Source organism: Aquarana catesbeiana, linkage group LG04, assembly GCF_042186555.1.
Source record: "Aquarana catesbeiana isolate 2022-GZ linkage group LG04, ASM4218655v1, whole genome shotgun sequence".
NCBI classification, from domain to species: domain Eukaryota; kingdom Metazoa; phylum Chordata; class Amphibia; order Anura; family Ranidae; genus Aquarana; species Aquarana catesbeiana.
Window position 1 is genome coordinate 241283529 of NC_133327.1, and position 141805 is coordinate 241425333.

Genomic DNA, 141805 nt, shown 5'->3' on the forward strand with positions numbered 1-141805 from the left:
AGTTCACCAAAACGCTACCAAAAAAACTGTTAGCGATCGCAGGGATCAGGCCTGACTCTGCGAACGCTGCAGTTATGCGTTTAGTGTTTTGTAAGGGACAGTGATCGATCGATACTGCACTTGGGTGGGCCGGGCCGGGCGGAGGGGCAAAACGCAGGTGCTAGCAGGTATCTGGGCTGATCCCGCTAACACTGCGTTTTTGGGAACCCTAAACTGCTGGGGACGCTAGTATAGATCTGATCGGATCAGATATTGATCCGATCAGATACTATACCACTAAGGGAGGTGTACGGTGTGTGCGTGGGTGTTAGCGCTACTGGCGCTAACCTGACGCTGCCTGGTGCTTGCTTGCCAGTTCACCAAAATGCTACCAAAAAAACTGTTAGCGATCGCAGGGATCAGGCCTGACTCTGCGAACGCTGCAGTTATGCGTTTAGTGTTTTGTAAGTGACAGTGATCGATCGATACTGCACTTGGGTGGGCTGGGCTGGGCCGGGCGGAGGGGCAAAACGCAGGTGCTAGCGGGTATCTGGGCTGATCCCGCTAACACTGCGTTTTTGGGAACCCTAAACTGCTGGGGACGCTAGTATAGATCTGATCGGATCAGATATTGATCCGTACAGATACTATACCACTAAGGGAGGCGTATGCTGCGTGCGTGGGTGTTAGCGGTACTGGCGCTAATCTGACGCTGCCTGGGGCGACGCATATCACCGCCGGGCGATCAGGGGGCTAAACCTTTATTCGGTAATAAACGGCGGGTGCCCTGACACTATAAAAAATAAACGAACTAACCAGCGTCAACCGTAACGTTTATACGGTGATCAGTGGTGAAAGGGTTAACTAGGGGGCAATCAAGGGGTTAAAACATTTATTAGATAGTATATGGGGGTCCCTGACGCTATAAAACGCTGACGGCGAACCTAAATATTTACGTCCCTAACTAGCGTCACCAGTGACACTAATACAGCGATCAGAAAAATGATCGCTTAGCAACACTGGTGACAGGGGGTGATCAAGGGGTTAAAACTTTATTAGGGGGGGTTAGGGGGGTACCCTAGACCTAAAGGGGGGTAATACTAACTGTCCCAACACTGTAACTGTCACAAACTGACACCATGCAGTAATCAGAAAAAAAAAAAAAAAAAAAAAAAAAAACCTGCTGGTGTCAGTTTGTGACAGGGGGGGGTGATTGGGGGGGGATCGGGGGGCGATCGGGGGGGGGGGATCGGGGTGTTTTGTATGCCTGGCATGTTCTACTGTGTGTGTAGTGTGTTGTGCACTTACATTGATGTCTTCTCCCCTCGGCGCTGGAACGGAATACCGAGCTGAGGGGAGATGACATCATTTCCTTTGCTGCTGTTTAGCATACAGCAGCAAAGGAATGTTCCCATTGGCCGGCGGCGATCGCGAGGGGGGGGCCACGAACGGATGGCCTCCCCCTCATCTCGGATCGTCGGGGAACAGAACGGGACCGCCTCGGGCGGCGGGGGGGGGTCCAATCGGACCCCCCACCCGCGGAAGGCAAATCACGTACATGTACGTGATTTTGCCTGCCCGTGCCGCTTTGCCGACGTAAATCGGCGTTAGGCGGTCCTTAAGTGGTTAAACCTTTAGTTTTCTTTTAAGCGTGCCATTCTGATACCGTTTGTCCGCCATTACATCACTGTCTAATGCAGACAGGTTTTCTCAACGGCAGTAAACCAGGCACTACGTAACTGAAAATAACCAATCAGCAAACCTCAACATAAGAGTTTAAGGAATTTTAAGGAAAAAAACTTATATTTAAATGCTCATCAATGCAGCCTTGCACAGCGTCCATCTGCATGCTTGTCCAGTGTCATTTGCAGCCTTGTTCAGTGACATTGCAGCCTTATCAGTATCATTTGCAGCCTTGTCAGTGTCATTTGCAGCCTTGTCAGTGTCATTTGCAGCCTTGTCAGTGTCATTTGCAGCCTTGTCAGTGTCATTTGCAGCCTCATCAGTGTCCATCTGCAGCCTTATCAGTGTCCATCTGCAGCCTTGTCCGTGTCATTTGCAGCCTTGCCCAGGCTGCAGTTAAACTGCAGTGACATGTCAGTGTCACTGCAGTTTAAATATGGCGCCGCCAAGATACACAGAGATGGTCCTGTGTATTTCGGCTCCTGTCGGCTTTTCTCGGTTCCTCTCACAGTCCCGCCCTATGATGGACATAACACAGGTCCAATGGTGGGACTGGGCGTGACTGTGAGCGGAGCTGTGCGCCGCCGCCGGAGCTAGCCGAGTGTACTCGGCTATCTCCGCTCACAGTCACGCCCAGTCCCTGTGTTATGTCCATCATAGGGCGGGACTAGGCGTGACTGTGAGCGGAACTAGCCGAGTATAGCCGAAGTACACTCGGCTGGGGCCCGCGGGGCCCCCTTTTGGGCGGGGTCCATGGGCTTGAGCCCACTCAAGCCCTATGATAAGTAACAGCCCTGCCTGTACACCTTCCTCTCTTGTACATCTCCCTCTCCTGTACACCTTCCTCTGCTGTACACCTCCCTCTCCTGCACTACCTTACACCTTCCTCTGCTGTACACCTCCCTCTCCTGTACTACTGTACACCTTCCTCTGCTGTACAACTCCCTCTCCTGTACTACTGTACACCTTCCTCTGTTGTACACCTCCCTCTCCTGTACACCTTCCTCTGCTGTACACCTCCCCATAGCTTCCCATAGGCCCCAGGAAGACGTAAGGTATTACGAAACATGTAGGGCAGTGCTATGCGCTGAAGCCACCACGCCACATGTGACCCTAGTACAGGGGTGTTTGCATTTTGAGCCTTTTTTTCATTTTTTATCTTGTAGTATTGCGGTTTTCACCGCTTGTTTCCTTTTAACATGTAATAAAGGCTTCTTTTTATAAGTGTTATTTCACGATCGGAGTCCTTTTTCTTATATCCTTTGTACACTTTTGGCTTCGGGTCGGAGTGTATTCCCCCAGATTGGTGTGCCTGTTGGTCTGTTCCTGCTATACCCTGCTGAGTTGCTCCCGTGCCCTCTCGGAGGATCCCGGAGGTATCAGATACTTACCAGTCCCCGCAGAGGGCTTAATCTGCCTGCGTTTATGACCTTGCTCTAGATGGGGTCCATCTGTTCCGGTAAGGGTTCCCACTTATAGAGTGGGTTCTTCTCTTCAGATCGGGATCCTTTACTTTTCCCCCCTCTCCTCCCCTGTTGGTGAAGGTGGATAACCCTTGGAACTTTGTATCTCAACGGATTTTTCCTTTTTATTCATTTTATCATCTCAATGGACTTTTTTTCATTTATTTTTCATTCATTTTTCTGATTTGATTTTTTTATATATTCATTAACTTTGTTTCCTATCATTATTAGGTTTTATATGTATACATGTATTTTGTGTTTATGAATTTTTGAATGTTCACTGTTTATTTATTTATTTGCACCATATGTCACTTGATTTGTGATCTCTTCATATTTAGCGTAACTTATATTTTTATTATTTTCCCCATAGCTCCTAACTGTCCCTGATTTCGAGGGACTGTCCCTGATTTGAAGCAATGTCCCTCTGTCCCTCTTACCCCCTCATTTTGGTTTGATCTATATGGTTGTATATAATGTGCACTTTTTATCTTTCAAAAAGTGTTTCCCAGTGCTAAACCTTTCATCCAAATTCTAAATTGCTGCATTTGTAAATTTTAAAAGCCAATATAAAGGAATAGTAGTGATAAAAAAAGCACTTGTGGGTTTAATTAACCTTTTTTTTTGTTAATTCTCCTTTAAGCGGGTGTGACAGGGGGCGTGTCCTATGCCTACATACGTTTTATAGTAGGTGTCTCTCATTCCCATCTCAAAATGTTGGTAGGTATGCCTCCCTCTCCTGTACTGCTATACACCTTCCTCTACTGTACTGCTGTACACCTTCCTCTGCTGTACACCTCCCTCTCCTTTACACCTCCCTCTGCTGTACACCTTCCTCTGTTGTACACATTCCTCTGTACACCTTCCTCTGCTGTACACCTCCCTCTCCTATACACCTTCCTCTGTTGTACACATTCCTCTGCTGTACACCTCCCTCTCCTGTACACCTTCCTCTGCTGTACACCTTCCTCTGCTGTACACCTCCCTCTCCTGTATACCTCCCTCTGCTGTACACCTTCCTCTGCTGTACACCTCCCTCTCCTGTACTGCTGTACACCTCCCTCTCCTGTACACCTTCCTCTGCTGTACGCCTTCCTCTCCTGTACTACTGTACACCTTCCTCTGCTGTACACCTCCCTCTCCAGTACTACTGTACAACTCCCTCTCCTGTACACCTCCTTCTCCTGTACTGCTGTACACCTTCCTCTCCTGTACTACTGTATACCTTCCTCTCCTGTACACCTCCCTCTCATGTACTGCTGTACACCTCCCTCTCCTGTACACCTTCCTCTGCTGTACGCCTTCCTCTCCTGTACTACTGTACACCTTCCTCTGCTGTACACCTCCCTCTCCTGTACTACTGTACACCTCCCTCTCCTGTACTGCTGTACACCTCCCTCTCCTGTACTACTGTACACATTCCTCTGCTGTACACCTCCCTCTCCTTTATACCTCCCTCTACTGTACACCTTCCTCTGCTGTACACCTCCCTCTCCTGTACTGCTGTACACCTTCCTCTGCTGTACTCCTCCCTCTCCTGTACACCTCCCTCTCCTGTACACCTTCCTCTCCTGTACTACTGTACACCTTCCTCTGCTGTACACCTTCCTCTGCTGTACACCTCCCTCTCCTGTATACCTCCCTCTGCTGTACACCTTCCTCTGCTGTACACCTCCCTCTCCTGTACTGCTGTACACCTCCCTCTCCTGTACACCTTCCTCTGCTGTACGCCTTCCTCTCCTGTACTACTGTACACCTTCCTCTGCTGTACACCTCCCTCTCCAGTACTACTGTACAACTCCCTCTCCTGTACACCTCCTTCTCCTGTACTGCTGTACACCTTCCTCTCCTGTACTACTGTATACCTTCCTCTCCTGTACACCTCCCTCTCATGTACTGCTGTACACCTCCCTCTCCTGTACACCTTCCTCTGCTGTACGCCTTCCTCTCCTGTACTACTGTACACCTTCCTCTGCTGTACACCTCCCTCTCCTGTACTACTGTACACCTCCCTCTCCTGTACTGCTGTACACCTCCCTCTCCTGTACTACTGTACACATTCCTCTGCTGTACACCTCCCTCTCCTTTATACCTCCCTCTACTGTACACCTTCCTCTGCTGTACACCTCCCTCTCCTGTACTGCTGTACACCTTCCTCTGCTGTACTCCTCCCTCTCCTGTACACCTCCCTCTCCTGTACACCTTCCTCTCCTGTACTACTGTACACCTTCCTCTGCTGTACACCTTCCTCTCCTGTACTACTGTACACCTTCCTCTGCTGTACACCTTCCTCTCCTGTACTACTGTACAAATCCCTCTCCTGTACACATCCTTCTCCTGTACTGCTGTACACCTCCCTCTCCTGTACACCTTCCTCTGCTGTACGTCTTCCTCTTCTGTACTACTGTACACCTTCCTCTGCTGTACAACTCCCTCTCCTGTACACCTCCTTCTCCTGTACTACTGTATACCTTCCTCTCCTGTACACCTCCCTCTCATGTACTGCTGTACACCTCCCTCTCCTGTACTACTGTACACCTCCCTCTCCTGTACTGCTGTACACCTCCCTCTCCTGTACTACTGTACACCTTCCTCTGCTGTACAACTTCCTCTGCTGTACGCCTTCCTCTGCTGTACTACTGTACACCTTCCTCTGCTGTACACCTCCCTCTGCTGTACACCTTTCTCTCCTGTACTGCTGTACACCTTTCTCTCCTGTACTACTGTACACCTTCCTCTCCTGTACACCTCCCTCTCATGTACTGCTGTACACCAAACTCTCCTGTACTACTGTACACCTCCCTCTCCTGTACTAATGCACACCTCCCTCTCCTGTACTGCTGTACACCTCCCTCTCCTGTACACCTTCCTCTCCTGTACACCTCCCTCTCCTGTAGTACTGTATACCTTCCTCTCCTGTACACCTCCCTCTCCTGTACTGCTGTACACCTCCCTTTCCTGTACTACTGTACACCTTCCTCTGCTGTACACCTCCCTCTCCTGTACTGCTGTACACCTCCCTCTCCTGTACTACTGTACGCCTTCCTCTGCTGTACACCTTCCTCTGCTGTACTACTGTACACCTCCCTCTGCTGTGCACCTTCCTCTCCTGTACTACTGTACACCTCCCTCTCCTGTACACCTTTCTCTCCTGTACTACTGTACACCTTCCTCTCCTGTACACCTCCCTCTCATGTACTGCTGTACACCTCCCTCTCCTGTACTACTGTACACCTCCCTCTCCTGTATTGCTGTACACATCCCTCTCCTGTACACCTTCCTCTCCTGTACACCTCCCTCTCCTGTAGTACTGTACACCTTCCTCTCCTGTACACCTCCCTCTCCTGTACTGCTGTACACCTCCCTTTCCTGTACTACTGTACACCTTCCTCTGCTTTACACCTCCCTCTCCTGTACTGATGTACACCTCCCTCTCCTGTACTGCTGTACACCTTCCCCACCTGTACTGATAGTGCTTACTGGGATTTGGTTGGCAGCTTTGTACAATGAACATTAGAAGTTGTAGAATGTCAGCTACAGCCTGCCTGGAGGACTTTTAACATCATTCAGCTCTTTCCTTCCCAGCCTTGCTATCCCTAGCATACCCCTTGCATTCATTGGATTGCAGTTTTTTAAAGCCCAGCTATAGGCACTAAAAAAATAAAAAATAAAAAAGGGATTAAAGTAGAACTATAGCATAGCCCCCAACTGTCCCTGATTTGGAACAAAGGCCCTCTTTCCCCCTCATTTGGACTGATCTATATAATTGTATATAGCATGCATTATTTGTCTTTAAAAAAATGCTTCCCAGTGCTAAACTTTTCATTCAGTTTCTAAATTGCAGAGATTTCCCTTCACTTCCTGCCAAAACAGGAAGTGAGAGGAAATTCCTGCAAATTAAAGTGGATATAAACCCTCACATATACCCAGTGAAGTGAACAGCCTCAGATGATACACAGGGATGAAACAAATCTCCCTACATAAGTTTTACATGTATATCTGCTGTCTTTAGCTTTATATACTGTTTAGACCCCTTTCACAGGGGGGCAGTTTTCAGGCGCTTTATCGCTTGAAATAGCCTCTAAAAAGCGCCTGAAAACTTGCGCTTGTGGGACGTTAGGAAAAGTCCTGCAAACAGCATCTGAGGAGCAGCTTGGGAGCGCAGTATTTAGCGTCCCCCAAATGCCCCTGCCCATTGCACTGAATGGGCAGCGCTTTGAAAGTGCTGCAAAACTGGACTTTTTACCATTTTCTTTTTGGTAAAAAGTGCCCTGCTAGCGGCCAAGAAGCACAGCTAAAACTGCACTAAAACGTTGCAAAAACGAGTGGCGCTTCAGCGCTAATGGCACACTGCAGTGTGAAAGGAGTCTTAGAAAGTTCAAATCTTGTTAGGAAATTTTCTCTTCCTGGTTAGCACTGCATTGAAACCTGGGCATACAGCCAAGACAGCCGACTGGAGGAAAGGCACACACCCCCTCTCCTCATAGGTAGTAACTTTCAGAGCTGATCGTTGAATAATTCAGCAAGCTGCTAATCTATTTATAGCATCCTTCCCAACATAAAACTCAGGCTGCTTTTATCATATGTGAGGGAGAACTTGTCAGAAGTTATCAGGCTGATAACAGAAGAACTGAGCAGGAGACAGCTATAAGACATAGTGCTTTGAAGAGAGATGACAAAACACTGGAGATCTATGTGCCCAGCTCAAATTTCATGAATCGGGTTTACATCCACATTAACCCTTTCACTGCCAGGTCCGTACGTCTTACAGACCTACAGAAGTGCCTGCAGGTGGCCAAGTCCGGCTCCCTCCACTGCCATTCCCGCCGGCAATTGCAGAGATAAACTTTTTTGCCCTAAACTATGTCCCCCCTGCTGGCACCCCCTTCAGTGCCCCCCTCGCTCACTGATCCCTGACGGTACCTCCATGCAGCCCTGTAAGCGGCATTCCCCACAGCTGCTGCCAGGGGGATTGATGAGTTCAGTGTCAGGATGGAGAGCAGGGGGGGTTAGTAAACTTGCGTTTACTATCCCCCCCCCCATACCAGCCCCCTACCTTTCCAAGGTGAACATAGTGAGCGTTCAGTACCTATTGCAAATATGTTCAACTGTCACTGTGCCACTGTGTTTACTATGTCAGGGACTGAGGGACTGAACTCTTCAGTCCCTTTCTCTGTCTAAAAAAAGAGACATTAGACCCCTGATGTCTCTCCAAAGACCCACCCCCTCCCTATTAAAAAAAAAAAAAAAAAAAAGTGTAAAAAAAATAAATAAAAAAATGTGGAAAAAAAAAAGTAAAAATAAAAATCATAGCAAGGCCCCTTTCACACAGGCACCTCCATGGGACAAAATCCACTTGTTCAGCGGGGGATCAGTGGTCTGCTAATCCCCCCGCATATGACAGCTCTGTCGCCGCTCCGCTGTGCAGAGTAGAGACATACACAGTCCCACTCTCCTCTATGAGGAGATCGGGTGATAACGGACCGCCTGTCTATTTTTATTCGATCATATCCGATCTGTCAGACAGATGGAAAATAGGACCTCCATTTTTGAAGGCAGGATCAGATAGCGGCCGATGTCAACGGACTTGTCACCGCTGACATTCGCCGCTCCATAGGGGAGACTGGAGTGTCCGAACCGGTCCGCCTGAAAAACTGACAGGTGGACCTGATCGGACAGCCTGTGTGAAAGGGCCCTAAGGGTAAATTTAGACATGCGTCAAAATCGCCCTTGCCTCTAAATCCCAAGGCTACCCTCCAGAAGCTACTGACAGGCGGTGAGGGAGCGATGCGATGCCTCCTCACCACCTGTTTTAATCCCATGTTTGCCAACAGATGTGCCGCAACTGCATGCTACCCCCCCTCCCCCCAACAAAGCCTAAGGCCTTGTTCATGCAGGGCATACCACTATAGGGCCGTGTTTAGCTGTAGAGGGATGCACAGGTGTTCCGTGCATCCCCATGCAAGCAGTCCCATTGATGTCAATTGGGACACAGCAGCTGCATGGAAATGCACAGATGTTTCGTGCAGGCAGTCCCATTCATGTCAATTGGGATGCAGCAGCTGCAAGGACACAGCCACTGCTCCCAACTTGACATCTGTGTGGGTGCATGTCCCTGAACTCACCCTGTCTGCATTTGGGTCCATGCACCTACACCCACATGGATGTCAGATCTGTCCTTGCAGCTGTTGTGTCCCATTTGACATGAATAGGACTGCCTGCACAGGGATGCACAGTATAGTAGTTATTTGATACACATTTGGAAAAAAATTGTGTGGCCTAAAAATCATTAGTACCTTCTTTTTATTCTACTGGTTGTGTGCTTTCAGAAAATATATGCTTTGGTGGGTCTTTCACAAATTCTGAATGCTGTAAAGGAAACATTAAAACCTTCAGATTTTTAGAAAAATTTGGATATTAAAATTTTTGCGTACGTTTGATTTTAACCATTTTGCAAAAAGGCGCAGTGTAAAAATTACAAATATTTGTAATTTATTAACTCCATACAGGTTAAGCTTTTTATTCCAGAGGTCATATGCTTTCAGAAAATATATGGTTTGGGGGGTCCTTTTCAAACTCTGAAAGCTGTAAGTAAAAAATGAAAACCTCCAGATTTTTAGAGAAATTTTTGGGTACGTTCGATTTTCACCATTTTGCAATTTGAAATTTACAAATATTTGTTATTAACTCAACACAGGATAAGCTTTTATATTTAGCAGGAATTTTGTAAAATTGTGTGTTTTTAACTGCTAATAATGGTTTTAGTGTATTTTTAGCAACAATATTGTTTTGATAAACATTTGCGCAAATCCTGCGGGGCCTAAAAAAATAGGAGCACCTTCTTTTTATTCTAGAGGTCATATGCTTTCAGAAAATATATGGTTTTGGGGGATATTTACGTTTTTGCATACGTTCGATTTTCACCATTTTGCAAAAAGGCTCAATGTAAAAATTAAAATTTTTGTGTTATTTATTAACTCCATACAGGTTAACCACTTGCCGCCCGCCATATAGCAAAATGACGGCGGCAAAGTGGTTTCAATATCCTGACCAGACGTCATATGACGTGATCAGTATATTGAGCTGACACACCACAATTCCTGCGATCTAGGTAAAGAGTCTCTGACGGAGACTCATTACCACGTGATCAGCCGTGTCCAATCACAGCTAATCACGATGTAAATAGGAAGATCTGGTAATCGGCTTTTCCTCACTCGCGTCTGACAGACGCGAGTAGAGGAGAGCCGATCGGCTGCTCTCCTGACAGGGGAAGTCTGTGCTGATTGTTTATCAGCACAACCCCCCCTCGGATCCCACCCAGGACCACCAGGGAAGCCGCCCAGGACCACCAGAATGGCCACCGCACTGGACCACCAGGTATGCCCCCTAGACCCCCAGGGAAATACCAATCTGTGCCCAGGCAGCTGCCAATCTGTGCCCAGGCAGCTGCCAATCTGTGCCCAGGCAGCTGCCAATCTGTGCCCACTCCAATGCCTACCACTGTCAGTACCACCAGGCATGCCTATCAGTGCCGCGTATCAGTGCCGCCTATCAGTGCCCAGCAGTGCTGCCTATCAGTGCCCAGCAGTGCTGCCTATCAGTGCCACCCTATCAGTGCTGCCTATCAGTGCCCATCAGTACCACCCATGAGTGCCCATCAGTGCCGCCTATCAATGCCCATCAGTGCTGCATATCAGTGCCACCCATCAGTGCCGCCTACCAGTGCCCATCGTCAGTGCCCGCTCATTGGTGCCACCTCATCGCTGACGCCGTATCAGTGCCCATCAGTGAAAGAGAAAACGTACTTATTTACAATTTTTTTTTAACAGAAACAAAAGCAAAATGTTTATTTTTTTCTAAATTTTCGGTCTTTTTTTTATTTGTTTAGCAAAATAAAAACCGCAGAGGTGATCAAATACCACCAAAAGAAAGCTCTATTTGTGGGAACAAAATGATAAAAATTTTGTTTAGGTACAGTGTAGCACGACCACGTAATTGTCATTCAAACTGCGACAGCGCCGAAAGCTGAAAATTGGTCTGGGCAGGAAGGTATAAGTGCCCTGTATTGAAGTGGTTAAGCTTTTATATATACTAAGGATTTAGCAGGAATGTTGTCAAATTAGCTGTGTTTTTATCTGCTAATAATGGTTTTAGTGTATTTTTTGCAAATATATTGTTTTGATAAACATTTGCGCAAATACTGCAGGGTCTAAAAAATCAGTAGCACCTTCTTTTTATTCTAGAGATCATATGCTTTCAAAAAATATTTGGTTTTGGGGGTCTTTTACAAATTAAAGCTATAAGGGAACAATGAAAACCTTCAGATTTTTAGAGAAATTTGGATATTTACACTTGTGCGTCTGTTCAATTTTCACCATTTTGCAAAAAGGCGCAATTTAGAAGTTACAAATATTTGTTATTTATTAACTCAATACAGGTTAAGCTTTTATATTAAGTAGGCATTTTGTAAAATTTGCAGTGTTTTTAACCACTTCAGCCCCGGAAGGATTTACCCCCTTCCTGACCAAAGCACTTTTTACAATTTGGCACTGCGTCGCTTTAACTGCTAATTGCACGGTCATGCAATGCTGTACCCAAACGAAATTTGCGTCCTTTTCTTCCCACAAATAGAGCTTTCTTTTGATGGTATTTGATCACCTCTGCCGTTTTTATTTTTTGCGCTATACACGGAAAAAGACCGAAAATTTTGAAAACAAAATGATATTTTCTACTTTTTGTTCTAAAAAAAAATCCAATAAACTCAATTTTAGTCATACATTTAGGCCAAAATGTATTCGGCCACATGTCTTTGGTAAAAAAAATGTCAATAAGTGTATATTTATTGGTTTGCGCAAAAGTTATAGCGCCTACAAACTAGGGTACATTTTCTGGAATTTACACAGCCTTTAATTTATGACTGCCTATGTTGTTTCTTGAGGTGCTAAAATGGCAGGGCAGTACAAAACCCCCACAAATGACCCCATTTTGGAAAGTAGACACCCCAAGGAAATTGCTGAGAGGCATGTGAGCTCATTGAATATTCATTTTTTTTTGTCCCAAGTGATTGAATAATGACAAAAAAAAAAAAAAATTACAAAAAGTTGTCACTAAATGATATATTGCTCACACAGGCCATGGGCATATGTGGAATTGCACCCCAAAATACATTTAGCTGCTTCTCCTGAGTATGGGGATACCACATGTGTGGGACTTTTTGGGAGCCTAGCCGCGTACGGGGCCCCGAAAACCAATCACTGCCTTCAGGATTTCTAAGGGCGTACATTTTTGATTTTACTCCTCACTACCTATCACAGTTTTGAAGGCCATAAAATGCCCAGATGGCATAAACCCCCCCCTCCCCCCAAATGACCCCATTTTGGAAAGTAGACACCCCAAGCTATTTGCTTTGAGGCATGTTGAGTCCATGGAATATTTTATATTTTGACACAAGTTGCGGGAAAGTGACCAATTTTTTTTTTTTTTGCACAAAGTTGTCACTAAATGATATATTGCTCACACAGGCCATGGGCATATGTGGAATTGCACCCCAAAATACATTTAGCTACTTCTCCTGAGTACGGGGATACCACATGTGTGGGACTTTTTGGGAGCCTAGCCGCGTACGGGGCCCCGAAAACCAAGCACCGCCTTCAGGATTTCTAAGGGTGTAAATTTTTGATTTCACTCTTCACTGCCTATCACAGTTTCGGAGGCCATGGAATGCCCAGGTGGCACAACCCCCCCCCAAATGACCCCATTTTGGAAAGTAGACACCCCAAGCTATTTGCTGAGAGGCATGGTGAGTATTTTGCAGCTTTCATTTGTTTTTGAAAATAAAGAAAGACGAGAAAAAAACATTTTTTTTTTCAAAACTTTGTGACAAAAAGTGAGGTCTGCAAAATACTCACTATACCTCTCAGCAAATAACTTGGTGTCTACTTTCCAAAATGGGGTCATTTGGGGGGTTTTTTTGCCACCTGGGCATTCCATGGCCTCCGAAACTGTGATAGGCAGTGAAGAGTGAAATCAAAAATTCACGCCCTTAGAAAGCCTGAAGGCGGTGCTTGGTTTTCGGGGTCCCGTACGCGGCTAGGCTCCCAAAAAGTCTCACACATGTGGTATCCCCGTACTCAGGAGAAGCAACAGAATGTATTTTGGGGTGTAATTTCACATATTCCCATGGCATGTTTGAGCAATATATCATTTAGTGACAACTTTGCACAAAAAAAAATAAAAAAAATAAAAAATTGTCTCTTTCCCACAACTTGTGTCACAATATAAAATATTCCATGGACTCGACATGCCTCTCAGCAAATAGCTTGGGGTGTCTACTTTCCAAAATGGGGTCATTTGGGGGGGTTTTGAACTGTCCTGGCATTTTATGCACAACATTTAGAAGCTTATGTCACACATCACCCACTCTTCTAACCACTTGAAGACAAAGCCCTTTCTGACACTTTTTGATTACATAAAAAAATATTTTTTTTTTGCAAGAAAATTACTTTGAACCCCCACACACTATATATTTTTTTTAAAGCAAATGCCCTACTGATTAAAATGGTGGGTGTTTCATTTTTTTTTTTCACACAGTATTTGCGCAGCGATTTTTCAAACGCATTTTTTGGGGAAAAAACACACTTTTTTAAATTTTAATGCACTAAAACACACTATATTGCCCAAATGTTTGATGAAATAAAAAAGATGATCTTAGGCCGAGTACATGGATACCAAACATGACATGCTTTAAAATTGCGCACAAACGTGCAGTGGCGACAAACTAAATACATTTTTAAAAGCCTTTACAGGTTACCACTTTAGATTTACAGAGGAGGTCTACTGCTAAAATTACTGCCCTCGATCTGACGTTCACGGTGATACCTCACATGCATGGTGCAATTGCTGTTTACATTTGACGCCAGACCGACGCTTGCGTTCGCCTTAGCGCGAGAGCAGGGGGGACAGGGGTGCTTTTTTTTTTTTTTTCTTTATTATTATTATTTTTTTTTATCTTATTTTTAAACTATTCCTTTCATTTTTTTTTTTTAAATCATTTTTATTGTTATCTCAGGGAATGTAAATATCCCCTATCATAGCAATAGGTAGTGACAGGTACTCTTTTTTGAAAAAATTGGGGTCTATTAGACCCTAGATTTCTCCTCTGCCCTCAAAGCATCTGACCACACCAAGATCGGTGTGATAAAATGCTTTCCCAATTTCCCAATGGCGCTGTTTACATCCGGCGAAATCTAAGTCATAAAATGCTCGTAGCTTCCGGTTTCTTAGGCCATAGAGATGTTTGGAGCCACTCTGGTCTCTGATCAGCTCTATGGTCAGCTGGCTGAATCACCGGCTGCATTTTCAGGTTCCCTGTTGAGACAGGAGAGCCAGAGAAAAACACGGAAGACGTTGGGGGGGGGGGGGGTGTATTCCCTCCCACTGCTTGTAAAAGCAGTCTAGAGGCTAATTAGCCGCTAGGATTGCTTTTACATGAAAGCCGACCGCTGGCTGAAAAGAATGATACCAAGATGATACCTAAACCTGCAGGCATCATTCTGGTATAACCACTCAAAGTCGTGAATGGCGTACCTGAAGACAAAAAAATGGTTAACAATAAAGCACAGTAAACGGTAAAGTATAAAAAATTGCATACCTGAAAAGCAAGAGAGAGAATAGAGAGAGAACAATAAAACGACAACTATTTTTTTTTATTTTATATTTTTGTATGTGTTTTTTTTTTTTTTACACTTTTTTTTGTAACTGTAACTTTTATAACTGTAACCGGTTCCAGGTTTGGGTCTCTCAAAATGCGATGGCATCTTGGGAGACCCTGTGAAAGTGTGCCTAGTCTGTGCAATGCTGTACCCTACGCTAATACTCAACTAGTGTATGGTAGCGTTCAAAACATTCACCAATGCAAAGACCAGCATTGTCAGGACAGGAGGGACAATAATAGCGGGTGTCACGCCTATATCCGCGCTTGCTGCAGACACGACATCTTTTTTGGGGGGGTTCGCTGGGTAGGGGTACTCGGGAGGACATAAAGAAAATGCCTCTCATGCAGCTGACTGCATTTGGTTGGGGATGTGAATGGGGGAAGTAAGGGCGCTGCAGAAGCGGTGGGTTCCCAATTAGGATTGGCGAATGCAGCAGGAAGGGCATTATGGGCACGACGGGCCTGTGTTTGTCTTTTTGGTGACAGCGGGACACTACTTGTGCTTGCCACCTCACCAGCTTGAACTGCACTTATGGGACTCGCCACGTCACCAAGTGTTACTGCAGTGCTGGTTTGACTACGACCGGGGTGTACTAGGCCGCTGGTGCTTGCCAGTTCACCAAAACGCTACAAAAAAAACTGTTAGCGATCGCAGGGATCAGGCCTGACTCTGCGAACGCTGCAGTTATGCGTTTAGTGTTTTGTAAGTGACAGTGATCGATCGATACTGCACTTGGGTGGGCTGGGCTGGGCTGGGCGGAGGGGCAAAACGCAGGTGCTAGCAGGTATCTGGGCTGATCCCGCTAACACTGCCTTTGTGGGAACCCTAAACTGCTGGGGACGCTAGTATAGATCTGATCGGATCAGATATTGATCCGTTCAGATACTATACCACTAAGGGAGGTGTATGCTGCGTGCGTGGGTGTTAGCGGTACTGGCGCTAACCTGACGCTGCCTGGGGCTGGTGCTTGCCAGTTCACCAAAACGCTACCAAAAAAACTGTTAGCGATCGCAGGGATCAGGCCTGACTCTGCGAATGCTGCAGTTATGCGTTAAGTGTTTTGTAAGTGACAGTGATCGATCGATACTGCACTTGGGTGGGCTGGGCCGGGCGGAGGGGCAAAACGCAGGTGCTAGCAGGTATCTGGGCTGATCCCGCTAACACTGCGTGTTTGGGAACCCTAAACTGCTGGGGACGCCAGTGTAGATCTGATCGGATCAGATATTGATCCGTTCAGATACTATACCACTAAGGGAGGTGTACGGTGCGTGCGTGGGTGTTAGCGGTACTGGCGCTAACCTGACGCTGCCTGGGGCTGGTGCTTGCCAGTTCACCAAAACGCTACCAAGAAAACTGTTAGCGATCGCAGGGATCAGGCCTGACTCTGTGAACGCTGCAGTTATGCGTTTAGTGTTTTGTAAGTGACAGTGATCGATCGATACTGCACTTGGGCTGGGCCGGGCGGAGGGGAAAAACGCAGGTGCTAGCAGGTATCTGGGCTGATCCCGCTAACACTGCGTTTTTGGGAACCCTAAACTGCTGGGGATGCTAGTATAGATCTGATCGGATCAGATATTGATCCGTACAGATACTATACCACTAAGGGAGGCGTATGCTGCGTGCGTGGGTGTTAGCGGTACTGGCGCTAATCTGACGCTGCCTGGGGCGACGCATATCACCGCCGGGCGATCAGGGGGCTAAACCTTTATTCGGTAATAAACGGCGGGTGCCCTGACACTATAAAAAATAAACGAACTAACCAGCGTCACCCGTAACGGTTATACGATGATCAGTGGTGAAAGGGTTAACTAGGGGGCAATCAAGGGGTTAAAACATTTATTAGATAGTATATGGGGGTCCCTGTCGCTATAAAACGCTGACGGCGAACCTCAATATTTACCTCCCTAACTAGCGTCACCAGCGACACTAATACAGCGATCAGAAAAATGATCGCTTAGCGACTCTGGTGACAGGGGGTGATCAAGGGGTTAAAACTTTATTAGGGGGGGTTAGGGGGGTACCCTAGACCTACAGGGGGCTAACACTCACTGCCCTACCACTTCTAACTGTCACAAACTGACACCAATCAGTAATCAGAAAAAAAAAAAAAATACTGCTTGGTGTCAGTTTGTGACGGGGGGGGGGGTGATTGGGGGGGGGATCGGAGGGCGATGGGGGGGGGGGGTCGGGGGTGTTTTATGTGCCTGGCATGTTCTACTGTGTGTGTGTTTTGTGCACTTACATGTCTTCTCTCCTCGGCGCTGGAACGGAAACTGCCGAGCCGAGGAGAGATGACATCACATCCTCTGCCTGTGTGTACTACACACAGGCAGGGGAGGATTCCGATTGGCTGGGAGCGATCGCCAGGGGGGGGCCATGATCGGATGGTCTCCCCCTCGCCTCTCAACGCTCCCAGTCAAATGCCGACCGCCGCTGGCACCGGGGGGGGGTCCGATAGAACCCCCCGCCCACGGGAAGCAGATCACGTATGGGTACGTGATTCTGCCTGCCCGTGCCATTCTGCTGCAGTATATCTGCGTTAGGCGGTCGGCAAGTGGTTAACTGCGAATAATGATTTTAGTGGATTTTAAGCAAAAATATTGTTTTCATAAACATTTGCACAAATATCGTGGGACCTTAAAAAATCAGTAGCACCTTCTTTTTATTCTACTGGTCATGTGGTTTTTCAGAAAATATATGGTTTGGGGGGTCTTTTACAAACTCCGAAAGCTATAAGACCCCTTTCACACTGGAGGTGTTTTTCAGGCGTTACAAATAGCACCTGAAAAATGCCTCCCCTGCAGTCCCAGTGTGAGAGCCTGAGTGCTTTCAACTGGGGCGCTGCGCTGGCAGTCCTGCAAGCAGCATCTTTGGGGTGGTGGAAAAGCGGTGTATACAACGCTCCTCCACCGCCTTTGCCCATTGAAATGAATGGGCACCGCTGCCAAAGCGATTCGGCATCGGCGCTACACAGGTGCGTTTAATCCTTTTTTTGGGGGGTTAAAAGTGCCCCACTATTGGCCGAATAGCACCGCAAAAACTACGGTAAAGCGTTGCTTAAACTAGCGCCGCTTTACCGTTAACGCTGCCCACGGCTCAGTGTGAAAGGGGTCTAAGTGAAAAATAAAAAAGCAAAGGAAAAATTGTCTGGCCACCTGAGTGTAAAAATGGAGCACAGGGCCTGGCAGCAAAAGGGTTAAAGGAATTCCTTGGGGACACCCAGTGCACCAGAACTTGTGTTCCCATTGGAAGATTTCCCCTCTATTACTTTTCCAAAGACAACACAAAATTTGGCATTTTTTTCTTTTACTTTCAATGATAATGGTAAACAGGACAAATAGAGAGAATTAATTTCCTTAACGGGACACAGACAGCAAAAAAACTGACAGGGGTTCTAATCCCTCTCCATTCTATCCTAAACTAAAGAAAACAAAAGTTTTGCCTTTAGGGCCCTTTCACACTGGGGCGGTTTGCAGGCGCTATTGTGCTAATAATAGCTCCTGCAAACCGACCCGAAAGTGCCGCTGCTTTGTCTGCAGTGTGAAAGCCCTCGGGGTGCGCTAGCAGGACGGGAAAAAAGTCCTGCTAGCAGCATCTTCAGAGCGGTGAAGGAGCGGAGTGTATACCGCTGCTTCACCGTTCCTGCCCATTGAAATCAATGGGACAGCGCGGCTATACCGCCGGCAAAGCGCCTCTGCAGAGGTGCTTTGCGGTGGTTTTTAACCCTTTCTCGGCCGCTAGCGGGGGGTAAAGTGTACAGGAGGTGTACAGGAGAGGGAGATGTACAGGAGAGAGAGGTGTACAGGAGAGAGAGGGAGTTGTACAGCAGTACAGGAGAGGAAGGTGTACAGGAGAGGGAGATGTACAGGAAAGGGAGATATACAGGAGAGGGAGATGGAGAGGGAGATGTACAGGAGAGGGAGATGTACAGGAGAGGGAGATGTACAGGAGAGGGAGGTGTACAGGAGAGGGAGATGTACAGGAGAGGAAGGTGTACAGGAGAGGGAGATGTACAGGAGAGGAAGGTGTACAGGAGAGGGAGATGGAGATGTACAGGAGGGGGAGGTGTACAGGAGAGGAAGGTGTACAGGAGAGGGAGGTGTACAGGAGAGGAAGGTGTACAGGAGAGGGAGGTGTACAGGAGAGGGAGATGGAGATGTACAGGAGAGGGAGGTGTACAGGAGAGGGAGGTGTACAGGAGAGGGAGGTGTACAGGAGAGGGAGGTGTACAGGAGAGGGAGATGGAGATGTACAGGAGAGGGAGGTGTACAGGAGAGGGAGGTGTACAGGAGAGGGAGGTGTACAGGAGAGGGAGATGTACAGGAGAGGGAGGTGTACAGGAGAGGGAGATGTACAGGAGAGGGAGGTATACAGGAGAGGGAGGTATACAGGAGAGGGAGATGTACAGGAGAGGGAGGTGTACAGGAGAGGGAGGTGTACAGGAGAGGGAGGTGTACAGGAGAGGGAGGTGTACAGGAGAGGAAGGTGTACAGGAGAGGGAGGTGTACAGGAGAGGGAGATGTACAGGAGAAGGAGGTGTACAGGAGAGGGAGGTGTACAGGAGAGGGAGGTGTACAGGAGAGGAAGGTGTTCAGGAGAGGAAGGTGTACAGGAGAGGGAGTTGTACAGCAGTACAGGAGAGGGAGGTGTACAGGAGAGGGAGGTGTTCAGGAGAGGAAGGTGTTCAGGAGAGGAAGGTGTACAGGAGAGGAAGGTGTACAGGAGAGGGAGATGTACAGTAGTACAGGAGAGGGAGATGTACAGGAGAGGGAGGTGTACAGGAGAGGGAGATGTACAGTAGTACAGGAGAGGGAGGTGTACAGGAGAGGGAGGTGTACAGGAGAGGGAGATGTACAGTAGTACAGGAGAGGGAGGTGTACAGGAGAGGGAGGTGTACAGGAGAGGGAGATGTACAGGAGAGGGAGGTGTACAGGAGAGGGAGGTGTACAGGAGAGGAAGGTGTACAGGAGAGGGAGTTGTACAGCAGTACAGGAGAGGAAGGTGTACAGGAGAGGGAGTTGTACAGCAGTACAGGAGAGGAAGGTGTACAGGAGAGGGAGGTGTACAGGAGAGGGAGGTGTTCAGGAGAGGGAGGTGTACAGGAGAGGGAGGTGTTCAGGAGAGGGAGGTGTTCAGGAGAGGGAGGTGTACAGGAGAGGGAGGTGTACAGGAGAGGAAGGTGTACAGGAGAGGGAGATGTACAGTAGTACAGGAGAGGGAGATGTACAGGAGAGGGAGGTGTACAGGAGAGGGAGGTGTACAGGAGAGGGAGATGTACAGGAGAGGGAGATGTACAGTAGTACAGGAGAGGGAGGTGTACAGGAGAGGGAGGTGTACAGTAGTACAGGAGAGGGAGGTGTACAGGAGAGGGAGATGTACAGTAGTACAGGAGAGGGAGATGTACAGGAGAGGGAGGTGTACAGGAGAGGGAGGTGTACAGGAGAGGGAGATGTACAGGAGAGGGAGGTGTACAGGAGAGGGAGATGTACAGTAGTACAGGAGAGGGAGATGTACAGGAGAGGGAGGTGTACAGGAGAGGGAGATGTACAGTAGTACAGGAGAGGGAGGTGTACAGGAGAGGGAGATGTACAGTAGTACAGGAGAGGGAGGTGTACAGGAGAGGGAGATGTACAGGAGAGGGAGATGTACAGGAGATGAAGGTGTACAGTAGTACAGGAGAGGGAGGTGTACAGGAGATGAAGGTGTACAGTAGTACAGGAGAGGGAGGTGTACAGGAGATGGTGTACAGTAGTACAGGAGAGGGAGATGTACAGTAATACAGGAGAGGAAGGTGTACAGCAGAGGAAGGTGTACAGGAGAGGGAGTTGTACAGTAGTACAGGAGAGGAAGGTGTACAGCAGTACAGGAGAGGAAGGTGTACAGTAGTGGGAGGTGTACAGTAGTACAGGAGAGGAAGGTGTAGAGCAGAGGAAGGTGTACAGTAGTACAGGAGAGGGAGGTGTACAGCAGTACAGAGCTGGGCTTCAGCTGGTAATAAAGCAGGCAGGCATGTTTTATGCAGCGCCAGCTCCAAGCAGACTAAACGTGCTCTCCTATGTGCGATTTCTATCCACGTTTATTTTGTGATCCGTATTTACTGTACAGACGCAGCTCTATCGATATCCCAGCATGCCTCTCTATACAGCTTACAAATCTAGATCTCCTCCCTCCTCTGTCTCGCGCCTTCTGTATACTGAGTCACATGGTGTAGTGCCAGTGTCCCAGCTCCGGTCACGTGCAGCCAGTGTTGTGTGGGCCGACCCGGAAGCGATTCGTGCGGTGGTTTTGGCGCGCTGGTTGTAGGCGCGGAAGTCTGATAGAGAAGCGGAGGAGCAAGTGAGTGTTCTGCATGCCCTGAACCTTATCAGTAAGCTCTGATTATCCACCTGCTATACAAAAAGCGTTTTATACAACAGTACGGAGAGTAGACTGGCTGGGCTTTTTGCTCATATCCGCCTGTGAGGTGTAGTTGTCATTATCCTGAGTAAGTTTATTTTACTAGGGGAATTCACTAAGACTGGAGCAGCTGTAGATGGCAGCCAATCAGCTTCTGTCTTTCATTTTCAAAGCTTAAATTGGAACTAAAGTCTGCAATCCTCTCCCTCAGTGGCCTGCTGTCATCATCTAATGCCTGCTTCTAGGTGCTGGTCTGCAGCTGTCATCATTGGCAGGTGTGAGATGACATTGCTCCTGTACCCTCTGTGCATTCTAAAGAAGACTGCCAACAGCCAGGCAGGTAGTTTTAGTTTATTGCAAAAGAGACATTGAATAAACATTGACTGCAATAAACAGTCTGCCTGATCAGTTTTGTTATTGGATAACTTAGTTCTACTTAAAGTGGTTGTAAACCCATAATAACAGCCCATTATGAAATACTTAGATCGAAGCCCCCCGCAGCGGTCCCCATACACTGCTCTACCTGGCGACATCACTCCCGGAGTTATTTCCGGGTATCGCAGGCTCCAGCATTGTGATTGGCTGGAGCTACGATGACATCACTCCCGAGCGCATGCCGCCAGTAATGGTATGTCAGCTGAAGCAGTGGCACAATGCCGATGATGTTGGCACATGCTGATACAGGGGATATCTCCTAAACCGTGTAGGTTTAGGAGATATCCGGGGTAGCTACAGGTAGGCCTTATTATAGGCTTACCTGTAGTACAAAGTGGATTGTAAGAGTTTACAACCACTTTACCTCAATACCATGCCATAGCTGAAAGATGGCTACATCGCTGCTCTTGTTCTAGGAGGGCGTCTATGCACAGCCACCTGTGCACCCCCCTAGGGTGCGCAGACAGCATGCTCTGTGGGTGCTGTGTCCTTGGGACACAGCTGGTCACAAATCGAGGTAAAGGGCCAATCACAGAGGCCCTATTCCATGTGTCAGCTGTGTTCAATCACAGCTGATCACAAACTTGACGGTTATAGGCATTCCTTTCCTCACGCGCCATCACTGTTTGAGGAAAGGAGAGTCAATAACTGGCAAGGCTAACAGGGTACATTTACACTAATAATCGGGGCACTGATTATTAGTGCCGCCTATCATTGCAGCCTCATCAGTGCACTTCTATAAAGAATAAAAAATACTTATTTGCAATCTTTTATAACCGAAACTAATTAAAAATGTTCAGTCTATTTTGATTAGCACAAAACAAAAAGCCCAGCTGAGATTAAATGCCACCAAAAGAAAGCTTTATCTGTCTAAAAAAAATTCATATGGGTACAGTGTTTCATGACCGTGCAATTGTCATTCCAAATACGACAATGCTGAAAGTTGAAAATTGGCCTGGGCGGGGGGTAAAAGTGCCCAGTATTTAAGTGATTATCCACTCCTGGACCACCAAACGCCGATATACAACCTAACTTTGACGGGGGATATCGATGTTACGGCAGCAGCTAGCTGCCAAAACCCCGGTATCCTCATGTTTGGCCAGCGGTCCGGTTTCTGATAAGAGTGGTCTCTGCAGCAGATTCACCGCAAGATCACTTTTATCGGCGGTGGGAGAGGGCCCCCCCACCGCGCTCCGGTGCCCTTCGTTGGCAGCAGCGGAGGCAATCGGATCTTCACCCTGGCTGGGTGGAGATGAGTGAGGGGAAGATGGCCCCCACCTGTTTCCATAACAATGCAGGGCTAATGCGACGTCAAAACATCACTTCCGCCCACAGCTCTTAAGGGGCCATTTTTTTCTTATTTTTTTAAATGACATTTTTTTTTTTTTTTTTTTTGCTTCTAAGTGTAAATATGAGATCTGAGGTCTTTTTGACCCCAGATCTCACATTTAACCAGTTGCCGACTGCCTAACGCAGATATACTGCGACAGAATGGCACGAGCAGGCAAAATCACGTACCTGGTACGTGATCTGCCTCCCGCGGGCAGGGGGTCCGATCGGACCCCCGCCCTGGTGCCCGAGGCGGTCGGCTTGTGTCTGGGAGCGATGAGAGGTGAGGGGGAGACCATCCATTTGTGGCCCCCCCATTGCGATCGTTTCCAGGCAATCCGATTCTTCCTCTGCTTCTGTATAGTAAACAGCAGCTGAGGAAATTATGTCATCTCTCCTCGGCTCGGTATTTTCCGTTCCGGCGCCGAGGAGAGAAGACATCGATGTGCGTGCACAAATACTACACACACAGTAGAACACGCCAGGCATACATTACCCCCCCTGATTTTTTTTTTTTTTTTTTTCTGATTACTGCATTGGTGTCAGTTTGTGACAGTGTGGTAGGGCAGTTAGTATTAGCCCCCTTTAGGTCTAGGGTACCCCCCTAACCCCCCCAATAAAGTTTTGACCCCTTGATCACCCCCCATCGCCAGTGTCACTAAGCGATCATTTTTCTGATTGCTGTGTTAGTGTCACTGGTGACGCTAGTTAGGGAGGTAAATATTTAGGTTCGCCGTCAGCGTTTTATAGCGTCAGGGACCCCCGTATACTACCTAATAAATGTTTTAACCCATTGATTGCCCCCTAGTTAACCCTTTCACCAGTGATCACCGTATAACTGTTACGGGTGACGCTGGTTAGTTCGTTTATTTTTTATAGTGTCGGGGCACCCGCCATTTATTACCGAATAAAGGTTTAGCCCCCTAATCGCCCGACGATGATATAACTTAGGTTTTAGGGTCAGATAGGGTCTGCGTCGCCCCAGGCAGCGTCAGGTTAGCGCCATTCCCGCTAACACCCATGCACGCAGCATACACCTCCCTTAGTGGTATAGTATCTGAAGGGATCAATATCTGATCCGATCAGATCTATACTAGCGTCCCCAGCAGTTTAGGGTTCCCAAAAACGCAGTGTTAGCGGGATTAGCCCAGATACCTGCTAGCACCTGTGTTTTGCCCCTCCGCCCGGCCCAGCCCACCCAAGTGCAGTATCGATCAATCACTGTCACTTACAAAACACTAAACACATAACTGCAGCATTTGCAGAGTCAGGCCTGATCCGTGCGATCACTAACAGTTTTTTTGGTAGCGTTTTGGTGAACTGGTAAGCACCAGCGGCCTAGTACACCCCGGTCGTAGTCAAACCAGCACTGCAGTAACACTTGGTGACGTGGTGAGTCCCATAAGTGCAGTTCAAGCTGGTGAGGTGGCAAGCACAAGTAGTGTCCCGCTGCCACCAAGAAGAAGACAAACACAGGCCCGTCGTGCCCTTCCTGCTGCATTCGCCAATCCTAATTAGGAACCCACCACTTCTGCAGCACCCGTACTTCCCCCATTCACATCCCCAACCAAATGCAGTCGGCTGCATGAGAGGCATTTTCTTTATGTCCTCCCGAGTACCCCTACCCAACGAACCCCCCCAAAAAAGATGTCGTGTCTGCAGCAAGCGCGGATATAGGCGTGACACCCGCTATTATTGTCCCTCCTGTCCTGACAATCCTGGTCTTTGCATTGGTGAATGTTTTGAACGCTACCATTCACTAGTTGAGTATTAGCGTAGGGTACAGCATTGCACAGACTAGGACACACTTTCACAGGGTCTCCCAAGATGCCATCACATTTTGAGAGACCCGAACCTGGAACCGGTTACAGTTATAAAAGTTACAGTTACAAAAAAAAATGTAAAAAAAAAACACAAAAAAAATATAAAATAAAAAAAAATAGTTGTCGTTTTAGTGTTCTCTCTCTCTATTCTCTCTATTGTTCTGCTCTTTTTTTACTGTATTCTATTATGCAATGTTTTATTGTTGTTATGTTTTATCATGTTTGCTTTTCAGGTATGCAATTTTTTATACTTTATCGTTTACTGTGTTTTATAGTTAACCATTTTTTTGTCTTCAGGAACGCCATCTACGACTTTGAGTGGTTATACCAGAATGATGCCTGCAGGTTTAGGTATCATCTTGGTATCATTCTTTTTAGCCAGCGGTCTGCTTTCATGTAAAAGCAATCCTAGCGGCTAATTAGCCTCTAGACTGCTTTTACAAGCAGTAGGAGGGAATGCCCCCCACCGTCTTCCGTGTTTTTCCTCTGGCTCTCCTGTCCCAACAGGGAACCTGAGAATGCAGCCAGTGATTCAGCCAGCTGACCATAGAGCTGATCAGAGACCAGAGTGGCTCCAAACATCTCTATGGCCTAAGAAACCAGAAGCTACGAGCATTTCATGACTTAGATTTCGCCGGATGTAAACAGCGCCATTGGGAAAGCATTTTATCACACCAATCTTGGTGTGGTCAGATGCTTTGAGGGCAGAGGAGAGATCTAGGGTCTAATAGACCCCAATTTTTTCAAAAAAGAGTACCTGTCACTACCTATTGCTATCATAGGGGATATTTACATTCCGTGAGATAACAATAAAAATGATTAAAAAAAAAAAATGAAAGGAACAATTTAAAAACAAGATAAAAAAGCAAAAAAAAAAAAAGCAAAAAAAAAAAAAAAAAGCACCCCTGCCCCCCCCCCCCTGCTCTCGCGCTAAGGCGAATGCAAGCGTCGGTGTGGCGTCAAATGTAAACAGCAATTGCACCATGCATGTAAGGTATCACCGCGGAGGTCAGATTGAGGGCAGTCATTTTAGCAGTAGACCTCCTCTGTAAATCTAAAGTGGTAAAGGCTTTTAAAAATGTATTTAGTTTGTCGCCACTGCACGTTTGTGCGCAATTTTAAAGCATGTCATGTTTGGTATCCATGTACTCGGCCTAAGATCATCTTTTTTATTACATCAAACATTTGGGCAATATAGTGTGTTTTAGTGCATTAAAATTTAAAAAAGTGTGTTTTTTCCCCAAAAAATGCGTTTGAAAAATCGCTGCGCAAATACTGTGTGAAAAAAAAAAAAGAAACACCCACCATTTTAATCTGTAAGGCCTTTGCTTTAAAAAAATATATAATGTTTGGGGGTTCAAAGTAATTTTCTTGCAAAAAAAAAAAAGTGTCTTTTTTCCCGCAACTTGTGTCACAATATAAAATATTCCATAGACTCGACATGCCTCTCAGCAAATAGCTTGGGGTGTCTACTTTCCAAAATGGGGTCATTTGGGGGGGGGTTTGAACTGTCCTGGCATTTTATGCACAACATTTAGAAGCTTATGTCACACATCACCCACTCTTCTAACCACTTGAAGACAAAGCCCTTTCTGACACTTTTTGTTTACATGAAAATTTTTTTTTTTTTTTTTTTTTTTGCACAAAGTTGTCACTAAATGATATATTGCTCAAACATGCCATGGGCATATGTGAAATTACACCCCAAAATACATTCTGTTGCTTCTCCTGAGTACGGGGATACCACATGTGTGAGACTTTTTGGGAGCCTAGCCGTGTACGGGACCCCGAAAACCAAGCACCGCCTTCAGGCAAATAGCTTGGGGTGTCTACTTTCCAAAATGGGGTCATTTGGGGGGGTTTTGTACTGCCCTGCCATTTTAGCACCTCAAGAAATGACATAGGCAGTCATAAACTAAAAGCTGTGTAAATTCCAGAAAATGTACCCTAGTTTGTAGACGCTATAACTTTTGCGCAAACCAATAAATTTACGCTTATTGACATCTTTTTTTACCAAAGACATCTGGCTGAATACATTTTGGCCTAAATGTATGACTAAAATTGAGTTTATTGGATTTTTTTATAACAAAAAGTAGAAAATATAATTTTTTTCCCAAATTTTCTGTCTTTTTCCGTTTATAGTGCAAAAAATAAAAACCACAGAGGTGATCAAATACCATCAAAAGAAAGCCCTATTTGTGGGAAGAAAAGGACACAAATTTAGTTTGGGTACAGCATTGCATGACCGCGCAATTAGCAGTTAAAGCGACGCAGTGCCAAATTGTAAAAAGTGCTCTGGTCAGGAAGGAGGTAAATCCTTCTGGGGATGAAGTGGTTAAGAGGTCCTGTCATGCTTTTTTTCTACTACAAGGGATGTTTATATTCCTTGTAATAGGAATAAAAGTGACACCAGTTTTTTTTTTTTTTTTTTTTTTTTTTTTTTTAAATAGTGTGAAAATAAATGGTAAAATAAATAAGAAAAAAAAAATATGTTTAAACATGCCCCGTCCCACCGAGCTCACGTGCAGAAGCGAACGCATACGTAAATAGAGCCTGCATATGAAAACAGTGTTCAAACCACGCGTGAGGTATCGCTGCAATCGGTAGAGTGAGAGCAATAATTCTAGCCCTAGACCTCCTCTGTAATAAAAAACATGCAACCTGTAGAATTTTTGGAGATTTTTAAGGCTAAAAGTTTGTCGCCATTCCACGAGCGGGCACAATTTTGAAGCGTGATATGTTGGGTATTAATTTACTCGGCAAGACCGCAGTAATACAGTGTGACAAAAAGTATTGCAATGACCGCCATTTTATTCTCTAGGGTGTTTATTTTCATAATCAATTAGTTGGCCGATTATTGTTTTGATTATTCGGGGAAAAAAAACATTAAAAACCTGTAATAGGCAATTTTTTTGTTTTTAAGCCGCTACCTTATCGCAGTTCGGTGCTAACAGCTGCTTCTCTTCCCTCGAGGCAGAAAAGTGGGCGGGGCTGAGAATACCTCGCTTGCGCCAGCAAGGAGGGGAGAGGCGGGCATGCGAGACAGACGTGCCCGGTCATATGAGCGATGCTGTGAGAAAGCGGCTTGTACACAGTGGGATTGTGTAACACTCGGACAGAGGCAGGACTGACAGGCTGGGAGGAAGGTGCGTGCAGACCAACAAATCGATAATGAAAATCGTCGCCAACGATTTTCATTATTAATTTTAATAGATTTTATTGTTTAATTGTTTCAGCCCTATTAAAGTGGTACTTGCATTAAAAACCACTTAACCGCGATATAGTCGAATGACGGCTACAGTGTGGCTCGATAACTGGTAGGGCATACTATGACATCCTCCCAGAATTGCGCCCCCTGGGGCGCACACACGGGGGTAACTGCCAGGCCATACTCAGCCATCCCCATCCACGGCTCATCCATCCCCATCCATGCTCATTCATGCCACTACAATGCCTCACAAAAGTGTAATAGGTAGTCAAATTAGATTTGAAATGTATGCCCCTAGAACACCTGATATGGTGCTCCCTGCATGTTGGGCCTCTGTATGTGGCCAGGCTGTGGAAAAGTCTCCCACATGTGGTATCGCTTTACTCAGTAGGAGAATCTATTTTTGTAATTTTTGCTATGTACATGGTATGTGTTAGAAATATTGTATAAATGGACAACTTTGTGTAAAAAAAAAAATGCGTTTTCAGTTTCTTTCCACGTTTTCCAAAAACTTGTAGAAAAAAAATGACATGTTCGAAACACTCATGCCTCATAGATTATACGTTTGGGTTTTAGCTTTCCAAAATGGGGTCATTTTTGGGGTGTTTCCATTGTCCTGGTGTTCCAGGGCCTTCAAAAGTGCAAGAGGTAGTCAAGAAATCACACACACACACATTATATATCATAATTGGTAGACTTAAGCCCCATACACACTATTAGATTTTCTGCAGATTTTTGTCGTCAGATTTACCAAAACCATGTATTGCAAGGGCCTGCCTGATTGCATACAAATTGAAACTCTTAGGCCCCTTTCACACTTATACGACTTCAAAGTCGCGCGATTTTACTGCGATTTGGGAGCAGTACTACTTTGTACGACTTTGCCACAACTTTGGCATTAACAAATGAAAACATACAGTAGTTGGTATGAATCATGAGGGGGAACATCGCGCCAAATTTTAAATAAAAAACGGGCGTGGGTTCCCCCCCAGGGGCATACCATGCCCTTAGGTCTGGTATGGATCTTAAGGGGAACCCCCTACGAAAAATCATCATGGGGTCCCCCCAAAATCCATACCAGACCCTTATCCGAGCACGCAGCCCAGCCAGTCAGGAATGGGGACGAGCGAGCGCCCCCCCCCGGACCGTACCAGGCCGCATGCCCTCAACATGGGGGGTGGGTGCTTTGGGGCATGGGGGCGCTCTGCGGGCCCCCCACCCCAAAGCACCTTGTCTCCATGTTGATGAGGACAAGGGCCTCTTCCCGACAACCCTGGCCGTTGGTTGTCGGGGTCTGCGGGCGGGGGGCTTATCGGAATCCGGGAGCCCCCTTTAATAAGGGGGCCCCTAGATCCCGGCCCCCCACCCTTTGTGACTGAGTATGGGGTACATCGTACCTCTACCCATTCACCTAGGGAAAAAAGTGTAAATGAAAAAACACACTACACAGGTTTTTAAAGTAATTTATTAGACAGCTCCGAGGTCTTCTTCTGACTTTGGGGGTCTCTCTGGCGTCTCCTCCCGGTGTCCTGATCTTCTGCCGGCTCCTCCGCTATCTTCTGCAGCTCTATTGCTAGCGGTGGCCCGACCTTCTGCCTTCTTCTTTTCTTCCAATGTTGACACGACTCTTTCTCCGGCCGGAATGCTCTCTGAGCTCTCCGCAATGGACTTATATAGGCGGTGACCCCGCCCCCTTATGAGGTCACTGCTCTCTGAGCGCTCCGCAATGGACTTATATAGGCGGTGACCCCGCCCCCTTATGAGGTCACTGTCCCGGGGCATGCTGGGACTGTGCCGTCATAAGGGGGCGTGGTCACCGGGTGATGTTGACCCCGCCCCCTTATTATAGCACAGTCCCAGCATGCCCCGGGACAGTGACCTCATAAGGGGGCGGGGTCACCGCCTATATAAGTCCATTGCGGAGCGCTCAGAGAGCATTGCAGCCGGAGAGCGTCGTGTCAACATTGGAAGAAAAGAAGAAGGCAGAAGTCCGGGCCACCGCTAGCAATAGAGCTGCAGAAGATAGCGGAGGAGCCGGCAGAAGATCAGGACACCGGGAGGAGACGCCGGAGAGACCCCCGAAGTCGGAAGAAGACCCCGGAGCTGTCTAATAAATTACTTTAAAAACCTGTGTAGTGTGTTTTTTTTTTATTAACACTTTTTTCCCTAGGTGAATGGGTAGGGGTACGATGTACCCCATACTCATTCACAAAGGGTGGGGGGCCGGGATCTGGGGGCCCCCTTATTAAAGGGGGCTCCCGGATTCCGATAAGCCCCCCCCCGCCCGCAGACCCCGACAACCAACGGCCAGGGTTGTCGGGAAGAGGCCCCTGTCCTCATCAACATGGGGGCAAGGTGCTTTTGGGGTGGGGGGACCCGCAGGGTGCCCCCCATGCCCCAAAGCACCCACCCCCCATGTTGAGGACATGCGGCCTGGTACGGTCCAGGAGGGGGAGGGGGGCGCTCGCTCGTCCCCACCCCCATTCCTGACTGGCTGGGCTGCGTACTCGGATAAGGGTCTGGTATGAATTTTGGGGGGGACCCCACGCTGATTTTTTGGCGTAGGGGGTTCCCTTTTAAGATCCATACCAGACCTAAGGGCCTGGTATGCCCCTGGGGGGAACCCACGCCCGTTTTTTCATTTAAAACTTGGCGCGGAGTTCCCCCTCATGATTCATACCAGACAGTTGTCAGCACTGCCTGTCGCTCATCGCGAAAGGAAAAAATAGTTTTCCTTTCCCGATCAGCGAGCCAGGCTTGTGCTTACAAAGTCGTACTGAAATTGTGTCTATATTATTAAGGTACGATTTGCATGCTACTTGAGGGTTTAACATTGAGGTCTATGGAGTACAACTCGCATAGAAGTTGGACCAAAGTAGTGCAGGGACTACTTTCAAGTCGGCACGACTTAAAGTCGTGCCAATATGAATGGTAGTCATTGAAAATCATGGAGAATGACTTGTCATACGATTTTGCAGTACAAAATCGTGGGACAAGTCGTGTAAGTGTGAAAGGGGCTTTAAGGTTTGACCTCATATTATATGGTTTTGTTAAATCTGCCCAGTGCCCATCAGTGCCACCTCATATAACTCTCTGTGGAGAGTTAAGCCCCATACACACTATTAGATTTTATGCAGATTTTTGTCTTCAGATTTACCCAAACCATATAATATGAGGTCAAACCTTAAGAGTTTCAATTTGTATGAAATCAGGCAGGCCGTTGCACTACATGGTTTTGTAAATCTGAAGACAAAAATCTGCAGAAAATGTATGTATTTGTATGTAATTTGTGTGTGGTGCACCAAAATGGAAAATTCTGGACTGAAAACCCAGGATGCACTTAACCGAAAAGCGAAATGGACAGTTTAAAAACAAAAAACTATATATATATATATATATATATATATATATATATATATATATATATATATATATATATATATATATATATATATATATATATATTTTGACTTTTTAATAGTTTTTGAAGCACTTTTGCGTTAAAACAAAACAAAAAAACCCCATGAAAAGCTCAAGAATATTGATTTTAAAAAAATATTGATTTTAACTTAAGCCCTCATGCACACAGGCTGTTAAAAAAACGTTATGAAAACGCCGGTATCTTTGCAGTGATTTTTTTTTTACTTTTTTCAGCGTTTTTGCAATAGCGTTTTTGAGCGTTTTTCCGCGTTAGCGTTTTTGAGTGGTTTTTTTTTTTTTTCAAATTTTTTTTTTTTTTTCCAATGGATCAAAAACGCTAAAAAACGTTGGTGAATGACGTTTTTGAGCGTTTTTCAGCGTTTTTCAGCGTTAGAGCGTTTTTACAGCTGAAAAACGTCTTTCAGAACCCACTGGTCCTGGGTTTTTTTTACAGCTTAAAAACGCCTATGCCACTTGCAGCTCAAAAACGCCTAGGTGGGCATGAAGCCATAGACTAACATAGACAGACCTTTTTAAGCTGCAAAAAAAGCTCAAAAAAGCAGCTGTAAAAACGTCCGTGTGCATGAGGACTAAGTGTCAGAAAAAGATTTAGACTCACTAAGTGGTTAAACTTCCTGCATTTATATGTTGTTGAAAACTTGGCAGACTTATTTACACAGAAGTTCTTTCCCTTTGATCTAAGAAGGAAGCTTAGTTAAAATGTATCAAGTTAAAGACTTGGCAGAATGCTTGGATGCTTTCTTTTGACAGCTGAGTGAGCAGATAAAGTCTCTCCACTTGTTATATGAAAGAATCGGCAACCTCTGCAGGAGAGATCTCAGGGGAGGTGAATCGAGATCACGATTAACGATTGTGCAGCTCTAGGAGGCACTAATATGCCGCACTGATATGTGGCACTGGTGAGCACTGTTGGGTGGCACTGGGCACGAATAGGCGCTACAGATGGGCACTGATGTGTGGCACTGATGGGCATTGATCGACAGCAGTGATGGACATTGATGGGCAGCACTGATTGCCAGCACTGACTGGCATCGCTAATGGACACTGATTGGTGGCACTGATTGCTGCCACTGGTGGGCACTGTATGCTGGCATTGGTGGGCACTGTTTTGTGACACTGTATTTCTTGTAATCGGGGCACTAATGATCAGTGCCCTGATTACATCCCTAGATGTCCCCCTGTAAGGAGTGCCACTGATCGGCTCTCCTCCTCACACTCTGTCAGTGTGAGGCGTGGAGAGCCGATTACCGGCATGTGATTGGACACAGCCAATCACATGGTTAAAGAGCCGCGGATGCGGCTCTTTACAGAGATCGGGGTCGCTCCATGTCCTAGCAACACGGCGCGGCCGTTCTGGGACGCCGTCATATGATGTTATCCCAGAATTAGAGCTGCATCGCCCCGCCGTTATTTGACGGTGGGCGGGCAGCAAGCAGTTAGAGTGGATATAAACCCTCACATATACCCAGTGAAGTGAACAGCCTCGGATGATACACAGGGATGAAACAAATCTAACTACATAAGTTTTACATACATATCTACTGTCTGAAGCTTTATATACCGTTTAGAAAGTGCAGGCCCTGTTAGAGATGTTCTCTTCCTGTTCAGCACTGGGATTGGATTCTTGGCATACAGCCAAGACAGCTGATTGGAGGAAAGGCACACACCCCCACTCTAAATAGGGGAAGGAAGGAATGTGCAGAGCTCTGCTGTGAGAAGGCAAGCTGTCTGCTAATCTATTTATAGCAACCTCCCACAACACAAATTTCAGGCTGGTTTTATCTTGGTTGATGGAGAACTTGTCAGAAGTTATCATGCTGATAACAGAGCAACGAAACAACAGAAAGACACAGGACTTAGTGCTTTGGAGAGAGATAAGAAAACACTACGGATATATGTGCTTAGGTCAAATTTCATGAATCAGGTTTATATTCTCTTTAAATTCAATGTATGTCTTCACACCGGTCAATTGCGTTGTAACACACCTCCCCATTGAAACGCATTGAAAACGCGTGTTGCCTTTTTCAGTTTGTTCGGTTTTTTAGTCACATGACCTATGAAAATCACGGCACAATCCCATGTGTTTTTTTGGCCATTATTGGCACTTTTTTTTTCCTATTGGCAAAACGCAGATAACCCTGTTTTCGGCTGATATAGTGGTGCATCCCTAATCTATATGAAAACTGGCTTTTTCAAGCCTCAAGAAATCAAAACAGTACAAATATTCCCAAATGACCCTTTTTGGAAAGTAGACAGTCCAAGGTATTTAGTAAGTGGCTTCATGAGTTTTTTGTCACATTTTTTGGAAAATTACGAAATTAAATAACTTTTTTTTTCACAAAGTTGCTATTCTAACAAGTTATTTCTCACACATGGCATAGGCATATTTAGAATTACACCCCAAAACACATTCTGCTATGCCTCACAGGTATAGGGATACCACATATGAGACTTTTTCACAGCCTAGATGCATAGAAGGGCCCAACATCCAAGGTGTTCGCTTTCTAATGTTGCTGAATATTTGGTTACTTTTGATTAGTAATTATCTATCTCTATGTATTTTTCAGCTGAAAAAACATGCAGGCATTTCTAAAAGGAGGTACATCTATAAGCACCAAGCCACTCAAAGAGAAAACTTCTGCAACCAGTTCCGGAAATACCAGTGATGGGAAGAAACCTAAACCTGTCCCATGGGTGGAAAAATAGTAATGCATTTTACCTTTTATACTTCTTAAGTAAAGCATCTTGGTAGCTTATTTAAAGTTTATCTGTGGCCAGAACTTATTTTAGTTTTGGATAGAATGCAGAGGGTTAAGAACACCAACAGAAGCAAAAATGCATTTATTGCAACTTAAGTAGGGGAATACTAGAACCCCTACCAGCTTTTTATTGTTGTCTGTTCTCTGTTGCAGATTTTCCCTTCCCTCCCATTTCTGCCTGGCAAAATATCCCAAGAATAGGAAGGGAGGATAATCTTTTCAAAGTAGCCCTAAACAGTAGTAAAATGTGACAGTAGTTCTTCCCCACTATCCAAACTAAAAAATAAAATTGTCTAATATATATATTAAAGTCCAACGGATTGCTGCACTTAAAATATTAATCAATTATTCAAGAAATTACATAATCAGATGTTTGAAGATCATCAGATCAAAAGCACATCTAACATCTCAGACAAATTCTCAGTCTGTTTCTGACTTAAGAATTTTGCCCTGATAACCAGCCAAGCTTTATAACCTCTTGATTGCTAATTGAAATCCACCCACACCCTACCCCTATCAGTATATATATAAGCTTCTCTTGGGGGAAGCATTTGCAGGGGGTACACATTTGCAACTTGGCTCTTTCTCAAAGTTGCGATTTCTATAAGTGGAATGCACTTCTGACTCTGTACTTCAGCGAATGCACAAAGCGAAGGGACACAAGATTAACACTTTGAAAAACAGCAACAGACATCAGGTGAACTTGTTTACTCCTTTAGCTCTTTTTCCTTGTAACATGCATTCTCTACCACTGCTTTTGACAACTCTGTCCTCCATCCTAAAACTATCTCTCCTTCACCCCTCTCCCCCCCCCCACAGCATATATATATCACCCTCACTTCTGTCCTGTCCTTATTACTGCACCCACCAACTCCTGCTAATTCTAAATCCACACACACTAAAAATCTCCAAGACCCTGGGGCATGTCCCTTCATATAAATCCCACTCCCATATTACCTCTCTCACCCTCTTGCTTCTCCTAACCTCTGGAGATATATCCCCAAACCTTGGGCCTCCATCATTTAACTGTACCCCATGCACCCATCACCCTGCACCCTCTGGCAGCAGCCGCAATCCACACAATTTAGTTCCCATTTCTATTCTTCCCAAGACCAGACTCCCTTTCTCTTGTGCCCTTTGGAACTCCCGCTCTGTCTGCAACAAACTCACCTCTCTCCATGACCTCTTTATTGCCAACTCCTTTAACCTACTCGCCATTACCGAAACCTGGCTCCAGGAATCCGACACTGCATCTTCTGCTGCCCTATCCCATGGTGGTCTTCTCTGGACTCACTCCCCCAGATCCAGCGGACGTAAGGGAGGAGGTGTCGGAATCCTTCTAGCCCCACATAGCACCTTTCAGGTACTTCAGCCACCTCCCTCTCTGTCACTCTCCTCTTTCGAAGCACACTGCATTCGTCTTTTCACTCCAATTTCTCTAAGGATAGCTGTGATCTACAGGCCCCCTGGACCAGTTACAACCTTTCTTGAAGACTTCTCTGCCTGGCTACCCTACTTTCTTTCTTCTGAAATCCCCACAATCATTCTCGGGGACTTCAACATCCCTATTAATACTAACACTCCTTCCACTTCCAAACTTCTTAGCCTAACATCCTCATTCGACCTTAAGCAGTGGATGCATGCTCCAACTCACTCAGAAGGCAATATCCTTGACCTCGTGTTCTCTCACCTTTTGCACTCCATGCAACCTCTCTAACTATCCATTGCCTCTCTCTGATCACCACCTTTATTAGTTTCACTCTCTCCCTTTCCTTCACCTCCTCTCCCTCCAACCACCTTAAAGTTACCCGCAGAAACCTACGTCATCTCAACCCTTCTCTTCTCTACTCTATCAACAACCTCTATGACAAAATCTCACCCCTATCCTGCACCAACCTAGCCACTTCTGTGTATAACGCTTCACTTCTAGCCTCACTGAACTCACTGGCCCCCCTCACTACACACAGAATCAAGCCCAGACCCCTTTAACCTTGGCAAACAGATGATACTAGAAGTCTGAAAAAACGTAGTCGTGCTCTTGAGCGCCTGTGGCGTAAGACTAAGTTCCAGAGAGATTTCTACCAATATAAATCTGCCCTCCAAAAATACAATTCCAGCCTCCTCTCTGCCAAAACCGGACTATTTTACCACTCTCATTAGCAACTTATCATCCTGTCTCCGTCAACTCTTCTCCACCTTCAACTCTCTACTTCGTCCTCCACCCGCCAACTCACTCACTGCCCAGGAGATCGCCAGTCACTTCAAACAGAAGATTGATATTATTCGCGCGGAGATCTCTACTGTGCCGACACCCTCCACGCTTTGCACTTCATGCCCACAGGCACAATCCTTATTTCCCTTTTCAACTCCACCACTACAGACGAAGTTGCTAAGCTACTAGCTAATGTCCCCCTTACCACCTGCCCTCTGGATCCTGTTCCCTCACAAATGCTACGTTCACCCTCTGGCCCTATGCTACACTCTCTAACCCACATCTTCAATCTCTCCCTCTCTTCAGGCATCTTCCCTAACTCTCTAAAACATGCACTTGTCAGACCCATACTTAAAAAGCCCTCACTGGACCCATCCAGTCTTAACAACCTACGTCCCATCTCCTTGCTCCCCTTCTTATCCAAACTCCTCAAATGTCTGGTCTACAACAGACTGAGCGTCCACCTCGCTCATAATGGCCTTCTTGATCCCCTTCAGTCTGGACTTCGTCCTCAACACTCCACAGAAACTGCTCTACTAAAACTAACAAACGATCTACTAACGGCCAAAACCAATCGACACTATTCTGTACTCCTATTCTGGACCTCTCTGCTGCCTTTGATACGGTTGACCACCCCCTCCTCCTCAAGAAACTACACGCCTTTGGTCTCCGTGACTGTACACTTCGCTGGTTCTCTTCCTACTTATTCAACTGCACCTTTAGCGTTTCTTATAACTCTACTTCCTCCTCTCCTCTCCCTTTCTCTGTTGGGGTCCCTCAGGGTTCTGTTCTTGGACCTCTACTCTTTTCAATTTACACCGCCTCCCTGGGTCAACTGATAGCCTCCCATGGCTTCCAATACCACCTCTACGCTGACGACACCCAAATCTATTTCTCTACCCCTCAGCTCACTCCCTCTGTCTCCTCACGTATAACTAATTTACTCTCAGATATATCAGTCTGGATGTCAGACCACTTCCTCAAACTCAATCTAGCCAAAACCGAACTTATAATTTTTCCTCCCCCATATGCCTCTTCCCCTGATCTCTCTGTCAAAATCGATGGCACAACTATAAGCCCATCCCCACATGCCAAGGTTCTAGGTGTAGTCCTAGACTCTGAACTCTCCTTCAAGCAACACATCCAATCACTGTCCAAATCCTTTTGCCTCAACCCCCCGCAACATCTCTAAAATACGCCCCTTTCTAAGCAATGACACAACAAAGCTCTTAATTCACTCGCTGGTCATCTCTCGCCTTGACTACTGCAACTCCCTTCTCATTGGCTTACCTCTACACAGTCTATCACCTATTCAATCCATTATGAATGCCGCTGCCAGACTCATCCACCTTACCAATCGCTCTGTGTCTGCCACTGCTCTCTGTCAATCCCTCCACTGGCTTTCGCTCAGACAAAGAATTAAATTCAGAATTCTAACAACTTTGTACAAAGCCATCCACAATTTCGCCCCCAGCTACATCACTAGCTTAGTCTCTAAATACCAACCTACTCGCTTTCTTTGTTCCTCTCAAGACCTCCTGCTCTCTAGCTCCCTTGTCACCTCCTCCCATGCTCGCCTCCAGGCCTTTTCCAAAGCCTCTCCTATCCTATGGAATAGGGATGAGCTTCGAGTTTGAGTCGAACTTATGTTCGACTCGAACATCGGCTGTTCGTAAGTTCGCCGAACAGCGAACAATTTGGGGTGTTCGCAGCAAATTCGAATGCCGCGGAACACCCTTTAAAAGTCTATGGGGAAAATCAAAAGTGCTAATTTTAAAGGCTTATATGCAAGTTATTGTCATAAAAAGTATTTGGGGACCTGGGTCCTGCCCCAGGGGACATGGATCAATGCAAAAAAAAGTTTTAAAAACGGACGTTTTTTCAGGAGCAGTGATTTTAATAATGCTTAAAGTCAAACAATAAAAGTGTAATATCCCTTTAAATTTCGTAGCTAAGGGGGTGTCTATAGTATGCCTGTAAAGGGGCACATGTTTCCCATGTTTAGAACAGTCTGACAGCAAAATGACATTTCAAAGGAAAAAGTCATTTAAAACTATTCGCGGCTATTGCATTGCCGGTCCGACAATACACATAAAAGTTCATTGATAAAAACGGCATGGGAATTCCCCACAGGGGAACCCCGAACCAAAATTTGAAAAAAAAAAATGATGTGGGGGTCCCCCTAAATTCCATACCAGGCCCTTCATGTCTGGTATGGATTTTAAGGGGAACCCTGTGCCAAAATTTAAAAAAAAAAAAAAAGGTGTGGGGTCCCCCCAAAAATCCATACCAGACCCTTATCACATTGGGAGGGTGCATTGGGGTAGCCCCCCGAAACACCTTGTCCCCATGTTGATGAGGACAAGTGCCTCATCCCCACAACCCTGGCCAGTGAGTGTGGGGGTCTGCGGGCGGGGGGCTTATCAGAATCTGGAAGCCCCCTTTAACAAGGGGACCCCCAGATTCCCCCCCGTGTGAAATGGTAAGGGGGTACAAAAGTACCCCTACCATTTCACTAAAAATCTGTCAAAAATGTTAAAAATGACAAGAGACAGTTTTTGACTATTCCTTTATTTAAATGCTTCTTCTTTCTTCTATCTTCCTTCATCTTCTTCTTCTGGCTCTTCTGGTTCTTCCGGCTCTTCTGGTTCTTCCTCCGGTGTTCTCGTCCAGCATCTCCTCCGCGGCGTCTTCTATCTTCTTCTCCTCGGGCCGCTCCGCACCCATGGCATGAGGGGAGGCTCCCGCTCTTCTCTTCATCTCTTTTCCTGTTCGCATGTTCTGGTGCGAACCGAACAGGGGGGTGTTCAGCTCATCCCTACTATGGAATGCCCTACCCCAATCTGTCTGCTTATCTCTTACTCTATTAGCTTTCAGACGATCCCTGAAAACCCTTCAGAGAAGCCTATCCTACCCACACCTAACAACTGTATTTTCATTTTTTCCATCAGCTCATCCCCCACAGTTATTACCTTTTTGTTTCCTCTTGACCCTCCCTTCTAGATTGTAAGCTCTAACGAGCAGGGCCCTCTGATCCCTCCTGTATTGATTTGTATTGTAAGTGTACTGTCTGCCCCCATGTTGTAAAGCGCTGCGCAAACTGTTGGTGCTATATAAATCCTGTATAATAATAATATAATTCATGAGGTTTTAAACACTTTCACAACTTTAATCGGGATCCATTACTTTATTAGTCTGTCAAAATACATACATATGGATATCACCACATATTGAATCTATGTTTTAAACCAGTACAAATCTATCCAGTATACCACATTTTCTGAGAATTGATTCTCAATCACCTCCTCTTCTATTTTTATTAATAATCCCTTCCAATACCATATACTTTAGTTGGGAAATAAAATGTCTAGCTATTTCCCAACTAAAGTATATGGTATTGGAAGGGATTAATAAAAATAGGAGAGGGGGTGATCGAGAATTAATTCTCAGAAAACGTGAGGTATACTGGATAGATTTTCTCAATACCATTACCCCAAATAGAGTACATTTGTAAATTTTATCTTTTCACGTGACAACACTGAAGAAATTACACTTTGCTACAATGTAAAGTAGTGAGTGTAAAGCTTGTATAACAGTGTAATTTGCTGTCCCCTCAAAATACATTGTCTAAACTGCTGGCAACAAAAGTGAGTACACCCCTAAGTGAAAATGTCCAAATGGGGCCCAAAGTGTCAATATTTTGTGTGGCCAACATTATTTTCCAGCACTGCCTTAACCCTCTTGGGCATGGAGTTCACCAGAGCTTCACATGTTGCCACTGGATTCCCCTTCCATTCCTCCATGACGACATCACTGAGCTGGTGGATGTTAGAGACCTTGCACTCCTCCACCTTCCGTTTGAGGATGCCCCACAGATGCTCAATAGGGTTTAGGTCTGGAGGCATGCTTGGCCAGTCCATCACCTTTACCCTCAGCTTCTTTAGCAAGGCAGTGGTCATCTTGGAGGTGTGTTTGGGGTGGTTATTATGTTGGAATACTGCCCTGCGGCCCAGTCTCTGAAGGGAGGATATCATGCTCTGCTTCAGTTTGTCACAGTACATGTTGGCATTCATTCTTCCCTCAATGAACTGTAGCTTCCCAGTGCCGGCAGCACTCGTGCAGCCCCGGACCATGACACTCCCACCACCATGCTTGACTGTAGGCAAGACACACTTGTCTTTGTACTCCTCACCTGGTTTCCGCCACACACGCTTGACACCATCTGAACCAAATAAGTTTATCTTGATCTCATCAGATCACAGGACATGGTTCCAATAATCCATGTGCTTTGTCTGCTTGTCTTCAGCAAACTGTTTGCTTTCTTATGCATCACCTTTAGAAGAGGCTTCTTCCTGGGACGACAGCCATGCAGACCAATTTGATGCAGTGTGCGGCGTATGGTCTGAGCACTGATAGGCTGACCCCCCACCCCTTCAACCTCTGCAGCAATGCTGGCAGCACTCATACATCTATTTCCCAAAGACAACCTCTGGATATGACGCTGAGCACGTATTTGTATGTGTGCTTTAAAAAAATCTTTTATTTCTCTTTCATTCATTGACAGACACAGCGCTCCGTTATTCAGAACCATAGGGTTATACCGCCCCCTACAGGAGTAGGACACTAGGCAGACTTGGCCTAAAAAGACTTGGCTACGCCTATGGGCAGTCCTAGGTGGTATACACCCCCCTCTCTGCTATAGGCCTTCGGTTTTTTCTGCCTAGTCAGGAGTCGGGACCTAGTTCCCTGCTGGGATCTCTAGTCTTGGGAATTTTTTTGTTTATTTTCTTTTTTCCTGGATTTTTTTCCGGTGAGATCTACAATCAACTGCTGGGCTGGACACTAAGACCCAGTGGTCTCCCCAGTCTGGCCAGCGAGCACGTGCAGACCGCAGCTACGTGCTAGGTCGGCTGCGACATAGCCCCACTGGACGGGGGTTGGCCCTGCGAGTTAAACGTCTCACGAGGTTGTATGCGACTGGGTCTCGGCCTGAGTCGCAGCGTTCCTCATGGCTGACAGCCCCTCCACTTCGGTGGCGAAGGGATCTGTCTGGGAGCGTTACCCGCATGCTTTGCTGGATCGGTAAGTATGGGGCCCCCTCCTCTCCTTCCCTGGACATGGTGTTGGGCGTGGGTACTCCCTGGGGTGGTTAGTCCCTCCGGGGTTCTCCTCCACCCCTTCCCTACCTTCCTGGGTGAGGCCTAGGCTTCTGGCCTAGGTGCTTTTGGGACACAATGCCCCCCCCCTCCACCCTTGGGGTTGCTACTGGAGGGGTATCTCTTTGGCCCACCTGCTGCAGTGGTTGGGCCTGGGAGGCGGGTGACTGGACATCCGCGATTGGAGGACCGCAGGTTTGCAGCCTACAGACCGGGCACTGGGTGGGCGGGTGGCGGACGCTGCTGTTTTCCGTTTTTGGGTGTCCGCTCTCCGTTCAGTGGCTCGGATCGGTCTGGTCCCCCCGCTGGCCGCACACTAGCAGCAGGAGGCTGAAAATTTAGGCTGCGGCTTTTGCGGCCTGCTAGGCCTCATGGCTGCCCCCCTACCAGAGGTTCGGCACTGTGGGAGCTCTGAGGGCGATCTCGTTTTGGAGGGCCCGGCGTGGGTGCTCCTGGCCGCTCCCTGTGAGGGGCCTCAGCGGTGCCCCCTGTGGGTGGTATCGGTTGGCTCCCCTATGTGGGGCCTCAGGTGGTGGGGGTCTCAGTTGGTGGCCCCCTTCTGAGTTTTTTGTTGTGGTGCTAATGCATATAGCCTAGTAAACCCTACCTCCTCTGTCTCAAACAATCCTATATTTGGCTCTACTGCCACGGATGTGGCCCACCTTGCGGGGTTGGTGGCCACGCTCCCTGTGCTGTTGTCGCACTTATTACATCTGTGTGGGAACCTTTCAAGATGGGGGATGTAGCGGTGGCTGCGGTGGAGAACTGGTTCCCCTTTGGCACCCATAAGCCGTCTTAAGCTGCGAAAGTGTTCCCTTCTCCCTCTTATTTTGTCAAATTTATCCATGAAGACTGGGAGTGTCCAAATTGCCCTTTGTGCTTCCGAAAACGCTTGCTATGAGGTACCCATTTGAGGAGCTCCTCCTTCAGAAGTGGACTGGTCCGCCAGTAGTGGACCCCCCCCGTCTCAAGCTGCTCAAGACAACCATGATTCCAATAGAGGAATCTCTGGCTTCTAAAGATCCAGCTGATGTATCTAGAGGGGGAGCAGAATTCCCATGCCTTTGCTGCATTGGTGGACCTGTTGGTCTAGGTTCTGCAGTTAGTCTGCTATGCGTCTTGGCCGCGGTTCCCCTGGTTGCTGAGCTTTCTGTTTCCGCAGTGGTGCTTAGACATGTGTTGTGGGGGGCTACCCTGGGTGACATCATTACGTGTCTTGATTTTGTCCGGTTACAAGATGGTTTTCCAGCCTTGTTCCCCAAAACTTTTTTTTGCTTCCAATGTGCGTCTGTCGCCGGACCGTTTGCTGTTCTCCACGTGGGACTGTGCAAGCCCTGTTGCTTCAGAGTGTGATTTTCCCAGTTACCGTGTCGGGAACAGCTTCAGGGGTTTTATTCAAACCTGTTCACAGTCCAAAAGATGGAGGGCATGGTACGTCCCGTACCCCGAGGGGCAACGTAGCTCCTATACAGACTTTGACAGATTCAGTTGGCTTCTATACTATCTGAAGTCTGCTTTGGACCCTTCCATAACATTAGATTATCTGAGCCTGACCCGGGCTTCAGCTCTGGCCAGAGTGTTTCTTCCTCTGGACAAACTCCAGAAGTTGCATCCTGCGTTTTTTCATTTACTGTTGTCCGGCAGGTGGGTCTCCCTGCGGACCTGCATGTGGGTGTTTGGGTCTGATGATATCTACCTTTTTTGAGGCGATTCCATTTGCACAGTTCCATACAAGCTCCCTTCAGGGAGATCCTTGCATAATTGGACAAGTGCCCGACATCTCTCGACAATCGGATTTGGCTGGGCCAGGAAACCAAAGGTTCCCTGTCTGGTGGCTTCACTCTCTGGTTCTTCATGGGGTAAATCCTTTCTTCCCTTATATTGAACAGGGTGACCACCAATGCCAGTCTGTCCAGGTGGGGAGATGTCCTGGGACTGAGCTTTGCTCAGGGTCGTGGGACGCTGGTAAAATCTGGACTACCAAGCAATATCCTGGAACTTTGAGTGATCAGACTTTGTCTGGATCATGGACGGATCGACTTCGGGGGCTCCCGGTATGGATCCAGTCGGACAATGCAATGGCGGTGGGTTATATCAATCACCAGGGTGGGACAAATAGGGTGTTGGCAGCCCTGGCAGTTGTCAGTATCCTCCGGTGGCAGAACGTCCCGTTCCGGTCCTCGCCGACGTACACATTCCAGGAGTGGAATACTGACAGTCAGATGCCTCAGTCGGCTAGGGTTGGGCCACGGGGTGGGCCCTTCACCGGGCCTCGTTTCATCGGATATGACTCCGATGGGGCACTCCTGAGGTAGATCTGTTTTGCGTCCTGGCTCAACAGGACAGTACCAAGGTTTCTGGCAAGGTCACGGGATCCTCTGGTGGGCACCTCAATCGCTCCAGTGGCCCATAGGGCTGGTAACATTTGCTCTATGCCTTTCCTCCTCTCCAGCTTCTGCTGTGGCTTTTGCGCAGGATCACGGGTGCGGGGATTCCGGTCATTCTGTTGGCTCCGGATGGGTCCCGTCGGTCTGGGTACACCGATCGGGTGCACCTGGTCACCAACGTTCCTTGGTGACTGCCTCTCAGGGAGGATCTACTGTCCCAAGGGCCGTTCTTCTATCCTGCTTTAGAGCCGCTGGTTTTAATGGCCTGGCTGTGATGAGCCAGGTGCTGCAGTTCCAATGCTGCTGATGGCTAGGGAGTCTACCTCTAGGAGGTTCTACCTCTGGATATGGAAAGCGCATATATCCTGGTGTAAGTCACTGGACATTCATCCTCGTTCTTTCTCGGTGGCTCCTATTCCGACCTCCCTTTACAGGGGGTTGAGCAGGAATGGGCCTCCAGTACCATCAAGGGCCAGGTGTCTGCCTGGGTGGTCTTCAGCATTCCCTGGTCTCGCACTTCCTGGTGCGTACCTTTTTTATTCAAGGGGTTCGACGTCTGTTTCCAGCGGTGCGTTGTCTTCTACCACCGTAGGATCTGAACTTGGTGATTTTGGTTCTCCAGAAGCCTCTCTCTAAAAATATTCTGGAGATTCCACTGCTTACTCTGTTTTGGAAGGTGGCCTCTTGGTGACTATCACCTCTGCTCGCAGGGTGTCGGAAATGGTGGTGTTATCTTGTCATACACCTTACCCAGTGTTACACTAGGTCAATGTGGTTCCTCGCCCTTTTCCATCGCTCCTTCCTCGGATTTCCTTTTGAATAAGGACATTGTGTTGCCTTCCTTGTGTCCCTGGTCAACACATCCTAAGGAATTTGCCTTATCTGCCCTGGATCTGGTTTGGGGGATTTGGAAGTATTTTGGTAGCCACTGAGTCTTTTTGGAGGTCAGAATCGCTGTGATCACGGAGGGGCCAAGAAAGGGGCTGTCTGCTTCTTCTACAACCGTTTCTGGATGGATCAGACAGATGATGACTCTGGCCTATTCTGTCGGGGATCGGGTTTCCCCTTTCCCTGTTACGGTGCATTCTTCTCGGGCGCATAGTGCTTCTTGGGCCTTCTGTCATCCGGCGTTCATTGGGCAGGTTTGCAAGGTGGCCACTGGTCGTCTGTGTACACTTTCACAACGTTCTATGAAGTGGATGTGCTGGCATCTGTGGATGCCTCTTTTGGCCACAAGGTTTTGCAGGCTACTGTTTAAAGGGTCTATTCCCTCTTGAAGGAGTATTGTTCAGGTTGGGCTCCAGCTTGTTCTTTGTTGAGCTCCTGTTACCTGGTTGGCTCTTGTGTTAGCCTTGGGATTTTTTTGTTGTCCCACCCCTCATGTTTGGCACTGCTTTGGGAGATCCCTATGGTTCTGAATAATGGAGCGCTGTGTCTGTCAATGAACGAAAGAGAAAATGGGATTTTTTACTTACCATAAAATTTCTCTGAGTTCATTGACAGACACAGCACCCACCCATCTAGGGAGTTTTAATAGTTCTGACACTGCTTTGTTACTAAACTGAAGGCCTGTAGTAGAGAGGGGTTTTATACCACCTAGGACTGCCCATAGGCGTAGCCAAGTCCTTTTTTTTTTTTTCTGCCTAGTGTCCTACTCCTGTAGGAGGGCGGTATAACCCTATTGTTCTGAATAATGGAGCACTGTCTGTCAATGAACTCAGAGAAATGGATTTTATGGTAAGTCAACAATCCCATTATTCCAAGTGATTTGCTGTGCTGTTTCATGATAATTTTTTTATATACAGGCAGAGATGTTCTGATATTGGCTATGTTTGTCAAGTGTTGCAGTCAAAGTACTGCTAGGGGGGGGGAATTAAGTATATTCTGTTGTGATCATGGGATATATAATTACATTTATAAACACATACGTTTTTAGGACATTATACATTTATCTTAAAGTGTAAGTAAACCCCAAATCTATTTCTGTGCATGATTTGGCAACATGTGTCCCTATATACAGTTTTCGTAAGCGAATCATTTTTTCTGATTCTGTTTCAGTTTCTTACCTTAGGATCTACCCGTGACAACCATTCCTGTTGCTGGCTGGCAGTGCTACACCATTAACTCACAATTAGCAGCAGCATTGTCAGCCTGCAATGTAAGTTTCTTCATGTGGCTGTTGGACTGTTTATCGGTGTAGCACCCTCCTAGTTAGGGTATAGGTCAATGGATCTCAACCCTAGGGTTCCATGGTGATCTACACGTCACAGGCAGCTGACAGGTAGGTAGATAAAAATCCCTCTGCTGACTCATGCACAGCTACACAAGCAAGTGGTTTTGTTTGTACAGCTGTGCAGCGCAGCTCCCCACTGGCCCCTTCTCCCATCCTGTCTGTCTTGGGTGCTTGTATGTGACATTACCTAGGATAGACAGAAAGGGAGAATTGGAGGAGGTGCTGGCAGGGAACAGCGCAGCAGCAGAGGACTCATCACAGCTGCTTCCCTGCTTTGTTCTGCCAATGAAATTACCACTGCCCTGCCATTTGCCCTGATCCCATGTAAGGTGCTTTGATCCCATGTAATGTGCCCTCCTGACTCGCTGAGCTTTACCCTGCTGCCCCCGTACACTGCTTCTCTCAAGTTTGACTCAGAATTGAGCATTGGTGCAGAAAAAGCTAGCCCAAGTTTTACAATAAACAGATGCAGTTTTAATCTATTATTTAATGCTATTTCAAAAAGTTATTGTTATATCCAGGGCTCAAAATTTCAAGTTCTGAGCTACTAGCCAGGCCATAACTCTTACTCGCCACCAGTTTCCCCACCCAACCCCTAGCATGCCCCGTCCCTAATCCTGCCCCTAAAAAAGCCCTCATAAATATCTCATGAGATTACACTTAAATGTTTTATGCAGAATTAGGTTACAAAAATAAATATTAACAACTTAATCAGTGCAGCCTGACCTGTGCCCATCAATGCAGCGGTATGAATTGGACATCATATCTATGCCTCCAATTACCAATTCCAAACCATCCCCCTTTATCATGGCTAAAACAAGACCTCAAAAATCATGGTAAATATAGAAAAAATTAATTGAGAACATGTTCATAAAAATAAAACAAAAATAAATATTCGGAGAACAAAGCGATTATCAAAATGTTCACCTTGGGGTACAAGTATGCGAAATCATGCAAACACTATTATGTGTAATATTATTATTATTATACAGGATTTATATAGCGCCGACAGTTTACGCAGCGCTTTGCAACATTAGGGCAGACAGTACAAGTACAATACAATTCAATACAGGAGGAATCCGAGGGCCCTGCTCGTTAGAGCTTACAATCTAGCAGGGAGGGTCAAGTTATACAAAAGGGTAATAGCTGTGGGGGATGTGCTAATGGAGAAAATAGTGCAGTTGTTAGATTGAGGCAGGATAGGCTTCTCTGAAGAGGAAAAGTTTTCAGGGATCGCCTAAAAGTGGATAAATTTGGAGATAGTCTGACAGATTGGGGTAGGGAATTCCAGAGGATGGGCGAGGCTCGGCAGAAGTCCTGGAGCCGGATATGGGAGGAGGTCATGAGGGAGCTAGAGAGCAGGAGATCTTGGGAGGAACAGAGATGGCGATTAGGTTGGTATTTTGAGACTAGGTTAGTGATGTAGCTGGGGGCACAGTTGTGGATGGCTTTGTAATTTATTGTTAGTATTTTGAATTTAATTCGTTGGGCGAGTGGTAGCCAATGGAGGGATTGGCAGAGAGGGGTAGCAGACACTGAGCGGTTTGTAAGGTGGATGAGTCTGGCAGCCGCATTCATGATGGACTGAAGGGGGGATAGTATTTAAAGGTAAGCCAATGAGGAGTGAGTTGCAGTAGTCAAGGCGAGAGAGAACCAGGGAGTGAATCAGGAGCTTTGTGGTTTCACTGGTTAGAAAGGGACGTAGTTTAGAGATGTTGAGGCGGCAAGCTTTGGAAAGTGATTGGATGTGGGGCTGAAAGGAGAGTTCAGAATCTAGGATAACACCTAGCACCCTGACATGTGGGGACGGGTGGATGTTTTTGCCATTGCTCTTCACAGAGAAGTCAGGGGAAGAGGCACATGGGGGAGGAAATATTCTAAGCTCGGTTTTGGACAAGTTGAGTTTGAGGAAGTGGTGTGACATCCATACAGATATGTCGGTTAGTAAGTTAGTGATGCGTGAGGAGACTGATGGAGTGAGTTGAGGGGTGGAGAGATAGATTTGTGTGTCATCAGCATAGACATGATATTGAAAGCCGTGAGAGGCTATCAGCTGACCCAGGGAAGAGGTGTAGATTGAAAATAAGAGGTCCAAGAACAGAACCTTGGGGGACCCCGACAGAGAAGCGAAGAGGAGTGGAGGAAGTAGAATTGTAAATGACACTGAAGGTGCGTTGGGATAGGTAGGATGAGAGCCACTGAAGAGCAGTCACGGAGACCGAGGGAGTAAAGCTTTTTGAGGAGGAGGGGGTGGTCAACTGTGTCAAAGGCAGCTGAAAGATCCAGAAGTAGGAGTACAGAATAGTGTCCCTTGGTTTTTGCAGTTAGTAGGTCATTTGTGAGTTTTAAAAGAGCAGTTTCTGTGGAGTGTTGAGGGCGAAATCCAGATTGAAGGGGATCAAGAAGGTTGTTTTTAATGAGGTGGTCACTCAGTTGGTTGTAAACCAGGTGTTCAAGGAGTTTAGAGGAAAAGGGGAGCAAGGAGATAGGGCGTAGGGTCCAAGGACGGCTTTTTGAGTATGGGAGTGACCAGTGCATGTTTTAGAGCATCGAGGAAGATGCCAGAGGTGAGGAAGAGATTGAAGATGTGGGTTAGAGAGTAGGATGGGGTCAGAGGGTGACCGTAGCATTTGAGAGGGAATGGGGTCCAGGGGACAGGTGGTTAGGTGGGCGATAGAAAGGAGTTTAGCAACTTCGTCTGGAGTAGCAGATTTGAATAGGGGGAGTGTCAGTTGTACCTGTTGACATGGGGTCTTAGCTGGGGGAGATACCTGTAGAGTGGAGATTTCATCACGGATTGTATCAATCTTGTTTTTGAAGTGATTAGCGATTTCCTGGGCAGTGAGTAAGTCAGTGGGGGGAGGCGGTGGAAGACAAAGTAGAGAGTTGAAGGTAGAGAAGAGTTTACGGGGATTGGATGAGAAGGTGTTAATAAGAGTTGTAAAATAGGTTTGCTTGGCAGTGTGGAGGAAAGAATAGTATTTTTGGAGGGCAGATTTGTATTGGTTGAAGTCTTTGAGAGACTTAGTCTTGTGCCACAGACGCTCAAGAGCGCGACTACGTTTTTTGAGAATTTTAGTGTCATCTGTTTGCCAGGGTTGTAGGGGTCGAGGCCTGATTCTGCGTGTAGTGAGGGGAGCGAGCTTGTCCAGGGTGTAGGACAGAGATTTATTGTAGATGGACATGGCTTCTTTGGGGCAGGACAGGGGAGAGATTTTGTCATAGAGGTGGTCAGTAGCAGAATAGAGGAAAGAAGAGTTGAAGGTGCAAAAGTTTCTACGGGTGATGGTTAGGCGATTGGAGGGAAAGGTGGTGGAAGACAGGGGGAGAGAGAAACTAATAAGGTGGTGGTCGGAGAGAGGAAAAGGATTGTTTGAGAAGTTGCATGGAGTGCATAGGTAGGAGAATACAAGGTCAAGGGTGTTGCCATCAGAGTGAGTAGAAGCCTGTACCCATTGCTTCAGGTCAAATGAAGAGGTTAGACTAAGAAGTTTAGAAGTAGCGGGAGTGTTTGTATTAGCAGGGATGTTGAAATCACCGAGAAGGATTGTGGGAATATCCGAAGAGAGAAAGTAGGGTAGCCAGGCAGAAAACTCATCAAGGAAAGTCGATAGTGGTCCAGGGGGCCGGTAGATCACAGCAATTCTTAGGGAAGTAGGAGAGAATAGACGTATACAGTGGGCTTCGAATGATGAGAGTGAAAAAGAGGGAGGAGGGTGAATAACCTGGAAGGTGCTCTGGGGGGATAGGAGGAATCTTACTCCACCTCCCTTGCGTCCGTTAGGCCTGGGGGAGTGAGTCCAGTGAAGGCCACCCTGGGAGAGGGAAGCAGGAGAAGGGGTGTCATATTCGTGGAGCCAGGTTTCTGTGAGAGCAAGTAGATTAAAGGAGTTAGTGACAAAGAGGTCATGAACAGCAGTGAGTTTGTTGCAGACAGAGCAGGCGTTCCAGAGGGCGCAGGAGAGAGGGAGGCTGGTGTTGGCAAGAAGAGGAATGGAGGCTAAATTGTGTAGATTGCGACTACTGCCAGAGGGTGTAGGGTACTGGGTGTGTTGGGCACAGTTAAATAAGGGGGGCCCAGGGTTTGGGGAAATATCTCCAGCGATTAGGAGAAGCAGAAGAGTGAGGGAGGTAATATGAGAATATGATTTGTATGAGGGGACATGCTTCAGTATCCTGGGGGGTATGTTAGCAAGTGGGCTTAGGGTTAGAAAGAGGTGATGAGTGCAGTAATAGGGGGAGGGGAGAAGTGAGGGTGATATGTACAGATTGTGGGGTGGAGCAGAGGGATGTAGAAAAGAGAGTTTGAGGAGAGGTAAAGAGTGCATGTTTCAGAGAGGAAGATGACAGAATTTGGAAATGGGGTCACCTGTAGTCTTTTAATAGTTAGCTTTATTGATCCTTAGAATATGGAAGAAAAACTGGATCTATTTGTTGTAAACCAAGCTGTCAAAATAGCGATGTAACCAATATGATCCTCGAGTCCAGTTAAACACTGACAGTTGTTTAATTTGTTCCTAAATTAGAATGTGGAACAAATGTAAAATAGATCCATTTATAAACCTGCCTAGTAATTATGTAAGCATTAAAAGCACCAACAATCTAGAAGGTAACTCGTACAGTTAAAGCTGACAGTTATATACCTAGTTGCTAGGGGTAAACATGCACACAACTTGGACAAAAAATAAAAATGGAAATGCTTCCTACAGGACTTGTGAATAGACTGGAAGAACAGTTGTGACTGAGGAAAAAGAGGTCCTCATCTCCTGAGAAATGCCCATTGGATGGCTTAGTATCTCCCCCCAAATTGTCAGCAGAGAAAACATTTCTTCCTGCTGAAGGTACCACCCCTGTTGAGGACAGAATATATCTGCAGGACCTAATCAGTTGGGGATGGGTCCTCTTTCTGTAGCTGATGTGCAACATCTTGAGTAGATTGAGGAAGTTTCTCCATATCCCTTACTTGGTTCTGCCATTAATCAGACAAATGTTAGGAGCATGCTGACTTGGTTAAATTGATGATAGGCAACTCCTATCCTCATATTGATTAGTGGTTCCAAATTAATAATAACTACTGCAGTAGGGAACAGACACAAAAGATACGCTCAGCATCTTTCCAAATAACTGTTCTGCTTTATTATGACGCAATTGAAGGTTTTTATGCACATGATTACGTAGGTATCACATTAATATTACAATTGTACATTTATGGTAACAAGGGGCGTTGCATAGACAGGCTAATTCTAATCAGGACTCGAAAGAATGTAAACATTTACTGAAAACATTATTAGTGCTGTGTGCACAGTGAGGGCAGTGTGCAATACATACAAAATAGAATACAATTATATACAGAACTTACAAATTTCCATTACATGTTTACATTCTTTCGAGTGGTAGAATTCTCGCCTGCCACGCGGCAGGCCCGGGGTCTCCCCTCTTTTGATCAATATTTTGATCACTAACCATACCTGCTATCACCTTTAACCTGGAACCAGCACACGCTTAGGTGGAGGTAGTCCTGGCCAAAGAGGCAAAAAAAAACTCCATTGTGGAGAAAGTAATAGCTGAGCAACTTTTTCATTACCAAATTACTTTTCATTGTGAAAAACAAATGATTGATAAGACATATTTACAGAGTACTGGCTGTACACTCCTGTGGCCAGAATGGCCTTCTAGCTTAATTGTGAGCATGCTGACTTATCAGCATCTGTAAACACAGACCATTCTACATAAAATGGAAAATGTACAAAAGACAAAATATGACTTCAACATGGCTAAACTGCTTTTCAAATATATATATCCCTTACAATTAAAGTAATTGAATCAAATAGTACCCTAGACTGTGATCACAAGAGGGAAACAAATCAAACACAGAGATTTCTTTAATTTAGTCATTTTTGCAGTGTCTGGTGTGGATCCAGGTGACTTTTCCTTCAAGTTTTGCAAAAGCTGTACCTGAAATAGATGCTGTATTGAGTCTCCAAACATTTCCTTATATATAAATGTCTCTTAACAATCCAAAAGTCACCTGGCTTTAGTTTTAGATCCTTCCAAACTTTTAGGATCTGGAATTGGGGAGAAATGCATAAATGAGTTTGTCAAAAACCTAAAAAGATCAGCAACATTCTCTGTGAGATCCGAATGGAAGACTTCAGCTGCTGAGACAAAATATAAGCAAGTGAGTAACACACTCCCAAACAAAATCCCATAGGGAAAGAGCCCAACATCCCCCTTAGGGGCGTCATAAAATATAAGAAAATATTCAGGCAAAAGTTTTCTAGTTTCTTACTCTACTTTGGCTGCTACATTGTAGACAGTAGGGAGTGTAAAAATAAAACCTAAAAACTTCTAGTAAGGACTCTCCTATAAAAATGATTTCCTCTGTTACTCTCTGTACTTTCTGGCACTCTGTACTTACAAACTAATTTTTGATAACACTTTTTACTGTGGCCTTTGCAGTAGAATTTGCCACTGGACATCCAAAAAACATGTCCATACAGACAAAATGCATACTTGTAAGATCCTGACTTGGGCATCTGGATATATCTTTTTTGTAATCTCTGGAAGGGATGTTCAGCTTTTGGTAACACCTTTGGTAACAGGTAAAACAAGAAGTGGTATGTTATAAAAACAACTGTGGAGAACCCTGGCTCTATCCCATGCTCATTTACTAAGGCAGCCATAACTTCTTGTGACTGATGACACGGTCCATGTGTCAAGCTGGAGGGAAAAGAGTGGTTGGCAGACATAAATGATCACCTTTTTCCAAAGTCCTGTTTCATAAGAAGTTGCCCCCTGTGGACCACTTGTTCTTCTCATTCTGGGGTCCTTAAAGTTGAATTATTAATCCCAGCGATACTGGGTCAGAACTAGGGTGGAATCTGTGAGTTGGACAGACCCATCAAGTGTCCGGGGCTGTAATACAGCATGCTTAGTCACGTGGTCTGCTTCCATGTATGAAAGTTAATATGGCTACCTCAGCAAGAACCTGGAAGGCTGAAAAAAGCCAATCAAATTAACTTGGCATGCTTTATTGGTTTACCTGCCGAAGTAAAAACAAACTTCTGGCCCTTCAAATGGAATCAAAAGCTCTCGATATCTCGACTATCTATATAAATATACACTCTTTTTATAGCTCACGGGCTTTGCTAAAACATGGAGCTCTGCTTCTTGAGCTGGGGAAAAAGGATCCAATGACTTTGAATACAGAGTATCCTTCTGGGTGATAAACTGCATACTCAAATCTACAAAAAATGTAATATCTGGGTCTTCAGGGAGTGTGTCCTGCACTGGGCTCACAGCAGCTGATTCCCACATCAATTTAACACACATGTCTTCCTTTGTCTCCAGCCTCCTCCAATAGAGGCAATAAGGTGGCTGGATTCAAATGTATGCATTTTTCATTGTTAGATTTGTACATAAACAAACTCATATTTTAAACCTTTCATTAGACAACATTTAGTTAGCTGTATATTTGCTGCACAGAATGTCGGACCATTAAAAATTAAATGTTTGACCAAAACAATATCTAACTTTGTCTAATAGCACCTTTGTATAAAAGCTGCAGCTCTGATATATCAGGATGAACCCTTCATTACTGGGTTCCAGCTACATAAATATATTACAATGGCTTGTTTTCTATCATGCTGTTTGTGTAAGAACTCCAGTTTCATGTTTCAAAAGACAACTTCTTCCTGGCAATAATATAATAAATGATAACAATACCCTGCGGTCATGGAGAGATGCCTATAAATCCAAAATTATTCTTCTGCTTATACCACTGTACTTACAAGGAAAAGGGGCACATCATTTCACAATCCACACATTCTGCTTTGGATTTCAAAAATAAAAATAAATAAAACAAAAGGACCAAGAATCTGTAGCATCAAAAACTAAAAAACAGCTGGCTGCAGGTGGCATCTATCCTAACAGGGTGTGTGGACTTGATGTGATGTGTCTGTTATATTTAAATTTTTATTTATTATAACTCACATCATGGACCGCACAAGTTATCATCAAAAACCTTAAAATTTCATTTTTGTAGAAAAACTTCTTATGTATCCCATCCATCTTGGCTTTGTTAAATATTATGGCAGCTTTATTCCAAATAACAACCTCATCTTAATCTTTTTTCCTCTCAATAAGGGCTTATTGAATAAATGTAAAATTACAAAATTGTTATCTTAATCTAAACTAATCCCATTTTTACAAATTTCCCCAATAATCTGGATTTCATTTCCAACCAAAGGTTGTCTAAACCAGTTTCAATATATCTACATTATTTAAAAAATTGTTAAACTCATATTAGAAATGAATACTCATTATTACTTAATTTTACTTAATTTCCTTTTTTTTTAAATGCACTGTTTCCACTATCAAAGGATATTCAATTTGTGTAATACACGGTTAAATGTAACCTTCATTTTACCATGTCTGGAAAACAGATTCAAAATAATTGTGATCGCATTGTTTATCATTAGATTTGTTAACTAGGCACATTTTGTTATAAATGTTTTGTCTAAAAAACTGGAATTGGCATGGTGTCCTTCAAGCTTATCACTGACCTCTCATCTCAGCCATATTCTTTCATGAGAGCACAAAGGAGGGGTCACATCTGCGTACATGACATACACAAGCGATAGAACTAAAGGTCCCAGCATTCGCACACACATACACCAATATCTCTCTAAAATCGCTTACATTTTTCCCATTTGTACACAACACATGCATATCATTCTGTCACTTTCTTTTAACTCTCAATAATATTTCCCTGCCTAAATTCTGCTTTCCTTATTTTGTTCAGATATCTTTTATATCTAGCTTCTATGATCAGATGGGCAGCCAGAGTGCTCATCCCATCTTCCCTCTCTGACAACATATAAAGTATTCTGTTTTACCTCTCATTTCTCCTTTTCTGACTCTAATAGTTGTAGTGCCTGACCCCAAATTCATCCCACAACTTAACATGAAAATGTCCCTTTCTGTCTAGTGTTAATGTCACTCTTGATCCATCCTGCTCACATAGATAGCTGTTTCTCTAGCTGTTTACTCTGCACGAGTCTTAGTCCCTGTGGACCTTGGTAACCCAGTTACCCATTGTGGATCCCTGTCCACTTTAACCATTAATCTAGGGGCTCAGTATAGGCTGAACCGCACCTTCGGTTCATATATAGCGCTCCTCTTGTGCTGGGCATTTTTGAGGGTCTGTTACTCTTCATTCCCTTACTTAATTCAATGCCCATAATGACTGGCCAGTCTTCTCTCTTCTCTACGTGTGCCTATACCCTCTTACCTCTAAACTACTTTAGCAGATTTACTACATATACCTGTGAACAGCACTATTCTTCCCTTTCTTATCTATAACACTCCGATGGACAATAGACAGGGACAACATAACATATAACCACCAATCAATACAGTTCGATTAAGGGGTGTAAAATAGGTACCCTTTGTCCCGAAAATGCCTTACCGATCAAGGAAGTCTGATAAGTCAAATGTAAGCAAAAGGCTTACCTCAGCCGGCTGATTATCAGAAATTCCCGGATCATCTCAAGCTCCTCGTTTCAGATACTCAGGGTCACCTGGAATCCCCTCCTAAGGCAAAGCTCGCCATGCTGACTTGGTTAAATTGATGATAGGCAACTCCTATCCTCATATTGATTAGTGGTTCCAAATTAATAACTACTGCAGTAGGGAACAGACACAAAAGATACGCTAAGCAACTTTCCAAATAACTGTTCTGCTTTATTATGACGCAATTGAAGGTTTTTATGCACATGATTACGTAGGTATCACATTAATATTACAATTGTACGTTTATGGTAACAAGGGGCGTTACATAGACAGGCTAATTCTAATCAGGACTCGAAAGAATGTAAACATGTACTGAAAACATTATTAGTGCTGTGTGCACAGTGAGGGCAGTGTGCAATACATACAAAATAGAATACAATTTATATACAGAACTTACAAATGTCCATTACAATGGCTAAGGTCCCTGTTCCTCATTCTATGACTATGAGTGCTTTGCTGGACCAGGGTGGGTCATAAGATTTAAGGAACTGTGTTCTGTGCTTCTGGTTAGGCAGATTCTAAAGAGTTAATATGTCGGAACCCAGAGATGCCTCTTGGTGTTAATGTGGATGGGTTTCCTCATCCTCTTGTTCTAATGTCCGATGGCACCAGTCTGGGATTGCAGTATACCTTTTATTCCTGCCTACCATTATAGAAATACCTCCCATATGTTTCCCCTCTTTTTAAGTTGGCCTGACTTCAGGGTTTTGTACCCTTGAGTTCTCTACCAGTCTCGTGGGTCAGTAGCCTGGACCTTTTACATGTAGACCAGCCGATCTGCTTTCGTCCAGGATTTCCTCTAGGGATCTGTTCTCTTGGGGGGAATTTTGTGTTCTGTTAACTACATCATTTGTTGGCCTATTTCTCTTTCATCAGGTAGCTATGTTCCCACCTGCTTTAGTGTTTTTTGGCTTTATATCCTCTTGCTGGTTCAGGCTTCATTTTCGGTCGGGTGGAGTCATTCTTCTTGGCAGTAATCTGTTCTGTTTTGGTCTTGAGCTTAATAATCTGTGGACTTCCTTTGGTCATTAGCCGTTCTTCCTCTATCTTGCAGGGGTATTTTTATCTGGTTCAGATTCAGCCATTGGTCCTTTATTTAGTTCCTGAATTTGTCAGTTTGCAGTCCTGTTATGGGCCTTTCAGTGGCCATTGCCCACCCCTCAGTTTGACTGCTTTTGCATGCCCCCACTGTTTTTGAATCATGTCCCTCGATAGACAGTAAATATGATTTTTTTTACTACTCGTGAAATCTATTTGAGTCCATTGGGGGATACAACTCCGACCCCTATGTGTGTTGTTTTTTTTTTGTTTTGTTTTTTTCCCCTTCTACTGCTTTTCTGAATTCCTGTCTCCCTCAATGGACTCCAAGAAATAGACTTTTACGGTAAGTAAAAAAAAAAGTTTGTTTCTAGGACTTGATTGATTTAAGTGAACACAGCTTCACCTTTACTATGCTCCATGAACATTCCCTTTGCTTTCAGTTAAACCCAAAGTGTATATATTTTATGTGCCGTGAAACACTATGTGGACTTTCTGCACATAATTATGTGATTCCTTGCATTATTTAGTTCTCTGATAGTTTTTTTTTAACCGGTTCCCGCGCGCGCGCACCGACGCTGTGCGGTGGGGGACCCAATGCGCGATCCCTGCCGGCCACGTGCGATCGTGTGCACGAGCGCCAGCACAAGGATTTATGTGTGTAAACGCACAAATCCCTGTGCTGTCAGGGCAGAGGGGACATGATGTTTGTTCCTTCTAAGTAGGAACAAGGTATGTCTCCTCATCTAGTAAGTAACATCCCCATATAGTTAGAACACACTGAGGGAACACACATTTAACCCCTTGATCATCCCCTAGTGCTAACCCCTTCCCTACCAGTGACTTTTACACAGAAATTAGTGCATTTTTATAGCACTGATCGCTGTATAAATGCCAATGGTCCCAAAAATGTGTCAGATCTGTCTGCCGAAATGTTGCAATACAATTGCAGATCACCGCCATTACTGGTAAAAAAAAAATAAAATGCCATAAATCTTTCCCATAGTTTGCAGACGCTATAACTTTTGCGCAAACCAATCAATATACGGTTATTGCGATTTTTATTTTTTTTTTGTAACCAAAAATACCAAAAATTATAGCATAAAAAATAAAAACCGCAGAGGTGATCAAATACCACCAAAAGAAAGCTCTATTTGTGAGATAAAAAGGACGCAAATTTAGTTTGCGTACAGCATTGCATGACCACGTGCCAGTTAAAGCGACGCAGTGCCAAATTGTAAAAAGTGCTCTGGTCAGGAAGGGGGTAAAATCTTCCGGAGCTAAAGTGGTTAAAGACCTGCAATACTTTGCTGAGCTTACTGTTTATCCATCATGTGACATATGTACCTTAAAGCGGACCTTCAGTCATTTTTTTCAACTTTCCATCTATTAAATCTTCTGCCCTTGTTGTTTTAAATTTGGCAAGTAAAACGTTTTTTTTCTGCCAGGAAATACCTTATACAGCCCACTTCCTGTTTCTTGTCTGGTAAAAAGCCTAGGCTTTTGACGTCATGCACAGCTCTCTTACTCTCCTGAGAGTTTGCCAGGAAGGGAGGGGGGATGAGTCATAAGAGGGCCAATCAGAGCTGCAGTGCTGGAGGTGTGCCTCTGTGTGTCTTTGTAAATCCGGGAAGTGAACAGGCAGCAGCTTCAGGTGCCCACAATTAAAATGGTTGTAGCCAGACTCGGTGGAGGGAGATTTCTGCAGCATGTTTGGCAAGTACAGAATCACAGTATATATAAAATAATATGCAAAGTGGTTGGAGGGAAGCTTCAGAATGGCAAGGATGTTTTTATTACAAATTATGTGAGCAGACTGCAGTTCCTCTTTAAACCTAGTACACATGTGTAAGTTTTTTTTCGTTCAACCCAGCAGGTGGTACAGAAAAAAACGAGAGGTCGCTCTACTGACTGCAATGTTAGTGCTATGATCTCCCCTGATGAGCTGTTGTGTTCTGACAGGGGGACTGCCCCCCACCAAAACACACTGTTAAGTGCTCACAGCTGTTAGCAGCTGGTTTTCCATCACGTCCATTCAACAAAAGCCAGTAGTTGGAGTGGCGTTTGTCAGACAGGCAGCTGTATACTGCTGAACAAGGCGATATTTGGATCATTTGTACCCAGCATTACATTAACTGGTTAGAAAAGAGACTCTTAATAATCCCCTGACTGCTAGGTTTGCCTGCTTTTTTTTTTAAACTCGGATTTACTCTAATATATCTATACTGGATAGCAAAATGTATCACAATGCAGTTATAACTGAAGTTGACCATTTGGGGCAATCTGAGTTAACTTTCTAGCAGATTCTGCCTGTGTAGTTCATATTTTGTATGGCGAATAAAACATCCATTGAGGAACACCAGAATTATGTACTGTTAGAATATACTGCCATCTACAGGAGGATTTGGACACCAACAATCTGATACCTCCTGTATTGTAACTATACTGTCTGCTCTCATGTTTTAAAGCGATGTGCAAACTGTTGGCGCTATATAAATCCTGTGCCTCCGTTAAGGAGATTCACTCTCTCTATTTGTCTTGTTTACCATTATCATTGAAAGTAAAAGGTTAAAAAAAAAAAAAAAAAAACTACATTTTGGGTTGTCCCCAGAAAAGTAATAGAGGGGAAATCTTCCAATGGGAACACTAGTTCTGGTAATCTGGAGGTCCCCAAGGAATTTCCTTCATTAGCAGGGATTTCCTCTCGCTTCCCGTTTTGGCTATGGGACAGAAAGTGAAGGGAAATCTCCGCAATGGGACACAGTTGGCGAAAAAAAAATCTGCCAGGGGTTATTACTCTCCCTTGCTCTATCCAAAATGGAAAAAAAAAATGTTTTGCCTATAGTTCCACTTTAACCTGTGACTATTGAAAACAGAATATGTTTTTAGCAAGGTACTTCTTAGAGCTCTCCCCAATGACGACTTTTGTGTAACAAATAAGAGTGTTTGCCTAGGTTGTCCTTGGCTTCATACGGGTAACCCACTTCACCAGTTTATGGTTATGTTAGAACTTTTCTTTCCTGCTTACCCTTTTTGGGGCATTGTCCATGCACCTTCCTTTTAGTTTTGCTAACCATGGGATCAACTCCTAGGTTCTCTGCTGGTCCCAGGCTTTTTTCACATCCCTTGCAAGTTGGGGTTTAACTCATTCAGCATACTCCCTGGCAAGTCTTGTTGAGGTGACTGTTTTGACAATATCTCGCATTATGGTGTTCTTGTTCCTTTACCCTTACACGGTCAGGTGAGTAGAGGTTTAGGGCCTTCCTAATTAGACTGCCTGGCCTTGTCCTTGCAAGAATTTTTTCCCAGATTCCTAGTCTGGTAAGATTTTTGTACTCTCTGTAAAATCCTTTTCTTGGAATCCATTGAGGGATACAGGTACCACACCTCTGGTTTATGAACTGGTGTCAAACTGAAGTTCGTGAAACACGCCCAAAGCCTCTTGACACAAGCCATTTATAGGACTATTTGTAGATCTCCACTCTGATTATAAGTAAAGCGGGTGGGATGGTGTTGTACCTGTACTCGCATTGTGCTCGTAATTTATCTTTCTGATGTTCCAAACCCTTCTATTCCAGCCATATTTGATGGTAGTGTTTGGGAGAAATAAAAGTGAAGGAAGTGCAACGTGTCTGACACTTGTTTATAGGCCTGAAGATGAGGACTAATAATCCTATGGAAACAACTTCCAAATAAATTAGGAAATTATCAGAACAAAGACATCAACGTGGACAACATTAGAACAGATATGGCTTATCTCTATCCAAGTCAGGGATCACTGATTTTGACATTCCTGCTAGATCTGTCAATGATCATTCTGTGTGTTTTAAAAGTATATTACACTAACATTTATCTGTGCATGTTGGTGTATATTTAACCACTTGCCACCATATAGCAGAATGATGGCGGCAAAGTGGTTTCAATATCTTGACTGGGCGTCATATGACGTCCTCAGGATATTAAGCCTCTGCGCGCCCCCCGGGGGCGCGCATCGCGGCGATCGTTGTTGCGGTGTGTCAGTCTGACACACCGCAACTCCGATCTAGGTAAAAAGTCTCTGACGGAGACTCCCTACCACGTGATCAGCCGTGTCCAATCACGGTGTAAATAGGAAGAGCCGGTGATCGGCTTTTCCTCACTCGCATCTGACAGACGCGAGTAGAGGAGAGCCGATCGGCTGCTCTCCTGACGGGGGGGTCTGTGCTGATTGTTTATCAGCACAGCCCTCCCTTGGATCCCGCCCAGGTCCACCATCATGCCGCCCAGGACCACCAGGATTGCCATCCACACTGGACTACCAGGTATGCCCCCCCTAGACCCCCAGGGAAATACTAATCTGTGCCCAGGCAGCTGCCAATCAATGCCCAGGCAGCTGCCAATCGGTGCCCACTCACAATGCCTACCACTGCCAGTGCCACCAGGGATGCTTATCAGTGCCGCCTATCAGTGCCACCCATGAGAACCTATCTTTGCAGCCTTTCAGTGCTTACCAGTGCCACCCATGAATGCCCATCAGTGCTGCATATCAGTGCCGCCTACCAGTGCCTATCGTCAGTGCCCGCTCATTGGTGCCACCTCATCGGTGCCGCCTTATCAGTGCCCATTAGTGAAAGAGAAGACTTACTTATTTACAAAATTTTATAACAGAAACAAAAGCATTTTTTTTCAAAACTTTTGGTCTGTTTATTTGTTTAGCAAAAAATAAAAACTGCAGAAGTGATCAAATACCACCAAAAGAAAGCTCTATTTGTGGGAACAAAATGATAAAAATTTAGTTTGGGTACAGTGTAGCATGACCGTGTAATTGTCATCAAACTGCGACAGTGCTGAAAGCTGAAAATTGGTCTGGGCGGGAAGGTGTATAAGTGCCCTGTATTGAAGTGGTTAAAATCTGGGTAAACTTGACATCTAAAGCAGAGCTTGTTCTTTTACTGTGTATTAAAGTTCGCTACACAATACCAGTATAGTCTTTTTTTGATTATGAATATATAAGTGGTACAAATGCCCACCTAAATAAAAATTTCACTCTGTAACCAGGAAGGTTCAAAATTTCTAAGAGATTGTATAAGATTTAACACTGTTGGCTGTTTTTGTTGCAAGTGCACTAATATGGGCACCATCACCTCGTATAGGATTGTAACTTCTTACTTAGAATAGCAGGGTGGATTTATTTTAATAAAATGCTTTTGAAGTAAAAATCTATTTAAAGACTGTTTTCTATTTAGGATACATTAATAATTTAGTTTACTTTATTCAGTTTAGCTTAGTGGAGCTTAGTTATGTAGCATGAGGCTGTATATTCTGCAATATTTACTTTTTTGGTAAACTCATTCAATAAATCCAAGCTCTGCAAGCTGAGATAACATTCACTGCATTGATGCATTCACACAATTTCACAGTAACCATGAGATAAAACAAAGTTCAGAAATATTCCTTTATCCCATTGTTTTGCAAATCAATGTACACTACAAATTGTATGATTGTTTGAAGAGAAATTCATCTGTATCAGGCTCTAAATGTGAGGAGGAAGGGCAAGCAGTAAAAATGAAAGTGAAACCGTCTAAGCAGCTTATAAACCTTGTGATCTTTCTGCACATAGCTTGAAGTGCTTTGAGGAGCAAAATATCAACAGGCCGTAAAAGAGACCCAGTTTAGGAATATTTGTAATGAAGTTCCTCTACCTATGGGTAAAGCAGGTATGCGTGCAAAATACAAAGAGATGCAAGGCCTGGTGGCCCGACTGAAACAACATCATGAGAAGATGTGTTATTTTAGTTTTAGTTGTATTTTAGTCGACTAAAATCGAATGGGTTTAGATACATTTTAATGCATTATTTAACTGCTTCAGCCCCGGAAGATTTTACCCCCTTCCTGACCAGAGCACTTTTTGTGATTCGGCACTGCGTCGCTTTAACTGACAATTGTGCGGTCGTGCAACGTTGCACCCAAACAAAATTGACGTCCTTTTTTTCCCACAAATAGAGCTTTCTTTTGGTGGTATTTGATCACCTCTTTTATTTTTTTTTATTTTTTTGCGCTATAAAAAAATGCGACAATTTTGAAAAAAACGCAATATTTTTTTACTTTTTGCTATAATAAATTTTCCCATAAAAATATATAAAAAAAACTTTTTTTTCCCCTCAGTTTAGGCCGATATGTATTCTTCTACATATTCTTGGTAAAAAAAAATCGCAATAAGCGTATATTGATTGGTTTGCGCAAAAGTTATAGCGTCTACAAAATAGGGGATAGTTTTATGGCCTTTTTTTATTCATTTTTTTTTTTTTACTAGTAATGGCGGCGATCTGCAATTTTTATTTTGACTGTGACATTATGGCGGACACGTCGGACAATTTTGACACATTTTTGGGACCATTGGCATTTTTACAGCGATCAGTGCTTTAAAAATGCATTGATTACTGTAAAAATGTCACTGGCAATGAAGGGGTTAACCACTAGGGGGCGATCAAGGGGTTAATGTGTTCCCTATTGTGTGTTCTAACAGGAGGGAGGAAGGAGGGAGGGGACTGTGTAGGGGAGATGACCGATCGCTGTTCATACTCTGTATGAACAGATAATCTGTCTGTTCTCCCCTTAGAGAACCGGGGATCTGTGTGTTTACACACACAGATCCCAGTTCTTTGTGTGCCCTTGCGATCACGGGAGCCCGGTGGGCACTCGCATCGACTCCATGGGCGAGCAGGGGGCGCGTGCGCACCCCTAGTGGCCGAATCGACGTAACATGACAGCGATTTGCGCAGCCAAGCCATATTGCCGCAGTGCAACTGTAGCAGCTGGTCGGCAAGCGGTTAAGCATTTCTTTAGAATTGCCAAACTCATTATATACTCCTGGAGTAGAAATCTAACAACATATTATGTATGACAGGGGTGTCCAAACTTTTTTCAAAGAGGGCCAGATTTGATGAAGTGAACGTGTGGGGGCTGATCATTTTGCCCGACATTCTTTGAACCATAAAAATTTGGTCTAAGTGTGTTCGTCCGAGCACTCATGCACTGCCCAACAAGAATTCTCTTTCCTTTGTGGCTGTGTGTGGTGAAGAGATGAGCTCGGGCGTGTTACTTGGATATACTGCATTTATTGGCGTATAACACGCACCTTCACTTTAAGAGGGAAGTTTCAGGAAAAAAATAAAATTAAAAAAAAAGATCTGTGAAGCAAACTAAGTGAAAACTAAGAATGCAGCACCCCCCACTACTGTGAATGCAGACTCACCATTGCCATCAGTTCAGCCTGATCCATGCCCATCTGCAGCCTCGAAGGGGACAGGGAGGGGGCAGGACGAGCGCCAACAGATTACATACAGGAGAAACTCCTGTTTTCTTGGCGGCCGCTTTAATACAAAGTCCCGCCTCTTTTGATGGACAGAACAGTCATCCAATGGCAGCGCAGAAGACGGGACTTCCTATTACAGAGGCCGCCTCGTAAACAGGAAATACTCCTGTATATACGGCACTTGTTCCTCCCCCTTCCTGTCCCCTCCAAGGCAGCCAGAATATATATCTTTTGTTGCCCCGGCACTCAGAGATTCATTGGGGGCCACAAAAAATATACATGTCCAAATTACCAGGTGGGCCTTTCGAAACCGGAACGCGGGCCGCACTTTGGATATGCCTGATTTATGAAATAAAGGATTGAACATGCACTACAGACACATATTTAGCCGTAGTTATATATAACCTCTATAAATAAAACCAAGTTTCATAAACAAATATGTTGCTTATTGACAAGCAAAAGTACAACTTGAAAGTATAAAAAAACGGGATGTACTAAACTGCATATTGGGATGATGGGATGATTGGATTATTGGCTGCAATACTGAGAACTCTCACTAGATGTCAGTGTACTATATACACATATATATGGTAATGACTCTGTTGTTTCTCAAAATATGTTATTCTTTCCTGCAGTGCTTGATACAATGTTGCAAGAAATTTCAATTTAGTTCATCAATCTTTTGACTAAAATGTCATTTTAGTTGTATTTTCGTCATCTCAATTGTTTAGTTTTAGTCGTATTTAGTCGACTAAAATAGTATTTAGTAGACAAAAATATTTTCGGCTACGAAATTAACACTGCTGTGATGAAAGGACCGTGTTTGAAGTTTTTTTTTATGTGGACCCAGCTAATATATTCAGTTTTAGGTTTGTTTTTTCTAAGATATTTTGTTTATGCACATCAGTTACTAAACATTGATGTTTATGCAAATACAAAAATATGCACTCTAATGTTATTGTTTTAATTAAATAAAAGAATTTGAATAGTTCTCCAACTATGTTTTATTAACCTATTGACCTAAAATTGGTTCTGATATCGCTGTTTTACTAACCTTACAGCTTATTATTCTAAATAGGAAATCTTTTTAATTTTGTTTGCAAATATTAAAGATTCTAACTACCAGCAAGAATGAGTCCTTATATTTAATGCGCACCTGTCATTTCAGATCCATCATGGCAGGGCCTGTTAGTGGGCATCCACTCACCTTATGCCGCCACGTCCCTCACCTTGTTGTGTCACTGCCACATCACCAGCCATAACATTAAAGTAAATGGGACTGTCGGTGAGTCAACAGCGGGTCAGAGGAGGAGCCTGCTGGGGTACAGAGATAAGAGTTGCTCTCTAAAAATTATGATTTAAATCGAGTTGATTAAAATCAAACCTTTTACTAGTGATTTAAATCGAATCCACCCTGTAGAATAGATACTGCATTTTGCTCCAGTGCTCTGTTGCATGTGTTCATGATCTCTAAAATTTGGTATCAAAAGTAAACTCCTACTGAGGGAAATATGTAGGCTGAAAATGCTAGGTGCCTGGCTGCTACCACCCAAAGATAGGCTAACAGTCCAGATGAATCTAGGTATAGATTCTCTTGAAGATTGCTTGTTTTAGAAGTAAGTCAGTGAACAAATGGCTAACCAGGCTACGTTTTTTATATCATCTGAATCTAAAGGGATGTTTTAGTGCATGGTACCTGTTATGTCACTCATTAACCAGCTTTGCTTTTTATGCAGCCGACCCAAATGTGTGGATGAAGTTGCCTACCAAGAAGAAGTTGTGGCTGTCCTCAAAAAGTCACTTCAAGGAGCAGATGTGAGTAAACAAGAGTATGGGTCTTTTTATATGTGCCAAAGATTTGGAAACATTGCAGTGTTGTAGTAGAGTTAACCACTTCAAAACTGGGCCAATTCTGAAATTTCTCACATATATATGTGTAAATCTGGAAAAAAAATTTTCAGTGGAAAATGACTTTGTATTTTAAATAGTTTTTTATTAAATGTTTACAGATTTAAAAAATCTTACATACTTTGCAAAACAATTTGCAAGTCATTCATAAAAATGCAGAACATTCTCAAAGTACACATAAATACATCAAAAATACATATAGGTACATGAATGGATCTATCCTTTAACATGCACTTAAATACAGAAATGAATCTATACCGCAGCATATACTCTTAATTCCCCTGGGCCATCTAAATAAAAAACAAGAATGAAGAGGAAAAAAGGGGGGGGGGGGGAAGTTTCCCTCCTTCCCTTTCCTTTCCCTTTTCTTATATCTTTATGTGAACTACATTACCCCAATATAAACAAATCTATGCCCCTCTTACCCATGTCTATTTATCTTACTTTCGAGGGGAAGAGAGGAGAGATTCTCATCTCTCTATCCCCATTACTATCCTTCAAATTGTGCAAAGAGAGGAAATAAAAAGGGGGGGGGAGAGGGGGGAATCATATTCCCCTCTCCTTGATGAGGAGGGGGGGCACGGAGGGAGGGAGGGCATCAGGGGACAAGCCCCTAAGTACTCCCTCCGTTCCCCATAATTCCCAGATAAATCGGGGACTGTTTAAATTCTAGCCATTTCCTCTAAGTACCTTGAAATCTTGTTTCTGCTTCCCTTTGGTAACATTAATTCTTCCATTATCCTCAATCTATCTATTTTTCTAAATCCATCCTTTATCATTGGTATTTCCTTTGTTTTTCAATGTTTCGGGATTAGTGCTTTCGCTGCATTCAGCAGAAATGGAGTAAGTGCTGCTCTATACTTCTTCCTAGAACCCCCAATCACATGGAACAAGCATTTCCAGGGATCTAATTCTATTTCCGTCCCGTCAAGCTTAGTGGAAAATGACTTAAAGTGGAAGTCCACCCTAACACTTAAATTCTCGCCCTGCAATCATTAATGTGAGCCAAGTTCAGCCTTGTGTGTCAAATCGAAAAAAATCCCAGTTTTTCTACCTTTATTTTGCAGAATCCAGTGCCGTCACATGACTTCAGTTCTACTTCCTTCTGAGTGTAAAATCAGCCAGTGGGTGTGGTTCCTGAAAGCTAGTGACATCACTTCCTGGGAGGGACACTGTTCCTGTGTAGCCAGTGGGCATATACAGGGTGGGAGTAGCTGATCATAGGTTCCTGCCCAGCGTTCTCTCATTGTTCATCCTAATTCATGAGAAAATTAAGAAATAAAAAGCCCCAACCACACAGGAAAGGGGAGGGGGGTGCAGGGCACATATACAGTATAGCTGTGCACAGTAGGGAGCTGGACGAGGGGGGGGGGGGGGGGGACCATACTAAGGCTCTGTTTCCACTAGTGCAACTTATCATGTGACTTTTGACACACAAAGTCGCATTGCCAAGGACTGGTTGGGGGGGTGTTGAATGTAGTCTCGGAGTTGACGGGGATTTCAGGGGCGAGTGTCAGGTGAATGGCTGGTTTTAGCACTTATATCGTCTCAACACCATGCTTGATATGGTGTCAGGATGATCAAATCATATTATTTCTATTACTACATTACTACATTTTAATATATAATGAAATAGTTCAACTCGCCATAATGCAGAATCATTGGGAACCCTGAGCTTGTCACTTGCCACCAGATGCAGCATGCCACCGTCGCCTGCTACCAGATGCAGTGTATCACTTGCCACCATCACCTGCCACTAGATGCAGCATGCCACTGTCGCCTACTACCAGATGCAGCGTGTCACTTGCCTAGGTGGCAGTGCGGCCCGGGGACCTGACCTTTAGAGCATGCTGGAGTGGGCCCAGAGAAGATAGAGGAGGTGGGTGGCAGTTGCTTTGCTAGGGTTGGTGCCACCCCACCGGAGCGGTAAAACATGGTGTCACCCCCTGTCAAGTAAAGTCCCCCCTCAGTACAGACCCCCCTTCATTAAGTATAGACTTCTCTCTCTCAGTACAGACCCCCCTCCCTCAGTACAGACCCCACTGACCCTCCTCTCTTAGTACAGACCCCCCTGACCCCCCCTCTCTCAGTACAGACCCGCCTCTCTCAGTACAGACCCCCCTGACCCGCCTCTCTCAGTACAGACCCCCCTGACCCGCCTCTCTCAGTACAGACCCCCCTGACCCGCCTCTCTCAGTACAGACCCCCCTTACCTGCCTCTCTCAGTACAGACCCCCCCTCTCTCAGTACAGACCCCCCCTCCCTCAAGTAGAGACCCCCCCTCCCTCAAGTAGAGACCCCCCCCCCCTCCCTCAAGTAGAGACCCCCCCCCTCCCTCAAGTACAGACTCCCCCCTCCCTCAAGTACAGACACCCCCCCTCAAGTACAGACCCCCCCCCTCCCTCAAGTACAGACCCCCCCCTCCCTCAAGTACAGACCTCCCCCTCCCTCAAGTACAGACCTCCCCCTCCCTCAAGTACAGACCTCCCCCTCCCTCAAGTACAGACCTCCCCCTCCCTCAAGTACAGACCTCCCCCTCCCTCAAGTACAGACCTCCCCCTCCCTCAAGTACAGACCTCCCCCTCCCTCAAGTACAGGCCCCCCCCTCAGTACAGACCCCCCCTCTCCAGTTGTGCTAGACAGAGCTAACAGATTGAGAAGTAGCGCAGAAGGTAATTGTCAGCAGTAAAAATAGTCTCGGCTGTGCTGAGGGGCAGTCTCAGCTCCCGTTTGCTCGGGCGGGTTCGGCTGTGCTCGGGCAGGGGAGCGGTCTCAGCTCCCCTCAGCTCGAGCGGGTTCGGCTGTGCTCGGGTGGGGGGGAGGTCTCAGCTCCCCCTTTGCTCGGCTGTGCTTGGTTGGGGGGTGGGGGCAGTCTCAGCTCCCCTCGGCTGGAGGCTGATGGAGCTGGTGGCAAAGCGAGCGCCAGCACTATAGCGGGTGTTTGCTCGCTCTGTCAATTTCATTCCGGGACACTGTATTGTCCCGGAATGAAGGGACCTGGGACAGACCTGCTAATTGCGGGAATGTCCCGGGCAATCCGGGACATGTGGGCACCCTACCGGGAGAGCTTAGGAAAGGCAGCGGGATGGGGGGACTCCTTTCTGCCACCTGTAAATATGATCAGATGGCTGCTTGGATCACTTTTACATTGTAGCCCATTGTTGATTGAAAAGTTTGATACCAGGATCACGGCTGCAGACGTAGCCATGAACTTGGTACAACCACTGCCTGTAAAGGATGTGTGTGTGTATATATATATGTATGTGTATATATATATATATATATATATATATATATATATATATATATATATATATATATATATATATATATATATATATATATATATATAATCTCGATCTGGATTAGCGTGATTTTTTCGGATGTAGCCTGGACCAGAGGAGAAGCTGTTTGGTGCCGATATCGGAACTGACGTCAGTCAGCAGAGAGCACTTCATGCTCTTTAATGTGCATTGCTTGTTCAGAATGAAAAAATCTGCCGTGACAGATGTCTTTATGTGTTGCTTTTTAATTTTATTGTTATGGGGAAAAAAGGGGGTGGGGTGATGTGCAGTAAAAATCAGAAGATTGAGTTAGCAAATTCCAAATACTTTGTCAGGTATAACCTTCAATATCAATATATTTCAAGCTTCCCTGTGCATTGTGTTCCTGGGTTTCTTCCCTGTCCATTGAGGTATCCAGGAAGTCTTTTTCACCTTTTTGGGTTTTACTATAGGAAGATTTGAACACTGGCAAACACAAAAAATCTGTAGGCCAGCCCAGGATAGCTGCTGTTACCAGCATGCCTGCATTTTTTGCTAGTGTCCTAGGAGGATAGAAATATTTTCTTCAGCTCCGTTTTTGATAACCCTATTTATTTATTTCTCTCCAACATGGTTTTCTTTTAAATTGGTATTAAACCCAAAAGCAAACCTTTTATTACATTGCAGCTTACCAATTCTTAAATGTGATGGCTGCATTTATTTTCTTTTATAGTCTTCTTTTTTTTTTCTTCCTTTTTTGCCATCTGGAGATCCAGCCAGTAAGTCCATTTAAAAAAAAAAAAAAAAAATCAGGTTCTCCATCAAAATATATCAGTTATATTGATGAGACAAACCATTTAACACTAGCAGGGGAGCTTAGAATGATCAGCTTGTGTTTATTCATGTAAAACCTTTATCCTAAAAGGGAAAAAAATACTATAGCTGCTTATAAAGTGTTAGCTAGTGTTTGGCTTCAATGTGTTAGTGTATTTAAATCTGCTTGTACATCCAACACTCCCCTCTCCCCGGATTAACAATGCTGCTGTGCACAGGTGCCCCCTGTGCTCATTCATCCAGATTGGCGGCACTGTAATAGGAGGTGTGTTGGTAGTCAGATCATTTGGTGAAAACAGATGGAAAAAGACTAAAAATAAACAAATGCAGCCACCCCATCTAATGATTGGTAAGCTGCAATAAATTACATTTTTGGGCTGCCTCAAGTACATGGGTTGCTGCACGCCTTTAAAATCCCTTTTTTTATGTTGGTTTCCACTGGGATAGGAGTTAATACTGTGGAACTGTGGAGTGGAGTACTGATGTCATCCGCTGCCAGGGGATTTGCGCACACTCTTTCCCAGTGTCTAAAAAGCATCTCCCCACTACTGCTTCTGCTTTGCAAAGCTCAAGGAACTCTGACCCATTCCTGTTGCCCACCTACAGTGAGTTTAGTCACCTCCGGCCATTCAACCCTCACCTTCTACAGCTGTCTCTTTTGTCGATACCTGAGGCCTTGCCTAATATCCAGGGGGTGACATTGCCTTATCACCATTCCAACACAACATGTTTGCTTCTAGGCGGGGGGGGGGGGGTGGCAGTCCTCCCGTTGTATTGGGTGACCCCAGCTCACACTCTGGCTCTGGGACCACTTGCAGCATATCTAGTAATGTCTGTAGCCTAGAATTTGATCCCCTTGCTCGTAGTGTCTATCCTGTCTTGAGTCTTCCTCAAGTGTGGTACCTGTTATTTTGTTCTCTCTTAACTGAAGTTTTTACTAAAGTCGTGCAATACTTTATGGCCCAAATAGTAGGGGTGTGGAATTTAATCGATGCATCGCGATTCGGGTGTCCCCGATGCATGCGACCCGAAAAATCGATGTCGGGTGACATCATCCCGACTTGCCCCGCCCCTCCCCTCCCGGAAGAGCGCTCCGAGCATGTCTGTCAAAATAACTTTTGTAATAAATGCAGAGTTATAATCGATTAAGTGGCCACCGCTGTATGTGTTTTTTAAAATATATGCAGCTTCATACCTCATTTCTTAGTGTGTGTATAACTGTATATGCTGCTCATGTGACTGCCAGGTCCGGCCCACCTCTCTCCTCTCACGTCTCTCCTGATGTCAGCCCCGTCTGCCTCTCTTCTGGTCTGATAGCTACAATTGGTAGGCGGGGCTGAGAACTCCCACTGACGTCAGGAGAGACGTGAGAGGAGAGAGGCGGGCCAGACCGGGCAGTCACATGAGCGGCATGTACAGTTATACACACACTAAGAAATGAGGTATGAAGCTGCATATATTTTAAAAAGCACATAGAGTGGTGGGCACTTAATGGATTATAACTCTGCTTTTATTACCACACAGGTATTTTAACGGCAGTATGTAGAGTACAAATGTGTTTGTACTCTTACACTGGCTCCTACACAAGCTCTGTGCTGACGTTTCCCCGGCTTCCCCCCGGTTTCACATTCCACTGTGTTAACTCCTAGTGTGCTGGAAGGTGCAAAGGGGGAGCCCAGAGAAATGTCAGCACAGAGACAGCACATGGAACTTCACAGGGCTGTTGGTCAGTTGTGGATTCTAATCCCTCCTGACCTCCCAGCAGCTGTGTGTGAATTCCTGTACCCTGTAGTGCACCGGATTAGTGCACTTTATAAAGTGGAGTTCCACCCGTTTTTTTTTGTTTTTTTTTTTTTTTGGTTTATTAAAAGTCAGCAGCTACAAAAAGTTTAGCTGCTGACTTTTAATAAACAGACACTCACCTGTCCCACGGTCCATCGTTGCGGCCGCACGGAGCCTCGCTCCTCTCCCTTTCCTCGGCGCCGTCAGATCGCTGGCAGGGAGGGGCCGCCTAGGGTGAGAGGAGGAGTCACCTAGGTGGCCGGGACAGGAAATCCTACTAAAAAGGACACACCCGAAACACCCCCCCCCCCCCCAAAAAAATGACATGCTAAATGTGGCATGTCAGGGGGCGAGGAGTGCTTAAAAGGGAAGTTCCACTTTTGGGTGGAACTCGGCTTTGAAGGAGTGAGGTTATTTCAAATTCAAAGAAAGAGTTCCACTCACCTTTCCCACAATCCAGCGACGTGGCCACCCAAACCCTCCATTCTCTCCCCTGCCTGTCCACGGCGCTGGCAATATTACTGTGGGCATCCTGCTGTGACAGCTTGCAGCTTCACAGCTGGGTGCGCATGTCTCCCTGCGCTGTCCTGCAATAGCCGGGCAATCTTCTGGGACCTGTGATGTGTCCCAGAAGATTGCAGGGAGGAAGGGCGGCCCAAACGGCAGTAGTAGGAGTGCATCAGTAATCATGATGCATCGCGGAATCAGATCGTTGACCAGATAATTGAATTGTGAGACCAGTGAAGATGCAAAAATAATAATTTTTTTTAAAACTCCGCTAAACCTGACATGTAAACGCGGAAAAACTGACATTTTAAACGTTGGCTACTATCTGTCAAGTTAAATCGTTCAGGAGAGGTTGTAAAAACGTCCCGTGTACATGAAGCCTAAAGGGTAAGGCCACCACCCCTCCCCCTGGAGAGAGTGCAGCCCCCCTCAAGGTTCCCTACAGCGCTTCTGCCATGGCGAAGGAAACGCTATAACTGAAGGTATGGTGAAAGAGACTTGCTTTTAAGATCTTGCTGCAGTGTTTCTTGGGAATTTTGGGTGGAGCTGCTCTCTTTCCAGGTGCTGTCCTGAAAGGCTCTTAGAAATACCGTCACCGGTAATTCTGTCTAAGGGTTTTTGTTTTTCTTTTCTTTCAAAATTATTGAAATGACAAAATTATGCTTTGTTTTTATGCACCGCAGCATAGTTGCAGTGCATAGAAACAGACTGTAGATGGAGCTTTAAGGTGAGCTTTAGTTAGTTGTAGAACAATGCACACAGTATTCTTTTTTTCACGCCACACACTGATCAGCACCCAGAGGCACTGTTGCAGTGTGAACAGGGCACATAGAAATATATTGTTTTCTGTGTGCCCTTGCAATAACCTGTATTTTTCTAGTGCAGAAAAACGGATCTCTGCACAAGTGTGAACAAGCCCTTCATCAGTGCCCTCAGTCTCCCCTTCACGTCAGTGCCTTGAGTCCCCCCCCTTCACGTCAGTGCCTTGAGTCCCCCCCCCTTCACGTCAGTGCCTTGAGTCCCCCCCCCTTCACGTCAGTGCCTTGAGTCCCCCCCCCTTCACGTCAGTGCCTTGAGTCCCCCCCCCTTCACGTCAGTGCCTTGAGTCCCCCCCCCTTCACGTCAGTGCCTTGAGTCCCCCCCCCCTTCACGTCAGTGCCTTGAGTCCCCCCCCTTCACGTCAGTGCCTTGAGTCCCCCCCCCTCCTTAACGTCAGTGCTTTGAGTCCCCCCCTTCACGTCATTGCCCTCAGTCCCCCCCTTCATGTCAGTGCCCTCAGTCCCCCCCCTGCACGTCAGTGCCCTCAGTCCCCCCCCCCTGCACGTCAGTGCCCTCAGTCCCCCCCCTTCACGTCAGTGCCCTCAGTCCCCCCCCCTTCACGTCAGTGCCCTCAGTCCCCCCCCCTCCCTTCACGTCAGTGCCCTCAGTCCCCCCCCCTTCACGTCAGTGCCCTCAGTCCCTCCCCCCCTTCACGTCAGTGCCCTCAGTCCCTCCCCCCCTTCACGTCAGTGCCTTGAGTCCCCCCCCCTTCACGTCAGTGCCTTGAGTCCCCCCCCTTCACGTCAGTGCCTTGAGTCCCCCCCCTTCACGTCAGTGCCTTGAGTCCCCCCCCTTCACGTCAGTGCCTTGAGTCCCCCCCCTTCACGTCAGTGCCTTGAGTCCCCCCCCCTTCACGTCAGTGCCTTGAGTCCCCCCCCTTTACGTCAGTGCCTTGAGTTCCCCCCCCCTTCACGTCAGTGCCTTGAGTCCCCCCCCCTTCACGTCAGTGCCTTGAGTCCCCCCCCCTTCACGTCAGTGCCTTGAGTCCCCCCCCCCTTCACGTCAGTGCCTTGCGCCCCCCCCTTCACGTCAGTGCCTTGAGTCCCCTCCCCCCTTCACGTCAGTGCCTTGAGTCCCCTCCCCCCTTCACGTCAGTGCCTTGAGTCCCCTCCCCCCCTTCACGTCAGTGCCTTGAGTCCCCTCCCCCCCTTCACGTCAGTGCCTTGAGTCCCCTCCCCCCCTTCACGTCAGTGCCTTGAGTCCCCTCCCCCCCTTCACGTCAGTGCCTTGAGTCCCCTCCCCCCTTCACGTCAGTGCCCTCAGTCCCCTCCCTTCACGTCGGTGCCCTCAGTCCCCCCCCCTTCACGTCAGTGCCCTCAGTCCCCCCCCCTTCACGTCAGTGCCCTCAGTCCCTCCCCCCCCTTCACGTCAGTGCCCTCAGTCCACCCCCCCCTCACGTCAGTGCCCTCAGTCCCTCCCCCCCTTCACGTCAGTGCCCTCAGTCCCTCCCCCCTTCACGTCAGTGCCCTCAGTCCCTCCCCCCCTTCACGTCAGTGCCCTCAGTCCCTCCCCCCCTTCACGCCAGTGCCCTCAGTCCCTCCCCCCCTTCACGTCAGTGCCCTCAGTCCCTCCCCCCCTTCACGTCAGTGCCTTGAGTCCCCCCCCCTTCACGTCAGTGCCTTGAGTCCCCCCCCCTTCACGTCAGTGCCTTGAGTCCCCCCCCCTTCACGTCAGTGCCTTGAGTCCCCCCCCCCTTCACGTCAGTGCCTTGAGTCCCCCCCCCCTTCACGTCAGTGCCTTGAGTCCCCCCCCTTCACGTCAGTGCCTTGAGTCCCCCCCCCTCCTTAACGTCAGTGCTTTGAGTCCCCCCCTTCACGTCATTGCCCTCAGTCCCCCCCTTCATGTCAGTGCCCTCAGTCCCCCCCCTTCACGTCAGTGCCCTCAGTCCCCCCCCCCTGCACGTCAGTGCCCTCAGTCCCCCCCCTTCACGTCAGTGCCCTCAGTCCCCCCCCCTTCACGTCAGTGCCCTCAGTCCCCCCCCCTCCCTTCACGTCAGTGCCCTCAGTCCCCCCCCCTTCACGTCAGTGCCCTCAGTCCCTCCCCCCCTTCACGTCAGTGCCCTCAGTCCCTCCCCCCCTTCACGTCAGTGCCCTCAGTCCCTCCCCCCCTTCACGTCAGTGCCTTGAGTCCCCCCCCCTTCACGTCAGTGCCTTGAGTCCCCCCCCTTCACGTCAGTGCCTTGAGTCCCCCCCCTTCACGTCAGTGCCTTGAGTCCCCCCCCTTCACGTCAGTGCCTTGAGTCCCCCCCCTTCACGTCAGTGCCTTGAGTCCCCCCCCCTTCACGTCAGTGCCTTGAGTCCCCCCCCTTTACGTCAGTGCCTTGAGTTCCCCCCCCCTTCACGTCAGTGCCTTGAGTCCCCCCCCCTTCACGTCAGTGCCTTGAGTCCCCCCCCCTTCACGTCAGTGCCTTGAGTCCCCCCCCCCTTCACGTCAGTGCCTTGCGCCCCCCCCTTCACGTCAGTGCCTTGAGTCCCCTCCCCCCTTCACGTCAGTGCCTTGAGTCCCCTCCCCCCCTTCACGTCAGTGCCTTGAGTCCCCTCCCCCCCTTCACGTCAGTGCCTTGAGTCCCCTCCCCCCCTTCACGTCAGTGCCTTGAGTCCCCTCCCCCCCTTCACGTCAGTGCCTTGAGTCCCCTCCCCCTTCACGTCAGTGCCCTCAGTCCCCTCCCTTCACGTCGGTGCCCTCAGTCCCTCCCCCCCCTTCACGTCAGTGCCCTCAGTCCACCCCCCCCTCACGTCAGTGCCCTCAGTCCCTCCCCCCCTTCACGTCAGTGCCCTCAGTCCCTCCCCCCTTCACGTCAGTGCCCTCAGTCCCTCCCCCCCTTCACGTCAGTGCCCTCAGTCCCTCCCCCCCTTCACGCCAGTGCCCTCAGTCCCTCCCCCCCTTCACGTCAGTGCCCTCAGTCCCTCCCCCCCTTCACGTCAGTGCCCTCAGTCCCTCCCCCCCCTTCACGTCAGTCCCCTCAGTCCCTCCCCCCCTTCACGTCAGTGCCCTCAGTCCCTCCCCCCCTTCACGTCAGTGCCCTCAGTCCCTCCCCCCCTTCACGTCAGTGCCCTCAGTCCCTCCCCCCCTTCACGTCAGTGCCCTCAGTCCCTCCCCCCCTTCATTTCAGTGCCCTCAGTCCCTCCCCCCCTTCACGTCAGTGCCCTCAGTCCCTCCCCCCCTTCACGTCAGTGCCCTCAGTCCCTCCCCCCCTTCACGTCAGTGCCCTCAGTCCCCCCCCCCTTCACGTCAGTGCCCTCAGTCCCCCCCCCTTCACGTCAGTGCCCTCAGTCCCCCCCCTTCACGTCAGTGCCCTCAGTCCCCCCCCTTCACGTCAGTGCCCTCAGTCCCCCCCCTTCACGTCAGTGCCCTCAGTCCCCTCCCCCTTCACGTCAGTGCCCTCAGTCCCCTCCCCCTTCACGTCAGTGCCCTCAGTCCCCCCCCTTCACGTCAGTGCCCTCAGTCCCCCCCCCTTCACGTCAGTGCCCTCATTCCCCCCCCCCTTCACGTCAGTGCCCTCATTCCCCCCCCCCCCCTTCACGTCAGTGCCCTTATTCCCCCCCCCCCTCACGTCAGTGCCCTCAGTCCCCCCCCCCTTCACGTCAGTGCCCTCAGTCCCCCCCCCCCTTCACGTCAGTGCCCTCAGTCCCCCCCCCCTTCACATCAGTGCCCTCAGTCCCCCCCCCCCTTTCACGTCAGTGCCCTCAGTCCCGTCCCCCCCCCCACATTAGTGCCCTCAGTCACCCCCCCTTTCACGTCAGTGCCTACAGTCTCCTTCACATCATAGTCCCCCCTTGCCTCATCCTTACATCACAGTCCTCCCTTCGTATTATTATTTAATATTTCAGAAGTCCTTTTCAAAGTTTTTAAATCTGAAGCTGGCAGTAAAATTATACCTGGTAATCCATAAATGTTCTTATGTAAGCACTTCCTGTTAAGAGTTATATTTCTCTGTCCTTGTCAGTCAATAGTTCTTCCACGTTGTTACCCTGTCACATACACTTTGGTGCTAACTATAGGTGGCTGTGCCGCCTCTAATTGCACAGGTGTTTTCCACTGTTGTCACCATCAGGAAGGCTGTCTAAGATCAGCAACACTAGAATGTGAAAAAGGTAGAGTGAGCCAGGAGTTCTTATTTAAATTAAGATGGTAAAATGTATATTGGTTCTTACAACAGGCTATCCTTTAAATTACATTTTAAGTGTAGCAGTCATCAGTATGCTCACCGTGCTAGTAGTGAAATCATATTGAGCTGAACTGACTGTGCTTAGTGTGTTCTATAAATACAGTGCTTGGTTACCCAAGACATTTGGGCAAGCTTAGCAGACCAGTATGTAAATGCCAGTTGTAATATTAGGCTTCAGATTAATCTTACGGAGCACTAGCTAAAACTGTTGTAATGGTTAATAATGACTGTAGTACAATATCCTAATCCTCATATCACAAGTTACAATTATATTTACAGTAGTTTAGGATTCCTGTTCCTAGGATATCCACTGTTTACATTTTATTTGTTCCAAAACAAAAGTTTTTGGATAACTTGCACTGTTAAATTCTACCTTATTGCAGCTTTCTTTTCTATTCTTCTGTTGTAAAGAACCTGTGACTGTAGCTTCGGCTTCGCTTTCTCACTATTCTGCTTATCAGAATTCTTACTATTAATATTATAGAGCAAAGGTCCCGGCTAGTATGAGCCACATTCAGACACGACAGGTGGTGTTGAGGCACACGGAGTAAGACATGGTAGCATCTAGGACACTTCTGTGACGGGAGCTGTATCAGGCTGCCAGCGTTTAGAAAGACCAATAGCTCGCTCACCACCCCCCCCCCACCCCCCACCCCCGGCTGCATGCACTGATAAGGGTCTGGTATGGCTTCTGGGGGGGGACTCCACACCATCCATTTCTTTTTTTTTTTTAAGCCGGCATTCTTTGATTTACATTCAGCTGTCGGGGAGAATCCTGCTGACATCTAACGAGTCATCGGTTGTTAAGGTCGCAGCGGCCGCCTGCTCCTTAACAACTGGCTATTCACAGTTTAAGGAGCCTTTCCTATTAGAAAAAGAAAACAAAACGCAACACCTTACATTTTTGATGCAGGTCCATTGATGTCATATATATGTAAATATGTACATATATAAACGCATAGATGTTAAAGTGTCCAATAAGAAATAATGTTAAAAGGCCTGTAATGTTAAAGAGGATAATGACCTTATCCTCTTTTCTTTTGACCAGACAGCAGATCAAATCACCGTACTAACACAAGTGATGTTGGTTTGGTGATTCCCCCCCCCCCCCGCTGTGCTATTGTATTCTGACAGGGTGACTGCCTCCGCCAGAACACACTGATTAGCGCTTGCAGTCATTGGCTTCTGTTTTCACTTGATGATCTGGCCAGTAACACATCTCCTGTATTAGGAAGAATGTCTGCTTGGCTATTAGGCAGTGTTAATTTCGTTGACTAAAATGTTTTCGTCTACTAAATTAATACTATTTTAGTAGACTAAAATACGACTATAACAGTTCAGATGACTAAAATGGCATTTTAGTCAAGACTATAACTAAAACTATATTGAATTTAATCACAACAGCTAAATCAGTGTCTGAAATGCATGTTCAAACCTTAACCACTTGCCAACCGCCCACAGCCGAATGACGGCTGCAGGGCGGCTGGATAACTCTGGGCGGACGTCATATGACGTGATCCCGGAGAACCGCTCCCGCGCCCCCCCGGGCGTGCACACAGGAACATCCGTGTTCGCCGGGTCCAGGGGACCCGGCGCAACACGGATCGCGGTAAAGGGCCAATGACAGCGGCCCTTTACCATGTGATCGCTCCGTCCAATGACGGAGCGATCACAAATATAAACAAAAAGGCAAAGCAGGGTCATCAGGAGGTTACAGCTCTCCTCTCCTCACACCGATGCAGCGTGAGAGGAGAGGAGAGCTTTTACAGTGACAAACAGTGAGTTTTCTACCTTTATCAGTGCCCAACAGTGCCACAGCAGTGCCATCTGTGCCCAACAGTGTCATCTGTGCCACCTCTGTGCCACACCAGTGATTTTACAGTGCACACCAGTGCCACACCTGTACCACACCAGTGCCACCTGTGCCAATCAGTGCCACCTGTGCCCATCAGTGCCACTGCAGTGCCACATCAGTGCCGCCTGAGCCCACCAGTGCCGCCTGAGCCCACCAGTGCCACCTCTGTGCCACACCAGTGCCACCAGAGCCACACCAGTGCCACCTGTGCCCATCTGCGCCACCTGTGCCCATCTGCGCCACTGCAGTGCCCCACCAGTGCCGCCTGTGCCCACCAGTGCCGCCTGTGCCCACCAGTGCCGCCTGTGCCCACCAGTGCCACACCAGTGCAACCAGAGCCACACCAGTCCCACTACAGTGCAACCAGAGCCACACCAGTCCCCCACCAGTGCCGCCTGTGCCCACCAGTGCCGCCTGTGCCCACCAGAGCCACCTCTGTGCCACCAGAGCCACACCAGTGCAACCAGAGCCACACCAGTCCCACTACAGTGCAACCAGAGCCACACCAGTCCCACTACAGTGCCACATCAGTGCCACCTGTGCCCATCAGTGCTCATCTGCGCCACATCAACCTCACCAGCCACCAGTATGGCAAAAAAATTATTTACGGCCGAGGAGGCCTACCAGCGTCTCAGCATGACCCATGAGAGCAGCGGGGAGCTCTCTGAGTCTCTGTCCGATTCGGATTCAGCCTATGAACCCGTGACAAGCAGCGAGTCTGATACAGATTTGGAAGAGGAACGTGTGCCCGTGAAAAGAAGGCGTTCTGGCGTGGAGCAGCAGCCTACTACCACCTCAAGCGCAGTGCCGTCCACCTCAAGCGCAGTGCCGTCCACCTCAAGCGCAGTGCCACCGCAACAAAGGCCAGGTACCAGAAGGGTGTCCTCTCAGCCACAAGTGGATAGAGGCCATGCCACCCTTCCCTATGCCCTTCAAAACCCCCTATGGCTTCCCCCTCATTCCGGAGCAGCAAATATCCCCCCTTTTACCGCCCAGCCAGGTGTCCAGGTGAACACCGATGATTTTGTGATGCTTGATTTTTTTTTATTTGATTTTCACCAACGACTTACTATCGTCCATTGTGGCCCAGTGCAACCTCTATGCACAGCAGTACATAGAAAGCAACCCTGGCTCTAGTTATGCCCGTCCCTTTGAGTGGAGAGAGCTTACCATAGCGGAATTTAAAATTTTCTTAGGCCTAACTTTTACAATGGGACTCACAAAAAAAACCGAAATGTACTCATATTGGTCAACTAACCCCGTCCACCACATGCCACTCTTCTCTTCGATAATGCCAAGATCAAGATACCTTATGATTTTGCGCTTCCTCCACTACAACGACAACACCCAGTGCCCTCCCCGAAATGACCCATCATTTGACAAATTATTCAAACTTCGGCCACTCCTAAATTATTTCGCTGAAAAATTTCCCCAATTATATACCCCCGAACAGAATATTTCCGTGGGTGAGTCCCTTGTAAAATTCTCCGGCAGGCTCGGCATCAAACAATTTATCCCCAGCAAAAGGGCCCGATATGGGGTAAAAATGTACAAACTTTGCAACCGAGCCACGGGGTATATTTACTCCTTCCGGGTGTACGAAGGGAAGGACACCCAACTGAATCCCCCTGAATGTCCAGAATATATTGGAGCCAGCGGCAAAGTTGTCTGGGAGCTTGTTTATCCACTGCTTGGAAAGGGGTACCACCTTTATGTGTTAACTTTTATACAAGTTTGCCCCTCTTCCGTAATCTTCACCGGAGAGACACCCCAGCATGTGGTACCGTAAGAACGAATAGAAAAGGCTTCCCGCAAGAACTGGTCAATGAAAGGCTACCCGAGGGGAGACGGCGTCTTTGCGGAACCAAGAGCTATTAGCTGTCAAGTGGAGGGACAGACGAAATGTCCACATGCTGACGACAATCCATAATGACACCTATGTGGAAGTCCCAAGAAGAAACGGCCCAGTACAGAAACCTGCTTGTATTTATGATTACAATTTATTGATGGGGGGAGTGGACTTCAACGATCAGATGATTGAACCCTACCTTCCCACAAGAAAATCCCGTCACTGGTATAAAAAAGTGTCCATTTATTTTTTCAGTTTGGCCATGTATAACACTTATGTTATTTACCAAAAATCGACAGAGAACCCCGTATCCTATCTGCACTACCAGGAACAAGTAATCTCCGCCCTTTTGTACCCTGAAAGCCCACCAGAAATTATTCGCTCTGATTATGTGAGCAGGCTCCACGAACGCCACTTTCCTGACAAAATCCCCCCCCAGTGAAACAGGCCAGAGACGTCAGAAGAGATGCCGGGTGTGCTCCAGAGGAGGAATTAGAAGAGACACCTCATTTTATTGTCCTTCCCAACCAGGCCTCTGTATAAGTGAATGTTTCTGCCGTTACCATACTTCCCTACATTATTAGGGAAGTATGGTAAACGTAATTCTCATTTCCTGTAGTTTTCCTCCACACCCCTTATGCCACTGCACTGAACCTGACTTACCTCTGCCTTCTCCGGAACTGACCCTGGCCTGTTATACGACCAAGCTTCTGCCTAACGATAAACTTACCTCTGCCTTCTCCGGAACTGACCCTGGCCTGTTATACGACCAAGCTTATGCCTAACGCTAAACTGTACCTACCTCTGCCTGCTCTGGAACTGACCCTGGACTGTTTGACCACGTTTTTTGCCTGCCTCTTGGACTGATCATTTACCCTGCTATGCTAGTGGGAACACAGGGGTCTCACATATGTGAGGGGCTCCAGAAATGTTTTTCTGGATGAAGAAAACTAATTTTTTAGTTTTCTCATTCCCAGATTTAGGGTCTGGAGACTCGGAGGCTTCAAAGAGATTTGGGTGGGAGAAGCCTCTACCCCTGTCCCCATTCTTTCCTGGCCTGCTACTTGGACCATGTTCCTGCTTACTACCAGGACCAATATTTTGGCACTGCTGGCAATGTCTCTACTTGCACTGACCCTGGACTGTACAAGGACATTATCCCTGCCTGTACTATGGACAATATTCCTGCCTGCTGCCTGGACAATTCCATTCACTGTCGCTGACCACGTCCCTGCCTGCTGCCTGGATCAGGGCTCTCCTCCTGTGGACAACTGCACTACTAAAACCACAGGTAATCTTTTGTTTACCCTTTGCTCAGCAGAATGTATTTTAGGGTGTAATTCTTGGTATGTTCATGCTATGTGTTAGAAATATGAAGAGCCTTCAAAAATGTGATAGATTGTAAGGAAATTAGATGTGTAATTTATGCACCTAGAACGCCTGAATGTGCTACTTCAATGTTGGGCCTCTGTATGTGGCCAGGCTGTGTAAAAGTCTTACACATGTGGTATCGCCATACTCAGGAGGAGTAGCAGAATATATTTTGGGGTGTCATTTTTGCTATGTACATGCTATGTGTTGGAAATATCTTAGAAATGGACAACTTTGTGTAAAAAAAAAATGCGTTTTCATTTTTTTTCCACATTTTCCAAAAACTTCTGGAAAAAAATGAACCGTTCAAAAGACTCATTATGCCTCATAGATTATACGTTGGAGTGTTTGCTTTCCAAAATGGGGTCACTTTGTGGGCGTTTCCATTGTCCTGGTGCTCCAGGGCCTTCAAAAGTGTAATAGGTGGTTGAGAGATTAGATGTGTAATTTATGCTCCTAGAACGCCTGAATGTGCTACTTCAATGTTGCGCCTCTGTATGTAGCCAGGCTGTGTAAAAGTCTCACACATGTGGTATCGCCATACTCAGGAGGAGTAGCAGAATATATTTTGGGGTGTCATTTGTGTAATGTACATGCCATGTGCGAGAAATAACCTGTTATAATGACAAATTGGTGTGAAAAAAAATAAAAATAAAAAAAATCTTAATTTTGCAAAGAATTGTGGGAAAAAATAACAACTTCAAAAAACTCACCATGCCTCTTACTAAATACCTTAGAATGTCTACTTTCCAAAAAGGGGTCATTTGGGGGGTATTTGTACTTGCCTGGCTTGTTAGGGTCTCAAGAAATGAGATAGGCCTCAGTACATCAGGTGTGATCAGATGTGATCAATTTTCAGTGATTGGCACCATAGCTTGTAGACTCTATAACTTTCACACAGACTAAATAATATCCACTAATTTAGGTTATTTTTACCAAAGATATGTAGCAGTATAAATTTTGGCCCAAATTTATGAAGAAAAATTACTTATTTGCAAAATGTTATAATAAAAATGAAGAAAAATTCATTTTTTTACAAAATTTTCGGTATTTTTTAATTTATAGCACAAAAAATAAAAAACCCAGAGGTGATCAAATACCACCAAAAGAAAGCTCTATTTGTGTGAAAAAAAGGACGAAAATTTCATATGGGTACAGTGTTGCATGACTGAGTAATTGTCATTCAAAATGTGAAAGCACCGAAAGCTGAAAATTGGTCTGGTTAGGAAGGGGGTTTAAGTGCCCAGTGGTCAAGTGGTTAAAGAAGAACTGCAGTCTGCTCACATAATTTGAAATAAAAACATCTTTGCCACTCTGAAGCTTCCCTCCAACCACTTTGCATATTATTTTATATATATTGTGATTCTGTACTTGCCAAATATGCTGCAGAAATCTCCCTCCACTAAGTCTGGCTACATCCATTTTAATTGTGGGCAGCTGAAGCTGCTGCCTGCCTGGCAAACTCTCACGAGAGTGAGTGAGAGAACTGTGCATGATGTCATAAGCCTAGGCTTTTTACCAAACAAGTAACAGGAAGTGGGCTGTATAAGGTATTTACTGGCAGAAAAAAAATGTTTTACTAAACAAAGGTAAACCAACAAGGGCAAAAGATTTAACGGATGGAAAGTTGAAAAAATGACTGAAGGTCCACTTTAATATACATAATAAACATGTTATTAGATTTGTACTCCAGGAGTATATCATGTTTGGCAGTTCTAAAGAAATAATGCATTAACTCCTTCCCGCCGAGCGTACGCAGATATGCGTACTCTGCTTTTGGGGGTTATACCGGGATGATGCTCACAGCTGCAGTTTTTGTAGAGCGGGCGATCGGCTTTCCAAGTATAACAACCGATGCGGCTAAAAGCCACTTGGCTGTTATACTGGAGGAGCGGGAGGGGACGTCCGCCGCCTCCCACCGCTCTTACCAGGCCTCCCGATCACCAATCTGCCGCCTCCGACGGTTACTGACAGTCTGGAACGAAGCCTTGAGCGGCTTTGTTCCAGCCTCCTAATTGTAAACGTGGAAGCGACGTCACTTCCCGTTTACTCGGCTGCCAATGGCGCTGGTTTTAAAAAAATATACAGTATTCAGAATTGCCAAAAACGGCAATCTGAATAGTGTGAAGTGCAAAGGACTTAGACCCCTGATCCCTCCATAAGGATTACCTGTCACCACCTATTACTTTCACAGGGGATGTTTACATTTCTTGTGACAGCAATAAGTGATCAAACATTTTTTTTGTTTCTTTTTAAACACAATTTATAAATATAAAATAAATAAGAGAAAAAAAAAATGTTTAAAGCACCCCCGTTCCCGCGAGCTCACGCAGCAAAGAAAACGCATACGGAAGTTGCGCCCGCATATGTAAACGGTGTTCAAATCACACATGGGAGATATTGTCGCGATCGTCAGAGCGAGAGCAATAATTCTAGCACTAGACCACCTCTGTAACTCTAACCTGGTAACCGTAAAAAAAATTTAAAGTGTCGCCTATGGAGATTTTTAGGTACTGTAGTTTGTCGCCATTCCACAAGTGCATGCAATTATAAAGTGTGACATGTTTGGTATCTATTTAGTCGGCGTAACATCATCTTTCACATTATACAAAAAAATTGGGCTAACTTTACTGTTTGTTTTTTTTTAAATTCATGAAAGTGTCCCTTTTCCCAAAAAGTTGCGTTTAAAACACCGCTGCACAAATACCGTGTGATAAAAAATATTGCAACAATCCAATCGCCATTTTAGTTTCTGGATTCTCTGCTAAAAAATATAAATATATATATAATATAATGTTTGGGGGTTCTAAGTTATTTTCTAGCAAAAAATACGGATTTTAACTTGTAAACACCAAATGTCAAAAATAGGCTTAGTCATGAAAGGGTTAAAATGTAGCTAAACCCAATTAGATTTTAGTCTACTAAAATGTACTGGAGATTTTAGTCGACTAAAATAGGACTAAAACTAAAATGGAATTTTAGTCAAAAGGCTGTAACTAAAACTAGATCAAAATTTGATGGCAAAATTAACACTGCTTATAGGTTGACTGCAAATGGATGACTTTCTCCAAGTGATTGGTTTGCTTTAAGTAGACTGCAGATAGAGCATGATGGCAACTCTTAAGCTGGCCACAGCTCAAATCTCGGCCTGTTCAGCAGGGACCAGCCAAGATTTAAACAATCTATGGGCAGGCTGATTGTACCCAAGTTGATCCATCGATCGATCGATGGGTACAACCAGCATGATGGATTTTCAGCATGCAATTATTGCCAGAGACCGCTAGTCTGCAATTCTTTGATTAAAGATTTCCAGGAATAGATATAACAATTTAACAATATTGGTCCAGCTTGGACCCATGAAACTATACAAACAGTTAGGTCCATACTGTATATAGTTTGACACAGGCACAATTTTCATGCTTTTGGCTTAGTATGCCACCAAAATAAAATTAAACAATCCAAATGAATTTGAAGTGCAGACTTTCATCTTTAATTCAAGGGGTTGAACATACAGTGGAGACGGAAAGTATTCAGACCCCCTTAAATTTTTCACTCTTTGTTATATTGCAGCCATTTGCTAAAATCATTTAAGTTCATTTTTTTTCCCTCATTGACAGAAAAACACAGATTTGTTGACATTTTTACAGATTTATTAAAAAAGAAAAACTAAAACATTACATGGTCCCAAGTATTCAGACCCTTTGCTGTGACACTCATATATTTAACTCAGGTGCTGTCCATTTCTTCTGATCATCCTTGAGATGGTTCTACACCTTCATTTGAGTCCAGCTGTGTTTTGATTATACTGATTGGACTTGATTAGGAAAGCCACACACCTGTCTATATAAGACCTTACAGCTCACAGTGCATGTCCGAGCAAATGAGAATCATGAAATCAAAGGAACTGCCTGAAGAGCTCAGAGACAGAATTGTGGCAAGGCACAGATCTGGCCAGGGTTACAAAAAAATTTCTGCTGCATTCAGTGCATCAATCGTCTCCTTTTTTTTCAGAACCAACTTTTTTCATTCATGTCTCTGTACAGCAGCGTAATGCGCTGTTGTACAGTGACATGTGATCCTTTCCAGAATGCTACGACAAAAAAAAGCTGGTCTCTATTTTATTGCAGATTGCTGCAGCACTGCTCAGGTCTGTGTTTCAGTGTGAAAAGGACACATATAAAAGAGTTGTTTTCTGTGTCCTAGCAGTGACTGGCATTTTACAATGCAATAAAATGGCAGTCACTGCACTATTGTGAATTGGACCTAAGGCTTTTTTGCACAGTGTTTCTCATGTGCTTTTCATGTGGGGTATGTTCACCTGTCTTTCAGTGGCATTTGAATTTGGTTCTTTTGGTGCTTCATAAGCTGCTTTTGAAACTTTTGGGAATATTTCCTTTTCTATGCATACTCACAGGAACTGGCAGCTTTTTCTGGTCTTGTATAGAGACAAGATAGTGTTGAGGACTAAAGCCTCTGCTGTCTTAGCTAGTTTTAGCCTTTCACCTCACTGCTGTCTGACTCTAGTGTATCAAATGAGATTTCCGTTTGTTATCTAGATATTTGTGCTATACAAGTCTACCTCAAAACCACTGCTTCCATTAGGAAGGCAGGCTCTGTTGGTCATCCCAGGTTGTCCCTGCAAAGGGAAACCTGCTTCTTGCTTACCATGTGTCAGGCGCTCAGACCGATTGTTCAAGCCTATAGTCTCAAGGATTAGGTTCTACCCCTTCCTGTCCAAGCACACTCCACTAGATCTGTGTGTGCTTCTTGGGCCTTTTCAGTATCAGAGCCTTACAAGCCTGCCACCTGGTTTTCTGTTTGCATATTCTTTGTTTTACCATGTTGATGCCAGCTTTGAGCCGAATTTCTTTCAGGCAACTCACTTAGCTGCAGGCGGTCCCCAGTTTTATTCTTATTTTTAGTGGGCTTGTTAGGTTGGCAACACAGTAAAGAAAATGCTATCAGTTGGGCTGCTTTTGAATGGCTTAAATGTCCCTGAATTTGGCTTTTAGGGGCATTTGCCCCACCCTTCTGTGTTTTATAGTCTTACTATTGGCAATGTTTTACTACAAAACTAAGGCATGCTGATAGTGGGAGGGGTTACACCAGTTTGGTCTCTAAAACCTTTGTCCCTCAAAGAACGCTAAGAAAATAATTTTACAGTGTGCATTAAAATCCTACTTTACTGTATATGTCTGTAGCATCCTCTAGTTGGGTAGGTGCTAGAGCGAGGATTTTCTGGAGGAAGAGTAGGAAAATTTAGGCAGGCCTAGCTGGTGGCTAGGCCTGTTTGTTTTCATTCTGGGCTGGGAGTGGCTCAGGGTAGCAGCTGGTGACTCACAGGCAGAATTACTGGGACCTCCCTCTTCTTTCTAGAGTCTGCTAGAAAGATCTGGAAAGAGAGGTGGAGCTGTCTGGAGTATCTTGGGGCCCTGACCAATCCCCAATATGGATTGGCAGGGGACAGGCAGCCTCAAAACAACCCAGGGTCATCCTGCTGGCGAGGAGTTGCTGGAGTGAGAGAGTGTGGAGGCTGTCGGGGCCCACAAGGAGCTCCCCAGTCTGGGGAGGGGTGACCTTGGACTGAGGTTCAGGTGCATCCAGGAGGAGAGAAGAGGTCCTGGATAAGAGAGGCACATGAGAGAACAAGTATAGGACAGCGGGAGAGAACACTGCTAAGAGACACCAGGGCGGACAACTGGTCACAGCAAGTGAAGTGCTGGTGAGTGAAGCACAATCAGGAGGACTGGGGAGGCACGCCTGAGAGAACTGAAAGATTGCAGTTTGAGATGGGTGCAGAACCAGGAGAGTGGACTGTGGAAAGGGCAGTGGAGAGAGGTCATTGCAGCCAGGCTGGCTGGCAGGGCCTGAAGAAAGCTATCTGGGATTGGTAGCTGAATGGAGGACAGTTGGCATCGGACCTATTTCTACAGCACAGGGGCCCGAGGTCCCTGCTCGCAAAAGGCAACCCACTGAGGCATGGCTGAGTTAGTGTCAGGCCTAACCATGCGGTGCTAGCTAGTCTGGAAGAGTAACAGTCTGCAGCAAGGGAGGTGCTGGAGGAGAAAGGGAAGGAGGTCTTAACCACTTCAGTCCCGGAAGAATTTACCCCCTTCCTGACCAGTGCATTTTTTGCGATTCTGCACTGCGTCGCTTTAACTGACAATTGCGCGGTCGTGCGACGTGGTTCCCAAACACAATTGACTTCCTTTTTTCCCCACAAATAGAGCTTTCTTTTGGTGGTATTTGATCACCTCTGCGGTTTTTATTTTTTGCGCTATAAACAAAAAAAAATAGTGACAATTTTGAAAAAACGCATTTTTTACTTTTTGCTATAATAAATATCCCCCAAAAATATTTAAAAAAACATTTTTTTTCCTCAGTTTAGGCCGATACGTATTCTACATATTTTTGGTAAAAAAAAAACAAGTAATGGCGGCGATCAGCGATTTTATTTCTTTCTTTTTTTTTTTTTTATTGTGACTGCGACATTATGGCGGACACATCGGACATTTTTGACACATTTTTGGGACCATTGTCATTTATACAGCAATCGGTGCTATACAAATGCACTGATTCCTGTATAAATGACACTGGCAGTGAAGGGGTTTACCACTAGGTGGCAGTGTAGGGGTTAAGTATGTCCTGGGGAGTATTTCTAACTGGGGGGGGCGTGGCTACTTGTGACACGTCACTGATCTCTGCTCCCGATCACAGGGAGCAGAGATCAGTGACACTGTCACTAGGCAGAACGGGGAGATGCTTGTTTACATTAGCATCTCCCCGTTCTTCCTCTCCGTGAGGAGATTGCGGGTGTCCCTGCGGCGATTGAGTCCGCGGGACCCGCGACTCGACTCACGGAGCGGGTCCCGCGGACTCAATCGCCGCAGGGACAACCGCAATCTCCTCACAGAGAGGAAGAACGGGGATTTAAAGGGACGTACGGGTACACCCATTTGCCCAGCCGTGCCATTCTGTCGATGTACATCGGGGTGCGCCGGTCGGGAACCGGTTAAGCAAGAGTTGTACTGGAGTGTATATAGAAGGCCCATGCAAGTTGTGCTGAATCATCCTGGGCATCCCATAACTACCCTTTACCCATCCAAGTTCAATCCCCTCAACAAAAAAGAAAACAAAAAAAACAAAGCTGTTCTATGTCACTGAGTGATTGAGAGATGGGCGTCTGGCTGGGCAGGGTGTCGGGTGAACCACAAAATCCAGCAGCTCCTACGGGGGTACCGCTACACGTCCAAGGCTAGTTGTGACAGACTCAATCAGAACAGAGGCTTTTGGAGAGGACTAGGGGCAAGCCTCCTACCCACGGATTAACCCACTTACAAGGTTAATCCGCTCACAGGATGGCACACAGCAGGGATGGCAGGCACAGGGTTGGGGATGGTCTGGAGTCTCTGGCCGTAACCCAGGACTGCACTAGCTGACAGTGAAGAGAGGGAGAGAGCAGGAGCCAGGATGATCTCCGGAGCCCCACGCCGATATTTATCTCCAGAGCTGGGGTGCGTGCTGGTGTCTAGGCAACCCCTGGTCTGGCGTCGGGTTGCCACGGTAACAAGCCCAGCCCCTTCACTCCGGGCCCACACAGGGAGCGCGGCCTTTGTCCCCCCAGCAGGCAGGAAGAGCGGGGCTGCGCTGTGCCCGCAGGGACAGGAAGGGGGTGTGCGCTGCGACGGGCAGGTAGCCTGCATGTGTCGAATCCACATGCAGGCACAGTGGCGAGGCAGACTTCCTGGCTCCTAGCCGGGAAGAAGAGGATGATAACACAGCAGGGGGCAGCTCCCTGGCACCCAGCACGGAGTTCTACGTATGGACACAGGGGAAGGCAATGGGGTGAGTGGCCATCGGGGAATCCCATGCAGGGGATGAGGGGCAGAGCTCTGGGGGTGCAGGAAACAAGGGGGGGGGGGGAGGCAGAGACCGTGACAGCCATTTTTCAATAAAGTGAGTTCTAGTTTTGTACTGTTGTCTAGTCTTGGATGCTCAGCTATAATACCTGGTTCCTGGATCCAGACTGGAGGAGGCTATATATCTTGACAGAAGCACCCAGGCTGGTTGCTGGACGGTTTTGTCACACTAGTCATAAACCGTTTGATGCTGCACTTGAGTAATGCCCCAACAAGCTCATTTGTTACTGAGCAGGCACTTTTTCCAAACACTGGAAAATCTCCATGTGACCTGGCTAATCTATCTTTCTTCTGAGGATCATCAGCTGGTCTTGCATATAACAGCCGCCTCTCTCCGCCCACTGTTCTTGAGTGGACATCATCCCATCTTTGGCTAGCTTAAAGTGTCACTAAACCCACATGAAAAAAAAAAAATCAATAAATGGTGTATTATATGATGTTCATATTCAGTCACTATGAGATTAATTTTCTGTATTCTAGAAAATTTGGTTGATCCTGCTGCTCTCTATCTCCCCCTTATGTTTATGACCCCAATTCAGCTAGGGATTTGGCAACTGCGGTGACAACTCTGCACATGCTTGGTTTTCAGTGAGTTTCTATGCTGAGCATTTCCTCCCTATAACATCTGAGCAGCCCATGTGACTATAGAGTCGCACATGTGTGTGTGTATACACAGTGGTAAATGACAGCCCACCTCCGCCCCCCTCCTCCATGCCCACTAGCCAGCTAAACACAATGGGGCACGATATTACATGTAATAGGCTTCACCTCCCTCTTATTCTAAAACACTGGCTGGAAGGGCATTACATAGTCTGTGACTGGCAGAAATCCGCCCACACCATGTTATTGTCAAAAAATAATAAAGATTTGATATCATGTATATATTTGTATGACAATGTAAAACTGTTTATTGATATCTATTTTTGTTTTGACCAGCAGCAGAGGACTAGAAGCTCCTTCTGCCATTGTTCCCCTACAGACAGGCTGGGAGAGATTGGGTCATGTGACGGCTGTATTTGGTTTAGGAAAAAGTTAGTTCAATGTTTAGTTTTTCTTAAAGTGGATGTAAACCCGAATTTGTTTTATATCATACTGTAGAATATAAGATTTCCTATCATTTGAGCCCAGTCTTTCCACACAGAGTTAATCCATCTCTGAGCAATCCCCTTTTATTGTTCAGTGAGAAAAACTTTGTCAAATCCTCCCCCTTGCTGTGAGTGACAGCCTAAGGCACATGCATGATTTTTTAATTCCCACCCCCACTCCTTTCTTCAGCAGCTCTGCAAGGATTGGCTGTTCCACACCTCAGCATGATTTGGCATGCTGAAGTCATGTGGTTACTTTCTTGTCTTTTCACTGGATGTTAGAGATCATAGCAGAAGTTCAGTTAGAAATACACAGGAGAAAATGCATATTGACAAGGGGAGTGTAGAGGTGGGCAGGGAGTCTACTAACATCATGACTCCACCCACCGAGCTCCAGACAACAGACCCACCCACAGAATATGCAGTTTTTCAGCTCTCATAACAGACAGAGGGGAGACATTTGACAGGTAAAGATACATGCACGAGGCCTGTATATCTTTATAGATAACCCCTATGACAGTAGTTTAGAAAGGATGACATTGGGTTTACATCCACTTTAAAATAATTACAGTGCCATCAGGTATATACAGAAGTAGAAGGGATAATGTAAATGAAACAGTGTGTTAAGTATCCCTTTAACCACTTAACAACCGGCCCATAGCCGAATGACGGCTATAGGGCGGTTGCTTAACTCTAGGATGGCGTACTATGACGTCCTCCCAGAATGGCGCGCACCCGAGAACATCCGTGACCGCCGGGTACAGAGGACCCGGCGCATCACGGTAAATGGCCGCTGGTCACGGCCGTTTACCATGTGATCGCTCCGTCAAATGACGGAGCGATCACATGTCATGACGCCAGTTCCTCTCTTCCCTCTGTGTACCGAGCGGTACAGTGTGAGAGGGGGAGGGATCGGATGGCAGCAGCGCTGTGGCTGCATCTGTAGTGCCCACAGCACTGCTCTGTGACACAGAGCCACATCCATCCATCCATCCATGCTCAGCCATCCCTCTATGCTCAGAAATACCCTCTGCAATACCCTCTGCAATATCCTGTGCAATAGCCTGTGCAATATTCTGCAATAGCCTGTGCAATATTCTGCAATAGCCTGTGCAATATTCTGCAATAGCCTGTGCAATACTCTGCAATAGCCTGTGCAATACTCTGCAATAGCCTGTGCAATACTCTGCAGTACCCTGTGCAATACCCTGTGCAATACTCTGCCATACCCAGCAATACCCTGCCATGCTCAGCCATACTCGGCTGTACTCAGCCTCTGTATGTGGCCAGGCTGCAGCCTCTGTATGTGGCCAGGCTGTGGAAGTCTCACACATGTGGTATCGCCTAACTCAGGAGGAGTAGGAATATCTATTTTGGGGTGTCATTTTTGGTATGCACATGCTATGTGTTAGAAATATTGTATAAATGGACAACTTTGTGTTAAAAAAAAAAAAAAAAAAAAAAAAAAAAAAAAAGCGTTTTAACCACTTCCCGCCTGCCGTCATACGACGTCCTTGACTTTGTGCAGGGATATCTGAATGATGCCTGCAGCTACAGGCATCATTCAGATATCAGCCTATACCATAAGAATGATCACAGTGGCTGTTCCACTGCTTGATCGTTCTTACGGGAGGCGAGAGGGAACGTCCCCCCCTACCGCCGCCCTCAGGTGCTTCTACTGACTCACCGCTACGATCGAAGCAGGATCTTTTTTTTTTTTTTTTTAATTATTATTATTTCAGGCTTCCCAGCCTAGAGGTGAGATGTGGGGTCTTATTGACCCCATATCTCACTGTAAAGAGGACCTGTCATGCCATATTCCTATTACAAGGGATGTTTACATTCCTTGTAATAGGAATAAAAGTGATTAAAAAATAAATTTTTTGGAAAAAAAGTGTCAAACTAAAATAAATAAAGTAAAATGAACAATAAAAAAAAAAAAAATTTAAAATTTTAAAGCGCCCCTGTCCCCGTGTGCTCGCATGCAGAAGCAAATGCATACGTAAGTCCCGCCCACATATGAAAACGTGTTCAAACCACACATGTAAAGTATCGCTGCGAACGTTGGAGCGAGAGCAATAATTTTGGCCCTAGACCTCCTCTGTAACTCAAAACATGTAACCAGTAAAAAATTTTAAAGCGGCGCCTATGGGGATTTTTAAGTAGCGAAGTTTGGCACCATTCCACAAGCATGTGCAATTTTGAAGGGTGACATGTTAGGTATCTATTTACTCAGTGTAACTTCATCTTTCACGTTATGCAAAAACATTGGGCTAACTTTGCTGTTTTTTGGGGTTTTTTTTTATAGCAAAAATCTGTTTGTTTTTCGTTCAAAAAATTGCTGCGCAAATACCGTGCGCGATAAAAAGTTGTAACGACCGCCATTGTATTCTCTAGGGTCTTTACTAAAAAAACATATATAATATTTTGATGTTCTATGTAATTTTCTAGCAAATAAATGATGATTTTTACATGTAGGAGAGAAATGTCAGAATTGGCCTGGGTGCTCCAGAACGCCTGAAGGTGCTCCCTGCATGTTGGGTCGCTGTATGTGGCCACGCTGTGTAAAAGTCTCACACATGTGGTATCGCCATACTCGGGAGTAATAGCAGAATGTGTTTTGGGGTGTAATTTGTTGTATGCATATGCGGTGTGTGAGAAATAACCTGCTAATATGACAATTTTGTCAAAGAAAAAAAAAATCTTGATTTTGCGGGAAAAAATGACAACTTCAAAAAACTCACCATGCTTCTTTCTAAATACCTTGGAATGTCTTATTTCCAAAAAGGGGTCATTTTGGGGGTATTTGTACTTTTCTGGCATGTTAGGGTCTCAAGAAATTAGATAGGCCATCAGTACTTCAGGTGTGATCAATTTTCAGATATTGGCACCATAGCTTTTGGACTCTCTAACTTTCACAAAGACCAAATAATATACACCAATTTGTACTTATTTTTACCAAAGATATGTAGCAGTATAAATTTAGGCCAAAATTTATGAAGAAAAATTACTAATTTTCTAAACTTTATAACAGTAAGGGTCCTTTCACACTGGGGTGGTTTGCAGGCGCTATTGCGCTAATAATAGCGCCTGCAAACCGACCCGAAGTGCCGCTGCTTTCATTCCAGTGTGAAAGCCCCGAGGGCTTTCACACTGGAGCGATGCGCTGGCAGGACGGTAAAAAAAGTCCTGCTAGCAGCATCTTCGGAGCGGTGAAGGAGCGGAGTATATACCGCTCCTTCACTGCTCCTGCTCATTGAAATCAATGGGACGGCGCGGCTATACCGCTGGCAAAGCGCCTCTGCAGAGGCGCTTTGCGTTGGTTTTTAACCATTTCTCGGCCACTAGCGGGGGGTAAAACCGCCCCGCTAGCGGCCGGATACCGACGGTAAAGCGCCGCTTACAATAGCGGCACTTTACTGCCGCCGCCCGCCCCAGTGTGAAAGGGCCCAAACAAAGAAAATTCATTTTTTTTACGGAATTTTCAGTCTTTTTTCTTTTATATCGCAAAAAATAAAAAAACAGCGGTGATTAAATACCACCAAAAGAAAGCTCTATTTGTGTGAAAAAAGGCGAAAAATTTCATATAGGTACAGTGTTGCATGACTGAGTAATTGTCATTCAAAATGTGAGAGCACTGAAAGCTGAAAATTGGTCTGGTTATTAAGGGGGTTTAAGTGCCCAATGGTCAAGTGGTTGAACCTCTTCCAAGTTTTTCACATTGGTGGTAAGTGTACTGATTTGAATGCTTTGTTGTACTATTCCCAAGTACTGGGAATGCCTTTGAGATGCAGCTTTGTAACTGTTCTCTTGTATATCTGGAGAGAAGCATTAAAGAGTTAAAGTGATCCCACTACAGACAGGTGCAACCCTGGATTGCGTGAGAACTCGGGTAAGCACAACAGGTGGGTTGAGGGGGCATACTGCTACCTAAAATATTTTTTAACTTCTAAGGTAAAAAATGTTTAGGCTTTAGAACCAGTTTAAGAGTGTATAGCATAATGCACCTTCTGTACACATATTGCATAATTGATATAAATATTTCCATGATGGAGGTAGATTTTTGTCTGCATAGCTAAATTTGTGTGTTTGCTTACTCTGGGTTCTTTTATTTGCTTTGCCAGCTGCCTAATCTTCTATTCTATGGGCCACCCGGAACTGGAAAAACATCCACAATTTTGGCAGCGGCCAGGGAGTTATATGGGTATGTAACAATAGAAAGCAAATGGCAAATTTAGACTACTTGTTGAATCTGTGCTGATAATGCAACATTCTGCTTTGGCCATTGTCTGCTACTCCCTCTATGTATGAGAAGATTGTTAGGTATTGCTTAGCTGTTAAATACATATCTAATGAAACTAGTTATAGTGTATAACCTGCACATAATACAGTTCTGCTTTATGACTTGATTATAAATCTCTGTATTAGAAAAGACATTAAAGCCAAAGTTGAATCTGCTTATATTTTTACTTTCCCTGGCTCTTCCTTCCCTTTTATCAACATGCTAATAAGATGTTTATTTATATATATATATTATTTATTTATTTTTTTTTTATTACATAACCTATTTAGACCAGCAACATTTCTGTGTGTTTTCTCAGCAGATCATGGGCTGGTTTGAGGAGCTGGCAAGGTGCTGTACATAGCTTTCTGAAAATGTCATTGGGCAGTAGTGGGGCTACCGGGTGCTGATTGAAATTTTGAATTTTCTGTCAATTTACTGCGAAGGGGGTTAACACTCAGAGACTGAGGGAGAATTCACACCAGAACAGCTGCTGGAGAGCTTTACCCCTCCAGCAGCTATCTGTTCCCGGCTGTGGTAGGGTGCAGTGCAGTGCGTGATTCAGTGCATCACACGGCTCCCTTTTTTGTCCACGCTTTATTTGAAGTGTACAAAAGTACACTTCATTCATGGCGTTGTACAGCAGTGTGACGAGTGCCATGTGGCACTGTAAAGTGCGCTGTGATAAAATGCTGCATGCTGCAGAGCAGCTTCGGGCTTTGTTGCAGTGTAAATGGGACACACAGCAAACAATTGTTTACTGTGTGTCCTTGTGGTGTTTTACAATGCAGTAAACACCACCTGTCGCTGCACTATGTGTGAATTCAGCCTAAGTGCTGACTTCATTTGTTGGTCAGATTGTCTCATGCGCAGAGCGCTCTTTCCTGCTACTTAGTTAGGGAAACACCTCTCTGTGAGTCCTCCTGACTGCAAGTGACGCATGGATCTATTTTCAGTTAGTCTCTGCTAGGGTTGCACTGATATCGGAACCAATACTGAGCATTTGCTCATACTTGTACTTGCACAAATGCTCCGGTACCTAAACCGATACATTTGTGGTATGGTGTGATTCCTGTCCTAATCGCATGCCTTCCCCCACCACTCCTGTGTGAACCCAGGCTTGTCATAGTGACGATTCTTTGCAGCGCGATTTGAGCCCATTCATTTTGTATGGGCTCAAGTCGCACCACAAAGGTATTGGTCTCAAGATCGGCGAGCACTTAATGGACTATGAGAAAGCTCACCAGTGCCCTCACTGTTTATTGAAAACTACAAGCGGTCAGCTGCAGCAGACGACGGTACTTGTAGTTCATTCATTCACAGAACTCTCTGCATGAATGGCATGGCTTTGTGGGCGTTGCCCTGCACAGCCATACTGTTTTTAAATTCTGACAGTGGGTGTGGGGAGAAGATAGAAAAGAAAAGGAAGGATTAAGCACAGGAGTGTGAAACACGTCAACTGACCCTCTGTGGGTTGAGTGTGTGTGGCATGTCTTTCATTCCCATTTTTTCATAATAAAAGGAACTGTTTTTAATCTCGAAGTTCCGCTATCTTTTTCTTTTCTACCTGCATATGGGGTTTGTGGACCCAGGCAGGCACCCAGGATTGTTTGGGAGCTGAAGCTCTCACAGGAAAGCCTTTGGAGTGGTGCTCATCCCATTTGCTTTTGCGGGGAGAAGATCTCCTGCCTGAGATGTAATATCTTGTGTATGAGACACATCCCCTAGAATTCCCCCCTCTAGAACACAACCAGTTCAAAACATGAAGCAGGTTATTATAAATCACTCTTGCAGTGCAGCAGCTCCCCAGTGCCCCTGTTTTACTTACCTGAACCCTCTTTTTCTTGCACCAGGGATGAGCACACCAGCTTTAGCAGGTGTCTCGTGTCCTGATTGGCTAGATTGATAGCAGCTCAGCCATTGGCTCCCGCTGCTTTCAATCAAATACAATGACGTGGGGCCGAGTCATACATTCGGAGGCTATGGACTGGACTCGTGAGCGCGCCTGCAAGGTAACCCCCTCGGGGAAGCACTTCCCCTAGGGTGTTATCTGATGCGGGGAGGAGCCGTGAGAGCCGTCGTGGGCCCCCCTAAAGAGCAGGTTGGGGGCCACTCTGTGCAAAACGAGCTGCACAGTGGAGGTAACTATGATATGTTTGTTATTTTAAATAATAAAAAAAAGAACCCTTACCATCACTTTAACAGGCCTTTTAATTGATGTCATAATTGGCTGCTGTAAAGTAATTTAGTGTAGTAAACAGTTGAGTCTGGCTCTACTTGATGTGAATCTGCCCATTTCATACAGCCCACCTCTAAAAATCTCCACATAATGTAAGTACATTCATACCAAGAGTCTATCCGAATGTATAAGAAATACTGATCACTTATAAACCAGACATCCCAATATTATGAGGTGCAGAAAACTGATGCGACACAATACTTCTCCCGAAAAAGTCCTACATGAAATCCACATCATGTCTGATGTCTATCAAATCATGATTTTATTCTCTGCAATAATATGTTGGTTATTGCACTGTAAAATCTGGTCATCTGGAAATATTGTTAGGGATACTGGCATGGAGAAGGTGTCTATTAAACTGTTGTAAAAGAAACCCCCTCAGCATATTCCTTAGTCCCTTTCATTGGTTAAATCACTTTTGTAACCACCAACCACATGGTCCAGAAAAGATGGCTGCATCTGCAGCTCAGGACCTCTGTGTGTGTGTGTGTGTAAAGGGTTACATTTAGGGCACACCAGTGTATCTCTCCTGCCCCAGTCAAACAGATTAACAGGCGTTCGATTGGTCCTATGTAGACCACTGCGAGAGCTTGTGAGAGGCAGAAAGGGAGGTTACCGGGATTGGTTCTAGAGCCATGTCCCACTGATCACCAATAATTTCTCCAATGTCGATTACTCAGCGAGCCCTGCATTTCAGCTTAGCATGCTCTTGGATAGAGGATAATAATTTCAGGTAAATACAGGAAATTAAACCTTTGCGAGTACTTGACTGTAGGAGTTCGGTCACTAGAGCTGAGTTTGATAAGGTTAAAATAAGGTGTCGTGAATTTTCAGTCAGAATAAGTTGTGCCTTTTTAAGGACAGGTTTCCCGCACAATAATTATCCTTGAGTAATTTTTAACGAAGATATTTTTAAGATACAAAATCAATCAATATGACACAGTCTATGCTTGTGAAACTTATTCACGGAGACGTGTGGTCATACGAAAAAGTTATTTATTGGTAAACAAACACAAATAATCACATGAAATTAAGATACCGATTGCGTTACATGAACGTCTTGAACATCAATAAAAACACTTGCAAAAATGGGCATACCGTCCCTTTGACATAATACCACCATGATAACTTCTCCGTAGAATCAATAACCTTGTGAACTTGACAATTGAACAGAACATCTGTATTTCACACGTACAACCGTTACTATACTGCAGGCAAGTAAGTGGTTAAAATTGTGAAATAAATTAGACGTTTGCTTTGTCAATAAATGTGGCAACTATGCAAAAAGAAAAATATAATGAAAAAATCTGAATCTTTAGAGAAAAATCTACAAGGCGGTTATTGATTCGGGAGAATGATTATCAACTGTATAATATTCAATACATCAATATCTGTGAGAACATATCAATATTTGAGAGAACATACAAGATAAAATCAACATGATATAATTACCCATTCCAGGATGGCTGCAGTTCCTATGGGCTAGTTACCAGAGTTAAAATGGCTGCCGTAGTTTCAAAAATGGATACTCCTAAAGAGGATTTACTTCTTGTGACCTCCGAGTTCTAAGTATTAGGTGTTGAGGAATTTTCATGAATGTAAAGATATGTATTCATGCATGGTGCATGAGTGTCAGTCTGGGAGTGTATGTCTCCCAGTGTCCCCCCTTTAGGGTGGATCCCTGAGCTCTCCCCCTTCCGTTCCTTCGTTCGTTGGTTTCCTGTCTCCCATCTTCCTTGCCTCTAAATACCATTTCAGATAATAAGACCATAAAAATTATAATGGCTCTGCCCAAAAGGAGGTGGCTCACTTCCCATTGGGTTAGGAGACTTAATTATTAACTTCCTCTGGAAATTTAGTGAGTTCAAGTAATACCACCTTCAACCACCAGGTGTCTCACACATGTTTTGAGTCCATCCTTTTCAATTAATACGTCCTATTTTCATAAGGTGTATAATGGTAAGGGTAGGTATATACTTTTAAATATTCTGGTACTCGGTCTAATGTAAAATACACTCAGTATAAGTTTGATTAATCATCATTACATAACTTGGTTATATAACTGTATCTCTATAAATGTATATCCGTAAACTGGTCTATCTAGGAAACACACACATTGTTATATATTTCATCAATACCACATAAAATGATTATCTATATGGATACCTGTATAACTTCTGGTATCTCCACTGAACATTTGTTTATCTTAAGTGTAGGCTACAATCTTATAAGATTATAATCATGATTATATGTTTTTCCTAATACTAATTCGTTACTTAAAACACTTCTACTTATAAAATCACACTTTCATATACATTTTCTTCATAGCAAAGTTGTTGGGTCCGCAGACGCCAACATTATAATGTCTCTGTGACCTACAATGTCAGAGATAGTTTAAAATGACTTATGATAACCTTATTGATACCTTATATTATTTTTGACTAGCATAATATTCAACATTCACTAATGTGTTGAGAGGGACCTTGAACATTCTCACTGGGTGTTTAGAACTGACTTGTTTGTTTGAACCATCTTAAAAGTTCATACAATGGTTCTGTTAACCAAGGTGTTAGCTATTTAAACAGTTCTCCACTCGAACACAATGTGAGGCTATCTCTATGCTATAAAAGTCTATGTCTCCTTGTGTCCTGTGGCAGTGTTTGTTTATTCACAATACCATGTAAGTATCTCCTTGTTTTGTGACAGGAATAGTCTTTGTTCCAACAGCTTCCTTTACAATACATGCTTGTAAAAGTCTTCAATATTTGAGGTAGTAAAGGAAGGCTTTTTCAAACATGAGGATGTCCATTTTATCCTAAAGGTCCCCAAGAGGGCAACAGTTCAACTATTTAACATCACAGTTCATCTACTTGGTGAGGCCTAAGCATCTCTCATGTTTCTGCCAGTAAATATAAAATATATTTCTTCCTGAATTCACAACAAAGGGTTTGTTGCTGAACCTGCAGCGCATGTCTAATTTGAAGGTATTGGTGGAATTGCCTAGGACAGCTCTCAAATTTTGCAAGTGAAAATGAAGACTGAAGAGTGTGGGCTTGCGGGGGGTGGGGGGGTGAGCACCGCCGGCAGGCAGGGTTGAATAGGAACTCTTCTCCCAGTGGATCACCCAGAGGATAAGAGACGAGAGAGCTGGCCGGATCATCAGAGCGCAGAACATCGCTGTAACAGCTTTCATTTCGATTGCCACGTGTTCCCCGCGCTCGCTGTTACATACAGCCCTGCCTCCTGGCCCAGGTACCTTGATAGACAGAACACCTGTCCAATCCCGGGGATGTGTGACGTATATCAAAGTTCCCGGGCCAGGAGGCAGGGCTGTATGTGACAACGAGCGCAGGGAACACACGGCAATTGAAATTAAAGCTGTTACAGCGATGTTCTTCTGCACTCTGATGATCCGTCCAGCAATCCTCTTCCTCTCTTCCCCTGCACAAGTAGGCTGCATTGTTGGGCACGGGTGTGGCTGCATTGTTGGGCACGGGTGTGGCTGCATTGTTGGGCACGGGTGTGGCTGCATTGTTGGGCACGGGTGAGGCAGCGTTAATGGATACAGAAATTGAGATTTACTTGAACAAATAGCGCTTGCTCAATCAAGTGAAAAACAAAAACTCACATAAATGTGTAATCAATAATGTACAGATGAATAAAAGTGGTAAGAATAAATTAACGTGTATGCAACAATCCATATGTCCGTGGTGATTAAAATAAAGTTCTTTTTGCCAAGAAAAAATGCTTTTTCTCAGTTGAAATCCCACAGTGTAATAGTATGAAGTGCTCCCAAAATGATTCTTAAGCCTTGTACAAACGGTACGATCGTTTGCCAACCGAGCGTCTGATTTTTGTCAAAAGGGCGTGTGCTAGGATCTTGTCTTGCATACTAACTTTACACAATTGTCGTGATACAAACACGAACGTAGTAATGTACTACAAGGAATTTCTGCTCTTGAGCGCCACCCTTGGTGCCCCTTCTGTTAATTTTGTGTTTGGTAAGCATTGATTCCGAGCGTGTTTGTACTTTCGACTTTTGTGTGACGGATTTGTGTACTGACCATACGAAAATCAGACGTGGAGCCGTTGTCCGCCCAAATTTACTAGCCTGCCATCCAACATTTCTTGGCCGAAATTTCGAAAACAATTGTCTAAAGGAGCGTACTAACGGTAAGAATTTAGCGATGCCATAAAATACATCTTGGGGTGTGGGACTGTTAACCCCCCTGTCCTTGCCGTACTGCAAAGTGGCTAAGCTGATACGGGCCTTTTTTCTTTCTCCATATAAGATCTTGAAATTGAAACTCTATGCGCCTAAACCACTTGTTGGATATCCACATACGGGAAATTTTAAAAATGTACAGAAGCTGCAGGGGCCAAGCCATCTTTATTAAATTGACTCGGCCCACTACTGACAAGGGAAGCTTAAACCAATTAGTTTTTGTTTGTCCAGCAAGAGGCTAAGATTTAATTTGTGATAGTGGGAAGGCTCAGAAGAGACCACCACCCCCAGATATTTAAAAGAATTGGTGACAGCAATTTGATTGGCACAAGTCGGGAGAGGTGCTCCTATTTGGTCAAGGGGCATAAGGATAGATTTGGACCAGTTTACTGTGAAGCCGGAAAATTCACCAAATGTATTAATTGTCATCAAAGTCTGCAAGGAGCATGCTGCGTCGCCAAGATAAAGCAAAGTGTCATCCGCGTAAAGAGAAATGTTCTCATCTAAAGAACCTCGGCGAAATCACACTATGTTGGGGTCCTTGCAGATTAAGATGGCTAACTGTTCAACTGCAAGGGCAAATAGAAGGGGAGACGGTGGATACCCCTGTCTAGTTACCCTGTGTAAAGGGAAGGGTGGAGAGAGGACACCATTAATACCCAATCTGGACCTGGGGTCAGAGTAAAGAACACCTACCCAATTGATGAAATCTTGCCCCCAACTGAAGCGAGAGAGAATCTCTCAGAGATTGGGCCATTCAATGCTATCAAAAGCCTTGGCTGCATCTGAAGAAAGAATGGCCCTACCTCCTGGATTGTCCACTGGTACCTGTAGACTAAGGAAGAGCCTTCTAATATTTTTAGTTGTGGACCCCGACTGGTCGTGGTGGATCAGTTTTCCAATCACTTTAGAGAGTAGCCATATCGCACGCAAGTAATTTGACGTCCGTATTTAATAAGGAGATAGGAAGGTGTGAAATCGGGAGAAGTTGATCTTTCCCTGGTTTGGGAATTACTACAACTATGGCCTCATTCATAGAATCAGGCAAAAGCCCCGTTTTTGCTGCCTCTCGGAGTCTGTGTAAAGGGTTAACTGTAGAGTTAACTGACCCCGATTATGATCAATCTCAGACTACTGGCACTTGGATTGTTGTCCTCTGGCCTGGAAAATCTCTACAGGATGAGGCTGAGGGTACCATTGTCACGCTAAGGGCTGGGTTCCAAGGGGTTATTGCATATATGCTGAGGAATAAGTGGTAAAGGGTTAATGTTCCTACGCTGGGGACTGAGAAGAAGGGGATTATACTCATATATGTTGCGGGTAGGTCACTTGGGTTTAATGCATTTACACAGCAGGTGCATAATCGAGGGATTAATGCACATGCTTCTGTGTCTGGTTACTGAGGGGAAAATGCACGTATTCTGCAGACTTGTTACTGAGGAATTAACACATACATTAGGGGACTGATCACCAAGGAGTTAATGCTCATAAGATGGGGATGGGTGATTCTAGGGTTAGTGCTCGTTCCATTGCAGCTAATCACTGAAGTGATATTTATACATACATATATACTGGAGACTTGTGTTAGAGGGGTTAATGAACATATGCATACCAACTAGTCATTAAAGGGTTACTGCGTGTACACCGCTGGTGTAAAAACTGGATTGTAAGTTCTGTGTACTGGAAAGTCCATCTCATTGACGACATGGATACTGAGAAGTGAGGTGTGCGTTTCCTGGGGCAACACAGGGGAAATTGTGTATATGTATAGAATAGGGAGTATCTGCAGGGGTAACTGGAGATTGTCTGTCTTTTGGGAAGGATACAGGAGAAGGACCAATGTATGTACTGGCGGAGGGGTTCTCGCTGGAGAAAGCTGTTTTGCATCTGTAGATGGATATCTTACTGAAAGATTTATGTGTGTACATGCTGGGGGTAGGATCTTGCAGAGGAAAGACCAGCACCATGAATGTGTGCTGTGGATGAGATCTTACTGATAGGGCATGCCTTGTGTAGCTACATTCAAGACTGGGTTCAGAATCATCCAGTGAAAAGTAGAACCTTTTCATTACACTATAGTAAAGGATATGACTACACCCCTCCTAACAAATTAGTTTCATAAGGATTGATAGATGTGTTTTTTTCAGGTATACTGAACTGTTGGTTATTGGTAAACGTGCTGTTTTTTTGTTTATTTACTTGAGTTTTGTAACTCTTAATTTATTTTCAGGCCTGAATTGTTTCGGCAGCGTGTGCTTGAGTTAAATGCTTCTGATGAAAGAGGAATACAAGTAGTTCGGGAGAAAGTGAAAAATTTCTCTCAGCTCACAGTTGGTGGCAGCCGTAATGAGTAAGCAGCATATTTCTTTGTTCTGCTCACATGTTTGTGATCTGCTTTCACTTCCTTTTAAGGGGGTTCCTCTGAGACCTTGAACATCACTCTGGAACATAGACTTCATCCCTGAGAGAACTGTTTGTTATGTTATCTGCATATGAATTGCTTTAAAAACTAGCTTTAACTCATAATTACTATTAAAATGTAGTCTGCTTCCTAATAATTTGAAACTTATACTAGGTACAGATCCACACCTCCATATAAAAAGCTATGAGCTCATGTGCATGCAGTTACTGGTGTGTGCTTAGAAATGTGAAAAGGGCATTCCTTTAGATCTAAATCTTAAAAGAGAAGTATGAGATTTTATTATTATTATTTTTTTTTTAATCATACTATTTGGATGCAGCATCGGTCTTCCGTCAGCTCCTGAGAACCGAGCGATCAAAAAACGCCGATTGCACGGTTCTCAGAGCTCCCTGAGCAAAGAGCTGGTGACTGTCGGTGTATATTATTTAGTAGGTGTGAAAGTTAGTCTACAAATGTGGTATATATTTGAATATTGATTATTCCTGATGTACTGACAGCCAATCTCAGGCCCTAAAAATGCCAGGACAGTACAAATACGTTCCACATGATCTCTTTTTGGAAAGTAGACAGTTTGGGGTATTTAGTAAGAGGCATGGCAAGTTTTTTGAAGTTGTAAATCATTTTTGTCATAATTTTTTTGGAAAATTAGGGAATTGAATCCATTTTTTTCACTTTTTTTTTTTTAACATAATGTCACCAGTGCAGTACAGCGTCATAACATGACTGCTGTGGCGGTGATCAGGGATACTGACTGGTGATGGTATGTGTAAAATAAACATTTTATTATTATTTTTTTTCCTTAAATTTTTACAGTGAGAAAGAAATCCTATTCTTTTATGCCTTGCGTACCCCTATTTTCACAGGAAAAGTATACTGAGGCAGAACAGGTTTTGTTATTATATTTTGCCCCAGGCTATTACTTTATGCTAAGTCCTACCATTAACACTGCCCTTGCTGTTCTAGCAGTGAAAAATAGTACATTTTTCTTGCATTCTTCTTTCCTGTGTTTAGACATAAATGGCTTTGTGTTTGTGTGTAGTGGGAAGCCTTGTCCCCCATTTAAGATTGTTATTCTGGATGAAGCGGACTCAATGACATCAGCAGCACAGGCTGCTCTGCGACGCACCATGGAGAAAGAGTCTAAAACAACTCGATTCTGCCTCATTTGCAATTATGTCAGCAGGTAAAAATATAGATGTATTTCTATCACAAAAATGTGACAGCAAACATGTACTTGCAGATACCTAGTTATTCTGAAATAAGCTATGACAATGGCAGGAAGTTTGCCTTTTTTGTGCTGTCAAAGTAAACCATTTGTAAAAGAAATGGTGGGAGGGTTCCCATTGCTGGCCTTTCTTATGAAAATGCTAGTTGCTTGGCTATCCTGCTGATGATGCTTTCAAACTTTCTGGGTCACTGGCCTGGGACATGTATTTAAATAAGGAAAATTAAGAGGTAAGTCAGATGTCTTAATCTACATACCTTTTTGGGTCAAAGAATACTTGATTTTGTATCACGGACAGTACTCAATTTTCTAGGTCAAAGAATGAAAGACCTGGACAGCAAGGCAACTAGCATTTTAAGTAGGAAAAGATTTTCAACAGCAGCAACTGATTTTCTCATGGCTGATTTTGCTTAAATCCTTTTTAATTGTTTTGTTAAATTGTTTGGGGCGACCTAATTCAGACATGTTAGGTGATTTTTAATAAAGTGGTTGTAAATTCACAGGTTTTTTTAATTTATTTTTTTTTATTAACAAACCTCTTATAAGTACCTGCTTTGTGCAATGGTTTTACATAGAGCAGCCCTGATCCTCCTCTTCTTGGGCCCCCGCCAACACTCCTGGCCCACTCCCAAGTCAAGCACTGTGTGTCCATAAGACACAAGTGAGGCCTTTCCCTGTCCCCCTCCTCCCTCCTCACTGGTTATGATGGACAGTGTGCACATCGCTGGAGAGATCGGGCTCAGTAAGTTGGGGGGAGCTGCTTTGCAGAAGGTTTTTTTTATCCTAATGCATGGAATGCATTAGATTAGGGTGAAAAAAATGTTCTGCCTTTTTAGAGCCACTTTAAATTGAACTGAAACCACATGGGTGATTCCAAGTGAAGTGAACATATTTACTTTAAAAATACAAAGCAATTTTGCTTTGGAATGTATTATTCAGTTAAATAAAACAAGTTAGTCTCGCTTCCTGTTACATTAGTAAATCACTTCTTTGGTGTCTGACAGTCAAACCATTAAACAAAATATGTGTAGCATTTAATCTATTGTTAAGGACTAATCAAAATAAACTTTAAACATTTTGCAAATGATTGCATATCAACCCTTTCCAGGCAACAGGTAGAGCTGTAGGCATGTAATTTGCCTAGCTAGCCTTTCATTTTTTTTTTTAAAGAAAGACAATTTGTAATATCTGTTTTGGCTATTAGGCGCTATACACACAGTTCCCTTCCCTGCTTTGTTCAGACTAAGGGTGCATCACACCTGCAAATGCACCCACACTCAGATTAGATGTGAGAACCCCAGCACGGCTTCCTGCGATTAGCTGCAGAAAGCAGACGCATTAATAGCAATATGAGGCTGTCGGCTCCCACAACTAATTGTGGCCTCTTGCATGTGATCCCTGGATGAGTGATTAACTGCAGGAGCCGGCACTCCTAAGCCTCGGTTCACACTGAGGCAGCGCGACTTTCAGCGCGACTGCCTCAGGCGGCCTGGACACGACAGGGGCGGCGACTTGCAAAACGACTTCTATATAGAAGTCTTTGCAAGTCGCCCCCAAAGTAGTACAGGAACCTTTTTCTAAGTCGGAGCGACTTGCGTCGCTCTGATTAGAACGGTTCCATTGTACAGAACGGGACGCTACTTGTCAGGCGGCTAAGTCGCCTGACAAGTCGTCCTAGTGTGAACCGACCCTTAGGGCTAATTGTGGGAACCCCCACTTGGGGTTCTCTCATCTGGTTGGAGTGTGGGTCATTTCGCAGGTGTGAGTGCAGTCTAAGCCATACTGAAGTTACAGTGTTTGTTACCCCAACACTTCATATTCCTGATATGTGTCTGTATTTTTATATCTATACAAAAATGTTTTCCCTTTTATTTCTATTTTAAACTGAATGGGTTGTTTTACAAGGCAATCGTTTGCCTCTCTCTTACTTAGAGCCCTTGCACACTGGGGCGGTTTGCAGGCGCTATTGCGCTAATAATAGCGACTGCAAACCGCCCCGAAAGTGCCGCTACTTTCATTCCAGTGTGCAAGCCCCGAGGGCTTGCACACTGGAGCGATGCGCTGGCAGGACGGTAAAAAAAGTCCTGCCAGCAGCATCTTCGGAGCGGTGAAGGAGCGGTGTGTATACCGGTCCTTTACCGCTCCTGTCCATTGAAATCAATGGGACGGCGCGGCTATACCGCCGGCAAAGCACCTCTGCAGAGGCGCTTTGTGGTGGTATTTAACTCTTTCTCGGCCGCTAGCGGGGGGTAAAACCGCCCCGCTAGCGGCCGCATACCGACGGTAAAACGCCGCTAATAATAGCGGCGTTTTACCGCCGACGCCGCCCCAGTGTGCAAGGGCTCTTAAAAAGTGATTGTAATCTTGAAGGTAAAAGTTGTGTACACTAAAGTTTGTCGATATTGACACTTGTGTTGCTAGAGACATCTGGAGACTGTCTGAGCTCAGGAGAATGAGATTCTATTGTGTGTCCAGCAGGGTAAGTCCACTTAGCTGGAGAACCATGACGCTGAACCTGCAGCATTTGGCCTTAGCAGCCAGTAGTGGAGAGGCCGCATTGATTTGTAAAAGGGGCTGTATTGGCAATGATCTCTAGCAGTTTTTCATTTAACATTTCAGTCTCGGACTGTCCTTTCAGTCTGTTTCCATCCACAATTTGTAGCGTTCTCCAACAATCTAAATATTATGTTTGCTTAGATGATGTATGGGGCAGTACTTTGAGGAGCTTAGTAATGTATCTATTAAGCTGAGCACCACTGCTCTCAACTCTGCTGAAAATACCCTGTGACTGTATGTTTTTAATGTTAGGACTATCCAGTTTTACCATTGCGCTTTATGTGCCTATTCTTTTTCATCTAGAATAATTGAGCCTTTAACATCTCGATGCTCCAAGTTTCGTTTTAAACCACTTGCTGATAAAATACAAACGCAAAGAATTCTGGATATCTGCACAAAAGAAAATTTGCTTATTACAAATGAGGTAACTATTCTGTTTATACAGGAAAAAACACTGTGTATGTCTTTCTCTGAATGTTTCCCATGTGGTGGTTGCAATAAAGTTGAACTCAGGAAATATGAAAAATCATAAACCCTTCCCCCGCAGCTCCCCCCACCTCTTCTCCCCGATGCTCCAGCTTGTGATTGGTCTTTTGTCTCCTAATTTCCCTAGAGTTCAACTGTAAATTATTTGTTCAATAGGATGATTATATTTGAATTTAAGCAAAATTTTTCCGCAAGTAATCAGTAACAGAGTTGATGGTCATGTTAATATGTGTTGATACAACCTTCATTCTGTCACTGGAAGAGAGCAAGCATCCCATATATTAGTGAAAGAGATCATTGGTGTTAGGCTTAACACTGGTATAGTGTTATTTCACTGGTCTGTTGCGGGTAACGATACGTAGAAGAAAATGGAAATGCCCCCAATACAAGTGTCTAGCCAATTCAACACATGCAAGCTTATCAACATGCTAGTGTAAATAAAAGCAATACAACTTGCATATCATAATATGGTTATAGAAAGTATCCTGTTAACTTTTCAGCTCTTGAGGACAAGTCAGCACATAAAATGTTCACACTACTTGGATGAGCTAAGTGTAGGATGGTGGCCTCCATTTTTTTCTGCTTTGTGAGCGGAGTTTCACATTGATAGACCACTTGTGTTGCTTGCTGATGGGCTATGCTGTATTTGTTTGCAGGCAGTATCCCGTCTGGTTGAAGTATCAGAAGGTGACTTGAGAAAAGCCATCACTTTTCTGCAAAGTGCTACAAGGCTTACTGCAGGAAAAGAAATTACAGATGTTGTGGTAACAGAAATTGCAGGGGTAAGAAGTGCTTTATGATATTAGATGATGATGTATTGCATGTCCCTTTTTACCATGAGTCTCAATTTCCTATTACTTAGAACTTTTTTCACCATGCAGTTTTCCAATTTGGCTTAACTGTCAAAACTACAAGAATCATGTAAATAGATCTCTAAACAAATTGCAAATGGTTTATTTAATGAATTTTGGATAGAGTATGGAAGGGTTAGACCCCCTGTCAGTTTTTCTGCTGTCTGTGGCCTAACTTTGTCCCAGACATGAATCAGGAAAGAAGACAAAATCTCTGCAAAGTGACTGTTATTCCGCTGTAAGACAGTTGTCAACACAACAGGTGTTCCCATTGAAAGCTTTATAGTCAACTTTTGTGTTGCTGAATGTTGTAAAATTAAGGATTTCCTCTCACTTCCTGTGTCTGTGACCGTGTCAGGACAAATAGTGTGAATCTTCCCAGAGGGGACGCAGACAGTAATAAACATAATCCAACCCTCCCCCACTTCTATTCAAAATGTAAATGTTTGCCTTTATGTACACCTTAAAGTGGTTGAAAAGGCTGAAGGGTTTTTACCTTCATGCATTCTATGCATGAAGGTAGAAAACCACCTGTGTGCATCAGCCCCCTCTAAAACTTACCTGAGCCCCTTCTCGATCCAGCGATGTGCACGAGAGCCTCACCTCTCCTGGGTCGCTGCCTCCTCATTGGCTGAGACAGCAGCGGTAGCCATGCTCCTTAAAGTGGTAGTAAACTCTGTACTACCACTTGTACTTACAGGTAAGCCTATAACAAGGCTTACCTGTAGGTACTGTGAATATCTCTTAGACTTGCAAAGTTTAGGAGATAAATTCAGAGTGCATGCAGCCGATGACATCATTGGCACATGCACTCTGAGGCCCGGTTCACACTTGTGTGATGCCAGACATCGCATGTAATTCGCAGTGCACTGCTGTTCTATTACATGCGATGTCTGTGCGGTGCAATTTCAGCCATACAGATAGCATGGCTGATATCGCACCGCATTCGGTCCAAACATGCACAGGACCCTTTTTTCTGTTCGGACCAGAATCGGATCACGTGTGTTCACACATATGCGATCCGATTCATGTCCGAACTGTCAGTTTGCAGTGCGATATGCAAGCTGAACTGGGGGTGTCGTTAACAATGTATTGACACTCCCCAGCGGTTCGCATATGGCAGTATGAACTGACATGCGAGTCGGAGCAATGTGGGAACCTACAGTGGATTTGCGGTGTTCTCGCATCGCACAAGTGTGAACCGGGCCTGAAGGTCTGGCTTACAGTGCCCACAATTTTTTTGTTTGTCAGTGTCAAACAATCCTGTAGATGACAGTATAGCCTGACCATTTGTAAGAAAATGACTTTGTGTGGTGTACAAACTTTTTTTTTCTTTTAGTATGGTGGGGGAAATGATTACACCCACTGCAATTTATTATTACCTAATGTCCTTCCTTGTCATTGAAACAGTTTGTGGTGGGAAGTTGGGACACAGTGATAAAAACCTGGCAGAGGGTCTGAACATTCCCCACTAGATCCAACATGGTTGGTGTCTCCTCGTGTGATTATGTTCAATAATGTTCTTTGTATCACACATTTGCATATAATTAAATGGTAAACAAAACAATTTTGAATTTTATTTTAACAGGTGATCTCTAAAGAGACACTTAATTCAGTATTGGCTGCTTGTCAGAGTGGATTATTTGAGAAACTAGAAACAGTGGTTATGGTAAGAGCACCTGTTAAGTTATTGTGTCGGAAACCCCTTTTTAAAATTTATTTGTAAAAAATAGTCCTAAAAACAAGTCATATTTTTAACTGGAACTTTAAAAAAAATATATTCTTTTCACAGAGTCTAATAAATAATGGCCACGCAGCAACACAGCTTGTAAACCAATTCCATGATCTCATTCTTGAACGAGAGGACCTGACCGATAAGCAGAAAGCAGCTATTGCAGAGAAACTTGCTGTAAGTCTTCTATTGCATTTGTTCTTTTTTTCTTGTTTGTTAAACATAACATTTTGAATGCATAACATTCATAACATATTAAAGTTTATTGATATATTGATGCTTTTAAAGTGTGTTTGTGGCCAAGCTGTAGATTTCCAAGATGTTTACATATTAAACTATGCAGCTGCAGCCAATGTGAAGCAATTCAGCCTTAAAATTTACAGCAGAAACGCGTAAGTCATCCTTTTAGCAGTGCAGCTTATGCTCCTCCCTGCCAGAGCTCCTGCTCTGTGTTTACTATTACAGTGCCTTGTAAAAGTATTCACCCCCCCTTGGCTTTTTACCTTTTTTTGTTACATTACAGACTTTAGTTCAATGTTTTTTTAATCTGAATTATATGTGATGGATCAGAATACAATAGTCTAAATTGGTGAAGTAAAATTAGAAAAATATATACGTAAAACTATTTGGCATGTGCGTATGTATTCACCCCCTTTGTTATGAAGCCCATAAAAAGTTCTGGTGCAACCAATTACCTTCAGAAGTCACATAATTAGTGAAATGATGTCCACCTGTGTGCAATCTAAGTGTCGCATGATCTGTCATTACATATACACACCTTTTTGAAAGGTCCCAGACGCTGCAACACCTAAGCAAGAGGCACCACTAACCAAACACTGCCATGAAGACCAAGGAACTCTCCAAGTAAGGGACAATGTTGATGAGAAGTACAAGTTAGGTTATTTAAAAATATCCAAATCTTTGATGATCCCTAGGAGCACCATCAAATCTATCATAATCATATGGAAAGAACATGGCACAACAGCAAACCTACCAAGAGACGGGCGCACACCAAAACTCACGGACTGGGCAAGGAGGGCATTAAACAGAGAGACAGCACAGAGACCTAAGGTAACCCTGGAGGAGCTGCAGCGTTCCACAGCAGAGACTGGAGTATCTGTACATAGGACGACAATAAGTCGTACCCTTTATAGAGTTGGGCTTTATGGCAGAGTGGCCAGAAGAAAGCCATTACTTTCAGCAAAAAAACAAAATGGCAGGTTTTGAGTTTGATAAAAGGCATGTGGGAGACTCCCAAAATGTATGGAGGAAGGTGCTCTGGTCTGATGAGACTAAAATTAAACTTTTTGGCCATCAAAGAAAACTCTGTCTGGCGCAAACCCAACACATCACATCACCCAAGGAACACCATCCCCACAGTGAAACATTGTGGTGGCAGCATCATGCTGTGGGGATGTTTTTTAGCAGTGGGGACTGGGAAACTGTTCAGAGTTGAGGTAAAGATGGATGGCGCTAAATACCGGGATATTCTTAAGCAAAACCTGTACCACCCTGTGTGTGATTTAAGGCTAGGACAGAGGTTCACCTTACAGCAGGCCAATGACCCCAAACACACTGCTAAAGCAACACTTGAGTGGTTTAAGGGGAAACATGTAAATGTGTTGTTATGGCCTAGTCAAAGCCCAGACCTCAATCCAATAGAAAATCTGTGGTCAGACTTAAACATTGCTGTTTACAAGCGCAAACCATCCAACTTGAAGGAGCTGGAGCAGTTTTGCAAGGAGGAAAGGGTAAAAATTCCAGTGGTAAGATGTGGCAAGCTCATGGAGACTTATCCAAAGCGACTTGGAGCTGTGATAGCCGCAAAAGGTGGCTCTACAAAGTATTGACTTTAGGGGGGTGAAGAGTTATGCACATTAACAGGACAAATTGACTTTTTCTATTTGTTGTTTGCTTCACAATAAAAAAAAAAACATCTTCAAGGTGGTGGGCATATTCTGTAAATTAAATGATGCCAACCTCAGTAGAGGCACGAGACAGGGCTGTCCGCTCTCCCCACTTCTATATGCCCTAGCCGCAGAACCCTTGGCCGTGTCTATCCATGCAAACTCAGAGATTAAGGATTTACAGATGGGACCCCTAACAGAAAAAAATAAGTATGTATGCAGACGATACATTGTTATATCTCGCTGACTCAGGTCCTTCCCTCCAGGCTGCACTCCAGTTGATTGAACGGTTCGGAACATTTTCCGGACTGAAGATCAATTGGGAGAAGTCCCAAATCCTCCCGATCGACAGTTTCCTGCCACCAGAGTCCCAGACAGGAATGCCACTTCAAAGAGTAAGTACCATCAAATACTTAGGAATTCACATATCCAGGAATCCGGCCGATTAAATCATTCTCAATATCGAACCCCTGTTCTCACTAGTCAGAGCCAAGATACGTGTATGGGCCCGCATGCCTCTGGGGATATGGGGCCGCATAAACCTGATAAAAATGGTCCTCCTCCCTAAAATCTTATATGTATTATGGCACACCCCAATTTACTTACCCCGAAAATATTTTAAATCACTTGAAGCCCTCCTTTGTCTGGGGAACCAGCAGGCATAAACTCGCCTGGCAAGTGCTCAAAAATCCAACTGATATGGGAGGCACGGCTCTACCAGATTTCAACCTCTATTATATTGCGTCTTAACTGTCCCAATTGTTTCACATTGACAAGACAGATAACACACGATTCCGAACCCTACTTTGCCCACGAGGAGCACAGCTCACTGGAGACTCGCTATATGCAATATCAGTGGGCTCCAGAAGTGGTGAATCGGGAGGAGATGCGAAATCCCTTGTATATTATTACAGACATATTTGGGACCTCGCCTCTACCGAATTAAAGATACACCAATATGGCACAATAAAGACCTGGCAGAATTCCTACACATCCCAGATCCCGAGTTGTGGGAAACAAAGGGTGTATACTATTTGCATAACTTATTCTCAGATGGAAACCTCAAAACCTACAATATGCTCAAAGAGGAGTTCTCACTCAATAATTGCATGTTCTTTAGGTTTCTGCAAGTAAGACATGTGGCCCAAGCGCAATTTTTGCATACCTCTCCACTACCCACCCTTCACCCTATTTATAGCCAAGAATACAGACTCGTGCGGATTGATATCCACATTTTACAACATGCTTTCAGTTCCCACCTCTACTAAGATAGCATTTGACCTGAAGCCTCGCTGGGAAAGGGAGGTGGGACCCATGGAGAATGAGGAATGGGAGGAGGCTCTAGAGTCCTGTAAAGCAGTGTCCCCTAGACTCTCAGACAGACTATCCCAGATCTATAATGACTCACAGGACATATCTCACCCCTATTCGTGTAGCCAGATATAAAAGCAACCAGTCCATCTTGTGTTTGCTGTGTGGACAAGAGACGGGTACGTTTTACCATTTACTGTCGACCTGCACAAAAATTCAAGGTCTCTGGAAACAAGTTGTGACCTTTTTGCATGACATCATGGGCTCTCCTACAGCGCTAGACCCAAAACAATGTTTACCTGGGATATTTCCTGATACAGTAGACAAATTCACTAAAATTTTCCTTCACGAAACTCTATTTTCAGTCAGAAAATAATCGCCAGAAAGTGGATGAGACCATCCACCTCTAGTTTTACGGAATGGAAGGCGGAAGTCAACATATCCTTGCCCTATAAAAAATACATATACACCAACAGAGGCTGCCCAGCCAAATACAGTAAGATCTGGGACCGCTGGCTACAGGAATCAGAGACGTGCAGTTAAACATGAACCTGACCAGTGACACTAAGGCTCAGATGCATAAATGGATAATTAATCTCTATTTCTGCAGTATTTTGTGTATGCACTTACAAAGATTTACATCAGCATATACTATTGTATAATATTTGCTATACCTGTATTGAATGCACTATTCGTTTTATGGAACTCATTATGTGATTTATGTATACAAATACTACGTTAAATATGTATGCATCATTTTTACTCAATAAAAAACTTTGTTCAATGAAAAAAAAAAAAAAAGATGCAAATCCTCAAACAATCCATGTTTTTCCAGGTTGTGAGGCAACAAAACATCAAAAATGCCAGGGGGGGGGGGGGGGGGGTGAATACTTTTGCAAGGCACTGTAGAGGGCTGGAAGGCTGCCGATATCACTTTTGGTAGGGTAGGGGGCAGGAAAAGCTGAACTGTTTAGACAAGGACTTGAACAACTTCCTTGTGCTATGAATTTTGAGAACGAATTGCTCCACAGTAAGCCCCGGTTCATACAGGGGCGGCACGACTTGCAGGTCGCCTCACCGAGGCGACCTGCACACGACTGCCACGGCGACTTGCAAAACGACTTCTGTATAGAAGTCTATGCAAGTCGCCCCCAAAGTAGTACAGGAACCTTTTTCTAAGTCGGAGCGACTTGCGTCGCTCCTATTAGAACGGTTCCATTGTACAGAACGGGAGGCGACTTGTCAGGCGGCTAGGTCGCCTGACAAGTCGCCCCTGTGTGAACCGGCACTAAGGGCTTGCTGAAAGTGACCCTGACACTTGTAAAGAAAGTCAACCCTGCAAAGGGAGAACATGTTTACTTTTGTGCAGCCTATGTCTTAAGAATCTGCTGATTTGCTGGTCTCTGGCCACTGTAAATATTCCACACTTCTGTGTGCTTTGTGCACTGGTCCAAATCATTTGGTGGAGGGGGGATTATGGTGTGGGGTTGTTTTTCAGGGGTTGGGCTTGGCCCCTTAGTTCCAGTGAAGGGAACTCTTAAGGCATCAGCATACCAAGACATTTTGGACAATTTCATGGTCCCAACTTTGCAGTAACAGTTTGTGGATGGTCCTTTCCTGTTCCAACATGACTGTGCACAAAGCAAGGTCCATGAAGACATGGATGAACGATTTTAGGGTGGAGAAACTTGACTGGCCTGCAAAGAATCCTGAACCCAACTCGATAGAACACCTTTGGGATGAATTAGAGCGGAGACTGCGAGCCAGGCCTTCTCTTCCACATCAGTACCTGACATCACAAATGCACTTCTGAAAGAATGGTCAAAAGTTCCGATATACACACTCCTAAACCGGGTGGACAGCCTTCCCAGAAGAGTTGAAGCTGTTATAGCTGCAAAGGGTTGGCCAACTCAATATTGAACCCTATGAACCAAAACTGGGATGCCATTAAAGTTCATGTGGGGTAAAGGCAGGCGGCCTAATACTTTTGGTAATATAATGTAGCTGTAAGGCAGACCAGGCAAAAGGAATCTATTGCAAATCCACAGGTGAATATTTGCTCTGTTGAAGTCACACACAATGCTCAACCTCAGTGTCCCATGCACTGCAGCAAGTGCCAACTCTAACACTGGTCTCTGCATCTGATTCTATTGTCATAGCCTGGACCTAAACCTGAACCCTCAGCTGAGTGTGGCAGTAACTTTTCTTGCTGAGCCACCTGGAATGCTGGACAGCTCCCTGGACATGTCCTTAAATGATCCTGCCTTGAACACTTTGCTCCTTCCATGAACCACCTACTAAAGCCATGCTTTTGCACTTCCTGTTTACCAGATTATTATGCTCTTTTCAGCCAATATCACGCTCTGGTCACTCCTGCTGCCGTCCCTAACTTCGCTACCACTTGTTACCGACCCTTGGCTTGTTCCTCGACTATGCTTCTACTTGATCTCAACGTGCAACCACTCGCTACTGACCTTTGTCTTTTTTACTGGCTACTCTTCTGCTTATCCTACCTGATCCTGGATTCCAGCTTGCTGACCTCCTCATGGGGCAAACCTGAGCACAGCGACCTGGTACTAACACTCAGCAAAACCCATCGACACCATCAGGAGCTCTGGTGAACACCAGTTAGTACTTAGTTCTTAGACTATACACCTCAGGAGAGCTTGTGTCATGCGCCAGAGTGTCCAGCTTCTGTACTTATCCAGTTGATCGTTGGGTGCCTCGCTACTGCTATAGCTGCTGGCCTCTGAGCCTGTCTCCAGATCGTGACACTATTTTAGGCACGCAACAAGTGGGGCCTACCTGACAAAAGTAGAGTGTTCTGCATCTGCATTGCAGCCATTGGCTCCTGCTGCTGTCAATCAACTCCAATGATGCGGCGCTGGGGGGCGAGGCCGAGTCCTGCATTCTGTGTGAATGGACACAGATGCAGGACTCGGCAGAGCGCCCGCATGGGTGTCCACCAAGGAGAGCACTTCTCCAACGTGGATACTCGATGCGGAGAGGAGCCACCAGTGCCGCAGAGGGACCCCAGAAGAGGTCGATCGGGGCCACTCTGCAAAATGAACTGCACAGTGGAGATAAGTATGACATGTTTGTTATTTAAAAAAAAAAAAACAAGGGTTTACAACCCCTTTAAGATGCACATCCCAGAGTCTTTTAAAAATATCCATACTCCCCACTGCCACCACCAATTGGAAGAAAGTTCCACAGCCTTATTGCCCTGACAGTGAAAAAAACATGGCCTCTGTAGACATCCAGTGTGCTTTTCTGCATTTTCCCATTTATCCACCTCGTCAGCGATTTGTTTTGCTTTTTTCTTTTTTTGCGCTTTGCACTGCCATACAACTACTTTCAGTTTGTTGCCCTGCCTTTTGGCCTATCATCTGTATCCAGAGTATGCAAAAAACATATTATATACTGTACACTGCTATATCAATATTGTTTTTATTCAGTGCCAGATTTCAACAAGCAATGCTGCTGATGAAATGTATACTGTAATTTCGACACTTAGTACAAGTAAATCCTGTAAACTATGGGAAAGGATAACGTTCTCTGGAACTCTTATTTTATTTAAAAATAATGCAAAGGAAGTGAAGTGTAGGAGGAGAGCCCAGTAAGGCTCCTTTCACACTGCTGCAATGTGGTTTGACTGCAGTGCAGTGTACCCTTGGTTTTTGTGTGGGTTACCCATGGTTTCCAATAGACCTCTATTATTTTGTTATTTGTTTATTATTATTTTGTTTCGTTTTCTTAAAGTGCACCAAAAGTCCTGCATGCTGCATCTTTGGTGCGCTTTCAGAAAATGTGCCAAAACATGGGACATAATAAGTCGATGGAAAACTGCGGGCACAGTGCATTTCAGTTTGGCAGCAGTGTGAAACGGCCCAAAGAGTTGCACTCCAGGATACAAATCTCAATACTTAACTAGTGTCATCCTTTTTCATGCAGGAGGAAATGTAATATGCTATCTTACTGCAGACTGTTATTACTAATTATGTTCATTATTTTGGCAGGAAGTTGACAAATGTTTGGTGGATGGAGCAGATGAATACCTGCAAATGCTCAGTCTTTTTGCAGTTGTTATGCAACAGATGACTCAAAACAACTAATACAGCTATTTCCCAATGGATGAGCCGCTCTTAATTTGTTGTATACACTTTGTGTAAATGCTTGCATCTTTTTGAAAAAAGATGAAATATATATGTATATATTTTTTGTAAAGAATGTTAGTTTTGGCAGCAATAGATTTTCATGTAGTATTGTTGTAGGACTCATTGGACTAGGCAAGAAACAAAGAGCACACCCATAAAGTAGCAAGATTTGATTATCAGGAGGTGATATCTTGTACATTGATGAGCATTTTTGTATACTTATGAAAATTGCCCAGTCAGTATGTGTTTAAAATAGAGAGTTTAAAGACAAGCTTGGCCTTTGCAAAGAAAATTATGGGGGCTTTAATTGCTGAAAATGTTAGTTGCTTGGCTGTCCTAAGTAAATGACTTCAGTGCTTTTTTTAGTCACTGACCTTAGAACAAGTAATCAGATTAGGAGTTCTGATGTCAGTTGTTGCCTGCTTCTCCCAACTTACTGATTCAGACAGTATTTAAGCCATAAATGCCAGGTAGCTAGCATTTTTTAGAATTTCAGTAATGGCAGCACCAATTTTCCAACTAGTATCCCTGGGCACCATATCTGTATCTCTTGACCATATAAACCTCATTTCAGTTTCATGAGCAAGCTTTGTGGGAAAAATCATGCAGGCATATTCAGTAAGGCAGATTCAGAGGAATGCTAAAGGGCAAAGTGTAGTAACGAACAGCAATTCAGTTTCCATTGATTGAAGCCAAGTGACTGAAAGGTTAACTGTGAATAGTTGACTGCAGTTTGCTCTGATAAATGAACCTGTGCCCAGATCATGCAGATTTAATTTGGTACATATTCATTTTTTTGTTTAAACAAGCAGTAAAAGTACTTGAAAACAAGTTCTCATGCATCTCTGTATTTATTAGTTCTGTGGAGAAATACATTTTCGAATGTAAGTAATCTTAGATTTTTTTCTATGACAGTCTGTAAATGTAAAATGTATTAAACCTATTTGCTGACAAAGGGGAACAGAGTAAATGAAAAAGATGATATAAAATTGCATCAGCTACAACCACTAAACCCTAAATATCACAATATCGATTAAAAGAGGTTTCTGCATCCACCACCTGAGAAGCTATGCACTCTTTGCAGACTTTGATTGTAAATGCATATTTTGTGTTTGATCTTTTCAGTGCAAAGTAAAAATGTAAACATTGTAACCTTAAGGCTGCATTCACACTACAACTATTTGAATCACGGGCAGATTTGCCGTGGATCTGCCTGTGATTTGACAGCGCCGATGTGTGAATGACAAAATGCAGGACTCGCATTCGAGATGCCATTCATTTGAATGACACCTCAAATCGCAGTGCGGGTCTGCTGCATCGCAAGATGCATGTCACCCAAAAGTAGCACCTGAACTTGGGGGCGACATGCGTCACGCGATTGCAGCACGTTTTATCGCGTGACAATTGTGGCAGACCCGCACCGCGATTTGATGTGTCATTCAAATGAATGGCGTCCCGCGTTTTGTCATTCACACCTCGGTGCTTTCCATTTGCTTTTGCAGCGGATCTGCCCGCGATTCAAAATGCTGTAATGTGAATGCAGCCCATGTAAGTTATAGATTGGATAGCCTCTATTCCTGAGGAAGTGTAGTGCCTCACAGAAATATGTAGAGTGACAGCTGGAAAATTCTGTAGTAACATTGGTCATCTGTGGCTTTTTCTGAAATCTGCTACGTCACCAGCCAAGAGATCAGCAGTGTCTGTAAACTGGACCGCTTTAATGCCCAGCAGTACTTGCTTTTGGATGCTCTAACCACACTAGGGGCTGAGCCAAGGTCAGCTTTCACAAAACAGCTTGACATCCACCAGATCATTGGCATGTAACTACTCAAGGGTTATCGCTTACTAAAGGGTACAGTGTTTACATTTACTCTGCACTGTAAAAGATCTGCTACTAGAGATGCAATGTATCTTTTTACTCACTTACCATGCAAGTCTGCAAGGAATGTTTAGTTTATCAGGACAGTGCAGAAGCCGCCTCCTTCTTTTCTTTTCTTTTTTCAGAACAGATCATTCTGTTTAACTTATTGTCGATAACCAGGTAATAGGTTCACTTTAAAGTGGTTCTAAAACCAGGACATTTTTTTTTTACCTTAATGCATTCCCTACATTAAGCTAAAGAAATGATCAAGTAGTTGTATTGCCCCCTCACCTTCCTAATTACTTACTTCGAGTCAGCGCTGTGTCTGCCTGCAGTGGTGCTTGCCTGTGTTCCCCTCCTCACAGTACACAGAGGCAACAATGGGAGCCATTGGCTTCTGCTGCTCACAATCAAATCCTGAGAAGGAGCAGGGGGCGGGGCCGAGCCATGCTATGTATGTCTATAGACCTACACAGACCAGCTCAGGAGCAAGCCTGCACATCTGCCCCCACAGTGAAGCGGCTTGATATGGGGGGACACACACAAGAGGAGGAGCAGACCACGCCAGCGGGGGGGCCCAGAAGAAAGGGAATCTGGGCCGCTCTGTGCAATAACATTGCATAGAGAAGGTAAGTATACCATGTTTGTTATTTTAATTTAAAAAATGTATACAGTTTATCACCAGAGTATACCCCTCACATTTTTGTAAATATTTTATTATATCTTTTCATATGACAACACTGAGGAAATGACACTTTGCTGCAATGTAAAGTAGTTGAGTGTACAGCTTGTATAACAGTGTAAATTTGCTGTCACCTCAAAATACTTCAACACACAGCCATTAATGTCTAAACCTATGGCAACAAAAGTGAGTATACCCCTAAGTGAAAATGTCCAAATGGGGTCCAAAGTGTCAATATTTTGTGTGGCCACCATTATTTTACAGAACTGCCTTAACCCTCTTGGGCATGGAGTTCATCAGAGCTTCACATGTTGCCACTGGAGTCCTCTTCCACTCCTCCATGATGACATCACGGAGCTGGTGGATGTTAGAGACCTTGCGCTCCTCCACCTTCCATTTGAGGATGCCCCACAGATGCTCAATTAGGTTTAGGTCTGGAGATATGCTTGGCCAGTCCATCATCTTTACCCTCAGCTTCTTTGGCAAGGCAGTGGTCATCTTGATGGTGCGTTTGGGGTCGTTATGTTGGATTACTGCCCTGCGGCCCAGTCTCCGAAGAGAGGATCATGCTCTGCTTCAGTATGTCACAGTACATGTTGGCATTCATGGTTCCCTCAATGAACTGTAACTCCCCAGTGATGGCAGCACTCATGCAGCCCCAGACCATGAAACTCCCACCACCACGCTTGACTGTAGGCAAGACACACTTGTCTTTGTACTCCTCACGTGGTTGTCGCCACATACTTGACACCATCTGAAGTAAGTTTATCTTGGTCTCATCAGGACCAGGTTCCAGTAAGCCATGTCCTTAGTCTGCTTGTCTTCAGAAAACTGTTTGCAAGCTTTCTTGTGCATCATCTTTTAAAAGAGGCTTCCTTCTGGGACGACAGCCATGCAGATCAATTTGATGCAGTGTGCGGCGTATGGTCTGAGCACTGACAGGCTGACCCCCACCCCACCCCTTCAACCTCTGCAGCAATGCTGGCAGCACTCATACGTCTATTTCCCAAAGACAACCTCTGGATATGACGCTGAGCTCGTGCACTCAACTCCTTTGGTCGACCATGGCGAGTCTTGTTCTGAGTGGAATCTGTCCTGTTAAAGCACTGTATGATCTTGGCCACCATGCTGCAGCTCAGTTTCGGGGTCTTGGCAATCTTATTATAGCCTAGGCCAGTGATGGCGAACCTTGGCACCCCAGATGTTTTGGAACTACATTTCCCATGATGCTCAACTACACTGCAGAGTGCATGAGCATCATGGGAAATGTAGTTCCAAAACACCTGGAGTGCCAAGGTTCGCCATCACTGGCCTAGGCCATCTTTATGTAGACCAGCAATTCTTTTTTTCAGATTCTCAGAGTTCTTTGCCATGTTGAACTTCTATTTACCAGTATGAAAGAGTGAGAGCAATAACACCAAATTTAACACACCTGCTCCCCATTCACACCTGAGACCTTGTAACACTAACGAGTCATATGACACTGGGGAGGGAAAATGGCTAATGGGCCCAATTTGGACATTTTCACTTAGTGGTGTACTCACTTTTGTTGCCAGCGGCTTAGACATTAATGGCTGTGTGTTGCTATTTTGAGGGGGGAGCAAATTTGCTCTGTTATGCAAGCTGTATACTCACTACTTTACATTGTATCAGTGTCATTTCTTCAGTGTTGTCAGATAAAATGATCTATAATAAAATATTTACAAAAATGTGAGGGGTGTACTCATTTTTGTGAGATACTGTATATACTTTACAACTGATTTACTGTAAGTCTGTTATTTTTTTATTGCAATTATCATGCATTTATCATATTTGGCACAAGTCGCTTACTTGTTCTGTTCTGTGTAAAATGTTGGTGGGTTAGTGCAGAGACTTTTTTTTAGAACGCTGGGCATTAAAATGCAATAAATTCTTAAGGAAAAGTTAGTTTACTGTTTATATTATAAAAATTTATTTTTATATATTTGAGTTTTGCAAGTTATACATATACAAAAAAAGAATAAGAGTAGACTACTGGGAGTACCAATAATAAACAAAGTTACAACATACATGGGGTTAAAGTGCCATTTCTAGAAGTATACATTTATCTTCAAATGATATAAACACAATAGAATAATCACATCAAACACTTCATATCAACAACTCGAGTAATAGGTAAGTGACCAGAGTAAATCCTTAACCATCTCAATACAGGGCACTTACACCCCCTTCCCCTAACCCAAATTAGTGTATATTATTTGGTCTTTGTGAAAGTTATGGAGTCTACAAACTATGGTGCCAATCACTGAAAATTGATCAGGCCTTCAGTACATTAGGTGCATCTCATTTCTTGAGACACTAACAAGTCAGGAAAGTACAAATGCCCCCAATGACCCTTTTTAGAAAGTAGACATTCCAATTAAGTAGCATGGTGAGTTTTTTTAAGTTGTAATTTTTTCCCACAATTCTTTGCAAGATGACGATGTTGTGTTTTTTTTTTTTTTTACAAAATTTTCAGGTTATTTCTCACACATCGCATATGCATACAACAAATTACATATGCATACCCCAAAATACATTCTGCTACTCTTCAAAAGTATGGCGATACCACACGTGTGAGACTTTTACACAGCCTGGCCACATACAGAGGACCAACATTGAAGTAGCACCTTTAGGCGTTCTACAAGCATAAATGACATGACAAATGATCTCATTTCTCAACCACATATTACACTTTTGAAGGCCCAGGGGCACCAGGACAATAGAATTGCCCACAAAATGACCCCATTTTGGAAAGCAAACACCCCAACGTATATTCTATGAGGCATGGGCTGCAAATAGGTACTCATATGGACTGTGACAGGTCCTCTTTATGGGAGGGGTGGTGTGCGCAATTAGTGTGATTGGTGTACACTGTAGGCGGTAACGAGATGTTACCGCAATCTCCTTCTCACACACGATCGGTGTGTGAGAAGGAGATCCTGGTAACGTCTCGTTACTGCTCTGTTTACATTTAGTGATCGGCTGTGAAAGGATCACAGCCGATCATGTGGTAAACAGCCGCCGGCCAATGGCTGTTTACCAGCATAGGTGATGAGCAGTGTTCCCAGGAATACACTACCACCGCCGTGCAAAGTGGAGCGGTACCATCTGCGATCGGCCATGACTTTTTTTTTTTTTAATCAGAAAAGATTTTATTGTGTCATAAAAAATAGGTGTACAAAGTATACAAATACACAGCAATACTTTTTATATGATATACATTAGCAACAGTATTTTATACAATTGATGGTTTATAGATTGGAACTTAGTCATGACCATTCTTATTAATATATTTATATTAATTACGCTCCTTTTTTATACTTTTGGATCCATATATTACTGCTAGTAGGTTGTTAACAATGTACACGACACATCAAGAGATCTATATCAAAAGAGGAACTGTGTTCCTTCCAACGGGAAGGTGGAACCAACTGATGCCTTCACTCACAACCAGACCCCGTTAGGTCGCAACGAACCATATTACTAGATTTCCCCCAGGGTAGTAAATTATAGAATTACACCTCAATTTTTGAAGGTAGACTCAGGGGTTGTATTATCTTAACTAAATAGAGGTATATGTTCACTACTCGTATGAAGCCAGACGTTTACATTTGGAGTAGTCTATCAAGGACTAGCTGAGTGGGTGCCAAACCTGGAGTGTCCAGCCAGGGCTGCCAGATTTTGTAGAACTTATTACTCGCATTTCTATGTTGATACGTCAGTTTTTCTTTAGAGTGTTATTGACCTGTTCGATCCACTGTTTTGTTGTTGGGCTATCTGCTTACGTGCGATATAACAATCTGGAGACAGCTATATTGGCCGGGGGGACGAACAGTTCTTCGTCCACCGAACCAAGCAAGCATGTAACCTGATGTGTTGGAACAGTGGATCCATATATTTGTGATATGGTGTTAGTTACTTTACTCCAATATCTGAACAGTTTCTGGCAGTGCCATAGCAAGTGTATAAGGTCCCCATTAGCACCCCCCCCCCCCCCCCCCCCCCCCCCACACACACACATCTGGGGCACAGAGGAGAGTCCCTCCTGCCCCAGCTGTGAAGCAGCACTCATGTACGGTAGGTTCTGTGCAGGATGAAGAGCTGGGAGAGCCTGTAAGACGGGGACACTGAGACGATCGGCAAAGACTGCAAACATTGCTCCCACCGGTGTCTACACAGTAGTTTTGCTGCATCCTGTGAACTGGATAAGAGTGTGTTGTAGATGTGTGAGATCATGCCTTTTTTGTTCTGTGTATTTAGGATGAATGTTATGATCGGATGTTCTATATGTATCAAACTGGACCCTCATGCCTGTGATTGCACTGCGTGTCGGAGTTGGAGATATCTGTAAACGTTGTGTCTTGACAGTCCGAATTCTTCCTGCAGTTCAGTAAAGGATTTAAAGATGGTCTGTAAATAAAGTTGCAGTATGTACTTGATGCCCTTTGCTTCCCAGGACTGAAACCCCTCTAGCTTCTGTAGTTCTGAGTAACATGGGTTACGCCAAAGCGGGGTGTACTCCATGACTCCTATCATACCCAAGCAATGTTTAATATGGCCCCAGAATTTGGTCAGTAGGTTAATAGTAGGTAGTGATTTAAGAGTGTTGGGGAAGGTCTAATGTGGCATGAAATAGTATGTTACGGATAGAGTCTGATACATCAACCTCACCCCAGCCATCTAGGTGCTGTAACTGTGAGGCTAGGAAATAGAGGTGTATGTTAAGGACTGCCAGCGCCCCCTGGTCTTTACTGTACTGCAATGTGGATAGCCTGATTTTGGCAATCTTTTTCTTCCAAAGGAGACTTCGAAATATGGTATCAATACGTGTAAACCATTTACGTGGGATCCATTGCGGGGAATTATGTAGTATGTATAGTAACTGGGGCGCCCATACCATCTTTATGAGATTGGCTCTACCGGTGACTGAGATGGGTAGTTTACACCAAGCATCGCATTTGGTTTGTAGTTTATTAAACATAGGGAGGAGATTCAGGGCTAGATATTTGGAGGCATCCAGGGTGACCTGTACTCCTAAGTATTTGAATGAGGCTACCACCTGAAGGGACCCGACCCACTCCGGTAGCAGATCTGCAAGTTCGTTGAATAGTAGGAGGGCCGACTTGCTCCAATTAATAGAAGCCTGAGAAGGTACCAAAGTGCATAATTATAGACATCACGTTTGTTAGTGAGGTGGAGGTATCTCCTAAATATAAGAGAGTATCGTCCGCATATAATGATATTTTGTCAGTTGCAGAACCTCTCAGAAAACCCTCTATCAATGGAGACGCTCTTACCGTTTCCGCCAGCGGTTCCAGAGCTAGGGCGAACAGCAGGGGCGACAGAGGGTACCCCTATAAAGCCTGAAGGGTGCAGACAGAGTGCCATTAACACGCAGCCTGGTTGTGGGATTCGTATACAAAAGTCAGACCCATTTTATGAAGGTCTCCCCCAGATCAAACCTCTCCAGGACCCCCCCCATAAATATGGCCACTCGACGCTGTCAAAAGCCTTGGCAGCATCGAGGGAAGGACTGCTCTATTGCCCGGATTGTCCAGCGGTACCTGCAGATTTAAGAATAAGTGTCGTATGTTCAGAGCCGTAGATCTGGAAGGTATAAAGCCCGATTGGTCTCGGTGTATGAGTTTTTGAATAACCGAGTAGCCAAAACTCTGGCCAGTAGCTTCACGTCCGCTGTCAAAAGAGAGATGGGCCTATATGAGTCTGGAAGCAGGGGGTCCTTGCCTGGCTTGAGTATCAATATGATAGTGGCCTCTGTCATGGATGGAGGTAATTGCCCTAGTTCCAAAGTTTCTGTTAGGGTCTGTTTAAGTTGTGGAATCAGTGCGTCTGCATATTTTTTGTATACTTCTGCCGGCAGTCTGTCCGCACCCAGGGTCTTGCCCGGAGGCGAGAGGGACAATGCCTCCAAAAGTTCGTCAGTCGTGAGGGGAGTGTTCAACAGGTCCCTATCAGACTGTTCAAGCCGTGGTAAATTACACCCCTCAAGAAAATCTCGAGTTGCAGTGGAAGCAGAGGTGACCTTGGAGGAATAGACATCTTCATAGAATGTTTGAAATGTCGCAATAACCTCCGAGTGGGTATCCACTACCCGTCCGGTGGTATCTTGTACTTTCGCTATAAATGAAGGGTCTCTACCTACTTTAGCCAACATGTGTCCAGTATTTTCCCCTTCCTCATAGTATTTCTGCTGTAAAAAAAAAAAAGCGTTTGTTTTCTGCCTTCGACATTGTCATAGTATTAGCCAACTTTTGAGCCTCTAACCATCTCTTTTCAGTATGATCAGTCAGGTTTGCTATAAACAATGATTCCGCCTCCCGCAGGACAGAAAGCTCCCAGGCCTTGGTCTCGGTCTTAAAGCGGAAGTAAACCCATCCATAAAACAGTTACCTTTCCGGCACGTGCCGGAAATGTAACACTCCCATTGGTTGTGCTCTCAACCAAACTGTCAAACCATCCAATGGCGGGTGTCATAACGGATCACGTGTGCAGCATCATGGCAGTTGTAGATTAAACAGAGGCCAAGATGGCGGGTTCCTTGGCTGAAAACGATAGGAGGGTTTACTTCCACTTTAATGGAGGAGATTGTTTTTATGAACTAGCCTCTGATAAAGGCTTTAACCACTTGCCGACCGCCTAACGTATATATACGTCGGCAGAATGGCACGGGCAGGCAGAATCACGTACCTGTACGTGATCTGCCTCCCGCGGGCGGGGGGTCCGATCGGACCCCCCCCCCGGTGCCATCGGCGGTCGGCATCTGACTGGGAGCGTCGGGAGGCGAGGGGGAGACCATCCGATCGTGGCCCCCCCCTCGCGATCGCTCCCAGCCAATGGGAATCCTCCTCTGCCTGTGTGTAGTTTCACACAGGCAGAGGATGTGATGTCATCTCTCCTCGGTCTGGCAGTTTCCGTCCAGCGCCGAGGAGAGAAGACATGTAAGTGCACACAACACAAACACACACAGTAGAACATGCCAGGCATACCTTACACCCCCGATCGCCCCCCGATCCCCCCCTGTCACAAACTGACATTAGCAGTATTTTTTTTTTTTTTTTTTTTTTTTTTCTGATTACTGCATAGTGTCAGTTTGTGACAGTTACAGTGTTAGGGCAGTGAATATTACCCCCCTTTAGGTCTAGGATACCCCCCTAACCCCCCCTAATAAAGTTTTAACCCCTTGATCACCCCCTGTCACCAGTGTCACTAAGCGATCATTTTTCTGATCGCTGTATTAGTGTCGCTGGTGACGCTAGTTAGTGAGGTAAATATTTAGGTTCGCCGTCAGCGTTTTATAGTGACAGGGACCCCCATATACTACCGAATAAATGTTTTAACCCCTTGATTGCCCCCTAGTTAACCCTTTCACCACTGATCACCGTATAACTGTTACGAGTGACGCTGGTTAGTTCGTTTATTTTTTATAGTGTCAGGGCACCCGCCGTTTATTACCGAATAAAGGTTTAGCCCCCTGATCGCCCAGCGGTGATATGCGTCGCCCCAGGCAGCGTCAGATTAGCGCCAGTACCGCTAACACCCACGCACGCAGCATACGCCTCCCTTAGTGGTATCGTATCTGTACAGATCAATATCTGATCCAATCAGATCTATACTAGCGTCCCCAGCAGTTTAGGGTTCCCGAAAACGCAGTGTTAGCGGGATCAGCCCAGATACCCGCTAGCACCTGCGTTTTGCCCCTCTGCCCGGCCCACCCAAGTGCAGTATCGATCGATCACTGTCACTTACAAAACACTAAACGCATAACTGCAGCGTTCGCATAGTCAGGCCTGATCCCTGCGATCGCTAACAGTTTTTTTGGTAGCGTTTTGGTGAACTGGCAAGCACCAGCCCCAGGCAGCGTCAGATTAGCGCCAGTACCGCTAACACCCACGCACGCACCGTACACCTCCCTTAGTGGTATAGTATCTGATCGGATCAATATCTGATCTGATCAGATCTATACTAGCGTCCCCAGCAGTTTAGGGTTCCCACAAACGCAGTGTTAGCGGGATCAGCCCAGATACCTGCTAGCACCTGCGTTTTGCCCCTCCGCCCGGCCCAGCCCAGCCCACCCAAGTGCAGTATCGATCGATCACTGACACTTACAAAACACTAAACGCATAACTGCAGCGTTCGCAGAGTCAGGCCTGATTCCTGCGATCGCTAACAGTTTTTCTGGTAGCGTTTTGGTGAACTGGCAAGCACCAGCCCCAGGCAGCGTCAGGTTAGCGCCAGTACCGCTAACACCCACGCACGCAGCATACGCCTCCCTTAGTGGTATAGTATCTGATCGGATCAATATCTGATCCGATCAGATCTATACTAGCGTCCCCAGCAGTTTAGGGTTCCCACAAACGCAGTGTTAGCGGGATCAGCCCAGATACCTGCTAGCACCTGCGTTTTGCCCCTCCGCCCGGCCCAGCCCAGCCCACCCAAGTGCAGTATCGATCGATCACTGTCACTTACAAAACACTAAACACATAACTGCAGCGTTCGCAGAGTCAGGCCTGATCCCTGCGATCGCTAACAGTTTTTTTGGTAGCGTTTTGGTGAACTGGCAAGCACCAGCGGCCTAGTACACCCCGGTCGTAGTCAAACCAGCACTGCAGTAACACTTGGTGACGTGGCGAGTCCCATAAGTGCAGTTCAAGCTGGTGAGGTGGCAAGCACAAGTAGTGTCCCGCTGCCACCAAGAAGACAAACACAGGCCCGTCGTGCCCATAGTGCCCTTCCTGCTGCATTCGCCAATCCTAATTGGGAACCCACCACTTCTGCAGCGCCCGTACTTCCCCCATTCACATCCCCAATCAAATGCAGTCGGCTGCATGAGAGGCATTTTCTTTATGTCCTCCCGAGTACCCCTACCCACCGAACCCCCCCCAAAAAAGATATTGTGTCTGCAGCAAGCGCGGATATAGGCGTGACACCCGCTATTATTGTCCCCTCCTGTCCTGACAATCCTGGTCTTTGCATTGGTGAATATTTTGAACGCTACTATGCACTAGTTGAGTATTAGCGTAGGGTACAGCATTCCACAGACTAGGACACACTTTCACAGGGTCTCCCAAGATGCCATCGCATTTTGAGAGACCCGAACCTGGAAACGGTTACAGTTATAAAAGTTAGTTACAAAAAAAAGTGTAAAAAAAAAAAAAAACACATACAAAAATATAAAATAAAAAAAAAATAGTTGTCGTTTTATTGTTCTTTCTCTCTCTATTCTCTCTCTCTATTGTTCTGTTCTTTTTTACTGTATTCTATTCTGCAATGTTTTATTGTTATTATGTTTTATCATGTTTGCTTTTCAGGTATGCAATTTTTTATACCTTACCGTTTACTGTGCTTTATTGTTAACCATTTTTTTGTCTTCAGGTACGCCATTCACGACTTTGAGTGGTTATACCAGAATGATGCCTGCAGGTTTAGGTATCATCTTGGTATCATTCTTTTCAGCCAGCGGTCGGCTTTCATGTAAAAGCAATCCTAGCGGCTAATTAGCCTCTAGACTGCTTTTACAAGCAGTGGGAGGGAATGCCCCTCCCCCCCAACGTCTTCCGTGTTTTTCTCTGGCTCTCCTGTCTCAACAGGGAACCTGAAAATGCAGCCGGTGATTCAGCCAGCTGACCATAGAGCTGATCAGAGACCAGAGTGGCTCCAAACATCTCTATGGCCTAAGAAACCGGAAGCTACGAGCATTTTATGACTTAGATTTCGCCGGATGTAAACAGCGCCATTGGGAAATTGGGAAAGCATTTTATCACACCGATCTTGGTGTGGTCAGATGCTTTGAGGGCAGAGGAGAAATCTAGGGTCTAATAGACCCCAATTTTTGCAAAAAAGAGTACCTGTCACTACCTATTGCTATGATAGGGGATATTTACATTCCCTGAGATAACAATAAAAATGATTAAAAAAAAAAAAAAATGAAAGGAACAGTTTAAAAATAAGATAAAAAAATAATAATAATAAAGAAAAAAAAAAAAAAAAAAAAAAAAAAGCACCCCTGTCCCCCCTGCTCTCGCGCTAAGGCGAACGCAAGCGTCGGTCTGGCGTCAAATGTAAACAGCAATTGCACCATGCATGTGAGGTATCGCCGCGAAGGTCAGATCGAGGGCAGTAAGTTTAGCAGTAGACCTCCTCTGTAAATCTAAAGTGGTAACCTGTAAAGGCTTTTAAAGGCTTTTAAAAATGTATTTAGTTTGTCGCCACTGCACGTTTGTGCGCAATTTTAAAGCATGTCATGTTTGGTATCCATGTACTCGGCCTAAGATCATCTTTTTTATTTCATCAAACATTTGGGCAATATAGTGTGTTTTAGTGCATTAAAATGTAAAAAAGTGTGTTTTTTCCCCAAAAAATGCGTTTGAAAAATCGCTGCGCAAATACTGTGTGAAAAAAAAAAATGAAACACCCACCATTTTAATCTGTAGGGCATTTGCTTTAAAAAAAAATATATAATGTTTGGGGGTTCAAAGTAATTTTCTTGCAAAAAAAAATTATTTTTTTATGTAAACAATAAGTGTCAGAAAGGGCTTTGTCTTCAAGTGGTTAGAAGTGTGGGTGATGTGTGACATAAGCTTCTAGATGTTGTGCATAAAATGCCAGGACAGTTCAAAACCCCCCCAAATGACCCCATTTTGGAAAGTAGACACCCCAAGCTATTTGCTGAGAGTCATGTTGAGTCCATGGAATAATTTATATTGTGACACAAGTTGCGGGAAAGAGACAATTTTTTATTTTTTTTATTTTTTTTTGCGCAAAGTTGTCACTAAATGATATATTGCTCAAACATGCCATGGGAATATGTGAAATTACACCCCAAAATACATTCTGCTGCTTCTCCTGAGTACGGGGATACCACATGTGTGGGACTTTTTGGGAGCCTAGCCGCGTACGGGACCCCGAAAACCAAGCACCGCCTTCAGGCTTTCTAAGGCCGTAAATTTTTGATTTCACTCTTCACTGCCTATCACAGTTTCGGAGGCCATGGAATGCCCAGGTGGCAAAAAAAACCCCCCAAATGACCCCATTTTGGAAAGTAGACACCCCAAGCTATTTGATGAGAGGTATAGTGAGTATTTTGCAGACCTCACTTTTTGTCACAAAGTTTTGAAAATTGAAAAAAGAAAAAAAAAAATTTTTTTTCTCGTCTTTCTTTATTTTCAAAAACAAATGAGAGCTGCAAAATACTCACCATGCCTCTCAGCAAATAGCTTGGGGTGTCTACTTTCCAAAATGGGGTCATTTGGGGGGGGTTTGTGCCACCTGGGCATTCCATGGCCTCCGAAACTGTGATAGGCAGTGAGGAGTAAAATCAAAAATGTACGCCCTTAGAAATCCTGAAGGCAGTGATTGGTTTTCGGGGTCCCGTACGCGGCTAGGCTCCCAAAAAGTCCCACACATGTGGTATCCCCATACTCAGGAGAAGCAGCTAAATGTATTTTGGGGTGCAATTCCACATATGCCCATGGCCTGTGTGAGCAATATATCATTTAGTGACAACTTTGTGCAAAAAAAAAAAAAAATTTGTCACTTTCCCGCAACTTGTGTCAAAATATAAAACATTCCATGGACTCAACATGCCTCAAAGCAAATAGCTTGGGGTGTCTACTTTCCAAAATGGGGTCATTTGGGGGGGTTTTATGTCATCTGGGCATTTTATGGCCTTCAAAACTGTGATAGGTAGTGAGGAGTAAAATCAAAAATGTACGCCCTTAGAAATCCTGAAGGCAGTGATTGGTTTTCGGGGTCCCGTACGCGGCTAGGCTCCCAAAAAGTCTCACACATGTGGTATCCCCATACTCAGGAGAAGCAGCTAAATGTATTTTGGGGTGCAATTCCACATATGCCCATGGCCTGTGTGAGCAATATATCATTTAGTGACAACTTTTTGTAATTTTTTTTTTTTTTTTTTTGTCATTGTTCAATCACTTGGGACAAAAAAAAATGAATATTCAATGGGCTCAACATGCCTCTCAGCAAATTCCTTGGGGTGTCTACTTTCCAAAATGGGGTCATTTGTGGGGGTTTTGTACTGCCCTGCCATTTTAGCACCTCAAGAAACGACATAGGCAGTCATAAATTAAAGGCTGTGTAAATTCCAGAAAATGTACCCTAGTTTGTAGACGCTATAACTTTTGCGCAAACCAATAAATATACACTTATTGACATTTTTTTTACCAAAGACATGTGGCCGAATACATTTTGGCCTAAATGTATGACTAAAATTGAGTTTATTGGATTTTTTTTAGAACAAAAAGTAGAAAATATCATTTTTTTTCAAAATTTTCGGTCTTTTTCCGTGTATAGCGCAAAAAATAAAAACGGCAGAGGTGATCAAATACTATCAAAAGAAAGCTCTATTTGTGGGAAGAAAAGGACGCAAATTTCGTTTGGGTACAGCATTGCATGACCGCGCAATTAGCAGTTAAAGCGACGCAGTGCCGAATTGTAAAAAGTGCTCTGGTCAGGAAGGGGGTAAAACCTTCCGGGGCTGAAGTGGTTAAGTGCATCCCAGCAAATACCTGAGGGCGCTGTATTTTTATTAATGGCAATAAAGTCTACAAGAGCGGCTGTTATTGGGTCCGGTGTAGGAAACAAGGATAGCCAGAATGGACTTATTTTCCAGTGATTCCGTTTATTAGGGCCTGCTGTATTTACCTTAACCCAATATGGGGAATGGTCAGAGACCGTCCTCGGTTCATACTGGGTATCAGTTATAAATGGTAACATCTCCATATTACAAAGACCAAGGTCAATCCTGGACAGTCCCCTATGCGATGCCGAATGGCAAAAATACGTTTTAGTTTGGGGGATTTCTCAATCGCCAGACATCAGCCCCATCACCGTCAGCAAATGGGCAAATGGTGTCGGACCACAAGTCCTAAATCTATCGGGGTGAGTCATTGAAAATTTGTCCAACTGAGGGTTTAAATAATTATTAAAGTCTCCCAACACAAGGGCTGGGACATTAGGGTGACGAGCCAGGAAACCTGCCAAAATATTAGGAACTTCTGCAGAAAATGGGGGAGGTATGTATACATTTGCCAATATACACTCCAAGCCCTCTACATTACATCTAAGGAAAATATATCTCCCCTTATCTATTACAGAATGCATACAAGTAAATGGTGTCCCTTGGGGGATCAAAATACTTACACCCCTAGAGAATGAAGAATATACAGAGTGAAATTGCTGGCTGAACAATCGGGCCGAAAATTGCATTGATTGATCCGTGTGCATATGCGTTTCTTGTAGACGTAGTATTGAGGACCGTAGGCGTTTAGCTATATGTGACACAGCCAGGCTTTTCACTCCACTACTCAGACCACGTACATTCCAACTAAGCACTACATGGGATCTAGCCATGTCCTAGTATCAGAGCATATAACTGACTACCAAATGAAATTCTAAGAGATGCGCATACCTCCCTTACACAATCTACATGCATGCTATGCCAGTGAAGGTATACATGGTATAAGGGTAGTAAGGCTTTTTTATGTGTGCGTTGCAGTTCAAACCCCATTACGGGATCGCCATTAGATAAAAGGGATATCCTCCTGGAGGTCTGCAAAGCGTTTCGGTTCATGAGAAGAGGCATCAAATAGGCCAACAGGGCCTCAACAAAGAACTTTGTAAAAAATAAACTTTGTCCTCCTGGAACATAGAGGGTGTGTGGGGTGACGTGACTCTCACCCCGATGCCAATGCTGTTCGTGGGCCTAAAAGGCACACCGGGCAAGATGGGGAACGTGGTTACAACAGGTTTCATCATGTAGGGCATCCGCCTTGCCAAGAATGAGCTATCAATAGAAATGGTATACTATGTCAAAGTTTGCGTTCCGCATACCTTGAGTGTATGTGTCTCAAACATCTCCTCTGCGATTTGCCGCTTCCTCCCTGATGGAGCGTTCTTCTCTGTCCAGCCATTGTGACACCAATTGTGGTTTGTTGAAGAAATGGACCTGGTCTCTGGCCACCACGCGGAGACGGGAGGGATACAGCATAGAGTACTGCACGTTGAGGGCCTTCAAACGTTTCTTGGCGTCGTTAAATTGTGCTCTCTGCTTTTGCACTTCTACAGAGAAATCCGGAAATAATGAGATTTTTGAATTATCCATTTTTAGAGCGTCCCCCAGGTTCCTAGCTTTGAAAAGTATGACATCTCTGTCCTTGTAGTTAAGGAGCTTAAACAGAAACGTACGGGGTGGATTGCCCGGTGGTAAAGGTCTCATGGGTACCCTATGGGCTCTTTCAACACAGAGCATGGGGAGAACGCTTCCTTCCCATAAGTTTGAAGAAGCCACTGTTCAATGAATTGAACTGGATTTTTTCCTTCGGTCTTTTCAGGAATGCCGATTGCTCTAACATTGTTTCGTCTCATTCTGTTTTCCATGTCATCAATGCGACCTGCATGCCTGTCAACCGCCATTGTATTATAGTGGCCCTCCCGTTGCATAGGGGCCCAGTCATCCTCCATTGTGCCTAGTCTGTCCTCCAAGGCTGTAGTACGATCTCTCAACTTTTGCATGTCTTGTCTAACAAAAGAAAGCTCAGCCTTAACCCCCTTAGTTTCTGAAGTCAAAGCTGCTATAGAGGTATTACAGGAGAGGACTGCAGCCATATCATCTCTAAGGGTGGGTTCTGGGCTGTTCTGGTCAAGGGCACTAGCGGACTGTGGACTTGACATGCAGACTGGGGTACTCACATTGTCCCATGGAAGGCAAGGTGTAGGAGGTTCCTCCAGTGGTATGGTGTCGTCTGCCTCATCCTGGTTGTCAAACCGCTCAGTATGGGTGAAAGCATGCTGAGGGGAATCCCTGGGTGTCATCTTGGCAACGCGCTTCATAGCTGCAGCTTTGTATGTTTCTTTAACATGAGGTGGCCCGCCGCCAGCTTGGTGCAGAGCAGGATACCGATCCCCATCGGGATATAATGCTGGATGGAACTAAAGGTATCTCCGTGAAGTTGGGGACTGTGGCTATCTGTGCCGGTATGCGGTGCCGCAGACCTAGTGGTATTTGTGCCGTTTTTCAGGAGTTTTCCTTGGATGTATGGCAGAGCAGCGCATCCCCGCTGCCTGTTACATCAGCCACCAAGCCACGCTCCTCAGCCACGACTTTATCACAGCTGATCACATGGTACACAGCCATGCCAATGGCTGTTCACCACCCCCCAGAGCAGCAAGCGGTGACTCTGACACACCACCACCGAAGGAACAGGGATGTGCACACATTCCCTGTTTAAATGGATGACATCCAGAATGAGAGCCACCCCACCTGGCCATCATATGGCAGGCAGCAATCGGTTAAAGAGGACGTAAACTGATAAATTTTATATATATACACACACACATTAACTTCCCTGCAAAGTAAAGGCATAATGTGCTAGTATGTGACACTTACCTACAAATTAAGCCCATCATCCCCACTGGAGGCCACATCCATCTCCCTTCCTGGGCCGCAGACTCTGGCTGTGTGACTAGCCATAGCCACGTGACAACTCCCATGCATGCACGTGAAAGCCGCCGGCCACAGCACTGACTTCTGAAGAAATGGCACGGGCAGCCGTTCCTTCAGAGCGCATATGCCGATGACATCAGCACAGTACACAGTAAATATCTCCTAAGTGGTGCACTTACCTGTCCTGGAGTCCAGCAATAGCAACCGAAGCCGATCAATCTCTGCTGCCACCATTCTCTGCGAGGGAATCAGGAAGTGAAGCATTGCAGCTTCACTTCCCTACTGTGCAAGTCGCGCTGCATGTTCTAAGTGGTCCCCGCTATCGCCTGGGACCTGTGTGTCTCCCGGGAGTCAGCAGAAAGGGGCGCAACTCCCGCCGGAGTCTATTCCAGGAAGTGGGTGCAAATGCCTGTAGTAGAGAGGTATCTGCACCCCCTGAAAAAGGTGCCAATTGTGGCACTGGAGGGAGGAGAAATTAGATGATGAGCGGAAGTTCCACTTTCAGGTATGGGTAGAGTACAAAATATGAGGCAGACATAACATTTTGCTAATTTTGTGGGATCCACTGTTAATAAAGGACCTAAGTAGGAGATAGTACAGGAGAGTGGCCTGGAGCCCTATTTTAAGAGGGAAAATATTCAAACCTAAAATCAGCGACTTTGTGAAGCTGACCTTGTAGTAGGATACATTGCTAAATGAGGTTAGCATTGTGTGAGCAGAAGCCAGAGAAGGAGGATGGTCAGTTAAACATCATCCACAAATAAGCTTGTAGTATAGGGCAGTGATGGCAAACCTTGGTACCCCAGATGTTTTGGAACTACATTTCCCATGATGCTCATGCACTCTAGTGTAGTTGATCATCATGGGAAATGTAGTTCCAAAACATTTGGGAGGCCAAGGTTTGTCATCACTGGTATAGGGCCTCCCTAAACCCAAAGCCATTAATATTTGGGTGTGACCTAAATGTTTCTGCTAAGGGTTCAGTGAGAATATTAAATATGGAGGGAGATAATGGGTATCCCTGTCTTGTCCCATTAGATATAGGAAAAGATTTGGATGTATACACCTGTGCAGAAGGGGTAGAGTATAAGGCTAGAATAGTAGAGACAATAGAGCCTGAAAAAAAAAAAAAAAAAAAAAAAAAAAAAAAAAAAAAACCAAACACATTTTTTGTTTAAGTGTCCGAGTCATATAGCCCCACTGAACCCTATTGAATGCCTTCCCTGCATCAGAGAGAAGCAGAGAAGGCACCCTGTGAGTTTTGGCATGGATTTTATTTATGATTCTACGTGTGGTGTCAGATGTCTACCTACCCAAACCCTAAATGCTTATTGGGAATTTTTGTTTTATCAAACACATGTAGCAGAATACATATTGGCCCAAATTTACGAAGAAATTTGATCTCTATCAATTCCACTGCCATTCTCAGTGGAACTCAATGACCCAGCATGCAGGGGATACTGAAACAGCACACAGTTTCACTAAACAAGCGATGGAATGTGCAAGCACCGCTGGCATTACTGAACACTGCAGGATGGTTTCTAAGGCAACAGAAACAAACAGTGAGTGAGCTTTCACATGCAGTGATCAGTTGCCTGTGCTATATGGGATTAAACTAAGTGAAAGGAGGGTTTACAACCACTTTGAAAGCTCTTAAAGACCAACCATCTCACTTTAGGCCCAGTGGGGTCACATTACAGCTTCTTAAAGGCCACCTTTGTGAGGAGGCTCACAGTGGTCCTTTGGGAAATTGTTTGCATGTTCTCCCAAGTTGATTCTTCAGACATCTGCTTCCCTCTCCCAGCCCTGGAAAGGATGGTAGAATAAAACTCAAAGTCAGCCCCTGTGGCTATTGAGACCTAAACTAGTGGTCCAGTAATAATCTTACCAAATATCTACAAATTATTCCTGCACAGGTGACAGAAAATTCCCTGGCCAAAAAATATAAGAGGGTGTAGCAGTGGAAGGAGCGAGTGGGGGAACCCCACAAAACAGATGTAGAGTCAGACTGTTTGCCCAAGAACATCCAACTAATGTCCCCAAAAATCCCTGTTCTGCTTTGATCAGAACCACCATGTTTCCTGTGCCCACAAGGATATGCCATTTGCAAGGGTAATGTGGCCTCCCCAGACTATCCCAGCTGGAGGCCTGATCACATCCCCATCTGCTGTGGAGCAGCAGAGATTGTCCTTTGTCAGTCATGAAAGCAGAATTCATGACAGCAGGCATAGTAGCACACCCAGCGTGCAGTGGCTGGGTGTGTTCAGGTGACAGCAGGCTTTGGGCACACTGTACTGGGGTTTCTAAGGAGCCACAGAATGGCCAAGGTACCCACAAGCCTGCTAAAGACAGAAGCTCAGAGCCTAGTACAAGATTTGTAACAATTTGATACAACTCCAGCGAAGGGCTGTCCATGTCACAGGGAGGAACAGTGATGTTAATTGACAAAAGTTTAACTAGCAAAGGGTTAATTAACTTTTCAGGCTCTAGTACCGAGACACAATTTACATTATATGTCAGTGAAATTGTGCTCAAGTCCCAATACATGAACTACTTCTCCAAAAATCACACTACTTGAAATACCCAATAAGACAGTCATAGAAACTGATGCTACTTCAGGTATGATTCCTAGGAGGAAAGCATGGGGGTGGAGCATAACCCAATGCGTTAAGAATTGTGTTCCAACATGCACAAGAAAAAAAAAAAAAAAAAAAAAAAAAAAAGTTTTAAAGTGTAGCTCCACCCAAAAATAGAACTTCCGCTTTAAGTGAAGGAGACTCCCTGACATGCCACATTTGGCCCCCTTTTTAGGGGCAGACAACCCCCCCCCCCCCCCCCCCACTTCCTCCCAGGGTGCTGGAAGTTCATCTTTCCACCCTCCTGGGACACATCAGATCCCAGAAGATTGCACCAGCCGCTTGCGGCTCATGCCTAGCTGTGAAGCCACAGCCGGGCACCCACACTCAGAATGCCAGCACCACGGAGAGGAGCGGGATTCGGTCACCTGCATGGTGGGTCAAGTGAGTGTCCGATTAAAAGTCAGCAGCTACTTTTTGTAGCTGCTGACTTACATGGGTGGAACTCTGCTTTAAACCCCAAACTGAAAGCTGTATCAAAAGTGTTGCATGGCCAGTTGTCAATCACACCATGGGACAGGGTCGGTGTTGAGCACACCCACCCCTATATGACTGAGCCAAGGACAGGTGGATTCCAGAAAGTAATTGCTACATGAATCTGCCCTTACTCAAGATGGCCATAGCCAGAAACACTAGGTGATGTTTGAGCACAATAAAGCATGGAGATATGGATGGATGAGTTTGCTTTGAATGTTAAAGCAGACCTAGTCTGAACACCACAAACTCAAAATGCTCCAACAGGCAATACATTGTCATTTTGTGAATGCAGCTATAGCTTAAATAGAATATGAAACCATGTTTAGCAGACCAAAACTGCCCACAAAATGATACAGAAAATACAGGGAGTAAATATACCATTTATTAAACATTGAAATTCATGTGCAATGTGGCAACTTTACATTCAAACCAAAGACAAACAATTGTTGGGGTTCAGGGTCTAGCACAAATGCACTTACCTTACTGAATATACATTAACACAAAAGATATAGGCTTTTTTAATTTAGTAAATTCTAAATCTGTAATGTACAATAAATGTGTATATGCAATTTAACATAATTAGCTGATTTTATACAGCACTTATATTTTTTAGTCCATAAGTAAGTTATTAAATGATAAAGAACATCAAACACAACCACTAAATAACTAGGAAATAAATGTCTAAAACAAAAAAGTAAAGACCCCATTGCTTTACAACCCACCCCAACAGTCTAAACTCTGGAAAGAGGATAAGCCCACAGCTTCCCTTCCAGAGAAGGCGACTGTCGCTTTGCTTATCAAAAATCTGGAATTCTGATCCGTTATGAGCATTGAGACAAGATTCAATATATTTCCAAAGAAAAGCACAAATGCGCGTCGTGATTCGCCAATTCAGCAACAGTGAGTACGGCATTCAAAAAAATCTCATCCCATGGATCAAATAAGATCAGCCACATTCATTGGCATCTCTCCACAGTAGTATTGTAGAAAGTCTCGATATCACGAAGTATTCTTTTATCCTCTTCTGTAACAAAGTTAATTGCCACACCTTTCCTACCAAGCGACCGCCACGTCAATCCTGCAAGAAAACAAATCACATTACATTCATGCGGCCCAAGCCAAGGGAGGGGCCTTACAGTTACTAACCAGGACAACCCAAGCATGAGAAGCCACCAAGCATAGTGCACTACATACAGCCTTTATTTTCTAGAATCTGGCCTCTGTTGTAAGGCTAGGGATATGACAAAGAAAACCCCTGCTAAAATGCATTCTAGGTGAATGGTTTCCAGGTCCCTAAAGTAGGTGTACAATCCCCAGGACACTGCCCCAGTTAAGGAGAGACTAGGGTCAGGAGGCTCCTGCCACCTAGCACAGAGGCCTGACAGTATAAAATATCAGCAATCTTGAAGTGATCCTGTCTGGAAAAACACTGAGGGACATTCTCATACTGTGTTTGAGGGCTTGTTTCCTGTGCTAGGTGGGAGGAGCCCATCTCATTAAGCCGTCCTGGAAAATGACTGGGGAACATTGGGTCACATTTGTAACAAAGCCAGATATTGTCTAAAATGCATACAATGATCATTCAACCATGCAAAAATGCCTTAGAGTTCATACTTGTGTTACTTCCATTGCAAAGTTAATGCAATTTTGGATGAGTGCAACTTTGTTACGACCTTGGCTATGACAATGTGATCATTGTTTTGTTTCTTTTCTAACGACTTTGTAGAGCACAAACGATTCTGTTCTTGCACTTGTCCAACAACAAAATTGGTCA

The 141805-nt window shown here is 45.0% G+C and overlaps 2 protein-coding genes across 5 annotated transcripts in view; one reads left to right on the forward strand and one right to left on the reverse strand.

Moving 5' to 3' along the window:
- Nucleotides 1-21020: 21020 nt before the first annotated feature.
- On the forward strand, nt 21021-119704 carry RFC4 (replication factor C subunit 4). 4 transcript variants are annotated; one of them, XM_073626308.1, is made up of 11 exons: nt 21021-21172; nt 34036-34173; nt 65857-65935; nt 95605-95684; nt 104457-104576; nt 105688-105831; nt 108733-108853; nt 109572-109697; nt 111355-111435; nt 111559-111675; nt 118736-119704. In XM_073626308.1, exons 2-11 carry the CDS (start codon nt 34046-34048, stop codon nt 118829-118831), a joined length of 1092 nt encoding a protein of 363 aa, XP_073482409.1. In that variant the 5' UTR covers nt 21021-21172; nt 34036-34045; the 3' UTR covers nt 118832-119704. The 4 variants fall into 4 exon arrangements, with proteins under 4 accessions (XP_073482409.1, XP_073482406.1, XP_073482407.1 ...); XM_073626305.1 differs by lacking the exon at nt 118736-119704 and adding an exon at nt 112434-112583; XM_073626306.1 differs by lacking the exon at nt 118736-119704 and adding an exon at nt 112434-112583 and having other exon boundaries at nt 21061-21203.
- A 20687-nt stretch (nt 119705-140391) lies between these two features.
- EIF4A2 (eukaryotic translation initiation factor 4A2) overlaps nt 140392-141805 on the reverse strand; it is a gene marked incomplete in the record, with an annotated part of 14724 nt that continues 13310 nt past the window's right edge. Inside the window, 1 exon segment of the mRNA XM_073626309.1 lies at nt 140392-141084. Within this exon segment, the coding sequence (XP_073482410.1) occupies nt 140988-141084 (97 nt within the window).

Bases quoted from the DNA above. Each gene is read 5' to 3' on its own strand.
- RFC4 (XM_073626305.1), top strand. From the start codon at position 34,046: ATGCAGGCATTTCTAAAAGGAGGTACATCTATAAGCACCAAGCCACTC. The intron at 65,936-95,604 runs GTGAGTAAACAA...TTGCTTTGCCAG, and splicing joins AGTCACTTCAAGGAGCAGAT to CTGCCTAATCTTCTATTCTA. The intron at 108,854-109,571 runs GTAACTATTCTG...ATTTGTTTGCAG, and splicing joins ATTTGCTTATTACAAATGAG to GCAGTATCCCGTCTGGTTGA.